Genomic DNA, 121,896 nt, shown 5'->3' with positions numbered 1-121,896 from the left:
CTTCTGCCACTGGAAACAATTTCTCTTTATTTACTCTACCAAATCCCTTCAAGATTTTGAACACCTCTATCAAATCTCTTCTCAACCTTCTCTGCTTTGAGGAGAACAACCCCAGCTTCTCCAGTCTCGCCACATAACTGAAGTCCCTCATCCCTGGTACCATTCTAGTATGCAAGAGGCAGCAGACACAGCTGTCCATTGCCTAGTGGGTAAATATTTCACCCTGGGTGTCACTAAACCATAGCAGCATTTGGGCTGCAACAATTGGCCTCTAGTAAACGCACTAGAAAGTGGACGGGGGTGGACCTTGGTTTTGAACAGGATTTGCCTCAGCTGTGATATCCTCCATAGTTAGATGCCCATGCCAACACTCGTTGTCAAGAGTCGGGTACCAAAGGGTTGAAGATGCCAATGGAACTCTGGCATCCATCATGAGTCAGCACCTTAAGGAGAGGAAGTGGTGTAAACAAAAATAAATTCTGCTGAACTGACCAGGTCTGAAGGTATTTGCCACCAATCAAATAAAGCACTTCTTTGACAGTCTTTGTAGCGGTCTCAGTCAGCAGTTCCCCAGTCTTGATTAAATGTTCAGGCCCTGCTGTCTCAGCACTTAATACTGGAGCCATTCATCACCTGGTGCACTCCAGGCAAACAGGAATCATTACTTAACTGAATGCACACGTGTACTCTCTTGTCAAATCAAGAATCTTCTTTTGTTATAAAGTCAAGATCACATGATTGAATCTGTCTCCTTTTCAAACGGTTCTTATGTTATCCTATTTTGTTATGTGTCAAGTATTCAAATCAGCTTTCACCCCATTTGGCAGTGAATTTGCTCCTTAGTGACTACAAATCTTCGAGCAATTTGCGCACGTCACTTACTTGTCCAACTGCAGCATAATTTATTTTGTTTTGAACCTTGCTGAAGTTAGCAGAAAAAGTTCCACATCAGATCCCTGAAACTACAGGCCATTGCATATTCTGCCCATGCCATTGGCAGCCAAGCCTTCAGCTGCCTAGGTCCTAAGCTCAGGAATCCCACCTCTCCACCTCTCTGCCTCTCTCTCCTCCTTTAAGATGCTCTTTAAAGCCGACCTCTTTGACTAAGCTTTTGTTCACCTGTCCTAATATCTCCTTTTGTGGTTCGGTGTCAAATTTTGTTTGATAACGCTCCTATGAAGCACCTTGGGACGTTTTACTACACCAAAGGCACTATATAAATGTAAGTTGTTGTTGTGCCAACCAACTTTAGTGAAAGAGAGAGAAAGAGCAGAAGGCCCACAAGATCGCTACGTAGATACAGAGGAGGAAAGCCATTTGGCTCATCATATCTCAACCATCCAATAAAAAACTTTAATCTCCCTCGTCATAGCATCCTACTGTTTCTTAAATAATTTCAGAGTTTTTGTCTCCACTGTCCTATCTGGAAGCCCATTCCTTGTGTTGATTACTCCTTATGCAATGAACTTCCTGACATTAGTCTTATATTTTCCCTTTGCTGGTTCGAACCCTTGCCCTGCTGTCATGGTTCCATTTGTAGTAACAGATTTTTCTTTACAACACCATTTATTAAGGTATAGATCTCTTTGGGAGCCCATCTCAATTGTGTCTTTTCAAGATGTGGAGATGCCGATGATGGACTGGGTTGACAATTGTAAACAATTCACAAGCTTTCGGAGGCTTCCTCCTTCCTTTCCACATTCACCTGAGGAAGGAGGAAGCCTCCGAAAGCTTGTGAATTTCAAATAAAATTGCTGGACTATAACTTGGTGTCTTTTCAAGGTTGACGAGCCCAAGTTTTCCACATCTTCCTCATAACTCAGTCCTCTGACACGAGGAATCAGCCTCTCCTGGCTTTTACCTCCAGGGCTGAAATGCCTCCCCTGTGTGTCTCGGTGACTAAAACGGGACACATTACTCAAAGTGCATTCTGACCAGAGCACAGTATGGTTTTAGCAGGACCTCCTCTAATTTATACTCTATTGACAATTCTATAAATATGTTAAAAGGGACACTCACCAGACAGAATTCTACGGTGTCACTTTGGACTCTCACTGTTCTGTGCTGTTTTGTGAACCAGATCCGCAGTAGAACTGACAATGGAATGTATATGTGGGACTGTGTTTAGAAACAGCAACTCACAACATTCTATGTAATAAAATAAAGATGTTTGATTCATCAGAAAGACTTGCATTTATTTAGCGCCTTGTCACATCTCTCAGAAACACTTCAGAGACGATGAATTACTTTAAAATACCGTGACTATTGGTTACGTAGACTAACGTGGCAGCCATTTTGCGCAGAGCAATGAGATGGACGTCTACTAGTCTGTTTTGGTGGTGTTGATTTCAGAGAGGAATATTGGCCGGTGCACAGGGAAAACTCATTGCTCTTCTTGAAATAGTGCCATAATGCCCATCTGAACCACCGAAACAGGCTGGCAAGATGTCCACACAAGTGCATTTTCCACCAGGGTAGTTATCAGTATCAAGAACTCTGGCTAATGTATCCCCTCCCTATCCCAGTGGTGTTGAGGCTAATTGCAGCATTCCAACTACTGCATGGACCAGGGATTAGAATATATCCAAATTAACAGGAACATTGATTTAAACTTTATTAGCTAACCTCATCAATCCCACACTCCCAGTGGAGCCAGGGGAAAACTTTGCATTTTATAATAGCACCTTTCATCCTCAGATGTCCCAAAATGCTTTACAGCCATTGAATTACAATTCATAGAATCATACAGCACCATCATGCCCGTGCTATCTCTTTGAAAGAGCTATCCAATTAATCCTACTCCCTCTCCCTTTCCCCATAGCCTTGCAAATGTTTTCTTTTTAAGTATATATCCAATTCCCTTTTGAATCTGCTTCCACCAACCTTTCAGGCAGTGCATTCCAGATTATAACAACTCGCTGTGTAAAAAAAAATTCTCTTCATCTCCCCTCTGGTTCTTTTGCCAATTATCTTCAATCTGTGTCCTCTGGCTACCGACCCTCCTGCCAGTGGAAACCTTATCTACACTATCAAAAAATATATATAATTTCGAACACCTCTATTAAATCACCCCTTAATCTTCTATCCTCTCTACATAACTGAAGTCCCTCATCCCTGGTATTATTCTGGTAATTCTCCTCTGCACCTTCTCCAAGGCTGCAATACTGTAGAACCAATGCTCTGGCCTGCATTCCTCTCTGCATGACTCCTCACAGGGAGCAGGATGGACAAATGTATCCTTTAATGTGGTCCCTTTCCAGTCTATATTGTTGAGTACCATATCGGATGGTGACCAAACTAAAGGAATCATGATGCTAGACAATGTTAAATGTTTAAAATATCAATTAGACACATTAGGCACAATTTTATAATCGCAGCTAATGTCTGTCCTAGTGCAGTGTTAATTGTGATTGCGTCTAAGTGCACAGAATTAATTTATTCACCACTGTTATATGTAGGAAATGTGGCAGCCAAGATTCACACAGCAAGGTCCCCACAAACAGCAATGAAATAAATTACCAGATCATCTGTTTTAGGTGTTGGTTGAGGGATAAATGATGGCCAGGACACCTTGAGAACTCCCCTGCTCTTCATGAAATGTAAGGAGTCTTACAACACCAGGTTCTCGTCCAACAGCTTTATTTGAAATCACAAGCTTTCGGAGCTTTCCTCCTTCGAAGAAGGAAAGCTCCGAAAGCTTGTGATTTGTCCACCCCAGTCCATCACCGGCATCTCCACATCATGCTCTTCTTCAAATAGTGCTGTGGGATCTTTTACATCCACCTGAGAGGGCAGATGAGGACCGTGTTTAACGTCTGATCAGAAAGATGGCACCTCCGACAGTAATGCATTGAAGTGCAGTACTGAGCTCGTGGGCTCAAGTCTGTGGACCAGGGGCTTGCTTGAAACCACGAACTTCTGAATGACTCAAAGTTTTACATTTACAAACTTATTTAGAAATGGTATCGACATAAAGACGTTGAGAGGATTGGGTGGCAGTGTCGCTTGCCCTTGCCATGTACAGGCATTTATATTTCGTGTCATTGTTTTTGTAAATGGTACTGAGCGATATTAACGGTACAATAATTGTTGATACTGGTAGGTGGCAGTGTTTTCTTGGGTGTGGAAGAGGGTGATGTTCATTTGGTTGTAGAAGCGTCTTGCAGCAGTAGGGGGAGCAGCCTTAGAGCTTGGAGAAAGAAGCAGAGGGAGACAGAGACAGACAGACAAACAAGAGGCATTCACAGGGTTTTTGGTTCTCACCCTGTCCACTTCACAGGAGCTACTACCATGCCATTTTTTTTATACCCCCGAAATGCACCCTCAAGCACAGAAATTTAAAGGATAAGAATTAATAAATAACATAGAGGCAAGGGGGATATTACAAAAGGAAAATATTAAGATTTTTTCTTGTATTTTATTTCATTTTTTTTTTACAAAAATGGCAGCCAACTGTACTGCCAGTGCCAGCAAGACCAAAACCAAGAAGAAACATTTTGTGGCTCAGAAAGTGAAGCTGTTCAGGGCCAGTGAGCCCCTGCTTAGTGTTCTCATGTGGGGAGTCAACCACACCGTGAGTAAGATCAGATCTGTCTTTATTTCTTGGAATTATGATGATTTATTTACGTGTATAAAATGTACTTTTACTGTGAGGTGCTGGACTTGAGAGATGGCTTAAGATGCTGAGTTTGTCTGTCTGTCTTATCATCTCTTAAGAAAACAAAAAGGCCCTGATTAAGATTGTGCATTGATTTCCTATTTTCTTTGAAAAAAAGAGAGAAGCCGGATGACTTTTATTTTTAATTTAATCTTATGGATAAATATAGTCTTTGAAGGAAGGTTTGAAGCTGAGGCCTGTTTGGTTTTAAGGGTCTTTCTTTTGGAGAGGGAGACTCACTAATAATGAATGATATACATTTTGGGACATGTTGATAAATATTTTATGATGTGAATTAATTGCATTGTTTTATTTAGAAGAAGAAATACATTTATATATTTTAATTTTAAAAGATCCAGCTCGGGCCCGATGAAGAGTTTGGTTTCAATACAAAAAAAAAGTGAAAATAAAAATATTTAATGTTTTATTTTGATGGGGTTGTCGGGGTTTTTTTTTTATTTACTGGGATATTTTTTGCGCCTTTTATTTCTTGTGAGTTCCCCCCCCCCCCCCTCAGGCCCGAAAAAGGGGGGTTTTAATTTTTTTTTATTTTAATTTTTATTTTAAATTCCCAACGGTTTTTATTTTATTTCTTACTCGATCTTTTCGTCCTTTAATCTCCCCTCTTCGTCTCTCCCTCTCGGGCCCGTTAACTCCCTCTCGGCCCGGCTTCAGCCTCACCTCACAAACTTTATATTATTCTATCTTTTTTAAAAAAAAATATTATTAATAAAACGAACCCCTTTCCCACCCCCCCCCTCCTCCCGGTCTGTCATTTTATTCCCCCCCCTCCCCTTCTTCTGATTTCGGATCCCACCAACCGCGTCTCTGATGTCGGCCTCTGTTCTCAGGCGAGTCCGCAGGCTTCTGCGGCCTAGCTCTCCCCCCTCAAGCTTGAGGTTTTATATTTAAGAGAACTGTTTAACTGTCTCAAGGCATTAAATTCCCCCCCCCCCCAAAAAAAAAACAACCCAGGAGAGTAATGAGGCAGATTCAAGTGAGTGTTTTATTTTTTTTGAGGGGTGGGGGGTGGTGGTTGTGTAGACTTTGTGTTCTTGTACAATTGTGGGTTATGGTTTGTAATTTGTGTTGTGTTTTAGGGCCAGTAATTCCAGTAATTTCATAGTTTCAACGTGGAATTGCAGCGCTTCAAGTAATTTTACGTTTCAGACATGTTTGTGACTGCGTGTGGTGGTTCATTCAAGAGTTCTTTTTTCAGTATCCTCCAACCTACTACTGGGTTGGGTATAAAGAGGTAATAAAAGTTCCTCGAGGGACGATATGCATCTCGATGCCAGCGCGGTGACCCTCCCCACCTTTGGATCATACAGATCCACCCCGCCCAGGATCCCTCAATACGGGGCAGCAGAGCAGTGCATTCATTTGGGGGGTTTGTCTGTTCGTGATGCTGGTATAGACCAGTTGGGCCGAATGGCCTGTTTCTGTGCTGTAGACTCCCCGTAACGCTGGGAGTTGTGAAGTAGAACTGGTGATCCGGAATCCTTTTGGATAGATCGGGATATCCGCATTATAAACGCTAGCCCTCGGCAACTGGGGCTCACCTCAGTGATATGCGGGGTACGCTTCGGATTTATAGAATTAATATTTCAAATTCCGAATGATGTGCAAAGATTAGGATAGTGACTTCTTGATCCAACCATTCCTCTGTGATATTCTTGATTCTGGTGTTCTCCTGATCATGCTGGCTAGGAAACGCAGATGAACATTCCAGCAAGGAGCAGGGGATAATAATCAGGAGTAGTGACCATGGCTAACTTTTCTTCCCCCCCCCCCCTCCCTAGCCCAGGGGTACTTACATCAATTGTCGTGCACCTACTGCTGAAATCAGCTCACCCAGTACAGATTGAAGCTGGGGCATTTCCAGATCTGTATGGTTCAGTTTCACATTGGGCAGTCTAGTTTCCCATTGAGCCATCGGAGGAGCCTGTTTCGTGACGAGCCTGTTTCGTGACTTTATTTTAGCACTGATTCCAAATCTGTTGTGGGTCTGCATCATTTCATTTCTCCACCCAGCCAGGAAAGGTTTAATAGTGTATACGTAGAGACAATGTTCCCACAAAACTAGGAGTCATAAATATAAAATAGTCACTAATAAATCCGATAAGGAATTCAGGAGAAGTGTCTTTACCGAGAGGGTGGTTAGAATGTGGAACTTGCTACCACATGGAGCAGTTGAGGCGAATAGCATAGATGTATTTAAGGGGAAGCTAGATAAGTACATGAGGGAGAAACGAATAGAAGGATATGCAGGTGGGGTTAGATGTAGTAGAGTGGGAGGAGGCTCGTGTGGAGCATAAACACCGGCACAGACCGGTTAGGCCGAATGTCCTGTTTCTGGGCTGTAAATTCTATGTAATTCTGTGAAAGAAGAAATATATATATACTCTAGTGCTACTTCTGTAAATTCACTTTTGCTTCTATCCTGCAGCCTTGTTTCTTTGAAGGGGGGGGGGGGGGGAGAAATGCCGCAATCCATAGTAATCTGGGTGAGGAGTCACGTTCTGCTTGAAACATAATTAGTATATTGAGCAATTCATTTTGTGACGCTTGGGGAAATTAGGTCAGGCCACAGGAGAGCGTGGACACTATGCCAGTTATGTCGTACCAGCAGAATTTCACTTTCCTTACAAAGTAATGGCACCTTTAATAACCTGTGAAATAGATAAAAGGATATTTCGCCGGCGATTGTGAGTTGCAGCAGTTCTTTTTGCGACTGTAGCTTTTTTACACAAGTGAAATGATGCCTGGTGGCCAACAGAACTATGTGGATAATGTTTTCAGGCGAGGTGGCTCTCGCTGTAGAGTTTGACATGCAACTTCAAATCGTCTCTTTTGACGACTGTTACAAGCATTTCGACACAAGAATCAAAAATGTAACCAGCTTGCTTGGAGAATAATAGGTACTCATGCCCATCCATTTTCTCCCATCGCACTGGGGTACAGTTCCATAGGCAACAGCTGCCCTCTGGTATTTCAGCCAAGTGGCCATTCTGCGTGTATGAGCTTTTTGACTGGGTGGGGGTTTACAAACAGCAGAGTCCAATACTGTCCTCACCTGATTGTGCACATATGGCTATTTCCAGCAGCACTGGATAGTAATTAGGGAAGAGAATGCTAGCCGTGTGATACTGAGGCCAGCTATAGTGCCCCATCCCTCTTGCTCAAGAGATCGGCCAACTTGGCGCATTCTGGGAATAGAACATTAGACTTCCCTCGTGTGTATGGCTCAGGCAAACGCCAGATGGTTTAGTTGCTAACTGACCCATTAGGGCGAGCGCGTTACATCTTTTAACTATCCTTTTTGTCTTTTGGAGACCAGAAAATTGTGTGAGAGCAATGAAGTTTTTCTCGGATCCCCAGTTCCCTGCTTTGACAACCTGCTTCCACATCGAGGCAACAAAAGGAGCCCCATGGAGTTAATTGTCCATGGAGCATTTCACCAGTTAATAGATTCTGGAGAGAATTGCTAGATTTTTGCACTATTATTTTTGGAACAGTTTTAAGTATTATGTAAGTCAAGTGCCAAAATGTAAGTGGATTACTCTGAGAATGATGGGTCTTAAGAGGTTTCAGTGCAGTAATCTTGATGGGTTTGGCTAACGTTATAAACCAGGAGTGTCCAAACTGCGGCCTTTGTACCCTGGCCCATTTGGCTCCCAAAGGCCAGACAACACAGCCTTATTTGCACTTTAATCATTTTTTGCACGTTTTGTCCTGTTTGAATTCCATGGGCCTGAAGGTTTGGGAAGGGCTGTTGTTAGTAATTTTGCCTTGATGGTGGATCAGAACACAAAGATCGGCAACTTGAGAAATACGCTGGATAATAGGAATATTGATGCAAACTCCATGTGGCATGAGAGGCTCTGTGGTACCTACCTAAGTGGCCCATGAAGGCAAAAAGCTCAGACATATCTTGTCATAAACCCCAAGAGTGATTTACAACTTAGCTGAATGCTGACCTGGGGTTACTACCTTGAAATCGCTCCCCTGTGGCTATTTTGTGCTTTGATAAAATATATATTAATATAAACTATTAATTGTTGGTGTTCAGAGGGATTTGGGTGTCCTTATACATGAAACACAAAAAATTAACATGCAGGTAAGCAAACAATTAGGAAAACAAATGGTATGTTGGCCTTTATTGCAAAGGGGTTGGAGTACAAGAGTAAGGAAGTCTTGCTGCAACTGTACAGGGCTTTGGTGAGACCACACTTGGAGTACTGTGCAATTTAATCTCCTTTTCTAAGGAAGGATATACTTGCCTTAGAAGCGGTGCAACGAAGGTTCACTAGATTGATTGCTGGGATGAGAGGGTTGTCCTATGAGGAAAGATTGAGTAGAATGGGCCTTTACTCTCTGGAGTTTAGAAGAATGAGAGGTGATCTCTTGCTCTCGAGGCAGTACAAAGAAGGTTCACTCGGTTAATCTCGGGGATGAGGGGGCGGACATATGAGGAGAGGTTGAGTAGATTGGGACTCGACTCATTGGAGTTCAGAAGAATGAGAGGCGATCTTATTGAAACATATAAGATTGTGAAGGGGCTTGATCGGGTGGATGCGGTAAGGATGTTCCCAAGGATAGGTGAAACTAGAACTAGGGGGCATAATCTTAGAATAAGGGGCTGCTCTTTCAAAACTGAGATGAGGAGAAACTTCTTCACTCAGGGGGTAGTAGGTCTGTGGAATTTGCTGCCCCAGGAAGCTGTGGAAGCTACATCATTAAATAAATTTAAAACAGAAATAGACAGTTTCCTAGAAGTAAAGGGAATTAGGGGTTACGGGGAGCGGGCAGGAAATTGGACATGAATTTAGATTTGAGGTTAGGATCAGATCAGCCATGACCTTATTGAATGGCGGAGCAGGCTCGAGGGGCTGATTGGCCTACTCCTGCTCCTATTTCTTATGTTCTTATGTTCTTATGATCTCATTGAAACATATGAGATTCTGTGTGAGCTTGACAGGGTAGATGCTGAGAGGGATGTTTCCCTGGCTGGAGAGTCTGGAACTAGGGGGTATAGTCTCAGGATAAGGGGTCGGACATTTAGGACTGAGATGAGGAGGAAATTCTTCACTCAGGAGGGTTGTGAATCTTTGGAATTCTCTACCCCAGAGGGCTGTGGATGCTCAGTTGTTGAGTACATTCAAGACTGAGATCAATAGATTTTTGGACTCTGAGGGAATCAAGGGATATGGGGATCGGGCAGGAAAGTGGAGTTGAGGTCGAAGATTAGCCATGATCTTAATGGATGGCGGAGCAGGCTCGAGGGACCATATGGCCTACTCCTGCTCCTATTTCTTATGTTTTCTTATATTACAAAGTTTAATGGGGAATTTGTATTATGTTTTTGCCCCCTTTTTGTGTCTGGTGTTCTGGCGACCAGGGTACTCCTTGCATGGTGCGTGATTGCAAGATCATAAGACTGTTTGGATGGAGAAGGCTTCTAGGCCCCTTTGATCTCACTGTTGCAGATTACCAACTCTACCATTTTCCCATTACAGCATCGAGTTGCTTCCTAAATGAGCCTGTTGTCCTGGCTTCATCCATTTTTGGTAACCCTGTTTGATCATCCTCTATGACACCTACACAATAGGGTTATTGATTATGACATAACAACTTGACATGACATACCATAGCCAGTTTATTGAATTACTATGCATAAAGTTATAGTATGTACTGACCACATGGCAATCAAACATGGAATTGATTACCATGTGGTCAGTACATACCATAACTTTAGAAACTATTTTTGTCATTGTTCATATCGCTAATTCTTCATAAAACTTGTCTTTCAAACTCAGTTTAGAACTTTTTTTTAAAAAACACTTTTTGGAATTTTGAATTGTGTAGCATTGGCTGCAACATGCAAGGGACAAAAACAAGCAAAAATAGCAGTAAAGAAAAATAAAATCGCAAGAGGAGATCAACATCAAATTATATACAGTGCATCAGACTGCAAGCTTGTAACAGACAAACACCTGATTAAGCAACATTAGGCACAAGGAAAGATCTGAGGCATAGTTATCAGGACTCCCAAGGATCAATCAAACAAGGAGAGAAGCATTTGGTCGGTTAAGTGGACATCACACCTATGGGGGGGGATGAAAATCAGAGGAAAGTGGGCAAAAAATAAAAATAATATGGAGAGAAGGGACATGTTCAGTTGGAACATTGCTTGGGGTGGTCCTTACTGCTGGCTACAGTAAGACAGGGCGGGGGAGAAAGAAAGAACTTGGATTTATATACTGCCTTTCACAACCTCTCAAAGCACTTCATAGCCAATGAAGTACTTTTGAAACGTAATCGCTATCGGCAAACACGGCAGCCAACTCCCTCACAAGGTTCCACAAACATCAACGTTTTAAGTGTCCAGATAATCTGTTTTACTAATGTCGGGTTGAGGGATAAATATTTGGTCAGCACATTGGAAGAACTCCCCTGCTCTCCCTCAAATCGTGCTGTGGGATCTTTTACATCCATCTAAGAGGGAAGGCGGTTTAATGTCTCATCTGAAAGACGGCACCTCCAGCAATGCAGCACTTCCTCAGTACTGCATTGAAGAGTCAGTCTGGATTATGTGCTCAAATCCTACAGCGGGGCTTGAACCTACGACCTTCTGACTCCGAGGCGAGAGTACTACTGAGACAAGGCCGACTCTTAAGATAGAAAGCCCTCCCATAGCCCTGGAGTAGAATGCAGTTTTTTAGATGTAGCACAGAAAACAGGTGTGAAATATGAATCTTGTGGATAGTGAATTTGTCAGTCACAATCTTATAGTAAAGTGCTTTCTTGATACTTAGGATATGAAGAAGTTTTCTGTGAAACTCTATTTTACAGCACAGCTATACACTTATGAATTGGGATTTCTTACTTCTAAATTTGAATTCAAGTATATATTTTTAACTCTGCAAAGCTGTTTCTCCAATTTTAAATTGGGGGAGATTTGCTCATCTAATGGTGAAGAGAAGCTCTCTTTAAAGTGGCAAAGCCTGCCCTGTGCTTCAGCAGTATAAATAGAATGATTCAGGAGTTCCAAATCAGAACTGATATAAATTAGACTCGCCTCAGGAATAAGTGCTGATTTTGTTGCCTGTATAAATTGCGAATTGACTTGATCTAACTTTCCTTCATTCGTACTACAGCGGGAAGAGGGAGACTCACTCTGCTTCACTTCAGAGTCAGGTCTGACTTTACACCACAAACTTCTTAGTGTTGGTGCCTAGCAAAACCGTTTCACAACAGCACTACAGTTGTAATGTACGTGCAACCTAAAAGTGGCCTCATGCAGAGCCACTAATAGCTTCTGAACTTCTCCTTTAAGTTTGTGAGGCATCTGGGAACAAGAACCCTGTTCATGTCTAGGGCAGCTGGCCAGATATGGGACTTTTATCTGGGTGGGATACTCCAGATTTATCGGGTCTCCAAGAGGCAACTTTTACATCTGGTATTATGGAAAATACCTTCCTCTGAGGTAGGATTTGCACCCATCTACTGAACCAACGTTGACTAATGCAAGCATCTGTTTTTTTAATCACCATGATTATATACACTTTGTGCTTGGTGTGGAGATTAGCTCTTGTGAATTCACTAGCGGTGCCATCATACTACACCAGTGTGAGACTGGTATCTATATAGAGTGACATGAGTCAACCAGACCTGAGTTGCACTGCTAATTTTTGTGTCACTTTCTGGCCATGGTAAGCAGAGATCTACAAGCCTGCATAGCATCCCACTGAACACCATCTGAATGCTGGTTAAATTTTATTGTCAGCAAAGAGTGGGCAGGACAGTTGGCTCTTTGGTTATGTTGAAAAGATTGGAAATGGGCCAACAGTGACCTTTCTAAATTCCACACTGGACTGAAATCATTTAGCATCAACACAAACTGTGCAGTCAAACTATAAGTTAACACTATGAGATAAACGACAAAGCAGTTTCTTAGGCTGCTTTTGAAGTTTCTCCTTTCACTTCCTTTATGTGTAACGTTTCTTCAGGTATTCAGTTCCGTTTTTTTTCCTGCCCATTTCTAACTTGTTGACAATACTACAAGTGTTTTTCTTTTTCACCCCAATTTTCTTCCCTCACCTCCCCCCCCCCCCCCTGCCATTCTCTTGAAGACAGTGATTCTTGCTCCTGCACCCTTCTGGTACTTCACGCAAGTTACTATTCATGTTTGTGTGTGAACATAGACAGTGAGTGCTGCTAGAGTATTCAAGGTGAGGGCATCACAGCTCAGCCTGATTCTGTCCTCACCCGACAACCCTGTGCATGCACTAATCCGCAGGAATTCCTCCCCCCACCACCCCCGGATTAATTGCTGCCTTGGTCAAGACCAGGTAACTTAGCACATAATAGGAATCCAACCTAGGACGTTTTGGTCTGTATGCCTTAATTCATTGTCTCATTTGGAAGAGAGGTTAAAAATGTCCAGGCGGATGATAAAAATAGAATCATAGAAGTTTACAACATGGAAACAGGCCCTTCGGCCCAACATGTCCATGTCACCCAGTTTATACCACTAAGCTAGTCCCAATTGCCTGCACTTGGCCCATATCCCTCTATACCCATCTTACCCATGTAACTGTCCAAATGCTTTTTAAAAGACAAAATTGTACCCGCTTCTACTACTGCCTCTGGCAGCTCGTTCCAGACACTCACCACCCTTTGAGTGAAAAAATTGCCCCTCTGGACCCTTAAATCTATGTCCCCTTGTTATAGACTCCCCTACCTTTGGGAAAAGATTTTGACTATCGACCTTATCTATGCCCCTCATTATTTTATAGACTTCCATAAGATCACCCCGAAACCTCCTACTCTCCAGGGAAAAAAGTCTCAGTCTATCCAACCTCTCCCTATAAGTCAAACCATCAAGTCCCGGTAGCATCCTAGTAAATCTTTTCTGCACTCTTTCTAGTTTAATAATATCCTTTCTATAACTGTACACAGTATTCCAAGTGTGGCCTTACTAATGTCTTGTACAACTTCAACAAGACATCCCAACTCCTGTATTCAATGTTCTGACCAATGAAACCAAGCATGCTGAATGCCTTCTTCACCACCCTATCCACCTGTGACTCCACTTTCAAGGAGCTATGAACCTGTACTCCTAGATCTCTTTGTTCTATAACTCTCCCCAACGCCCTACCATTAACGGAGTAGGTCCTGGCCCAATTCGATCTACCAAAATGCATCACCTCACATTTATCTAAATTAAACTCCATCTGCCATTCATCGGCCCACTGGCCCAATATATCAAGATCCCGTTGCAATCCTAGATAACCTTCTTCACTGTCCACAATGCCACCAATCTTGGTGTCATCTGCAAACTTACTAACCATGCCTCCTAAATTCTCATCCAAATCATTAATATAAATAACAAATAACAGCGGACCCAGCACCGATCCCTGAGGCACACCGCTGGTCACAGGCCTCCAGTTTGAGAGTTTGCCTAGTTTGCCTAGTACCCTCACCAAACACACCGAAAACGGGTCAACTGTTCGTTTACCTTATTTCTGTTTGTTGGATATTGTTGCATGCAAAATGGTTGCTGCATTTGTCTAATTAACAACAGCGGCTGCATTTCAAAGTAATTCATTGTAGATGAAGCACTTTGGGATGTTTCTGAGAGATGCAATAGAGTACCATATTAATGCAAGTTCTTTCTTTCCTCCTCCCCTGAAAGCAGTGACACTTGCTGCTGCCTGCTATCTATCTCAAGTGGCCATTCTTTATGTGTAGTCTATAGACGTTAAACCAGGACCCCCGTCTGCCCTCTTAGATGGACATAAAAGATCCCATGGCACTATTTTGAAGAGCAGGGGAGTTCTCCCTGATGTCCTGACTAACAATTATCCCTCAGCAAACACCACTAAAACAGATTATCCGGTCATTATCACATTGCTGTTTGTGGGACTTTGCTGTGCACAAATTGGCTGCTGGGTTTCCTACATTACAACAGTGACTACACTTCAAAAATACTTCATTGGCAGTAAAGCGTTTTGGGATGTCCTAAGGCTATGAAAGGTGCGATATAAATTCAAGTAATTTTAAGATGGTTAGCGTTAGCCAGATATTGGACTCAATTTTGTCCTCTGCTGTCTACAAGTGTACAATTTCCAGCAAGGTGTCACTGGGTGGAGATCAGGAGTAGGAACCTTGATTTTTTTTTTCTACTCCTTAGTTTGAGGGCTCTGAGACCAGTTGTAGTGCTCAAGATGCTGCCCAGCTGATTTAGAACTTGGGACATTTCTAAGTGGCAGACGGGTGGCCTGTTTATTAGTCTACGCTAATTTAATTTTTATTAACGGGAGTTAGTTAGGTTAATGCCCTCACCCAACACCCCCACCACTCCCCCCAAACCCCCCCCCCCACAATTTTCTTTCTTGCTGTGTAGAAACAGCTCACGTCTGCTTGTCACTGCTTCAGAAGACTCACTGGAGATTGGGAAGATTGATGCTATCTTTAATGTACTCTAATGGGTATTGAGTTGGATGTCACCTGGTCTGCTAGAATTTTTGTGATTCTGAGTGCAGGACCTCTAAATTCTTCATGCACTTCCGTTTCTGTTTATTAGCCAAATATCACACTCGTGAAGACATTAATAATTTGCTGTTTTTCAAAAAAAAAAGCTTGATAACGGTTTTGCAAAAATTTGTTCTTTTTGTTCAGATTGCAATAGGTTTATATATTCATTCAAATAGTCACAACCAAAATCGTGGTCTTCTGAAACTAAAAGGCATGTTCTATGTTGCCAGGTTAACTTGCTCCAGCGTATATGTTAAAAGTGTAGATTTCACTTTGTCATTTTTATTTCATTGATCTAGAACCGCTAAGGTTAGTGATGTATGTTACTCACTGTGCACAGGGTACCCAGCAAGCAACAAAGCAGATAGAATTCTGAACTATATAACCAAGTCAGTGGAGTACAAGGAAAAAGATGTTAACATAGACCACACTTTGAATACTGTGTCCAATTTGGCCACCGACACACAAGGGAGACATTCAAGCCTTGGAGGCGTGGCAGTGAGGAGGCTGATCCCCAGCATCACAGGACTGAGTTATGAGGAAAGACTGGACGAGCTAAGGCTTTTCAGCTTTGAAATGAGGTAACATAAGAAAGAACCTAAGTAACGTAAGTTAGTAAACGGTATAGAAAAGATAAGTCCAGAACTTTAAATGTAACAGTAAGACAAGGGAGCACAGGTTCAAAGACTAGTGTTTTCACAGAAGAGGAAGAGGTACAAGGGAACATAAAAATAAGCCAAGGAAATTAGTGGGTTTAATACAAGTTTTTTTAAAAATGGTAATGGAAAAATAATGGGACTTAAGACAGACAAATCTCCAGCACCTGATGGTTTCCACCCAGGGTATTAATGGCAATAGGCGAGGAAATTGTAGGCCCATTAGTCCAAAGCTCAGATTCAGAATTGTGCCTTTGGATTGAAAGATTGCAAATGTCACTATTATTTAAGAAAGGAGAGGAAAAGAAACCATGTAAGTATAGGCCTGTAAATTTAACAGCAATTGTGGAGAGGTTACCGGAATCTGTCATCAGAGACAGAGTGACTGAGCACTTGGACAGGTATCAGTTGATCAAAGAGAGTCAGCATAGATTTGTGAAGGGTAGGTCATGTCTGACTAATCTAGTTGAATTTTTTGAGGAAGCCACTAGCATTATGGATAGGAACGTTGTCTATATGGATTTGCAGAAGGCACTTGATAAGTTCCGCACAAGAGATTATTAGCAAAAATGAGAGCGCGTGGAATTTGAGGTAACCTTATGACATGGATTGGTAATTGGTTGGGAGGTAGGAGACAGAGAGTAGGGAATAAAGAGTTTGTTCTCTGATTGGTAGTATGTGACATGTGGTGTTCCCAAGGGATCTGTACTGGGGCTGTAGCTTCTCATTATATATATTAATGACTTGGATGAAGGAATAGAGAGTTGTATATCCAAGTTTGCAGATGACACCTAAGTTAAGAGGCACAGTAAGTTGTGTGGATGGGAAGGAGGAAGTTATCAAGAGACAAAGACAAACTAAGTGAGTGGGCAAAACTATGGCAGATGGAGTTCAAGGTGGGGAAGCGTGAGGTCACCCACTTTGGATCTGAGAAAGACAAATTGGAATATTTTCTTAATGGCGAGAGACTAGGAGCTGTGAAGGAGCAAAGGGATTTAGGAGTCCCTGTGCACAAATCACTGAAAGGTAGTGCACTCGTACAAAAAGGAACCAAAAAGGCTAATGGAATGTTGGCCTTTATCTCAAGGGGATTGGAATTCAAAAATGAGGCAGTGATGCTTCAGTTGTACAGAGCCTTGGTCAGACCCCATTTGGAGTACTGCATTCAGTTTGGACACAGGGAACATATTGGGCTTGGATGGGGTATAGTGCAGATTCACCAGAATGATACCATGGCTTAAAGGGTGTAATTAAGAGGACAGTTTGCATGTATTCCCTTGAGTTTAGAAGATTGAGGGGTGATCGAATCAAAGAATTTCAAATGATTAATGGATCTGATTAGGTAGATACCGAGAAACCATTTCCTCTGGTGGGGGAATCCAGAACTTAAAATTAGAGGTAGGCCATTCAGGAGTGAAATCAGGAAGCACCTTTTCACACACACTAGTGGAAATCTGGAACTAACACCCCCAAAAGGCTGTGGATGCTGGGTCAATTGAAATTTTTAAGGTGGAGATCGATAGATTTTTGTTAGATACGGTATCAAGGGATATGGAGCAAAGGTGAGAAAATGGAGTTGAGGTACAGATCAGCCATGACCTAATTGAATGGCACAACAGGGTTGAGGGGCTGAATGGCCTACTCCTGTTCTTATGTTCCTATGTCAAAATGTTCTTCACACACAGAATGATGAATACATGGATTGAGCTTCCAGATAGGCTAGTGGAGGCAAAAACCCTGTAGTTATTTAAGCAACTTGGATGCTGTAGGTTTGATGGGGGTGGGGGGAGTGTAGGTTTATTCTTTATGGATAATCTAAGATGGGTTGAATGGTCTTCCCATCCATGAGGAAGTGATCCTTTGAATTTGTATTTGCAAATTATATGTTACAGGAACAATCTTGTCTTTTTCTATTTTAGCGATACAGCTATGATCATTGCTACTTAGCAGGAACTGAAGAGCAAAATTCAAAGTCCCAAATATGCCATCCTACATGTTCTTCCTCCTCCCTGCATCTTCGCGGTGTTGAAATCAAGACTTAATGTTCCACTCAAAAGTTTTCCCTTCCCTTTTACTACCTACAGGTTTTTAGCTGTCACCTAATCACTACTACATGATTTATCTCATTTTCTGCCCTACTCTTTTCAAACTTGGTGGCGTTCTGCACTTTGGACCTTGGTCCTTCACCTAAACTTCCCAATAACAATTGAAGCATTACAGCTGCCTGTGTTTTATGGCTGTTGTAATAGAAATTAAAGTCTGACTCATTTGTTCTTTAGATGAAGCACCCAATTATTCAGCTTCCAAGGAGTGGACTCGGACGAGTGAGAGGAGTGTCTGAACAGGTAGAGAGCTAGAACTGAGTGTCTGCTGCGGGACCTGTTCATTGCCGAGTCTTGTTGCTTTTGCAAAGTGTTTTGCTGGATTACATGACCCTTGCAAGACTAGAAATACCTGGTGACCTGGCATTCTGGGTGTGGTACACCAATAACATGGACTCGGTTAGCATCCTGTGCAGTGAGGGAAAAAAACAAAATTCAGTCATTCATTTTAATATAATTCTTCGATTGTTGGAGTACAGGGTTAGGAGCTGAAGCACCAATTTCAGGACTTTATCCTTAGCTTTCTGTCCTCATCTCCGACAGTCGGTATTGTAGTTGTGTGTTTTTGAATACTCAACTACTAAGATATACATTGGCCAGTGTAAATCTTTTGTTTTGCCACCCCTCTCTCTATTGTTGCTTTTTTTGCTGCAGCCTGGGTCTTGGGAGAGTGGCCTAATGGCATTGTTCTCCTGTATTTGTATGCAGGCGTCAACCTTGGCACAGTAGTAGCTCTCTCGTCTTTCAGTCAGAAGGTCATGGGTTCAATCCCCACTCCAGGGATTTGAGCACACAAACCAGACTGACACTTCAGTGCAATACTGAGGGAGTGCTGCACTGTCAGAGGTGCCCTCTTTCGGATGAGACGTTAAACCTGCCCTTTCAGGTGGGCGTAAAGGATCTATTCGAAGAACAGCAGGGGAGTTCTCCTGATGTCCTGGCTAATATTTATCACTAAAAAAAAATGATTACTTGATCATGTATCTCGTTGCTGTATGTGAGACCTTGCTGTGCACAAATTGGCTGCTGCGTTTCCTACCTTACAACAGTGACTACACTTCAAAGGTACTTAGTTGGCTGTAAAGTGCTTTGGGACTACCTGAGGTCATGATGGGCATGATATAAATGCAAGTCCTTTCCTTTAATTTACCAGCACATAGTGCAGCCAGTCTTTCTGTGAACCCAATGCACTGTGGAGCTTGATATTTTGCACAAGCACAGACTAGCCACGGCTCAGTGCATGTGTGCAAAGTGCTGACATCACTACAGACACAATAGCCGCTCCTACACACATTGACATTTTGTTATGATTTTGCTACCAGCAATTATGCCGCCACTGCTGGACTAGCACATTACCTGCAAACTGGTGCCAGTTGGGTCGACATTGTAAAGAATGCTCCTTCCAGCCCCAGGTCTTAAAACAATACAGAACGTTTTTAAGAGAAAATTTCGGAGGAATGGAGTACTTTGTATGCAGAGAATGCCACCCATTTTCAGCATCAAGCATTCTCAGATCAGCACAGCCAGATGCAGAGTAAAGGTCACTCTACACTGCCCCAGCAACGTGCCTCAGCCCCAATCTCAAAGTGGGTAAATGGAGTTGAGGTACAGATTTAGCCATGATCTAATAGAATTGAATGACCTACTCCTGTTCCTATGAGCTGTACTTCACTGGCCACCCTGTGGCCTCTGAACGAGCTTGCCATTTTGTGCTGCTGACAGTTTTTGTGCTGTAACTCCCTGCCCACAGGGAGCTGATTGAGACAGCCCAACCCATTTCACATAGGACTTTTACAGGCAGCAGACAGAAGACACTTTCATCCAATTAGGCTGGGTTGTATTTGAACGCAGAGGTGAAAAGCCAGCATCTAGCCCACAGCGCCACCCTGTTCTGCGGAGAGCATTTTCTATAGATTTTCCTTTAATTGGTATCCAAGAACTAGTATGAAAACCCAAATTAAAAGGAGTGAACAAGCTCACAAAGATATTATAGTGAAAGTCTGATCATCTGTACTCTGGATTATCTACCAGAATCTTCATGGGAGTTTGGGGTTAGTTTTGCATATACCATTTAAAATCAAATTGAGTGTTTTTAATTGATTTTTTTTTTCCCCACCGACTTGGGTTCTCAATCTAGCAGTTGTCTGGATGTCCAGCACCCAGTGGGATGTACTATCCGTGCAGCTCCGATGTTTAGTTTCAGGTCTGGAGTCCAGTGGGATTCAGGGCTGCTGGCATTTTAAAATGGAAAAGGCATAGGTCTTATCTGCACATGCTTAAATCTTGATTAGGTAATCAAAATAGACCAATCAGTTTCAGGTTGCAACTCACAAGCATCCAGCACTTTAAGACTGTTTTATCATCCCCGTGTTCAAATCCCTCTGTGGCCTTGCTGCTCCCTATCTCTGTAACGTCCTCCAGCCCTACAACCCTCCTGGAACTCTGCATTCCTCCAGCTCTCTTGTGCATCTCCCACTTCCATTGCCGCACCAATGGCGGCCGTGCCTTTAGCCGTCTATGCTCTAAGCTCTGGAATTCCCTCCCTAAACTTCTCCACTCCTCTCTCCTCCTTTAAGTCATTCCTTAAAAGCTACCTCTTTGACCAATCGTCTATCCTAATGTCATTTTCTTTGGCTCAATGTCAATTTTTTGTCTGGTTATACGCTCCTGTGAAGAGCTGTGGGATGTTTTACTACGTTGAAGGCTCTATATAAATACAGGTTATTATTGTTTTGCATCACTAAGAAAGTGTGACATTTGTGTGCATAGCTTTAATATAGACGTATGAAGCTATGTGTGTTACGTTTTTTTTTGAAAGCTTACAAAGGATGATAAGATCTGATTAACTGAAACCTGTCAAAATGTTTAGGTTTGTGAAACAGTTATCCTGTATAATTACTATTTTTATATACGCTAAAAAGATTACTTCATAGTGGCTATAAAAACTATTTCACTAAATGTCTGTAATTTGTGCAGTAATGCTTGCTACTGTGTTGGTGATCTGTTGGTTTCCACAGTCTATGCATTGCCACTATACAATATAGTGCAGTGGTTGGGTGAGATTTTGGTAGCATTTGGCACTCGGAGCCACTGCTTCTGCTATCAGACTTCATCAATAATTACTGGCAACTTCCACGCTTCCTTGGGCACTAATTCTGAAAATCAGCCTTTGAATTATTGTTTTAGTAATTCAGATTGCTACCTGAATTGCTAATTGTAGAATTTGTTGAAGTAACAGATAAACTTTGGAATTGTTGAGTTTATGAGGCATTATGAGGCGCTGGTGTATGTGATAGAGCAGTTGCCACATGCTGCATGTTTATGAGCTTTGACTAAAAAGATGGTTTGATAAAAGCATGTGTGTATAGTGGGGTAGAATAGTGAAATGATCCAGTGTTGTCACTAGGTGTATTTAGTGTTTTGCTAATAATACATTAAAGAAGAATGAACTGTGCGATACTCTGCTCATATGATGCTCTTAACTCATCTCCTCAAATTGCCACCAATATCAGTGATAAACCTGTGACCAAAAGTTGTCTTTCGGATGAGATCTTAAACCGAGGCCCCATCTGCCCTCTCGGGAGGGACGTGTAAGATCCCATGGCACTATTTGAAAAAGAGCAGGGGAGTTTCCCCCCCCCCCCCCCACCCCCCGGTCTCCTGGCCAAATTCATCCCTCAACGAACACCACTAAAACAGATGATCTGGTCATTATCACATTTCTGTTTGTGGGACCTTGCTATGCGCAAATGGTGTAGTTAATCCTTTAGTATAAACACCATTGTACATCAGTGGCACAGAGTGCATTTGCATTTGATGTATGTGCTTGCAGCCATTGCTGCCTAAATACACAAACAAATTGCATAACACTGCTGCATAACATTTATAAGATACAGGTGGACCTACTGTGGAATTGCTCATAGTAAGTTAGATGAAATAATGTCTCATAAGGGCCAGGAGAGTTATGCCACTGTCTTAATCTATTGCTAAGATATGCTGTGTCTCTTTAAGGGCCATGATGTCTAATACTGGTTAAGGAATCACTGAGCGAGTTCAGAGTTTAATTGTTATGCAGGCTAGAACGCTAGTTTCTTCTTTTTGAGTGTCATTCGAATACATTTATAATCTGGGCTGTTGTGGTTTTTTTTTAATTCGTTCATGGGATGTGGGCATCGCTGGCGAAGACGGCATTTATTGCCCATCCATAGTTGCCCTTGAGAAGGTGGTGGTGAGCCGCCTTCTTGAACCGCTGCAGTCCACGTGGTGAAGGTTCTTTCAGGAAAGAAGTTCTGATTATAATGGTTTGATGTTAGAAATACTGCTCGAGGCTCTTGATTTCTTTTCTGAATTGTGATACAGAGTTAAGTGACAAAGGAAAGTAAATTTATACGGAATGATAATTAAAATGTACACCTTTCCATCCAGATATCTATCCTGGGAAATGAAGCAGGCATCTCATATTTCTTTGTTTAGTAATAAATCTTGTTATCCTTTTTGCATTAGCAACGAGTCCACGACAAACCTATCATGGCAGATTTACCGGGGCTAAAGGGGTTAAATTATGAGGACAGATTGCATAGACTAGGCTTGTGTTCCCTTGCGTATAGAAGGGGTGATCTAATTGAGGTGTTTAAGATGATTAAAGGAGTTGATAGGGTAGATAGAGGGAAACTATTTCCTCTGTTGGAAGAGTTCAGAACAAGGGGGCATACCCTTAAAATTAGAGCCAGGCCGTTCAGGGGTGATGTCAGGAAGCACTTCTTCACACAAAGGGGAGTGGAAATCTGGAACTCTCTTCCCCAAAATGCTGTTGAGGCTGGGGGTCAATTGAAAATTTCAAAACTGAGATAGATAGATTTTTGTTGGGTAAGGGTATTGAGGGCTACGGAACCAAGACGGGTAGATGGAGTTACAGTACAGATCAGCCATGATCGAACTGAACAATGGCACTGAATGAATGGCCTACTCCTGTGTCTCCAGCAAGGCCCTGAAAAATTAACTTTTTAAAACAGAAAGTAATGTTTATAGGAAATACATGTTTTTGTGTACATGATTTTCCATTAACAGGTACAGTGCCATTTGGTGCACCAGGTATGCTTGGTACTCCAGGGCAGTTTGCTTTCTGTCCCAAGATCATCATAGATTGCATGATGGCTGGGGGAGGGGGCAGGTGTGGGAGAGGAAGGGTTGTGGAGGGAGCAGGCTGAACTGCCACTTAATTCCTGGCATCAGCTGTGTGGAGGGTACCAAGCAAAGGCCAGATGTGGTGCCATGAAGGAGGGAAGCAAAGGGACCAGGAGGGTCATCCCACCATCTTGTAACATCTGCTTGGGTGGCTAACCCAATGTAACATTTCCATCCTGATAAATTATGAACAAGTCTGTCAGAATTTCAACAATCTTGTACTGTATTGCTCCCTCATCATTTTCGCTGCTTTAGCAGTAAGGGTGTTGTCAATTTTAGTTCTATTCACGAATAGATACTGTGTATGATAGGTTTAGAAACAGGGGTTTGTTATCATTGGCATGATGAAGAAAGTCATTGCGTGCAACTTGATTGCCAGCAGTCTCCGTTGTAGGGCATTAGTGGTACAAGGAGACAAAGAAACTGGGAAGAAAAGAATACATTTTTTTAATTATTGTGCCCGCATGGTTTGTGCCATTATGCATGACACAGAAAATGTCATGCAACGGGGTGTGCAGTTATACGACACTTGGATTCAGCATCCACATGATATTGGACCAGAGCTACGAAACTGTGCTTGTTTTGTTTGTCCCAGTAATGTACAGTTCAGGAACCCTCCCAAGGTACATTTTAATCCTGGACTTTGTTCTAGAATCATACAATTTTACAGCAAAGTCTCTTCCCCCAAAGAGCTGTTGAGGCTGGGGGTCAATTGAAAATTTCAAAACTGAGATTGATACATTTTTGTTAGGCAAGGTTATTAAGGGATATGGATCCAAGGCAGGTAAATGGAATTTAGACACAGATCAGCCATGATCTAATTGAATGGTGGAACAGGCTCGAGAGGCTGAATGGCCTACTCCTGTTCCAGTGTTCCAAAGAAAGAGACCATTCAGCACATTGCGCCTGTGCCTGCTCTCTAAAAGTGCTAACAGCAGAAGACTTCGGTACAGGCTTATTGAGCTGTGCAGGTAAACTGAGCAGAGGGTAGTTGGTGAGGTGATGTCAGGCCCGATTTTAGCACCCGCTATTGGGTGCGTTCTCGGCGGGGGGGCCTCGAAAATCGTGAAATGCAGGAGCCTTTCCGGATCCCGCCTCGATCCCGCCCACTTCCGGGTTCCCCGCTGACGCGCCGGTGTGCGCGCGCAGCCCCCGCTGGTGGGAATCCCGCAGGCAATTAAAGCCAGCGGGATGCCACTTGAGAGTATTTATTTAGCTATTTCAGGTCATTAACTGACCTGATTAAGGGACTGTGTGTGATTTTGGATCAACATGGGACTGTTTCCCACACTGAGGGAAACACTACCAGATCGAATGGACGTGTTGCAGCTGTCAGCCTGTGGCAGCTGCAAAGGTCCATTTGACAGGTGTGGGGGGGGTGGGGGGGAGACCCTCACCCATTGCAGGAGGCCACTTTGTCACTTGGGACAAAGTTTGGCCTCCACCACCCTCCTCCTGACGGTCAAAGTTACCAACCTGCACACTTACCCCGGGGTCCGGAGACATGTACCTACCTTGCGGACCCCCTCAGATGTACATCTTGCGGATGGGGGCCGCCGTAGCTGCAGTCATGACCTCCTCGGAGGGCGAACAGCATCACCAGCCTCGCCATCCACGCCGTCCACCTCTGACACGTGGAGCTCCACAACAGAGTGCTGTGACACATCCACCTGCACAGCAGGAGGGAGAGCTACCGCAGAGAGAGATGCGTCGCAGAGGGCACTACCCTCGCCACAGGGTCCACAGACCGAGGCTCAGCTTCCTGGACCTCCCTGAGCAGCAGTGCACACGGAGGCTCAGAGTCACTCGACATGTAGCCGTGGACATCTGCAGCCTCTTTCATGCCGAGCTGCTCCTGGCTGGCCCGTGCACCATCTTCCTACCCGTCGCTGTCAAAGTCACCACTGCCCTCCCGATCTTCTCCTCCGCAGCCTTCCGGGTGCAACCGGGGACATTGCCGATGTCTCTCAGTCGTCTGCGCAGAAGAGCCCTACAAATACACCTACACCCACTCTGCAGTGACACAATGGGTGGCATCAGTGGTGGGTCCTCATAGTGATACCCAGGAGCGGGCATTATTGCACAAACCGGACAGGATTCGCGAAGACATGGCAGTAGTGGTGCCAATATAATGTGTGATGTGAGTTGTTCTGAAATTCAATATAAGTAACAACCATGACAAACCCTCAAACACCCTTGTGCATCCCCTTCATGCTCACGACACGTTTGCCTTACGCTGCCTACTGCACATATGTGATGCATGCCCTGTGGCTGCAGCACAGATGGTGGCAGGTTGAGTGAGGCTGGCCGTGAGAGAGATGCACGAGAGGGTGAGTATGGGATAGAGCCATGAGATTGTATGAGGATTGGGTTGCGTGGTAGTGGCAGGGTGAGTACTGGCGAGGTGAGTAAGTGCAGGTAAGATGAGGATGGGGTTTGAGTGGGTATGAGGGGTGATGTGACAGAGTAGTGTTGGCCGTGCCGAAGGAGATGTGGGGTGGGGGCAGTGATGTGGCAGACGGAGTGTAGGGGAAAGACTACGTGTACTCACTGTGGCTGACCTACTGAGGTCATTGCACCGCCTCCTGCACTGTGTGCAGGTGGGCGATATGTTGGTGGCGCAGGTGACCCCCTCTGCCACCTCGAGCCAGGCCTTCCTGGTGGCGGAGGCGGGCCGCTTCCTCCAGCCCGCCGGGAGGAAGATCTCTGTCCTCCCCCTCCTCCTCACCCCATGTATTGATACCTGGGGTGAGGCATCATTAAACAGGGAGCAGCCTTCCCCCTGGGCTGCTCCATGCTGTGATTTTTTCTATTTGTTGCAGCATCTGTCAGTGGAGGACTGCCCCTTTAAATAGAGCGCCTCCAGCTGACAGATCTTACTGCGCATGCGCAGCCCGCCCGACGCGCAGATCAGCAGCGGGGAACCCGGAGGAGCAGGTAAGTGAATCCAATTAGTGGGTTGCCTGCTACGATCGCGCAGGAAACCCACTAATTTCACCGGGCGCGTTACCAACGCGCCCGCTTGCCCATCCGCCGAGAACCCGCATCCCTGCTAAAATCGGGCCCATTGTGTCTGTCATTGACTTATGTGAGCTGCAGGAAATCAAAATGATGTTTGGTCCTTGCTTGTTCAATTCTTACGCTAGATTTTCCTTGCTGACATTTAAATGCACTTACAGGGTTTTTAAGTTCCTGCTTTTGGAAATGCTTTCAAAAAGTTGAATTTATAAGCTTATTTAGATAACTCTGAGCAAAACTGAGATATTCAAGTTCTCTTGTGTCTGTGCAATGCTTTTACTTCCAATTCATAGAGCTGAGGGCTAGCATTACCAGATTGTAAACAATTTTACAACACCAAGTTATAGTCCAGCAATTTTATTTTAAATTCACAAGCTTTCGGAGATTTTCTCCTTCCTCAGGCAAATCAGGCATCTCCACATCATGATTACCAGATTGGTGTTACTCAAACTTGTAAACTAACTTTTGTTAGAGGTAACTTCCAATTCATAGAGCTGAGGGCTAGCATTACCAGATTGTAAACAATTTTACAACACCAAGTTATAGTCCAGCAATTTTATTTTAAATTCACAAGCTTTCGGAGATTTTCTCCTTCCTCAGGCAAATCAGGCATCTCCACATCATGATTACCAGATTGGTGTTACTCAAACTTGTAAACTAACTTTTGTTAGAGGTAACTTCTTTTTCTGCCTTTGATTCTTTATCAAATAAAACTGTACAAACACACTGTGTATAAACCTATTTTTAACGAGCAGAACAGTCTTGAAATCTTGGAAAAGGGTAAACTGGTTGTAGCTTTTCCTTCCTTCTCCTTCGCTTCCAGTTTTCGTTCCTGTGCTCCTGAAGCTGCAGAGTTATGCGGAAGGAACGGTTCCATGTGCACCTCTGCCAGATTTGGCCAATCTTCATGTTTGAGAACGTGTGTTGAGTGCTGTGTGTATGGAGGAGGATCACAGCAGACCTCAGCCAAAGTGCACGCGCACACACACACCAGCCGGGCGGGCGGGCGGGCATCGAACCTGGGACCTTCATAATCTGTATGGGTCAGTTTCACACAGACTGCATATTTATTAACTGAACCATCAAAGGACATTTGACACTCAAAGTATTTTGGAGTCTGGTTCCATGAAGTGTTACAACTGGTAAATATTTGGATGTAGCGGCAATAAATTGTTGGTGAAATTGACAACTAGTTTTTACTAACTTCCTTTATTTCGTTTCACATCAGTTTCACTTGAATTGTCTTTATCCTTCTCTAATTTTACAGTACCTTACCTGACAACCCACGTTGCCAATTTTAAACACTGGAACTAATGCAACCTGCCGCGAAAATGAATTTACAGTATTAACGGTTTCTTTTTCAGATCAACGAGCTGAGCCATGTTCAGATTCCTGTTATGTTGATGCCAGATGACTTCAAAGCGTACAGCAAGATAAAAGTGGACAATCACCTTTTTAACAAGTAGGTGGACGTTGCTTTTCGTAGTTTTATTATGTAGATAAAAAGGTGGAGATACTCTCAGGTTTAATGATTTGAACTGGCTGTATTGAACAGTTAAACATTCATATATAAAGTATCCTCAGAACGTTCCCTTTGAACTTTATTTTATTGCACACTGAAGCATATGCAGAGCTTTTAAGGGTTTGCCAATCTATCAGATTAATTGAAATAGTGTGAGCCATTTTTAGTTCATGATGTGTTGGCAATTGGATTCAGTTTAAATTGTGTAAATTTGAATTATTTTGCAATGTCCTTAAGAGTACTAGTAATCAGGTTCATGTGTGCATTTTTTCCCACGTTCCTGATCCCTTATCTTACTCCCAAGAAGGGGAGCGGGGGCTGGGGGAAAAGGATGGAGGCGAAGAAGCACTTTCTTAAAGAGCGGTAGGAAGAATCAGTGAGCCAGACTTGCTGTCTTGCGCATCCACGCAGTGGGCTGCAGCAGCAGCACTGACCGAGCACTGCAAACAACTCGTCCTGTGCATTCTCTTGAGTGAGCAATGGTTTATGACATGAGGGCGGTTACAAAGAGAAGGAGAGAAACATTTTGATAAAGGACAGAGAGGGAGGGTTGGGGCACGCATTGCTCTTGTGGAGTGTTGGATGGTGACCAAATAAATGTCAATCCTATCGGAAATGTCATTGGAATTTAGCAATGTCCAGTGATTGAGTTTTATTAGCTCAAGAGCTGAGTCTCTTCTCTAGTAGAGAGAAGGCTGAGGGGTGGCCTAATAGAGGTCTTTTAAAATTATGATGGGGTTTGATAGGGTAGATGTAGAGAAGATGTTTCCACTTATGGGGGAGTCCAAAACTAGGGGTAACTAATATAAGATAGTCACTAATAAATCCAATAAGGAATTCAGGAGAAACTTCTTTACCCAGAGTGATTAGAATGTGGAATTTGCTATCACAAGGAGTAGTTGAGGCGAAAAGCATAGATATATTTAAGGGGAAGCTAGATAAGTACGTGAGGGAGAAAGGAAAAGAAAGATATGCTGATAGGGTGAGATGAAGTAGGGTGGGTGGAGTGTAAACCAGTTGAGCCAAATGGCCTGTATCTGTGCTGTAAATTCTATGTAATTCTGTTAATTCTGTGCTGTAAATTCTATGTAATTCTATTAATTCTCTGTCTGGGTCACCACTGCGCATGGTTGTCGCAGCATCAACGGCTACTGTGGATAAATCCAAGATATGGACAGACCTTGTGCTCCTCACTGTAAGGAGGATAGGATGCAGTTATTCAGGGAAATAGTTATTCAATGAAAAATCAAATTCTTTTTGTTATTTCCTCTGTGCTCCCCTCAATCTCCTTTTTCTTGAAAATTATAATGAATTTGTAGTTCCTGGCTAGGGATAGGGAGAATTTCTTCACTCAGAGGGTGGTGAAGCTGTGGAATTCTCCACCACAGAAGGCAGTGGAGGCCAAGTCATTAGATGTATTCAAGAAGGAGATAGATATATTTCTTAATGCTAAAGGGATCAAGGGATATGGGGAAAAAGCGGGAACAGGGTACTGAGTTAGACGATCAGTCATGATCATTTTGAATGGCGGAGCAGGCCCGAAGGGCCGAGTGGCCTACACTTGCTCCTATTTTCTATGTTTCTATTAGGGAGATACAGCAATAAAATTAGATTTAGTTAAGTCTTTTTCCGATTTGCTATTTTATACATGACTGGACTCCTATACGAACAGGGCGCGAGGAAGAGACGCAACAGATGCATTAACTCACGATGATTCACAGGCATTTGGTGTTTTATCAAAAAAAAACTGGTTTGAATTCCAATTTGAAGAAAGTGTTCGTTACTTCTTTTGTAGAGAGAACCTCCCAAGCCGTTTCAAATTTAAGGAATATTGCCCGATGGTTTTTAGAAATCTGCGAGAGAGATTTTCCATTGATGATCAGGATTACCAGGTTGGTTTCTTTTCCTGCTGATCAGATATAATGGTACAGTAATGAGGTAATGCATCCTGTTAATTTTAAACAATGCAGTCTGGGGTTGTCCGTGAACTGAATTTTGTTAAGTAGAGACCGAAAATAACCCATTTCTGTAAAGCCTTCACTGTATGGGGGATGTTCGTGCTTTGCACTGCAGTGGGCTGGACATTTTGTTGGAGCCAATTTTAATTTATATACTAAATTTTACTGTGGTCCCAAAGCATTGCATGCTGTGGTTTTGATCGACCCTGTTTGTATGCAGTACTTGGTCAGTCTTACTGTGACTCATCGTTGCTTTGATGTTCAGTGTTTGGCCTGGCTGAATAGTAAAATATAATTTGTAGTTGTGAACATGCAGCTCAGGGCTCATATTTTTGTGGAATCATGCTTGACTAGCTATGTATTTGTGTGCAGCTCCCTGTGGAAGGCAAAACCCCAAATAGAGAACAGCATTTTGTGGTGTCAGTGAACTCTGTGACCAAATTACTCATAAGGAACTGGTGTTTTTTCTGACTAATAGAGATGCCAAAATGTGCAGGAACTAAATGATGTTCCTCATACATTGTATTTCATGTCAGCCCAGTTGAAGTTTACTCACTTTGTTTCACAGAAGTTAAACTCTGGATATATATTCTTTTTTGGAAAGAATTTTTAGAGCTGTGTAAAATTTGGGTGTCAGAGATCTTAAACTGTTGAATAGAGTGGAGCAGCAAGAGCATTGCAAAGCTTAGTAGGCTAAGTGTTCTGCCCAGGGTGGAACGGAGTCATACAGACCAGGAAGGGCCTGGATTCTATCACTCATCCGTTACTGGGTTACTGACCTAAGCTGGAGTAGTAGCAGGGAACCCACAATTGGCTTCAGCTTTATTGGGCGAGAGAGGGGCAAATCAGCCCAGAATTGATATCCAACGTCTCCTCTGCTGGAACAAATGTGAGCACTGGGTGGTGGGTATGGTTAGGCTCACACATATGGCTGAGGTGTAGGAGAGCAGCTGATTCTAGTGGCATCATACACCAGCCAGAGTCATCACCTTCAGAATAGTGGAGGGGAAAATTGGACAAGCAGAGGACCTGTGCATTACTGAGGGCTGTGACAAAAAAAAGTAATCTATATTGTAATATCGTCACAGTGAAGAGTACTGTTTTGTTACACCAGTCAATATGGTTATACTGGATTTTGCTAATGTAATGGTGATGTTGGTGTAACATCCCGACTTGGAAATATATCGCCGTTCCTTCATCATCGCTGGGTCAAAATCCTGGAACTCCCTTCCTAACAGCACTGTGGGAGAACCTTCACCACACGGACTGCAGCGGTTTAAGAAGGCGGCTCACCACCACCTTCTCAAGGGCAATTAGGGATGGGCAATAAATGCCGGCCTCGCCAGCGACGCCCACATCCCATGAACGAATAAAAAACAACATGCTCCACTGAACAACTCTATTATGCATACTACAAATGAACCCAATTTAATTACATTGAATTTTCAACAGAGTTACATTCAAGAAAATTAATTTGACTCTGGACCCATGCTCAGTGGTGGCATTGGTGTCATGTAATGCGTTGGCGGTGGGCAGTATGATGCAAAAGGAGGATATATGTCCTACCCGGTCTTGTGATAGTTAATTGAGGATAGCACTTTCGGGTGGCAAAAGAAGTGGCTCGAGGAAACACAATGCACTTTTGCATGATATGTGAAACCAGTAATAGTCGTATCACCTCTTTAGTTTTGATGGGTGATTCAATTGGAGAATTATTTATTTTTCCCTTCTACACCTTTTCGATAGCACTTAGCTCTTCAGAGTCATGCATAACATGGGCCAGGTGGAATGTAATGCTCCTCCAAAATAATTGCAGCAAGATTCCTGAACACCATCTTCCAAAGGACACTCACTAATTGCTCCAGTATGGCTCTTCCATTCTCATCATCACTATTCTGATTAACAAATAAAATTCAGTTGCGCTGACTTCAAGGCTGCACAAATTTTCCCCAGATGGTCACAAAAGAGGGAACAAACTAACCAACTTCTGTTTGGGCTAGATTAATCGTGTTACAGCAGTTCAATCCGTGGATTTGGATTGCTATAAATGGCCTTTTGATGCAGAAGCCCTATTGGTGTTGATGCAAAGGTATCCACGGTTTTTGTCTCCATGGTGCATTCCATAGAATGTTTAAATTCATGCTCCCTTTAATTTTCATTTTTAAAATTCATTCTCAGGATGAGGGCATCGTTTGGCAAGGCCTGAATTTATTGCGCATTCCTAGTTGCCCTGAGAAGGTGGTGGTGGGCTGCCATCTTGAACATCTGCAGTCTGTGTGGTATTCTTTGCAGCAATCTGATACAATTGAGGTGACTTGCTAGGTCAGTACAGACGGCAGTTAAGAGTTGGTGTGGGCCAGCCCGGGTAAGAACAGTAGGTTTTCTTTCCTAAAGGACATTAGTGAACCAGTTGGGTTCCAATAACAATCCGATAGCTTCATGGTAATTTTTTTTTTACTGATACCAGCTTTATTTTTTATTTCCAGATTTTTATATCACAACATCTTGGCGTTCTGATTTAGGATTTATCCATCAATGAGCAACAATGCTAAGAGCAGCCCTTTCCAAACCTGCAGGCCCACAAAATTCAAATAGGACAAATCAGCAGATTAAAAAATAAATAAAAGTGTAAATAGGATTGCGAAGTGGGCTGATGCCCAGGGCTGCAAAAAAAAGGTTATGTGTAGCATCTCTTCTTCGGTGATGCTGTGCATTGGGAGTGCTGTTCACAGCCCTATTCACATCACCACTGAAGCAAAATTTCACATTGACATGTGGACATTGAGTGTCAGGGCTCACACCTAAAGAACCCACTTGGATGAGACACAGGAAAACTGTCAGCATCTGTGAAACAATACTCCAGATACTTTTGAAGGGAAGGGGAATGAAGTAGTGGAGTACTGACTGAGATCGGACTCAGTATTGCAATTCTTCCCTTCCAGATGTTTGGAGTACTGTTTCATGCATCTCGCAGCTGGCTGTACTTAAAAGTTTTTTTCTCCCATTCTGTTCTCTGTGGGTCATACTACCTGTCGTGGAGCAAGCTACCACCAAACCTTTGGCCTGAGCCAGTTGCAAAGGAAGTATGTTAGAGGAACTACATGTTGACGGTCTTTACCTTTACCCCCTTCCTTGTGGGGAAGTTGCTGCCTCACTCAGTGTCACTCCATACCTGTGGTCAAGGTCAGCAGAATGTGGAATCTAACCTACTTCCAACTTGCCAGCTCCATTGTAGCCCTGTACGATTCTAAAGCTGTCCGTGGTATTTGGCTCATTGGAAAGTAAGGAAATGATTCCCTGGAAAGCTTTGTTTTACACCTACAACTGCGAGCTGGCTACATGATGTCATGCCTACCAGAAGCCAGGTGTGCCAGGGTCATCCCCGTGTGGTACTTTCACATAGCGTTACAAACTGAATTTCTCCATAATGCAGCAATGCATCACTCAGTTTATAAGCTATTAAAATTCACTGTATTTTGTAAAAACAGTGAATTTTATTTTCTGCGAAATTGATCTCTGGAGATTGTTAAGTAAAAGTGGTAGATTATTTTCACGCAATTTTGCACAGGTGCTAATGTGCAGCTGCCCTTACAGCATCACAAGGACATTGTTCATGATTGATACCCTCATCATCCTTGAAGTCATAGGACTGTAAAATCGGGGAAAAGATTATAGTCGGGGTGATTTACAGTGTATTGGGGGGAGGGGCGGAGGGAGTCGTTGATTTTGGCCTTGTATATTCAAATCCTGTCAGGATGCTGCCTGACCTGCTGAGTATTTTCAGCATTTTCTGTTTTTATTTAAATCCAACTTGGATTGCATGCATATTTTTGTAATTCAGCCTGTATGGAACTGAGTGAGAAATGCCAGTTTAACTTGTCTGAGGGCACTTTTCCTCTGTGGGCTGTCAGAATTAATTTGCTTGTTTTCTTGCACTTTCCTACTTTAAGCATAAAAACACAACAGGGGCGATTATAGATTCAATCACGTTAAACTTCAACTCTTCTGGTTTTCAACTGGCTTAAAATATGGCTTTTGGAGCTGGTTTTAAGCCAGTCATAACTTTTTTTAACAAAAGCAGAAAGTGCTGGGAACACTCAGCGTGTCAGACAGCATTTGTGCAGAGAACAGACACAGTTGGCATTTTGGGTGCGGAATCTTTTCTTAAAAGTTGTTCCTACCTCCAAATTAGATGATTGGAGTCAAGAGGAAAAAGAAGAATTGTAAATAAAAAGTTTAAAGGTTAGTTTATTTAAGATAAATCAAGTATAGAAAGGTTATATTAGGTGGGGAAAAAGTAGTTAAAGTTTAAATAAGGAAAAAGCAAGAATGGGGGATCAAAAGGCAGACAGGATGAGCCGAATTGGTGTTTTTTGCTTAAAATTATTTCTGGCACCTGTTCAACTGTACCCTAGCGTAAGTCAGCACCTTCAGGCGAGGAGGGGGGATAATTGAATGATGGGGGGGCGGTGGGATGGTGCATGGGGGAGCAAAACTCCATGTTATAATTGAGCACCACACCACTAACTGTGGCATAGCAGCTCTTTCATCACAAGAATAGCCATTATAAGCCACTCGTGATTGTGATGCTTGTGAAATCCTGTATTGCAGCATGTGATAGCCTAGATCTATGAGATAATTGTTTCATGAGCCTCTTGTTTGAACAGTTCTCCGGAATTGGAGTTTGTGTTTGTGCAAGGGTGGAGATACAAACCCAGTTGTTTATTTAGAGATGTTTGACCAGTATTGTGTTAAATCACCTTTATTGACATTCCGAAGTCCATTTTTTATATATATATTTTTGTGTGTATCTATATACAGACGAACTTTACTATAACGAACCCCCTTTGAGACCGACAGGGGTTGTTCACTATGGTAGGGTTTGGCGATTTGTTGCATCAGAAAAATAAAGAAATGACCAATTTGAATTGAACATCATTTTATTATGTTTTTAAAAAAAATATACAGTACACACTGCTTCACATTATTTGTGCCTTTCTCAATGTGTGCTGTTTCTATCTTTTTAACCAGTCCAAAAAAGAAGGACTTGCATTTATATGGCGCCTTTCACGATCGCAGGACGTCACAAAGCGCTTTACAGCCAGTGAAGTACTTTTTTGTAGCGTATTCACTGTTGTAATGTAGGAAACGCGGCAGCCAATTTGCGCACAGCGAGGTCCCACAAACAGCAATGAGATAATGACCAGATCATCTGTTTTTTTTAAATGATGTTGGGTGAGGGGTAAATATTGGCCAGGTCACCAGAGAGAACTCCCCTGATCATCTTCGAATAGAAATAAAAATAATAATGAACAAAGGGATCCTCGGTTCCAGGTAATGACTGTGTGACGTTTCACACAGTTGCGATTGCCTTTCTGAACTCATCCACTGAAGGGATAACTGGTTGTGAGCTTTCCATGTCCTCCTCACCAGAAGTTTCCTCATCCTCTCCCTGACTCAATGTCACTGATTCAGTAATGTCCTCATCGCTCATAGTTGCTCGTGTAGGGACTTGTTTTTCTTCAGATTCAATTTCCTGTAATTTTGTTTCTGAAATTCCCAGTGTATCACATTCCTCTCTAACAGACGCATCTCCTCCTTTTGATCACCATTTTCTGCAGACCATCCAGCATGTTTAAAGCAGTTTACAAAACATGTTTCTGACACCCACTCCCATACTTTGCGTGTGAAGTGCAAGGCTTGCAGAATGTCCACCTTGATTTTTTATACTGCTGTCCATGGACTCTATCATCTCCCTCAGTAGGAACTTTCTGTCTCAACCACAACAACTTGTATTTATATAGCACCTTTAACGCAGTAAAATGTCCCAAGGTGCTTCACAGAAGTGTTATCAAACAAAATTTGACACATAAGAACATAAGAAATAGGAGCAGGAGTAGGCCATACTGCCCCTCGAGCCTGCTCCGCCATTCAATAAGATCATGGCTGATCTTCTACTTCAACTCCACTTTCCTGCCCTATCCCCATATCCATTGATTCCCTTAGAGTCCAAAAATCTATCGATCTCAGCCTTGAATATATTCAACAACTGAGCATCCACAGCCCTCTGGGGTAGAGAATTCCGAAGGTTCACAACCCTCCTGAGAGAAGAAGTTTTTCCTCATCTCGGTCCTAAATGGCCGACCCCTTATCTTGAGACTGTGACCCCTAGTTCTACACTCTCCAGCCAGGGGAAACAGCCTCAGCATCTACCCTGTCAAGCCTTCTAAGAATTTTATACATTTCAATGAGATCACCTCTCATTCTTTTAAACTTCAGAGAATATAGGCCCATTCTACTCAATCTCTCCTCATAGGACAACCCTCTCATCCCAGGAATCAATCTAGTGAACCTTTGTTGCACCGCCGCTAAGGCAAGTATATCCTTCCTTAGGTAAGGAGACCAAAACTGTATACAATACTCCAGGCATGGTCTCACCAGAGCCCTAAATAATTGCAGCAAGATCTTCTTACTCTTATACTCCAATCCCCTTGCAATAAAGGCTAACATACCATTTGCCTTCCTAATTGCTTGCTGTACCTGCATGTTAACTTTCTGTGATTCATGCACAAGGGCACCCAAATCCCTTTGACTACCAACATTTCTTAGTCTCTCACCTTTAAAAAAAATTCCACTTTTCTATTCTTCCTACCAAAGTGGATTGTTTCACAGTTCCCCACATTATACTCCATCTGCCCCCTTCTCGCCCACTCACTTAAGCTGTCTATATCCCATTGCAGCCTCTTTGTGTCCTCCTCACAGCTTACTTTCCCACCTGGCTTTGTATCGTCAGCAAACTTGGATACATTACACTCGGTCCCCTCATCTGTGTCATTGATATATATTGTAAACAGCTGAAGCCCAAGCACCGATCCTTGTGGCACCCCATTAGTTACAACCCGTCAACCCGAAAATGACCCGTTTATTCCTACTCTCTGTTTTCTGTCTGTTAACCAATCCCCAATCCCATGACACCAAGCCACATAAGGAGATATTAGGACAGGTGACCAAAAGCTTGGTCAGAGAGGTAGGTTTTAAGCAGCGTCTTAAAGGGGGAGAGGGAGGTAGAGAGGCGGAGGGGTTTAGGGAGGGAATTCCAGAGCTTAGGGCCTAGGCAGCTGAAGGCACAACCGCCAATGGTGGAGCGATTAAAATCGGGATGTGCAAGAGGCCAGAATTGGAGGAGCGCAGAAATCTCGGAGGATTGTAGGGCTGGAGGAGGTTACAGAGATAGGGAGGGGTTTGTAAACGAGGATGAGAATTTTAAAATCGAGACATTGCCAGACCGGGAGCCAATGTAGGTCAGCGAGCACAGGGGTGATGGGTGAACGGGACTAGGTGCGAGTTAGGATATGGGCTGCAGAGTTTATGGAGGGCGGAAGATGGGAGGCCGGCCAGGAGAGCATTGGAATAGTCAAGTCTAGAGGTTACAAAGACATGGATGGAGGGTTTCAGCAGCAGATGAGCTGAGGCAGGGGAGGAAATGGACAATGTTACGGTGGTGGAAGTAGGCGGCGTTGGCGATGGAGCGGATATGGGGTCGGAAGCTCGTCTCTGGGTCAAATCGTACACCAAAGTTGCGAACAGTCTGGTTCAGCCTCACAGTGGCCAGAGTGTGTGCTGATCAGGATTTGAAGCACTGAATAACACCCCGGTCCATGGGCTGTACAACATTTGGTGCATTAGTGGGGGAAAAGTGCACAGTGACTGCTTTCACATCTTTGACCTTCGGATGTGCAGGTGCATTGTCGACAAACAGCATCACTTTACGGCGATGAGACTACATTTTTCTGTTCAGCAATCTGATCCATTCAGTCCCGATATCTCAGGTCACCCAGGCTTTTTTTGTTGTTCCTGTGCATTAACGGCAGTGTCTTCACATCTTTAAAACACCTGGGATTCGCTGCGTTACCAATTTTTTTTAAAAAAGGGGGGCAGAAGATCAGTTCCATCCATGTTTCCTCTTTGCTTTGGTTGGTGCCAGCACAGGCATTACCAGCATTGGCCAGAATTTTATTGGGAAATAGCTGATTAAAAGAAGAAGTCCAATTTTGCTGATGTTCTAAATGTCTCTTGGACTGTAGTTCTGTATAAGAGATGGAAAAGCATCAGTCAGCCATGCATTAGTCACCTCCGTGCTAACCCCATCCCTTTTGCCAACGACTGCCTTAAATTTTAAATCATGCGGCTTCTTGAAGTGATTCAGCCATCCATTTGAACAGGCACGATTTTTGCCCTTTGTGTGTAACACATTGCCTGACACTGGAACGTTACTCTCTCTGGCTGTTTCCAACCAGCGATAGACTCCTTCATCAAGTCTTCATGAGTCACGATTCGGATTTCTTTTCTCTGGATCGGTGTTTCATCTTCGATGAGAGCAGATTGACTCTAAAGGCCCACACGGTTGCAACAATGCTGTTTGCTAAGCCAATTTGATGTTTTGTTTTCAGAGACAAAACGGATCGCTTACTCGCCATCTTCACGTACGTTGCCTGTTTCCTCCCCACGCCCGTTGCCTTGTTTCAGTTTGCGTGCGGGCTGCCTTATCAGGCAGCGAACGCATACGTCTTGCGGGATTCGCGCTACAATAGGTTATCTTTTATCTTTCGATTAGCCTCAGCTTGAATTCCATCATTGCGTCCGGGTGGTTCCTGCTTAAGTGTTTGTTGTAGTAGGGCTGATTTCCATTGAAAAAATCGGGCTGTGCCATTGGGATCGTTAAATCTGGACGTTCGTTATAATCATGGTTCGTTATAGTGAAGTGAGCCTGCATTTATTTCTATTAGCGTCACTGATACAAACTAACACTAGTCTTTGTGTGATATACAACTTTAAATCTCCATGTTGATATGGATCATGCTGATGGTGATCATTCCTGGTGGTGATCATTGGTTTATCAGGGCTTACATACAATGTTATCAGACCCTGCCTAATGGTGACTGATAATTCAAAGGTTCATTAAACCCTCCAAGGTTGAATTGAAATGAACGTTCAGTGCACCACTGTGCTCAATATGCATGGCAACAAATTACTTTCTGATCCAAATTAAAGGGCAGGATTTTGTCTGAGATTCTAATTGCACTCATCCATGGTTTTATTCATTTAAAATCAGATCAGGTGTAAATGGGGAAATGTGGAATTTAATTATTTTTCCTGTTTTGCTGCACATTTGTGGAAAAGCCATGTTTACTGTCACCCTCATTATACACTGGTACAGGCGTGATGGGGCGAATGATGACTTCCTGTAATTTTTATGATTCGAAGTGCGACCCTTAAGAACCAAATATTTAGCATAACTACAGTGAATGATTTATTTAATCTCCTGTGTCCTCTGTGGTGGGAGATCAGTTAAGAATTAAACATGAAAGTCAGGAGCCAAGGTCCAACAGCAAATTACATAGAATTATACAGCACAGAAACAGGCCATTCGGCCCAACAGGTCAAATACCTCCTTATCGTAGAAAGGTTACAGCACGGAAGGAGGCCATTCGACCCATCGAGTCTTTGCCGGCTCAATGCAAGAGCAATCCAGCTAGTCCCACTCCCCCGCTCTATCCCCGTAGCCCTGCAAATTTTTTCCTTTCAAGTATTTGTCCAGTTCCCCTTTGAAAGCCACGATTGAATCTGCCTCCACCACCCCCTCGGGCAGTGCATTCCAGATCCTAACTGCTCGCTGTTTAAAAAAGTTTTTCCTCATGTCACCTTTGGTTCTTTTGCCAATCACCTTAAATCTGTGTCCTCTGGTTCTTGACCCTTCTGCCAATGGGAACAGTTTCTCTCTAACTATTCTGTCTAGACCCTTCATGATTTTAAATACCTCTATTAAATCTCCTCCTTCTCTGTTCCAAGGAGAACAACCCCAGCATCTCCAGTCTATCCACATAACTAAAGTCCCTCATCCCTGGAATCATTCTAGTAAATCTTTTCTGCACCCTCTCTAAGGCCTTCACATGTTTCCTAAAGTGCGGTGCCCAGAACTGGACACAATACTCCAGTTGTGGCCGAACCAGTGTTTTATAAAGGTTCATCATGACTTCCTTGCTTTTGTACTCTATGCCTCTATTTATAAAGCCCAGGATCCCGTATGCTTTTTGAACCACTTTCTCAACCTGCCCTGAAACTTTTAACGATTTGTGCACATATACCCCCAGATCTCTCTGTTCCTGTACCTCTTTTAGAATTATGCCCTCTAATTTATATTGCCTGTCCTCGTTCTTCCTACCGAAATGTATCACTTCGCATTTTTCTGCGTTAAATTTCATCTGCCACCTGTCCACCCATGCCACCAGCCTGTCTATATCCTCTTGAAGTCTATCACTATTCTCCTCACTGTTCACTACGTTGCCAAGTTTTGTGTCATCTGCAAATTTGGAAATTGTGCCCTGTGCACCCAAGTCCAAGTCATTAATATATATCAAGAAAAGCAGTGGTTCTAGTACCGACCCCTGGGGAACACCACTGTACACCTCCCTCCAGTCCGAAAAGCAACCATTCACTACTACTGTCTGCTCCCTGTTACTTAGCCTGTTTTGTACCCATGCTGCTACTGCCCCCTTTATTCCATGGGCTTCAATCTTGATGAGCAGCCTATTATGCGGCACTTTATCAAACGCCTTTTGAAAGTCCGTATGCATCACATCAGCCGCATTGCCCTCATCGACCCTCTCTGTCACCTCATCAAAAAACTCTTATCAAGTTAGTTAAACTTATGTGTCAAATTTTGTTTGATAACGCTCCTGTGAAGCACTTTGGGATGTTTTACTAAGTTAAAGGCGCTATATAAATGCAAGTTGTTGTTCATTGCCCTATTTTCAGGAGTCGAATTTAGGGTGGCAAGTGCAGTACCAGTTTTCTGCCACTAGATATCTCTGCATTTTGTAAAATGCTGTTAGCATTTGTAGTAAGAATATATATACCACAAATAGCTTCTTTCAGCAAAAGTATTGATTCTCCGCAAAAATGTTTTTCTAACATTACGTACGGTTAGATTCAGTTAGGCAGGATTCTGTTACAAGCAAACTCCTTACAAGCATGCTTTTATCAATGGAAACGGGCAACTGCGAGGTGATTGTACAGAGGTAGATAACACAAAAAAACTGGAAAAGGTGAATCTGTAATATTACTTCAAATTAAATTGGACAAGGGGGCACACGTTCAAACTAATAACGGGCACATTTGGGGCTGATGTTGAGAGATTCTTTTTCACGCAAAGTGTGATCAGCGTATGGAATAGACTTCCAGAAAGAGTAATCGAGGCGAAGACCCTGGAATCTTTTCAGAAACAATTGGTTGCTGAACAGGGGGACTTTTGGATCTCTCCAGATTGATGAATTAAGATGGGCCAAATGACCTTCATCCATAATTATCTTGTGAACGTACGTTTTCTCTGCTAATGTCACCATCACTTTTAGAGAGGAGTGTGCTTTATCTGTTCTAATGGAGGGCCTTGTGCCCATCTTCAATTATCAGATTAGTCTAGAGTGTCCACATTTGGGTTTTACGCAGGTAGTGTAGCAAAACCCCTGGCACAGGAATCGGAAGACAAGTACAGTACAAATTGCAAGGGAAGCATTCTGCAATTTTGTTCACCAAGGAAAGGAGCTAAGATACAAATAACAAAAGAAACTGGGCAGTGAGACTGTGACCTGCAAAAATTGGGATGGTGGATCATAGGAGATGCCATCTTTAAGCAGTTAATGGAGGTTCCTCTGTAATATACAAGCATTGGTTACAGGCACCGATCAGAGAGATAAATTGTGAATACTGGAAATGTGAATTAAATGCAGACATCAGCTAGTGCCTGAAAAGAGAAAGGATAGGTTAACGTTGGGTATCGAGCCTTCCTCAATTCGGAGTAAGGATCCCACCCAAACCTTAACCTGTATTTCTGTTCCAGATGCTTGATTGACTGGAGGGGTGGGGGGGGGGGCAGATTTCCAATGTAGCAAAATTGTAAATATTTGAATACAGAAAGCATTTAGCATTGCACTACAAATTACAAATGTGGGACATCTCCAACCCCTCCCACACTGCATCCCACTGTGTTTTTCGGGTAATTTATTTTGCAGTTTTTTGTATTCAACTTGATTCAAATGTACCATCCGATGTGGATAAAGCAATAGTTTATGGTTTTATTTTTGATGGCATCTAAAAGTAATGTCAGTTGCTGACTCAGAAGCATGATTAACTGCAGTAGATATAACTCTTCTGATATTCTTGAGGTGAGCAGTGAGGCCGTTGAAAGGGGTGTCACTTTTGTCAGATCAAATTGATTGCAATGTGGTTTTGATTTCTCCCTTTTTAAAGTGTTGTGTCTGATGCCTCACAAGTGGGGACTTTGATATTGATCACAGTTGATGCTCCCAGGATATAGGTGTTTGTTTATTGTTTTTCAATTCTATTGTTTATAGCGCTCTTTGTCAAAGCTTCCATCGCAGGAGCTGGATAAAGTAACAATGAACATGGGCTTAGTTCGCCAGGTCAGTTACAAAATGGCACCTTGCATCTGAGCTTTACCACAATATCCTGTCTGCTGCATTGCATGTACTTCTGTAGGTAATGTGAGGTTTGCTATTAAAATGTTGCAAAAAGACAGAACCTTCAAGATCCCGAATGCTTAATCTCTTGATGACTCTTTTACATTTATGATGCTAGAATGGTGTTATCCAATATGTTAGCCACTAGCCACATGTGGCTAATTGGGAATCGAGATGTGGCTAACTGCATTTCTCATTAAATAAAAAATGAGTAATAGACACCATCTTTAAGCATGTGATCTCAATACTCCTATTTGCACGTGCATGCATGTGTACTTTAATCTTTTTGTCCGTTTGTTTGGTAAAATGGTAAGACGAAAAGCAGAATGTGTGAGTGTTTTTTTGATCGTTGTGTGTGTTTTACTTCCTTGGTTTCTGTTTATTGGTTACCTGCTAAAATGGTGTGTAACGGGCGAAAACACTGGACTTCAGCACCATGGAAACACCAGCAACATTGGACGGAGAGGGGGAGCTGTCATCGTGGGTAGCTTGACCAATCGGAATAACCACTCCAGGCCAGCAGAAGAAAGCAAACCCAACCAATAACTGGCAGCTCAAACAGGGCACATCATGGCAGTGGGCAAGGAGCATCCAACCGTGCTGTGGATGGAGAGCAGGGGGGCCGGGCCTGGATGGAGAGTGGGGGCGGGAATGGATGGAGAGCAGGGGTTCGGGGCGGGTCTGGTCTGGTGAATTTCGTTGTGAGAGTCAACAGTCTCAGCAATCACTCTGATGAAGTCGAAGTGCCACTCGCAACTGCGGGACAAAAAACTAGAAGCTGCACTAAGATGTGCCGTGTTTGATAAATTCATGCCAGAATTCCAAACTTTGATGAAAGAGAAAGAGTGCAAAGTTTCTCACTGAATGTGGTAAATGTTTGTTAAGTAAATGTACACGTCAAGTACATTTATCTGTATTGTGTGTAAGGAATTTTCTGCTAATATAAATGCATGTGGCTAAAACAGTGTCGCCGTAGCCATACCTGTGGCTAGCCAGAGATTTTTATTGGACAGTGCTGTGCTAGAAAGCACATTTAGAGGACTTAGTGTTAGTCCAAATATTCCTTTACATTAGGACTGCAACATTGCAGATTAAGTGGTTAATTTTGTGCTAATCAAGGTGAGGGATGCTGGGGCTGAGAAATGGAATGTTCGTTTATTAAGTTTCTACATCAATCAGGTGCAAGACTCTTCAAATGGATTGCGGAAGTGTCCTGTCAGTGTTTCTTAATTCCGAGTCTCAGGACTTCCTTCTAATGAACCACTTAGAAAACAAGTGAGAGCACAGAAAAAAATAGCGGGCCATGGAAATTTAAAAGTAACACCAGGAGGGGTTCTTGGAAAATCAGCAGTTGAGGCAAGTGGGCCTTGCAAAAACAGTGGGACCAATAGGACTGAGAAAACAATATCAAAGGGACTTAGTAAAAAGTGCCAGAGTGGGACTTGAAGAAAAGCACAGTGGGAACAGATTTAGGAAAAACAGCTGGGCCAGCAGGGTTTAAAAGCAAAAGGAGCAGGACTTTACGAAGATCCCCCACACTGACAGCAGGAAACGCTGTTCCCAACTCCTAGACGGGAATATGGTCAGAAGCCAGCTGAGGCCAAAGAGAGGGTTTCAAAAGCTTAAAAACTGTGGGGAACCAGACTTCCCAAAAAGAAAGCAGGGAATATATGACTTCTAAAGAAAAACGCCAGCATCCGAAGCGAGACTACTGGGGCATATTGGAGCAGCAAACTGGGAAGCAATGACTCTGGGATGGGGACCATACCTATTGAGAGCTGCTGGCGGACTGGGGCCCTCTGACCTGCAGCGGAGCTAGAAGTTGTGGTTGGGAGGACCAAGGCTAGTCAGATGATGTAGGAAGTAATGAGGGGTTAATATAATCAGTAGAACAGCATCCATAGCTAGCTTGGAGATGAGGATGAGGATTGAATCACAGCTCAGTATAATAAATAGGAAAATTGAAGGGTGGCAGAAAAGCATCATAGGAAAAGTATTACACATGTGCATACTTCCTGTAAGTGTAACACTTACTTCCTATCAGACTTTTAATATATTACCATTGGTCTTGGTGTTGCACGCAGTAAGTCAGAGCATATGGTGTGTTCCTTAATTGCCCTGTTGTCTTCATGTTTCTGCTTTTCTCTCCTCTCTCCTCTCCCCTCCTCCTCCTCTCCTCTCCCTAGCCCTTATTTGTTTCTCTAAACTCTTCTGCTTCTCTCTTTCTTCCTTTCTGGTAGGAGATGGGAGGCATGGTGTGGTTTGGCCAAGCACTGCAAGTAGTATTTTCCACCCTCTAGCCCTCTCCATTGCTCTTCTCCCCTCTCCTCAACCTTACCTGCTGCACTGCCCCTTTGCTTCGCCTCCCCTGCCTACCCAAGTATCTCCTTTCACCATTCCATCCCCTATCGACCTCAATCCCCTAACCTTGCCTCTCCATCCAATACCCATGTGCAGCCCTATTCCCCTTGGGAACATAGGAACAGGTGTAGGCCATTCAGTTCACCAAGCTTATTCTGCCATTCAGTCAGATTATGGCTGATCTATACCTCAACTCCATTTACCCGCCTTTGTTCCATGTCTCTTGATACCCTTACCTAACAAAAAAAACTATTGATCTCGGTCTTGAAAATTTCAATTGACCCAGCATCATAGCTTTTTGGGAGAGAGAGTGAGAGATTTCTACTACCCTTTGTCTGATTTCACTCCTAAATGGCCTAGCTCTAATTTTAAGATTGTGCCCCCTTGTTCTGGATTCCCCCACCAGAGGAAATAATTTCACTGTATCTACCCCATCGAATCCCTTTATCATTTTAAACACCTCAACCTTCTATACTCAAGGGAATACAATCCAAATTTATGCAACGGGTCCTGATAATTTAACCCTTTTAGCCCTGGCATAATTCTGGTGAATCTGCGCTGTACCCCCTCCATGGCCATTATAATCCTTCCTGAGTTGCAGTGCCCAAAACTGAACACAGTTAACCCAAGCTAGGCAGGTTGACCAGGACTTGGACCGTAAGATAATGAGGGCAGGAGACATAAGCCCAAGCTGAGGCCTCCAGAGTCAGAGAGGGAATGAGGTTAAATGGCATGGGCCTGGAGGGGGAGGAAGAGTGTGGTCCAATGGCAGGTGAGCATCCTCGAATAAATGTAATAAAATATGCAGATTGTGGCCCTTCCTGGTCCATGTGGCTCAGCACCATGTCTTAAGGTGCGTGTGATATTATTTTAATTTCTCGACTGTGTAGTTTGATTTCAGGTCTTTAACAATAAAGTTGTTTTTCTGTTGAATTCCACTGTTAGCAGCTGAACCTCAGGCCATTTACACCATTGAAGCTGCAGTGCCCCAGAGTTCCTGCATTATTAATTTTTGTCACATATTGGGTGATGTTAAAGACCTTGGAGGTGAAAGTGTGCAAATGCTGCAAAATAAAAATAAAAAGAGAAAGTACTGGTAATACATAGTAGGTCCATCAGCATTTGAAAAAATAAGTCAGATTAGCATTTCAGGTCTGATGAAGGGTCTCTAACTGAGCTTTAACCTATGTTGTGTGTTTCTTGCATTTTCTGTATGTCCTCCTGAAGTGAGGGACAGAAACCAGAGAGTAGTGGTGAACTGTTGTTTTTCAGACTGGATGGAAGTATAGAGTGGTGTCCCCCAGAGGTCAGTGTTGGGACCACTGCTCTTTTTGGTATATATTAATGACCTGGACTTGGGTATGGAGGGCATAACTTCAGGAGGACATACAGAAAATGCAAGAAACACACAACATAGCTACAATCCTCCTCACTGTTTACTACATTTCTGAGTTTTGTGTCATCTGCAAACTTTGAAATTATGCCCTCCATACCCAAGTCCAGGCCATTAATATATACCAAAAAGAGCAGTGGTCCCAACACTGACCTCTGGGGGACACCACTCTATACTTCCATCCAGTCTGAAAAACAACAGTTCACCACCACTCTCTGGTTTCTGTCCCTTAGCCAATTTTGTATCCATGCTGCCACTGCCACTTTAATCCCATGGACTTCAATTTTGCTAACTAGCCTATTATGTGATACTTTATCAAACGCCTTTTAAAAGTCTGTATACACAATATCAGTCGCACTGCTTCCTCAACCCTCTCCGTTACTTCATCAAAGAACTCAATCAAGTTTGTCAGACACGATTTATGTTTAACAAATCAGTGCTGGCTATCGTTTATTAACCTGTAAATGGAACATGTTCCATTTCAGCCGCCAAGTCGCAACAAGAAGTGTGGAAGACTGCAGGAGGACATAGGCTAGCATGGTAGATGGGCAGATGCAGTTCAAAGTGGAGAAATGTGAAGTAAAAACATTTTCATCTGCCTGCTTGCCGTTTCGTAAAGCGACGTTATCGCCAGCACAGGTTGCTCATGCTTCTGCCACCTGTTCCCCATCTGCCCTTCCCTTTCCGACAAATCTCACCAAAACTCTCTACTGGAGACATAATGCAGTGTGGTTGGAAATAAAGACAAGTCTGGTTCATTGAGCATATCTGTGCAGAAGGCAGAACCAAAAGCTGCAAACAACTGCTTTGATCTCCCAGCTGTACAACGATTTCCAAGATATTCATCTGCTACAATAACAACCTTACACCGTAATTCAAACTAGTTTCAGTTTCTGCTGTATTTATAATGAATTCAAAGTTTTCCAGTGTATCATTATTATAGACTGAAACTTTAATTAATTGCAGCTTATTTTTTTGTATTAATTGCTCTAGTGGCAAAATGTTACCAAACCTTCAGGATATCTGTGTTTTTAGCACCCATTCAATGGCATATGGCCTCAGCCTTGCTGAAGTAACTTTGATGTTGAGGAGTTATTCTTGTTTCTCCTTCCTACGCTGCATTCTGGGTAAGATGGCACTACAGTGACCAGCTTGCCCATTGTATTTCAGGTGTATAACTTTCCACAAGAGTTTGATTTTAAAATTCTGGGGGAATAAAGTATGTGCAATTGTGTTTATAAGGACACATAAAGAAAATGCAAAACTAATGGAGGTTTTGGGGCTTCCCTGATAGTTCCCTAGTTAAAACAATGAGTAGCTGTACAATTCAGACTAGGAAAGTTTTAGGTTCAATCCCCATTCTGTGCTGTGCTGTGTTAGTTGAAGCAGTGGTGGGGCAGTATAATTTGCCTCAGCTATTAGAGAGGGGAAAATCAGCTCTTGGTTGCAAACCAGTCATCCTTGTTGGTAATGAGTGTGGACATTGGGTGAGGACAGGGTTGGGCTCTGCTGTGTTGTCCCCCACAATTGAACATCCTGCTGACACTCTGGCCAGAAATTCATTGACCAACGTAAAATGGGCACCTAAGCATCCAATATGGCGGGCGGTGTGTGCGCACGCATTCTGCGCCAGAAGTGCGCCGCCTGCCATATTGGTAAAGGATCCAGTATAGTGATCCAGAGGCCATGCCTGAAACAGGCCTTTGCATAAGCATATATAACGCCCGTTTGAGGCCCCTTCCTGAACTTGTGGTTTGCGACTGGTTCTGAAAATTTTTGTTGGTTTTTGTTTGAGGGTTAAAATCACCACCGAACCATGATAATTAATTGCAGTTTATTTTCTTGTATTAATTGCCCTCATGGCTGTATGTTGCCAAACCTTCAGGATAGCCGGGGTTTTTGTTTTACCAAACTTCTTGTGGTTCCCTGATGGCTGAGTTGGAAAGTTGCACTTTCCAGTGTCAAACTGAGTCATACAGAACAGAAGGGCCTTAGGGTGGATCCGCAGTCTGTGCTGGCTAAGCTAGTGTGGTAGTTGGGATGCTATTTGGCCTCAGCACCCAGGGCTAGGGAAGGGCAAAAAAAAAAATCAGCCATGGTTTCCACTCCTGATCACCACCCAGTAACCCCTCTCGGAAAGTTTGTGTGTGAGTCAGTGAGTGTGCATGAGCGTACACGAGTGTGTGTGCAGGTGTGAGTGTGACATCAAATGAGGGCAATGCTGGAGTTGAATACCCCATAGGTTTACAAGAGACTATTGGCCAGCTGAACATGGTACTGGAGGGCCATGAGGGGAGCGCTTATCAGAAGACAGTAATTTGAAAGTGGGGGGGGGGTGTTAATTTAACTTGGCAAAGAAAGTTCTGGTTTTTTGCAGTGCTTTCTGCATGTGGTGGAGTACAATCCAGTTGTATAAATATTGCATCACACCAGAAGTTATAAATACCTTTCATATTAGAAACCAGTATACCCTTTCTTTTTTTGCTGAAGAAATTACTGGGCCCCTGACATCAAGTCATTTTTAGAGACCTCTGCTGTCTTTTCAACTAATAACCCTTATCATTTTACGTCCTTTTTTAAAAAAAAACTCATTTGATTGATGACAGTTGACGTCGGGCAGCTAACTAGGAAACAGTGGCCTTTTCTTCATCTTTCCTTCTCCCATACGGTAGATCACTGTTGCCCAGCATGTTTGTCATGTTTCTCCCTGAAGAATAAAGGGGGTGGCTCGCTTTCAACTTGCTGCCAATAATAAGGTCTCCAGCGCAATTTGTGTGAAATCTGCAAGATGTAGAATTTGAAGATACGAGCTGCCCGCTGACAGTTCTATCATTTCACATCTTTCTTTCATGATGAATTTAGTTTGTTACAACCCATGGTTTCAGCCAGATTTACTGATGCATTTGTTTCACATCCAGAGGTTGAAAGCTGCTGTGTACTTACTGTTTATATAGACTAGTTTTTCTTCTTGAGGTGTTGCTACAAAATTAAAAAATAAATCTTTCTTCCTGTAACTGTCTCTGCTTATCTCTAAATCTTTCTACCTTCCTCTCCCATACCTCCCCTTCCCCTCCCTCTCTCTTTGCACAGTCTCACATTTATTCTCACTTTCTCTATTCGTATAAGGCTCTCCTCTTTGTTCTCTCTCTCTCTCTCTCTCTCTCTGTCTGTCTCTCATACACCTTCCTTATCTCTTTCTTTCTCTCTGTATGTGTCTCTTTCTCTTTTTTTTTGCCCCCTCAGGGAGCCCCGGGACTAAAACCAGAGCTCGGACTCTGATAGTCGCAGAAATTATCTAATTTGCCCCTTGGTGCAAATTGGGGGTGGTGGGGGGGGGAAGGGACAGAAACTGGATCTGGGAGGAAGTGGGAGCCTCACGGCTGTTCTCCCAACCCAGTAGACCAGACTGACTGACATGAGCAGTGCAGTACTGAAAGAGTGCTACACTGCTGGAGGTGTTATCTTTTGGAGAGGTATTACTTCGCGGCTTCTTCATCTTGATTAGCTGGGCATAAACAGCCCCGTGGCACTATTCGAAGAAAAAGGAGAGTTCTCCAGGTGTCCTGACCAACATTCTTCCCTGAACCAAAATGACCAAAAACAAATTAGCCGGTCATTCGTTCATTTATTGTTTGAGACCTTTTGTGTGCAAATTGGCTGCTATACAACAACAGTGACTACAGATTGGCTGTGAAGCACTTTGAGATGCCCAGAGGTTATGAAAGATGCTTATATAAATGCAAGTTTTATTTACATTAGACACTATCCCTGCCCAAATAACGCTTTCTGATGCACTTTTTAATATAAGATGCATTTAAGTTGCCGCACAAGTGCAAAGTGATTTTGGCTGAAATGTGGCATCGTGTATCTGGAGTCATATCCTGATCTGACTCTGGAATGCATTAAAAACCAAGGAATGTAAAAATTAGCCCCTCACCCGAGGAGGCCACGTTATTCCACTTGAGTTTGACTAGTGGACTATAATTCCAGCGCAGTATGAAGCCGTGCTTAAAAAGTGCTCGGGCGATCCTTTGGGCCTCATGAGCACTTCAGAAACTTACTGCAAGAGACTCTCTTAATGCTTTGATACTTCCATCAGCAACGTCAAAACATTCAGAATTTATGGCCGGTCAGGCTGGACTAAAAAAAACAAAAATGTTTATGGCTCCATCACAAACCCCTTTGAGACCTGTGGACCAGAATAAAAATATAATATGATAGTTTTAATATAGTTCAAAACCAGGATGAATTGACACATATTCTTTGATTCTTGGATTTTTGAAATCCTTTGTACCACTCATCTTCAGAAGTGTTCAGAGAACACTTTTTTTTGCAGTTCTTGTATTGGAAGAAGGGGCTGTATTATTAAAGGCTGAAAGAGTCTTTTGGTACTCAAGGGTCCAATGGAGAATCATTATAAAAAAAAAACCTTTTATAATGTGCTTTCTTAAAGGCTTATGAAGGCCATCTTCCAAAGTGGGTCTATGTATTTAATGCTTTCATCCCCCTTGCCACGGACATGAAAGGAGGAATGTATTAGATTGTAACGTTTGTGACGATTGCTGTACAAAATGCAGCTTGCTGAGAAAAGGACTGCAATGCTATGGATACTTGTTAGCAGAGTCTGAAAGAAAGGTTTATGCCCATTATTTACTTGGGTTCACGAATGCATGACATTTGTGTGTTGATTTGAAAATGAAGCTGGTTAAATGGGATGATTGATCTAATTATTTTGCAGCTTTTTATTAAGAGGATTTTTTTTAAACCACTTAAGTGTCAGCTTGGCTCAGTTAGTAGCTGTGCCACCTCTGAGTCAGCAAACAGTGGGTTCAAGTCCAGCTAGAACTCGAGCTCCTAATCTCGGCTGGCATCCCTGCGCAGTACCCAAGGAGCGCATTGCATTGTCGGCGGAAGGGACACTGAACCACCTGCCTGCTCGTGCGTGGATCCCATGGCACTATCCAAAGAAGAGCAGGGAGTTCTCCTGGCCGACGTTCCTTTCTCAACCAAAAACCACCAAAATGAAATTGATTAACTGGTTATTCATCTTATTAAGGTTGTTTATGGGATCTTGCTGTGCGTATAATGGCTGCTGCGTTTGTCTGCATAACGATAAGTCACTGGACCTTAAAAGGAATTCCTTGATTGTGAAGCACTTTGGGGCATTTCTGAGAGACGTGATGAAATGATACATAAATACGAGTCTGCCTTTCTGCTAGTATTCAGCATGTGCCATATCCAGGATTCTCAAAAATGCTGAGTAACTTAATTTAGTTTCTAAAATTGTGAAAGTGAAATGGCCTTGGGTGAAGCTGCTATTTTGAGAGCAGCTTTTGTAAAAGTTCTGGCATTTAATCGTTAATTAATGCCAAAGTGCCTGTGTACTGTAAAACCTGGTAATTGGGATATGTTACGCATGTCAGATCTGTGGATTGAATAAGAGCTCCATTGTTTCCTAGCACAAAGGATTGCAGTAAATATATGTATGTTGGCAGTGTATATAAGAATTTTTTTCTCTTTCTGTTTGGTCTACTGTTGTATGGTACCAGACTGGAATTTAAGAGAATGAATTTGAAGCCATTGTATCGAAGCATGGAGTGAAAAGAAGCCAAGATTTTCAACATGTAGGCTCCGGCCATTAATTTGAAGGGAAATAGTAGCTAATGAGGAAGAGGAGATCAGGCGGAGAGAAACTGAGTCAACCCCAACATTAAGATTGTGGTTGGCCAAGTTGCCGTTTTACCTCTAAACATATGGAGCTAGGCGCCACTGCATGTACCTGCATGCCGGTGTTATTCCATCATGTGCTTACAGACATGTACCAATTCTTGCATGTAATTGCATCGACCTGTCTCATTGAAATGCTGCAGATCAGGCACTTACCTTCCTGGGTTCAGAGTCAGGTAGTAGAATGGAATTCCTGCTGTTCAAGATTTTAATGCACCATCTGCATTTTGCCAAGCTGCTATCTTAGTCAAATTATAGTTCAGGCATTCAAATACTGCATTGTTGTCACTAATATGTTCGTACTAACTAGCCTGTTGCAGATATTAAGGAAAATCGCAACTTATGTCGATAGGTTGCGATGTTGTTCAATATTCTTAATTCAGTATTAGTCAGTTTTTAACCTCAGTGTTATACAGCTCAAAATATTCTCTACACGCAGCCCAAGTTTAAAAGGAGAGAACCTGTAATTGTACTGCTGCATGTCTTTCACAGTTCAATGGATGTAGCGCAAGACTTTCTTACACCCATCATTACACTTTACACCGATTGACAGCATGAGATGGTGTGGCGATGAGTCTTGATTTGGACACAGTGGTGATACAGGGAGCAGGAAGATTGTGCGGGATGGCACATTTGGCACTTACAAGGGGCAATGAATGACCTTAGTAATATCGCTTAAAATAGAGAAAGGTTGCAAAGGAGTGAGGGAAGTTGGAAGATAGAGGGGAAGAGAAGGATCGTCTCTTGGACAACAAGCTTTTTTTTGTATGGAAGCTGGTCTGTGTAAGTCCTCAACAAACGCCTGAATGATGGGACAAAGTGGATGGGTCCACTGTCCTTTTAATGTTCTCCTTTAAAACCAAAGGCGACATGAGGAAAAAAACTTTACGCAGCGAGTGGTTATGAACTGGAATGCACTGTCTGAAAGGGTGGTGGAGGCGGAGTCAATCGTGGCTTTCAAAAGGGAATTGGATAAGTACTTGAAGGAACAAAATTTGCAGGGCTATGGAGAAAGGGCGGGGGAGCGGGACTAGCTGCATTGCTCTTACAGAGAGCCGGCATGGGCTAGATGGACCAAATGGACTCCTTCTGTGCTGTAATGATTCTATAAGGCAAAATACATATTTTGAAGTTTTGCTGTAACCTATCACTGCGCAAAGTACAGATTCCATATTAAACTATGGAGAAGAACGATAAAGGTTTCTGATTGAGAGCCATTGTCTTTTTTTTTCTATCTAAATTTATCCATTCCTCTCCGTAAGGCGTTGACACTCTTTGAAGCAGGGTTCCCACTCCTGATTACTGTACAAGAGCAAGTGTCTTCAGGAAAGGGAGAGGAAGTTTGGAGGAAAAACCCACACCAACCAGATTCTATGGACTTTTAAAAAAATGTTTAATTAGCAAAATCTGTTAATCTAGCCCTGATACTTTGTCAAAAATAAAACATTACTATAATTTTTTTTAAGGGATTGGGAACCATTTATTATGGATTACCTTCTTAAAACTTAACTGTGTTTTAGTAGGAAAGGTAAATCCTTATGCCATTGTTCGAAAAGCTATTCCTACGATGTGTACTCAAAATCTGTTCTTTCTTTCAGAACTCGGTAACACGGAGCGCACCCTTAAACAGCGACGCGCAGAATCGAATGGGAGCCCGGTTCCTCACCACGTACGACAAGAGATTCGTCATTAAAACGATAACTAGTGAAGACGTAGCAGAGATGCACAATATTTTAAAAAAATACCATCAGGTACAGTTGGATGCAGGCAACATTGGGTTTGCTTTAGGGCTGTGACAAAGATCTGGATCTGGAGCTTTCGAAGCATTGGGCGTGCAGTACACTCAAACCGGACAGGAGGCTTTGGTGATGGCAAGAGAGAAGAGGGGATAGTAGCTTGAGCTCTGATGTTTTATTTGTCGATGAAAATTCATCCAAAACTTTAATAACTAAAGCTTTTGCATCATAAGATGCAGCAATAAGTTGTGCCTGGTTTACATTTGGTCAGCCACTTAAAACTGGTTCGAAGGGCTGCAGTTCTGAAGTGACACCACATTGGAGATGATTGGGTCATTCTCCCATCAATCATGCCTGGAGACCGCACTGCTCTAAGCGACTGAGATTGATTTTACACGCTTATTTACATAATTTGTATGTAACTATCCTCCATTTTGCTGGAGAAATCACTGCTTTTATCGGGAGAAGTAGCTGTAGTTTCGGTCATGCGTGAGTTCTGTTTGTAGCAGTTCGTAGAGACTCTTTTTAAATAGACTTTATAAATAAACTTTGTTTGGTTTGCTGTAAAATACACTTGTTTGCCGTAAGTCAGAGCCCGCCTCCAACTCATTGGCTGACATAGTGGTATCAATAGACACTCGGAGAAAAGACTGGCTGTGTGCTGGTCAGCTTCCCGACGGGTGGGTTAGGTTAAAATTGCCCCCAGTAAGTCTTAAGAAGTAACTTTTTGTTACAGCCTTAGCTTAATATCAGAATGTTAAAAGTAGCAGCAGATGAGGGCTCCACCAGTGGTCTAGTATGTAGAAATACCGGGTGTTGTATTGGACCATACAGTCCAAAAGGTCCAAGGTTCGATTCCCAGTCTATGCTGAGTTAATTGGGGGCAGCAGATGGACTCATTGCCTCTGGATTAAGGAGGAGGAAAATTTATATAATCATAATAGGTACAGCACAGGAGGAGGCCATTCAGCCCATCGTATCTGTGCTGGCTCTTTGGAAGAGCTGTCCAATTAGTCCCATTCCTCTGCTCTTTCCCCGTAGCCCTGTAAATGTTTTCCCTTCAAGTAATTCCCTTTTGAAGGCTACTATTGAATCTGCTTCCATCACCTTTTCAGGCAGTGCATTCCAAATCATTACAACTCGCTGCGTAAAAAAATGTTTCCTCATATCACTTCTAGCTCTTTTGCCAATCACCATAAACCTGTGTCCTCTGGTTACCGACCCTTCTGCTATTGGAAACATTCTCCTTATTTACTCTATCAAAACCATTCATGATTTTGAACAACTCTATCCAATCTCCCCTTAATCTTCTCTGTTCTATTTGACCAGGCTTTTCTTGCTGCTGATTCTGTGATGTCTGCTGGAAAGTGTCCTTATTTGATATCAAGTGAGAATAGGGTGGGGCTCATCTGCGATGCTCCCTTTGGTCGAACAACTTGTTCACTATCTATCATGAAAAATGGCCAGCACATGTGGAGCCATCCGCTACTGTGCCTTCTGGAGAGCAGTGGAGAGAATATCAACTGGTTATTAATATAACAAAATCAGTATGTTTCTATTTGGCTTTGCTCTGTTTCTTAATGTACTTTTTATTTCTTTTTCTAGTATATTGTCGAATGCCACGGCAACACGCTTCTTCCCCAGTTCCTGGGCATGTACCGGTTAACAGTGGATGGTGTAGAGACTTACATGACAGTAACGAGAAATGTATTTAGTCACAGACTTACTGTCCACAGGAAATATGACCTGAAGGTAATATCCCAGACAGAAATATCTCGCCTGCACCAGAATTCCTCTGCATGTGACTCTTTCAAAGCCAAACAACAAAATAAGTTAGACCAGTGGAGATACTCAGAAAATATTTTGTATCATTTCTCTGTTGGAGAGGGGACCATAATCAGCAAAAAAATGTTTTATATAGCTCTCCACGCATAAAAGTATCTTAGAATGGAAAAGCTATGCAACAGATAGGGAAAAACCCAGGAAAGAATTCTATGAGGAGAGTGATTTTTGGGAAGCTTCTGAAGGCAGTGAGAGGGGAAACAATGTACAGTGGAGAACGTTCTGGGGAAGGGACTCACTGACAGAAAGAACAGCCTGTGATGGTGGGAGAGGAGAAGATGGGAAACGAGCAATAATCCAGTGTCATAAGGGTGCAATCAGGAGCATAAGGCCAGGAAAGATCACTCATGTAGGGCATAAGAAGGCCATAGTGGTATTTAAAATTGAGGCCGGGGATCTTGAAATCGATGTGCTGGGACACAAGAAGCCAGTGAAGTTTGGTAATCAATGTGCTGGGTGGTGATGAGCATGTGATTTTTGTTGCATCTGTGCAGTGTTCCTAGTACAGGGGCAGATGCACTTTTCAGTATAAAATCCTTTTAAGTTTAAACCACCACCCACAAATATAGCAGTCTCCCCTTTGATGCATTCTCCTTCCTTTTATAGAGCAAGTGATGGGTCCCTTACAACCCTCAGTGCCTGCTACAGTCTGCTTACCCAGCAAAATGCATGCTTGCGCTGCGGCAAAATTACTTCCTTTAGTTTTGTCCTTTTTTCAAAAAAAAAGCTGTTAATGATTAAAACATTAGAATTTGGTTGAGTTCCCCAACGGCTGAGCGTATCATGAGCCATACAGAGAGAGAAGGCCCCAATTCCAATTGTGCGTTGTTGAAATGGCTGATGTCAGCTGAGGTGCCGGAAGGGGTGTTACCTTTGGCTTTGTGCCCCTGAGCTATGGAGGGGGGAAGAAAATCAGACAGGGTTCCTGCTCCTGATCTCTCTGTGGTGACCTATGCATGAAGTTCACATGTATGAAGTGAGGACAGCAATGGGTTTGCCTGTGATGGAATAGCTTACTGATATTCACTGACGAGGCCCACCCATGAACAATGACCATTAGGACAAGGTGCCTTACCCCAATACAGAGTCAACTACTTGAGGTGAGGAGAAAATTAATTGGGGTTTTTTATGTAAGCGAAGAATTACATTAGCTGCTAAACGTTCAAACTCAAAACATGGACCCAATTCACAGGTCAGTTTGCTAACAGGAAATGTTCAGAATTGTAACTGTGAATAGAAACCTATTTTGGTGAGTCAGACATATTCTCCTTCCCTGCTCCCCACGTAGAAATCACTTGGTGGGTGATGCAATTGTTTAAATGCTTACTCTGTTAAATGAACAGCCTTTGCATAGTCTTGATATCTGCCTACTAATCCTCTCTGTGATTAAAACTCTTCAGAGCCAGCTTCCCCCAGTGGCTCAACAAGTATATCAACTGAATAGCTGAGCCATAACCAGCAAGGTCCAGATTTAATCTTTTTTTTTGCTGGCCTCAACCACAGAGGCAGGTGGGCACTACATTCAGCCTCAGTGTCCCTGGGCTAGGGAGGGGGAGATTTCAGCCAGGGCTGATACTCTTGATTGTGCACGGTTGTTGGATGAAGTCAGGATCAGGATCGAGATCAGTTGTGATGCCTTACGTGGCCCAATAGCCAGCCAACCCTCAAGGTCTGGGCTTAACCGTGAAGAATGGGCACTTGAGTGGACGATGGCTAGCGCCAATGGAACTCTACCCCAGCGAGAGTCAGCAACTTAAGGAAAGAAGGGAAAAGGGGAGAAAGCTGATAACATTTTGTTTATAACCATCATGAAAGGCGAGCAGTGTTTCTCCATCATGCACTGATTTACAAATGTCGATCAGAAGTGTCCAGTTTAGTGCACTGACAACCATGTTATTTTTCAAATCCTTGCTCTTGTCCCTGAGCAAATGAGACCACAAAGGCGGTGCATAGTGAATAAGTTACACATACAGATTCCCTTATCTGTCAGTTTGATAACAGGTAGTGAGTGTTCAAAGTGGCAGCTGTGAATAAAGTCTGTTTCAGTGAATCAGATGAACTCATCCTACCACCTACCCGTCCTCCCGAAATGGCGAGGACAACAGGGGAAACGATTGTTCAAACAGGCACTCTGTGAAACGAACAGCCCTACTTCATTCTCAATGTCTGCCTGCCAACCCCCCACTCTGATTCAAACTCATCACAACTGTGGGTGGCGCATTTGAATGTTGGCCAGTGCTGTGACTCAGACCCCTGACTGCAGGATTGTGAAAGTGCTTCATGAACCATAAAACATAGTTCCTGTAATTTTCAACTATATAATTAATTCCTTTTAAACTGTGCTATAAACAGGCTTGGAAAAGGATTAAATGCGGCAAAACTGGATACTTTACTCCTTTTTAAAGTTTATTTCGTCAAAGGAAATTTCAAAGTAAACTTTGATGCTGAGATGGTATTTATCAGCATGGCGAAAGCCAAGTGATTATTAATAATCTTAAAGGCACAGTGCCCATTAATATTTTAAAGGTGCAATGTCTCGCAGTTATGATTTTGTTATGTCCAACTTATAAAATGTTTAAAATTTATAAAGTTTGAGATGTATAAAATTTTGAATGGGTGAATGGGGAAAGACTGTTTCCTCTGGTTGAGTGACTAGGGGCCATCAATATAAGATTGTTGCAATAAGAATGAGGAGAGAGGTTAGGAGAAATTTCTTTATACAGAGGATTTTTGGAACATGGAATGCAATGTCACATGGAGTGGTTAAGGCAGAGGCAATTGCATAAATATTTGAAATGGTGGAAGATACAGGGCTATGGTGAGAAAGCAGGTCAGTGGGATTAGCTTTCAATTGCTCTGGCAAAAAGCCAGCACAGTTACAAGGGGCCGAATGGTCTCCTTCTGTCTTCAAACTTCTATGGCTCCATCAGTGCAAACGTGAGGCTGGACCACACAGACCCACAGATTTGTGAGTGTGCAATGCAGTTGGTTCTTTGAATATCCTGCCATTTACACTATGGAGCGCAGACAATGGAGGACTACTGCATGGCTGCCACTGGCTGCATTATAGTAATGTAAAAATGCCCTTAAACTCTCCCAGTTGCAAAAGGTAATCCAGTCCCTGAAACCAAAGTTAATTTCAGGAACACGTAGTTTTATGCGGTCAGGCTTAAGATCTTTGCTCTTCGGCCCTGAGTTCTGGCTCTCGTTTCCAGGAGGCTGTGCATGAAGGAAGACGCTGAAGGGAGCACTGTGTTAATGCACTGTCCTCATCTCTGGAACACGGCTTTGAATCCAGCCAGACTGATGGGGTGTAGGTCATGTCGCGCTTTCTCCTAATTGTAATGATTCTACATGAAATGAGTGGGAGGTTGTCTCACTCCAGTGCCTAATGCACACTGGTCCGTAGCACAAAGCTTTATGTAATTCAGTAAAAATTGCATTAAATGTGCAATCTCACTTGGTTAGGCCACGGCCTGAAGTGGGATATGAAGCTATCACACTGGTACAAAGAAAGAAAGAAAGAAAGACTTACATTTATGTAGTGCCTTTCACAACCTCAGGACATCCCAAAGCGCTTTACAGCCAACGAAGTGTATTCACTGTTGTAACGTAGGAAACGTGGCAGCCAATTTGCCACAAACAACAATGGTGGAAATGACCAGATAATCAGTTTTAGTGATGTTGGTTGAGGGATAAATATTGACCAGGACACCAGGGAGAACTCCCCTGCGAATATGTTTTTGAAAGTGGGTTTCAGGCACGTTATTGGGGCAAAGTAGAGGGAGCTTTACTCTGATCTGACCTATGCTATGCCTACTTATGTTGATGAGCAAAAGAACAAAATTGAGTGTCATTTTAACACATTAAGTAGACAAACTCTGTGCTGCTGAAATTAAATTTTATGTGTGATAGCTTGAACATCTTTGAATATTATAACAAATAGCCACAGAGAAAATGTTTGCTAACTTCTTCTTTGGGCTTCCTTGCCTCCTTAATATAATAAAAATATATTTTACCAGCCAATTGCTGAATTATAAAGTGTTCAGTATAGATATGTTTTAAATTCAGTTATTAAATTAATTAAATGCTGGCAGCAAGTCAACTAATTATGGAATGAGTAATTTCATTATTAAATCTAGTGAATAATTAATTATGAATTGCAGAGAGTAAGTTAATTTAATTTGTGGAAATTTACGTACATTCCATTGAAAGTGAATGCTTCTATTATATAAATAAAAATTGAAAATCGACTGACTTGCCCCAAAGCCTCAGTGAGTGAACACACTGCACAATGTGGTACTGAGCCATGCAAACCAATTGGGTCCACATTTGAATCTTGAACTGTGCTGAATTATATGATGTAAGCTGGGACACTATTACTGGCCTCGGCATCCCTAATTAGGGAGGGAAAAAACAGCCAAGGGGGTTCCTGCTCCTGATTGCTGCCCAGTGATCCCTGCTGCAAAGTGCAGATGTGAATGATGGGCGAGGACAAGATCAGACTAGGCTTTGATGCCCAAAATCAGTTATCAATGCCCACAAATAAAATAAAAATCGTACTTGAGGAAATGCAGGACTTTGGCTGCTTTACTCCTAATAAATGAAGACTTTATAATGCAGATTGTACACTAATAATGCTGGGTCAATTGAAATTTTTGAGACTGAGATCAGTTGATTTTTGTTAAGTAAGGATATTGAGGGATTTGGAACAAAAGCGGATAAATGGAGTTAAGGTACAGATTAGCCACGATCTAGTTGACTGGTGGAACAGGCTCGAGGGGCTGAATGGCCGACTCCTGTTCCGATGTACAACCTGTACTGTATACACCAACATGCTCCATCATTTCAGTTATTTCAACAAGTTGCTGAATTACAGCAAGTTGCATGTATTAAAGCAAGTTGCATGTATTAAAGCAAGTTGCATGTATTAACAGTGTGAAGCTCTTCACATTGCAGACTCATGTTGGAGCTGAAAACATTAGAAATTGCACAATAGAGAACTTTGAATCTCCGAGTAGCAGATAAAATTTGTGGAGGCGGGGGTTGGGAGAGGGACAGACTACTTATTAGCTGAACTGCCATTGACTGCAGCCCTAATTTAATGCCTGCTAAAAATTTTCCATAGACATCCTGTACTGCTACGCTACAGAATGCTTTCTGTCTATAGCACAGCTGTATTTCTAACTGTTTCCTACCTTGTCCAATAAAGGACACTGTGCCACAGTATGGCAGGATGTGGGGTTGCGTCTATAATTGTCCACATACGCAAGTTCTGATCTCCCACGTGCTTTCAAAGAGAAGCAGAGAGCAGATGACTGATATTTCTCACCACAGGCAAGGAAGGAAAGTAGGAGTCTGAATCCTTCCATTTCACATTCGTGCACCTCATTTCCCCCCGCCCCCCCCCCCCCCGGAAATTGGACGGACAGTGGGATTTGCAGGGGTTTGGCAATCGGTTTATCTCCATCCTCCTTGCTTGGGCAGTGGTGTGTGGTAGAAGGAGTGTGTGCTGAGGAGAGTAAAATTTAAAAATGTATTTTTTAAAAAGACAATGATAATATTTTCTTCTTGTTTACTTCCTTAGGGCTCTACAGTATCGAGGGAAGCCAGTGGAAAAGAAAAGGTATGGTGATCTACGTATACGAAATGCATAATCATTCCTTCAGCTTCCCTTGCGTGACACTACGGTACCCTTGCTTTATATACATCGTAACAGCATTGGTTTTATCGTAGAAGTACGACAGACCCATATTCACAAGCAGAATCAATTACATAGACTTTTTTCATCCACAAGAGCTAAGAACACACAGCTAACCATGCAGTGTTTTATTTGTCATAAATATATTACTGTAAATATTAGAAAAGAAAACTTATTTTTTGTTAAAAAAAAGCATAAAGGTTTATTTAACTATTTTGTATTTATGGAATTGATGGGAGCAATGGGTCTCTGTGATGAGGTTTGATGATTTTTTTCTGCCATTGGCCTATGTATGTTTGTTGTGATATAGGCATAGCATGTGGTAGAACAGAGGGCTACTTCAATCCCTGTGTGACAGTGTTATTTTCACTGTTGCTAGATATTATAATGCCAACTATAAAAATAACAGAATTAGATGCACGGCTGTCACAACGCAGCAAAGCTCCAAAGCACTGAGCCTCAGAGCAGTGGGATGGATTAGAGCTGTACCAGTTGGTTCTCTAATGAATTGCCAGTATCACCCGTGCTGTCCTGGGAAGTTGCCCACAGGGAAGAGCATCACGCGTGCTGATTCTGTGCACCTCCTGGAGACTTGGCGTAGAAACCTGGCAGTAGTATCTTGCCTAGCAATACTGTGTGGCCAGGGTAAACCAGATAGAAGGGAGAGTGGTGAAAGAAAAATATTCTTCAAAATTAATAAAAGGGAATAGATGCACAATAAAACCTCGTCAGATAATTGATGCGGTAACTCAAGTTATAAACCTAACCGAAATGTACCCATCACAATACCTGTCCCTAGAGTGAATTGGGCAACACATTCAAAGATTGAGTTCATGGTTTTCCATAAGGTTTAATCTCTGACGGTGATGTTAGCAGCTGTATGTGTAATTATATCATTTATCTATGCTGTTCCTTCAAAGACATCATTACATTAGAGCACTTGTTGTTCTAACAGAACACCATCAATTGCTGATAATGTACAAAAGCGCTTAAGAAAAAAAAAGCTTTGATCCATTAAGCCCCCTCGTTCCAAGTTGTCATGGACAACGTCCAGCCCATTTAATCTCATGGGAGAATCTTCTGGAACAAATCTTTTTGCACCTCTAACAGGAAAATTGAGCAAAATTCTGAAATATCTTTCTAATCTTGCATCCTGCATTATCCACCCTCGATCAGTTACTTCCCATACACAGCATTCCCGTGGTCCCAGCAGCTCGGGATCCATCATGTCCCAAAGAGTATTTGATCATTTCAATCTGACCGTGTGACTTTTGATCCTATTCCTAAACAGCTTTTATTTTTGCTTCAAAGGCACTAGTTGACACAGCGTTAACTCTTTTGGCAGATTCTGTAATGTACCTTTTTTTTGTTGTATCCTTGTAATCTATGTCATGTCTAAAATAATACTTTATATCAAATTATCTAAAGCATAGAATTGCTTTCTATTTGAAATGTGGTGACCATTGTTGTAAAGCCATTCTACATCAGTGACGTCTCACAAACAGTCATGAGATGAATGGCCAGTCAGTCTGATTTTAGCTGGTTTAAGTTATACGTGTTCCATATGTCAATCATCTGCTCTACACCGCAGGCAAGTTTCTTGCAGTAATGGGGCAGACCGAGAACACACACACACACTGTAACAGTGACTGGAGTAATACACTACTGTATGTGTTATACATTGTTATAGGTATTAGAGAACATGTCATTCGATCTTTCAGAAGATATTAACAGGCAATTCGTACAGTTCATGTTCCACCCCCTTCCCCCACATGCGCCCTTCAGAGCCTTTTTATGGGTGGTGGATTCATTCTTACAGTTAATGATGGCTTCGAAGCCTCTATGCTGGAAGAGAGTGACTAGAATGTGGAACTTGCTACCACATGGAGCAGTTGAGGCGAACAGCATTGATGCATTTAAGGGGAAGCTAGATAAGTACATCAGGGAGAAAGGAATAGATGATGCATTTATGCATCGATGCATTTAAGGGGAGGCTTGGTATATATATGAGGGAGAAGGGAATAGAAGGATACAGAGGGGGCAGGGTGGGAAAAGGTAATTAGAGTGGGATGAGGAGCATAAACACCGGCATAGACCGGTTGGGCCGAATGGCCTGTTTTTGTGCTGTAAATTCCATGTAGTTGATGTCTTGCAAATAACTCTCATTCCATTATGTGGCATCTGAATGTAACTCAAAAAGTGAAAGACAAAATTACAATGAAGGTGTAAAATTGGGCATTGCCTAGTGTAGCACTAAGCCATATAGATCATAAGCTCCCAGGTTCGATGCCTAGTCTACACTGAGTTTATTAATATCAGTCAGGACATCAGTAGAGTTGCTACAATTAGCCTCCTTACTGGTCCTGGGGTGGGAGAGGGAAGAAAATCAGCCAGATTTCCCACTTGTGATTGCTATCCGATGATCCCTGCTGGGAGGCTGCATGTATGGATGTTGGTCGGTTGGGTCAACTCAGCTGCACTGTCGTCTTCCCACCCCCCACTAATGCATTGTTGTCCAATATGTTAGTCACTAGCCACATGTGCCTAATTGGGAGTCCAGATGCGGCTAATTACATTTCTGATTAGTAAATAAAAAGTGAGTAACAGACACCGTTGTTGGGCCTGTGATCCCAATACTCATATTCGCATGGTGCATGCATGTGAACTTTAAACTTTTTGTGCGTTTATTGGTAAAATTGTAAGACAAAAAGCAGAGCGCGAATGTTTTTTGATCGTTGTGAGTGCTTTACTTTCTTGGTTACTGATTGTTGGTAGATGTTTGCTCAGTAAATATACATGTCAAGTACATTTATCAGTCTTGTGTATATGCCGTTTTCTACTAAAAGTAGTGCATGCGGCTAAAACGGTTTCACCGTAGTCACGCGTTCGGCTAATCAGCAATTTCTAGTGGACAACACTGCGCTAATGGATGTATATACTCTGCTGACACTTGCTGTAAAGGTTTACACATGAAAAGTTGTCACTTGTGTGGGGTACTAGAGGGCTGCCAGTGCCTGTGACACTGTGTACAATTAAAAGTCAGCAGCTTCAAGAGAAAAAAAAAATGTGTAAACTGACAAGACGAGGATACAGTCAATGAAACACTGTTCCCTCTATGCTGTAAGTACAGAAGATTGCAAATAATTGAATAAGCTTCCTGTTGAAAACATGGTACTCGTAATATTACATTTCCTGGATCAGGAAGAGGGGAGGAATCCCTGTGTGCAAAGGGTATGTGCTTTAACTGCCTGATTCCAAACGCAGAACTCTCCTAAACTGTCTGCTTTACTCTTAGTTATTTGAGTACCTTCCTCACATTCCATATTTGCAACATGGTGTTGAACTCACAAACAGAAGTTACTGTTACAAATGTCTATTTTTTGTTTCCTCTTTGAGGAATCTATTAGTATGTGACATTTTTTGAAGGCCATTTATTTGCAGCTGCTATTTTTTAAAAATAGTTTTATCACATATTGCTAACTCCAATACAGATTTACTTTTAATCACACGAACAAAAGACTGAGCTTGAGGAAAGTCTGTTTAAAAACCTGGGCTTTTCAGCCTTGAAAGGAGGCGACTAAGAAAGGACTTCAAAAGGAATAATTCTTCAATCCCACCCTCGCAGCAGCAAGCTGCGATCACAGAGAGTGGGCCAGAGTATTGGGGCTGTGCTGTCTCTGACCTGAGCTCCCTGTGAGCATGGCTTCCCTGCTGGGATAATGGAATCAACACTACTGAGTATATAAAGTGGTTAAATGGTATAGAAATGGTAAATATGGAGTACTACTCAATGACATTAGAAAGGGGGAACAGGTTTAAACTGGTAAAAGTCACATTTACAACTGATGTAAGGAGTTCTTCAAGGGAAGAATTATCATTATGTGATATGGACTTCCAGTTAGGATAATGAAGGAACAGCTTAATGCTGTGATGGGGGACTTGTAGATCCTTTGTGGGTGGATGGATGAGCTAGGATGGAGCGAATGGGCCTCGTCACCCATGCCCATCTTATGAATTAGAGTAAAGATTTGTAGGTTCCAGGAAAGGCAGGGCAGGGGAGGGGGGGGGGGGGGGGGGGTGGGGGTGGGGAGTTGCGTTCTGCAGATTTGGCCTACACATGGGTAGGGTGGTAGCTTTCCTTTACCGAAGGGCATTAGAGAACCAGTTGTGTTTGGGTTGGTCTAAACACAACCAGGTAGTTGACTCTTAATGCCCTCTGAAGTGATCGAGCAAGCCATTCACTTGTAAAAACAATCACTACAGAAAGTGTGACGTCACTCAGAACAACTAGGAAGGGGAAGTAAAGACGGCCGTACCGCATTGCTCACAGCCCAGGAACAAGTTTTTTTAAATTGGATTGATCCCAAGGTACAATCCATCTTGTAGCATGCTTTATATTTGAGTGTGATCTATTTTTTTTTGTTACAGGCCAAGGAATTACCAACACTTAAGGACAATGACTTCCTAAATGAAGGACAGATAATTCAAATTGGAGATGAAAATAAAAAGATGTTTCTGGACAAACTGAAGCGTGATGTTGAGGTCAGTAATCATCACTACAAATTCAATCATAGAAACTGAAACCATTGAGAAAATGTGGTGCATGAAAACAAACTTTGTATAGGAAGTACGTTTGAACAGTCAGATGGTGACCTGACACTGGACAATGTGGTTACCTGCTGCGCCAAAGGTGCATGTTGAGTACTTGACTCCTGGTTGGGGTTTTTGAGTTTGATTCTCAAAAGTTGTGTCACTTAGTCTTTGCTACTTTGAACAATTTCTCCATCCCCCCCGGTTTGTCTGTTCCTTTAGCTTCCCTCCATCCCCCAAAGATAGACTGTGCCTTCAGTCTCCCTCCAATCCCCAAAGGTTTGTCTGTGCCTTCAGTCTCCCTCCATCCCCCAAAAGTTGACCATGCCTTCAGTCTCTCTCCATCCCCCAGTAGTTGACTATACTTTCAGTCTCCTTCCATTTTCCTTTTTATTTTGGCTTGATGTCGGCCTTTCTCACCACCTTAAATGCAATGGGATTTTGCCTTATGTGACCGCTGTACAGATAGTAACATCCTGGGTTTGAGAAGACCATTGGCCCATCTAACCTAAACTCTTTCAAAACTCCCATCAGGCACCTTACTATAATTTTTTTTTTAGTAAGACAGGATTGTGGAACAGATTACCAGTAAGGGTGGTGGAACAACCTAAACTTGAAATAAGTCCTTATGCTCATTCATATTTAAATTACTTTGTATCTGGATCCCTCATTTATAATTCTGGGCTTTTAGATTTCTTTCTCTCTTGGAATGACTCATGAGATTGTTAAGTTTAGGTTGTGGGTGGAGTAGTCTACTCTCTCCATGCCCCCCCCCCCCCCCAATAATGTTCTCTTCTTTTGAAATCTACTCAAGCTGGGATATCGTCCCATGGGCATAGGCAGCCCTCCTCTCACCATCCCCCATGTTGCTAATACTCATGAACAACAGTGAGTGCTAGCTGGTATGGGGGCGGGGGGGATCACAACCAAGCCTAATTAGGTCCTCGATCAACATCCAGTTGCAAGAAGTTGAAACTAACAAGTTAATTGCCTATGCTTATCATGTTAGGAATGGCTGGACTGAATTAATAAGTGTGCAAATGATTAAAGTTATGAATGAATTGACAACGATGAATTGTCACAATCCTGGAACTCCCTGCCTAACATCATTGTGGGAGTACCTTCACCGCACAGACTGCGGCGGCTAAAGAAGAAGGCCCACCACCACCTTCTCGAGGGCAAATAAGGATGGGCAATAAATGCCGGCCTTGCCAGTGATGCCCACTTCAGAAAACATCTCCCATGAGTTGAATGAACGAGAAGCTGCAGCTCCATAGAACCATAGAATTACAGCGGAGAATGAGGCCATTCGGCCCTTTGTATCTGTGTTGGCTGTTTGCAGGCTAGAACTAATTCCACTAATCAAGAGTGTGGATAACGGGAGTGCAGATAATTGAAGTCCCACTCTACAGGTGCTGCATTTACTGGGAAATGCGAGACCTGTACTGGTGCAGGTATTCCATGCTTTGGCAGTCACATTGGTCCACTACTAGTGCATATTTTGGGATGTAACAGCTTTACAATCTACACACGAGCCACAGACTGTTTCACTGCAAAACAATGGCAGCCTTGAGGTTCTAAGTTCCCCACAGTGTTGCCTGGCTCTGCAATCAACATTATCGGGGCTGGTGCTGAACGTGCACCAATAGTTGCTTTTATGTTGCGCTAGCTGGTGATGCCAGCACCCGACACATGCGTCTCACACAGCTGGCTGCAACCCGAAAGTAAACTTGCCAGGATTCACCAAGGTCAGCAGCCTCTTTAGGACTTCTAGACTCTGAGAGTCCCAGAAAGTTTACTTTCAAGTTGAACCCAGCTGCACTGACCTCCTGTCAGGACTTGGCACCACTGGTACTGTCGCATTTAAATAAAGGCAGCTAATAAGTGTTCTGTGAAATGCCTGGTGCACTAAAGTGAGTCTCTTTCACTTCTCCAAATAGCTAGAATGAGTTGTGGTGGGGTGTTGAGGTGACTTTTATGTCATTTGATGAAAGTTAAACTCCTAGAGTTAATTAAAACTCTCCAACAGTCACATTCCATTACCCCAATGATGACTTTGAGTTGATACCACAACCTCCTAACTTTGCCTCATTTATTTTTGTTTTACAGTTTTTAGCACAGCTGAAGATCATGGATTACAGTCTGTTAGTTGGCATCCATGACGTGGATCGTGCCGAGCAGGAGGAGATGGAAGTGGAGGAGAAAGGGGATGAAGAGGATTGCGAAAATGATGGAATGGGCCATCCGGTTGGCTCTTATGGAACTCCACCAGACAGTCCTGGAAACATGTTGAATTTCCCACGAATCTTTGGACCTGGAGAGTTTGATCCAACAGTTGATGTATATGCTATAAAGAGCCATGACAGTAAGCATATTGTTCTAACGTTACTCGTTTTTTTTCCTTGATGCTTTTAGTTTAAAGTATTTGTTAAAAGGTATTTCTAACTATCCCTACCTAGCACCATTGTGGGAGCACCATCACCACAAGGACTGCAGTGGTTCAAGGGAAAGGTCCACTCCCACCATCTCAAGGCAACAAACGAGGCCTTGCCAGTGTTGCCCACATCCCAAGAACAAACACTCATTTATGAAAGAGAAAGAAATACTCGCTTTCACACAGTGCCTTATCACTTCATTACAGAGCCTCAAAAAGCTTCACATGGTGAATTACTTTTGAGACGCAGTGACTGTTGTTATGTAGCCTTTCTGCACCAGCGACATCCCACCAACAGCAATGAGACAAATAACCAGTTAATCCGTTTTTTTTTGGTGATAATTAGTTGAGGGAAGAAATGCTAAGGAATTCCATGAATGATGCAATATTTTACTACGTTAAAGGCGCTATATAAATTCAAGTTGTTGTTAATTTATAAGAGATGAGATCTGATTAAGAACGAGGTGTCTCTGAATAGAGCATCTCACCCCAGCTTTGGTTATTTAGCATTTTACACTTTTGTGTTATCGCAACTTATCAGTGTGTGGTGTAAGTGTTAATTGAGGGTTATTGCTTCCAGCTGTACATTTATTTTCATTGACTTTTGCATGAGTTTGTTAGATTTGGCAAACAAGATGAGGCACACTGTCAGAACTAATGGAAAATATTGTTTGTCTTGGTCTTTTTTCCTACTATGTAACATCAGCAGTCGCTGTGGGATGTCAGGTCAAAGACAGTGGCAAGAAGATCTGTTTGATGCTCGGTGCTGGAAGCCTGAGAATTGCTGCTGTCTAATATATCTCCTGTTTCAGAGTTCATCGCTGTCTCTGATGGGAGACCGGGGTGGGGGGAGGGAGCTGAGCAGAGTGCCACTTGGTCTTTCAAGTCAATGGGTGCTCCTTGTAGCTTATGTGCAGAAAGGGATAGATTCTGTACATTTATGCTGGCTGTTATTCTAAAATAACGTTAGAAAATTATGTATCTTAATTCAAATCATTGACCTGCTTGTGCATTTCCATTCTGACAATCAGCATCTGAGAAACAAAGATAGGATAACATATCAGGTGTGAGACATGGGTTAACGTTTTAGGTAAGACCCTTTGGCGGAGTGGTTCTGATAAAGGCTCCCACCTGAAACACTGACCTATGTTTTCCTTTCAGATACCCATTTTCAACACTTTCTTTTTTTCATTTCCGATTTCAGCATTGGCATTTTTCCTTATATCTGTTTTTAAAAGTTATAATCATCAATCAGTTTTTTTTTTAAAGTTTTATTTTAAATGCTTCCATCCGATCACTGTCACAGTGCAGTGTTGAGGGAGTCCTGCATTGTGTTGTCTCCCATCTGTCTATTTTGGTGGACGTGAAAGGTCCCACACGGCACTATTCAAAGAAGAGCAGGCAGTTCTCCCAGTGCCCCAGCCAACATTCCTCCCTCAGACAACACTGTCAAAAAAACAGATCAATTGATCATTCATCTCAGTGCTGTTTGTGGGATCTTATTCTGCAGAAAATTTGTAAGAATTACTCCAGTTTTGTACAGACAAACAGCAAACCTGAGGTTAAATGATAGTTGTTGGTGACATGATAACCATGACTCGTGTTGCAAAACACTGTCCCCTCTCAACAAGATCAATAGGGATCAGCAGCACTCTGCTCAAAGAAAGACATGGAGATCAGTGATTGTGGTTTGTCACTTGAGTAAGAACACATGGGCAGGAGTAGGCCATACGGCCCCTCGAGCCTGCTCCGCCATTCAGTAAGATCATGGCTGATTTTCGACCTCAACTCCACTTTCCCGCCCGATCCCCATATCCCTTGATTCCCTTAAAGTGGAAAAATCTATCAATCTCAGTCTTGAATATACTCAGTGACTGAGCATCCACAGCCCTCTGGGGTAGAGAATTCCAAAGACTCACAACCCTCTGAGTGAAGAAATTCCTCCTCATCTCAGTCCTAAATGGCTGACCCCTTATCCTGAGACTATGCCCCCTAATTCTAGATTCTCCAGCCAGGGGAAACAGCCTCTCAGCATCTATCCTGTCAAGCCCTCTCCGCATCTTATATGTTTCAATGAGATCACCTCTCATTCTTCTAAACACCACTGTAATGCACTGCTGGGCCCTGCCATTAGCATAAAAGCATCTTTATGGTCGTGAATGTGTTAAAAGGTAATTAGGCAGAACAATGGCAAATTAAATTTTATGCAGATAGGTATTGAATATGGGAAGGAAAAACAAGTAACATGCTAACTCCACGAATGGTTTTGAAATAGTTGAAGGTGAAGCTGAAAAAGACCTAGGAGTTTTAATAGCCGCCGTGCTAAACATATCCCAACCAATACAGAACAGCATCAACAAAGCCAATTGAAAGTTGGGACTACATAGTCAAAACAGTAGAAGATAAGTCAGAGGAGATAGTAATCAAACTTTATAGTGCTCCGTAAAACCACACCTTGAAAACTCTGTCCAGTTCCAGTCGCCAAGAAACAAGGGAGACGTTCAGGTACTGGAGGTAGGACAGAGGAGAGCCTCGTGGCTGATCCCTAATATTGGGTCTGAGTCATGAGGAAAGCATGGAGAACCTTAGACTTTTCAGCCTTAAAAGGAGGTGTCTGAAAGGTGATCTTAAAGAGATACATAAGATTGTTAAGAGAGTGGAAAAAGTAAAGCCTGAATATCACTTTAAATTAGGGGAGTAGAACAAGGGAACACAGGTTCAGACTAGTAAAAGGTCATTTTAGGACTGATGTCTTCTTCATCATTTAGAGGGATCAATTTGCGGAATAAACTTTCAGAGAGAGTAGTGGAGGCAAAAGCCCTGGAATTATTGAACAATCGATTGAATGCTGCAATGAGTGGGACTTCAGGATGCTTCTGGAAGAATTAAGATGGCCTTCCTCATCTGTAATTATCTTGCGATCGATCAGGGATGTTTCATTAAGACGTGAAAGGGGGATTGGCAGTGGAGTGGTTAAGATATTGGACTAGCAACCCAGAGGTTGTGAAATAAAATGCATTTGGTAAAATGCCGGTGAAAGCTGCCGGATTGCTGACCGTGTCACTAATGTCCTTCCAGGAAGGGAAGCTGCCACCCCCTACCCAGTCTGTCCTAAGTGTGAGTCCAGCCCCACATTACACACTTGATTCTTAAGGCCCTGTGAAGTAGCCTAACAAACCAATTCATTTTAAAATCAATTGCTTGAAGAAGGAAGCCCAAATCTCGAGAACAAAAATTTTTAAGAACAGTAGAAACGACGTCGTGGAGGAGAAGGTAAACTCCTGTTCCACAAAATCTGAGCTCATTTGTGGCACAGTAGTTAGAAAATCATTAAGAGTAGCAGGTGGAGCTGACTGTTCTGCAGTCACTAATGGGAGATGTTGAGTCTGTTGGAAATGAGCTCGCTGGGAGTCATTAACAACTAAACAAATAATATGATTAGTTAAAATTAAGTAAAATGGGTAATTTTTTTGCTTTGAACATCTGCAAGCCAGATGCTATTTTTTTTTGTTCTTGTTTCAAAAGATTGGGTATAAATTGAATAAAGCGAGTTAGAAAATGATAAGTTCAGAGAAGCACACGGTGAAACCTGCCTACAAGGAGGGTGGCCTTTGGGAGTTATTGTTGATTTGTAGATGGGTGGTCTCTAATACAGGTTTTCAGTCTGAAATATTCATCTCATGTTTGGTCATTACTGCATCCTGGTGGTCTTAAGTTTTATTGTATTTTAAAGTTGTATCGGAATCTTTTTCCTCGGATATATATAAAATGTGTGATTTAAAAAAAAATCTATGTTCAAAACCAAAGCCTTCCTGCTTAAGTGTTAAAGCCTGTTTGTTTTTCTTATGTGAAATAAGTAAATGATTTAATAAGTAAAGCATTGTTTGATCGTCCTTACTTTGACTCGGTTGGCAGCACACTTGCCTCTGGGCCAGAAGGGTTTTGTGTTCAAACCCCACACCAGGACTTGCGCACATGATCCAGGCTGACACCACAGTGCAGTACTGTGGAAGTGCTGCATTGTCAACAATACCTTCCTTCAGATGGATGTTAAATATTCCATAACGCCATATGAAGAAGGGCAGGGACTCCTGGCCAACATTCCTCCCTCAACCAACATCACCCAAAAAAACATGTTAGCGGGTCATTCATGTCATTGCTGTTGATGGGACACTGCTGGTGCAGAACAGCTGTTGCATTTGACTATATAACCAACAAATGTAATTTATTGTGTGTGAAATGCTTGGAGACATTTCAAGAATGTGATGAATGGCGCTATGTAAATACAAGACTTCCTTTATCATTTCTTTCCCAACCCCCAAGTTTTCAGGTTAGATCGAGTCTGCAGAGGGTTGTAGTTCATGTCGATGTTGAGTTGATGAATCTAACACAGAGGAAACAATGGGCTGGATCTTGCTGGAGTGAGGCATCTCGCAACGTGCCCTGTTAGTTAGACGTTTGTCTCCACCCTTCAGCTCAAAGATTTTTTTTTTGCGCCGTAACTTGCTGGAAGTGTGAGCTGATAACTCAGTGCAGCGAGGGCAGTGGGGCATCTGGGACCTCAGTGAACGATGGGACTAACAGAGTATCTCCTTTACCAATGAGATTTAAGGATTGAGAAAGAAACAGAGGAACGACTGAGAAGGAGGGTGAACCAGGGTCAAATCAGGTACAGAAAGAGAAATAAAGAAAGACTGGATTAAGAGAGAAAGAAAAAAGGGACAGAAAGAAAAAGTAAGGAAAAAATTTAAAATTGATATTTTTAAAATCTCTAAGAACAATTTACCATCTGAAGGAATGAGATTCCACATTTCAAATTGTTCAATTTCTGGGCCAGAGAGGTTGATTGGAATTGCATTAACAATTATCTCATCGTTAAAAAGGTACTTGTGCTGTTAATTACCAGACTTACTGCAGCGAGTTTAACGTGCAAATCCACCAAGTTCTTAAAAATAGCAGGGAGGCTAAGGGCAAGATGCTGTTTGTGCGAAGCAAACAGTGGAGCGGAGTAAATAAACCAGCAAGTTCTGGAGATTGGCAACTCACGGCGTATCTCTTCATCCCCTGAACTTGCTGATCGATTTGCACATTAATAACGGCCTGTGTCGTTAACACGCCATTATTTTTCGAGCAAGATCCGGTCCAATATTACAGTCTGAATAGTTTATCATGTGGACCAACTCTTTATTTAGTTTGGTGGAACCCATTACCCACTCGCCCATCACCTGCACTCTTGATTGTCCGCAAGAAATTTCACTGGAGTTGGGCCATAGGTTTGCATAAATCAGCTAAAATACAATTGAGATTTTAATAGTTTCTTTTCCCACACTCCGGATTCTTGGTTGCAGCAGAATAAGTAGTTGTTATCTAGATGTCCAGCACCTGGTAGAATTTACTACCCATGTAGCTCTAATATTCAGGTCAGGCGACCATCTGGAGTTCGGCAGCCTGCAATTTGTTTTGCCATTACAAAGAGCTATATAATGAGGATGGGGTTTTTACAACTGCAGTTCTTGAAGTGAGGTATAGTATAAGTTTTTTTTTACTTTAAATTTCATAAGCCAGGGGCTTGTTGACTTGGCTATCTCATCGCCATTGATTTCAGAGCTTGCCAATGTAATTACTAATTGGGTAGCCACGATTGCCATGGTGATGACCGGAAACTCTACTGTGATTGACCGTCGTCACGGAAATTGTGGTTAGCCAATTAGACGGTGTGCTTGAAACACTGTGCAACATACTGGCTGCTCTGTTCCTTCTCCCACTGCCACCCACCAGGGCCTTAGAGAATTGCATCAACGTTCAAAGAGTCTGCAAATAATATAAGTGAGCAAAGTTAATGAGCACAAAACTGCTAGAAGAAACATGTACTCTTGTGCTGGTATCATAACTGCATTGTAATAGTCTTGTTCTCTAATGTCAGTAATACTGGCTAATTTTCCAGATGCTCCAAGGAAAGAAGTTTACTTTATGGCAATAATCGACATTTTAACTCACTATGATGCAAAGAAGAAAGCTGCCCACGCTGCCAAAACAGTCAAACACGGGGTAAGTACACCGCCTGCGACAATTCAAACTAAAAACTTTGGGGAAGAGGGTAAGTTTAGAAGGGGTAGGAGCACTTTAAAACACTGGGGTATGTTTTCTTCCATTCACTGATGTTAGCAATGTGAGTATAAAATGAGGGAATCCACTGGTCATTGTCAGTGAGTGTCAGCTTGGCTCAGTGGTAGCACTTTCACCTCTGAGTCAGCAGGTTGTGGGTTCAAGCACCTCTCCAGGGCCTTGAGTGCATTATCTAGGCTGACTCTTTAGTGCAGTACTGAGGGAGGGCTGCACTGTTGGAGGTGCCGTCTTTCAGCTGAGACGTTAACCCGAGGCCCAGTGCCTGATCAGACAGATGCAAAAAGAAAGAACTTGCATTTATATAGCGCCTTTCACGACCTCAGGATGTCCCAAAATACTTTACAGCCAATCTAGTACTTTTCAAGTGTAGTCACTGTTGTAATGTAGGAAACGTGGCAGCCAATTTGTGCACAGCAAGATCCCACAAACAGCAATGTGATGATAACCAGATCATCTGTTTTTAGGTGTTGGTTGAGGGATAAATATTGGCCAGGACACCGGGGAGAACTCCCCATCTCTTTACATAGCCACCTGAGAGGTATAAAATGATCGCATGGTACTTTTTAGAAAGTTGCAAGGAGATCTCCTGGCCAACATTCATCCCTCAGCCAACATCACCAAAACAGATTAGCTAGTCATCCATTCTATTTGCTGTTTCTGGGACCTTGCTGCGCTCAAATTGGCTGTTGCATTTGCCTCCAAATATAATGACTATACTTTAAAAATAGCTCACTGGCTGTCAAGTGCTTTGTGATGTCTTAAGGACCTGAAATGCACTATATAAAAGCAAGTCCTTTATTTCATTCCAGGGACTTGGAGAGGGGAATGCAGTACCTCCTCTTAGTCCAAGGCTGAGGCATATGGGTCGGTGCAGTGTGTGGAGAGCTCTGTACTGACTCTCAATCGTACACAGAATGGGCGTGTTTGATGCTGCAAGTGGGTCTCAAATGTGATCTTTCTTATCCCTTGGCTTCATACATATATACATAACAAGAAGAAACACAACAAATACTCCTGCTAACGATGAGCCATTCATTGTTCACCATTGCTTTCTCTCACTGTCTCAATCCCTCCATCACTCGCACCCTTCGATCACTCTTTCACTCGCTCATCTCGCTGTTTTGCTCACTCTTTCACTCACACTCCTCTTTCGCCGTCTCGATCACTCTTTCGACGACTCGATCGCTCTTTCACTGACACTCCTCTCACTGTTTCGATCACTCTTTCACTCACACTCCTCCTTCTCTCACTGTTTCGCTCGCTCTTTCACTCGCTCGCTCTTTCACTCACTCCTCTCGCTGTTTCGATCGCTCTTTCACTCACACTCCTCCTTCTCTCACTGTTTCGATCACTCTTTCACTCACACTCCTCCTTCTCTCACTGTTTCGATCACTCTTTCACTCACACTCCTCCTTCTCTCACTGTTTCAATCACTCTTTCACTCACACTCCTCCTCTCGCTGTTTCGATCACTCTTTCACTCACGCTCCTCTTTCACTCACGCTCCTCCTTCTCTCACTCTTTCGCTAGCTCTTTCACTCACACTCCTCCTTCTCTCGCTGTTTCGATCACTCTTTCACTCACACTCCTCCTTCTCTCACTCTTTCGCTCGCTCTTTCACTCACACTCCTCCTTCTCTCGCTGTTTCGATCACTCTTTCACTCACTCCTCCTTCTCTCACTGTTTCGATCACTCTTTCACTCACACTCCTCCTTCTCTCACTGTTTCAATCACTCTTTCACTCACACTCCTCCTCCTCTCGCTGTTTCAATCACTCTTTCACTCACACTCCTCCTCTCACTGTTTCGATCACTCTTTCACTCACACTCCTCCTTCTCTCACTCTTTCGCTCGCTCTTTGACTCACTCCTCTCGCTGTTTCAATCACTCTTTCACTCACACTCCTCCTCCTCTCGCTGTTTCGATCACTCTTTCACTCACACCCCTCCTTCTCTCACTGTTTCGATCACTCTTTCACTCACACTCCTCTTTCTCTCACTGCACAGGCTCTCTTGTCTTTCCCTCTCTCTTTCTCTCATTGTAGGTCATATGGGAACTGAGCTTGGCCAACTTTGCTTAGGATCCCAGTGGACCCTGACACACAGGATAAATGTGCCTGGTAGCAATTTGGCAGTCGCAGTCAGGGAGAAACCATTGGCTTGTGGTGGCGGGGGAGTGAGTGAACACGTCAAGTAGAGCCAGTGCCTCCTCTTAGCCTGGAGTTGAGACACATGGATAGGAGAGTGTTGACGTTCACCTATACAGGATCTGGGTGTGTTTGATTCTGACAATGGGCCCAAACTGGAAGATTATGTCCTTTCTCATTACTTGCCTTCACACAGACCAGACAACAAAAAAACAAGAAATAAAAAGAAAAAAAAACTGCAAATGGTGTAAATCTGAAGTAAAACAGAAAATGCTGGAAGTACACGGCAGGTCAACCAGCCTCTGAAAGGAGAAAAGACCAATTAACGGTCCAGTGTGGACCCTTCAGAGCCCGTCTACCTCCGAAACATGAACCTGTCTTTTCTCTGACAGGTCTGCTGCATGTTTCCAGCATTTTTTGTTTTTATTTTTTTTTAAATTGGCTCAGATACTCAGTCCAGTGATGTTCTATGGTCAGCGAAACCCTGCAAAATCAGGAGCTACCTGCCATGTACAGAGTGTTCGAGGTGGGGGGAGTGTTAAAAAATCGTTTCCACTCCGTTAAATACTGATGATTTTCTACATGTCTGTATTTAATTACAACCGGTGCAATTAGTGTCTCTTCAGCGAGTGGAACCTGCTTACACCCACCTGGTCTGACCTACATGTAGCTCCAGTCCCACATTTTGAGGTGTCATTACAAAAGAAGGCCCACTAGGTATGGACAATAATTGAATAAACGTGGCCCTACAAGCATCATCCGCTTCCTGAAAACAAATTATTAAAAAAGTTTAATGCCCCTTGATTATGAAGGAAAAGAATTAGTCAGTGTTCCCATTCCTGGTTGCTGTGTTTGTGTGGGTGAGGACAGGTCAGGTCACATAGAATTTACAGACTGTCCTTTGTTTATGCTCCACACGAGCCTCCTCCCACCCACCCCTCTCCATCTCACCCTATCAGCAGATCCTTCTATTCCTTTCTCCCTCATGTGTTTATCTAGCTTCCCCTTAAATGCATCGATGCTATTCGCCTCAACCACTCCATGTCGTAGCGAGTTCCACATTCTAACCACTCTCTGGATAAAGAAGTTTCTCCTGAATTCTTTATTGGATTTAGTAATGACAGTGGGTTCTGATGCTCACTGTGATCAAATAACCTGCTTACGCTCACTGTCCTTTTCTTTATTCATTCTGGGGATACGGACGTCGCCAGCAAGGCGGCATTCATTGCCCATCCCTAGTTGCCCTTGAGAAGGTGGTGGTGGGCTGCCTTCTTGAATCACTGCAGTCGGTGTGGTGAAAGTGCTCCCACAGTGCAGTTAGATCGAAAGTTTCAGGATTTTGAAGCATCGACAATGAAGGAACGTCGATATATGTCCAAGTCGGGATGATGTGTGACTTGGAGGTGATGGTGTTCCCATGCACCTGCTGCCCTTGTCCTTTTAGGAGATAGAGGTCACAGGTTTGGGAGGTGCAGTCGAAGAAGCCTTGGCGACTTGCTGCAGTGCATCCTGTAGATGGTACACGCTGCAGTGCATCCTGTAGATGGTACACGCTGCAGTGCATCCTGTAGATGGTACACGCTGCAGTGCATCCTGTAGATGGTACACGCTGCAGTGCATCCTGTAGATGGTACACGCTGCAGTGCATCCTGTAGATGGTACACGCTGCAGTGCATCCTGTAGATGGTACACGCTGCAGTGCATCCTGTAGATGGTACACGCTGCAGTGCATCCTGTAGATGGTACACGCTGCAGTGCATCCTGTAGATGGTACACGCTGCAGTGCATCCTGTAGATGGTACACGCTGCAGCCACGTTGGGCGGCGGTGGAGGGAGTGAATGTTTAATGTGATCCAGGCTTGTGCAACAAGAATGGCCAAAATGTGGATCATGTCTGGGAAACTGAGAGTCGGTGTTGTCAGAGAGGAGGGGAGACAATAAGAAGTCAAATGATTTATTTTAATATGTGCAGTGCTGTTACTGCCTGTTAGACTTACACTGTCTTTGATTGTTCCAGCATGAGTTTCTAATACATTGGCAGCAGTCTTCAATTGATACTTTTCTTCTAACATATTTTTAGATCCACATAATATCGAGCATTTCAGATTGGGATGGGAAGTTGCAGACACATTACTGTGTGATTTGATTAGACAAAAGGATTGATAGTTGTACTTTTATTCTACAAAAGGAGCAGAAATACACAATTGCAAATTTCAACGGCCAATGTCAGGTCAGATAACCATTTGTATTTAATTTAGGGCATTACAGTATGAAGAAAAAATTGTGGGGAGCCTAATCTAATTATACACATTAAAGATTAGCAATATCTGGGTTTGGCAGATAAAATGAACTGAAACTAATGGCCACTAGGTTTGTGCTTTTTTTCTGTTCTTAGGTGAGTAACTTATAGAAAGTTTTTGCAGCCTTATCAGTACTTTGAGAAGTCAGTGGGCAAAAGTGCTTGTGTGCGGTTGTCAGGTGAGAATCGGATTGGGCTGGACTGTGTTTCGGTACGCGGTTGATTAGCCTGCTGATGCTCACTGTGTAGGCTTGCACATGAAGAATGGCCACTTAGATGAGATACTGGAGGAGGTTGCTGGTCCTTGGGGAACTGTACCCCACCATGAATCAGTGCCTTTAGAGGGGGGAGGGGGAGAAATGTCTCTGTGGGGGCAGGATGAATAAATGATCAAATCTGATTGATTTCTTTGTTTCCACGAGTTACGGTTTCATGAAAAAAAAATGGCAACCACTTTACTGTTCAGTTTCCATTCTTTGCTGGTGAAGGGCTTATGGTCCCTAAGGACAATTATCTTTTAGAATAACACCTTGTTGTTTGTGCTTTGCAGGCTGGTGCGGAGATCTCCACAGTTAACCCCGAACAGTACTCGAAGCGTTTCTTAGAATTTATGTCTAACATCATAACATAGTGCCGATGCAGACACACACGACACGCACAACGAGAGACTACCGATGAGTAGCGAACGCAGGAAGTCGGAACTAAAACTGAGGACACTGTAGTGGTGTGTGCAGTATTTAATGTGCAGAGACTAATCTCAAAATTGCATCCTTTGGAAACAAACCAACAACAAAAAAAAAACACAACACAAAAAAAAGAGACACACACTTACCGGCAAACCCGCTTTGCCTCAATTTTTGCATTACTCTTGAAGTTTTCCCGGCCATGCATTTCTGAGTGTGTCTTTACTGGCATTAGCTTCAGTGGCACTCCGTTAGCCATGGTGAGACGTACTGCATGATCTTAAAACCGGACGGTGGGCACTCGCACGCAGTGAAGGAAGACGGGCACTTTGATGATGGCAAGAATCACTTTTATTTTAAGGTTCAAATATTGTCCTAACGGAGCAAAGGCACGGTATTGTTTGCGTGTACCTTTGTGACGCTGCACTCATCCCAACCCTGGTTCTGTCTTTGCCATGCTGTTTCTCAAATGTTTTTTTAAGTTGCCATATTGTCTAATCGCAAACAAACAAAAAAAAAGACTTTTAGCAACTTTTATCAATAAACCAACGCAACTATATATAAGCTATTGTTTGTGAGGGGGGAAATGTTTACTTTAAAGCAAAGTAATATTTACAATAGGATGCCACATATCCAGATTACCCGGGCCTGCATCTGGTCATGCAGTCTGTGGAATGGCGCAGTCTGTGGAGTGGCCCAGTCCATCAGATGTGGATAGGTCCGGGTAAGTAGATTTGTGGCCTTCCTAATGTACTCTAAAAGTTTACTTTTTTTTTGTTACTTGGCGGGAGGGGGTCGCGTTTACTTTGATGTAGGCTGCTCGGCTTTTCCAGAGAACACAGTCTGTAATTGTGCTTTTAAGCTAATTTTTTTTGGGGGCAATGTGTCATTCTGTCTACTAGGTCAATAGACATGAGTAAAAAGGTGATTTTTTTTTAAAAGAGCTAACTCCTTTGTAAGGGACTGTTTTAAAAAGACTCTAATTCTTTTGACAAAGTATTGCTGTTTGCTGTTGAAACTGATGTTACAAAGATGTAGCCGTGACAATAATGTTGCTTGGTAGTGTTTTTATAAAACTACCTGATTGATCGATTTTGAACCCTTAACAAGTCTGAAATATTACAAAAAATACTGCGGCAATATTGTGCTGTTTTAGTAAAAAGAAAGTCCTGGATATATGAAAACAAAAAAAGCATGACAGCAAGCATCAAATTTGAACCATTTACTTGTAGCTTGCAGAAAGCATAGAAGGAATCGATTGGCACTTTAACCCTTTAAATAACAGAATTTCATGTATGCTGTTAATTATGTGTAGCATAACAGATATTAAGGGAGGAATGTTAAAGGTGTGCTTAACCCGCACTTGGTTTTGACCAAGTGATCACTTATAGATATGTATATGTCTGAAGCCAATGAAGAGACTATCTACACCTTAATGTTTCAACCCTCGCTAACCTATTATTTTCTATAGACTGTTTTTAATATGTAAACCTTCTTTACTAAAAGGACGGCAACCATTTTACTAAGTGATCAGGCAAGTTTATAATTGAGAACAGTAGACATAGGATGTTAGAGGTGCAAAAATTACAGGAGAGAAATAGAAGAGCACCTTCAGACACCCTATCGGTACTGCTGGGAAAAATGTTCAATTCATTGCACTGTGTATGTTATAATAGAGATTCTGGTGCAGTTGTAGCTGGCTCGAAATTGTAAAGGATGAAAAAAAGGAACATTAAAATTACTATCTAAATTCAGTTGCATAAGGATAAGTGCACATCTGATCCAAGCTTTGAATTTCAGTGTACCAAATGATTTCTTGTTTCACTTCTATAATATAGAGTTCCTGATGCAGGCATAACTCCTCAGTGTATAATCTTGACCCATGCATAAAATGGTTTAGTTGCACAGCAGCTCAATTATTGCTCAGTCCAGCCCACGCTGGCTTTTTGTCACACCTTTAACTTCTCCTAAGAAGTTGTATTTTACACAATTTGGAGGGAGGCTGTTTTCATGGTATTTTCTAATGGGTGCTCATACAATGCATCGCTGCTGATGTGGGGACATTGCTGTTAACTGCCGAAAATTGATAAGAGCAGAATTAAAACACCCAAAATGTCATCAACTATTTTTAAAATTTAAATTTTTGTTTTATTTCTTCTCTCACTCCTGTCAGTGCTAATGCTTGCTGGACAACATTCCCGCAGATACTAGCTGGTCCTCCCACACCTCACCCAACAGGCCATTCGTCCCGTGCAAGCCCGGACAGCGACTGTCGGGCAGGCTATATTATACCATGGGAACCATCAGCTCCTTTCCTTTCTGGGAGTGGCCACGTTTCAGCAATTTTTATCTCTCCTTAGTCCACAGGCACTGAGCCCAATTTTAGTATCCTTCCCACTGCTACCAGTGTTGAGGTCAACTAACTCAACACAGGTAAGGGATTGAACCTTCCTGCCTTGTGTGGATGGCTCCTTACCACATTGGGCACAATATCCACAAACAATCAGTGCAGACATTTTGGTCTTTCTTTTACAGGGCAAGTCAGGACTTCCAGCATGTTAATTCCCCACCTTTTCATTTTTGTTTTCTGGAATAGACCTGATCCAATCTCACTCTGCTTGATGTCTCGTTTTGTCCTTGCCCCATGGTAGTAGTCCTTATTTCAGAAACCTGCATGCCGTCAGCAAAGAAATCAAGATATTATAAGATCTTATGATTGGGACCTGAAAGTAATAGGGGTAGATACTGACCAATTTCTGCTGCTGGCAAGTCTTAAAGAATGCCATCAAATTAGCCCCAACCCACATCGAATTTTACTTTGGGTTCAGATGCAACATCGGTCCTTTTCATAATGGAAATTTTCAGCAAGGTTTTCGGCTAAACCAGTTATGCATTGATCAGGGTTCGACTGTGATAATTTGTAATGCTGTGTTTGGGAGTCATGGTGAAGCAGTGTTTAAACTCGCTGCAGTAATACCGAAGCTTACAAATAAAAGTTTTTTTTTTGTAAAAACGCGCTGGTCCACTTGGATGATGGTTAACTCTCCCGACATCAGTCATCGCTCAGCCAGGACTAGTATGAGATTATGAAGTGTGTTACTCGGTTTTTCGGCGGGTCACATTACCCGAGAAAGTCCCCTAGATTCCACCCCCCCCCCCCCCCCGATGTTTCCCTCCTCTTTCCAGCCTCCATTTTCAGCGGTTGTTGACGATTATGGTGAACCCCATTTAAGTCGGGAAGAAGTGATCCTCACCTCATCCTACTTCCTGGCCACACTCCAGACTGAGCCATGAGGGGGCGTGCATAAAGGTTACCCCGGGGGATGAAAGAGAAAGGGGAGTCATAGCATCGTTTCTCTCCCCCCACCCCCCCCCCCCGCCAACCGTCCCTGACCCCCATTGTTGGGATAGATCGCCAAACAGCCCAGAAAAAAACCTGTAAGTCTCCTTACATGTAGTCAGCAGGTTGGAGTGTCTCACGTGGATCTGGCCCGACATCCAGCAAATTCCTTACTGTTCCAGAAATGTAAATTGAAACGCGTTCTGGAATTCCTGTGTGGAAATGCTGGTTTAGTTTTGGACTGAGGGATCCGCAGGTGACAGTAGCCCCATAGCCATTCAGACCGAGAAGGTTCGAATCAGCTTGGAGCGAGACAGGTGGCCTCAGCACCGCCAAACCAGGAAAGGGGGAAAACCAGGTGGGCTTCCTGCTCCTGATTGCCGTCCATTTGCTACTAGGTGATGCACACGTGTGAAATTCGGGTAAGGACGGGCATGGCTGTGATGAAGCCTCACAGCCCTGAGCGGGATTTTCTTTCATCGTCAAGGCAGTAACTGGCCACTCCTTCCCTACCTGCTGCACGCAAATGGTGGCAGAGGACAGAGCTTAGGTTTCCGGTGGATTTCCCTCCTGTCCATTCCACTTACCGTCACTTCCTGGGTCCTCTAGGTGGAGGGTGGCAGTAAACCCCAAGAAGTGGTGGTAACAGCCCCGGGGTTCCCCCAATCGAGAGAAAGGGCCTTTTGGAGGCCATTCTGCATTCAATTTGGGCCTAGCGGATACCTGCTGACGGACTTGATCTCGGCTAAGGCCTTCAGTGGAAGCCTTGATGCCGTCTTTGAAGCACTTATGCCCCTTTTAAGGTGTCGGCCATGGTTCAGTGGTAGCACTCTCCCCTCCCTGAAGCAGAAACCTGTAGGTTCGAATCCCACTTTAGAAATGTGAGCACAAAATCTAAGCTGACATCCAGTGCATTACTGAGGGAGATCTGCACTGTAGGAGGGATAGGATTGAGGGAGTGCTGCACTGTTGGAGGTTGCCATTCTTCGGTAACAGACGTTAAACCAAGGCCCTGTCTGCCCTCTCAGTTGGACATAAATGATTCCACGGCACTATTTTGAAGAAGAGCAGGGGAGTTCTCCCCGGTGTCCTGGCCAATATTTATCCCTCGACCAATATCACTGAAACATTATCTGGTCATTATCACATTGCTGTTCGTGGGACCTTGCTGTGCGCAATTTGGCTGCCACATTTCCTACATTACAACAGTGACCACACTTCAAGGTACTTAATTGGCTGCAAAATGCTTTCAGGTATACTGTATATGTGCAAATCTTTTTTTCTTTTAAGGCCCCTCACCACCTCTTCTGGTGCTGCAGCAATGTCCCCAGGAGCTCACCATGCTTCGGAAATAACCCCCAACACCGGGAATTGGGTTGGGGTCAGGACGCATTGGAGGTCCCACACGCTCAGATTCCACCCCAAAGAGGAGAACCCTGACCTTATCGTTCAGGCACAATGATGACTATTTGGGCAGGGCACCAGAGCACATCCAACATCTGTGGAACCGTAACCAGTACGAGGAGTGGAGAGAGGAAAGAAAGGACATGTGTGGCATAAATCTGGCTTAAAGTGGCACAACAGTGTCCACACATCAGTTTCCACACAATTGGTGGTGCATTTGGAGCAACAACTTGCATTTATATAGCGCCGATAACATTGTGAAACCTCCCAAGGCGCTTCGCAGGAGTGTTATCAGACAAACATTGACACTGAGCCAAAGAAGGAGACATAAGGAGAGGTGACCAAGCGACCAAACGCTTGGTCAAAGAGGTCGGTTTAATGCAGCATCTTAGAGAGGCAAAGTGGCTTGGGGAGGGAATGCCAGTGCTTGGGGCCTAGACAGCTGAAGGCACAGGCTGGCATTACCCAGGCATACAATTCAGAGAGGCTCTCAAGATAAACTGCAAGTCTCTAAACTATTTTACTACTGGAGGGGTCCTGCCAAGAGAGTGATTTGCTAGCTCATTCCACCAAAATGTGCAACTTTTAATCAGTGTATGTTCACCATGGTAGCCACATTTAAAATAAAGACAAAATAGCCTTTTAAACATCTTTTTCATTCTCGAGATATGGGCGTCACTGGGAAGGCCCACATATTATTGCTTATCCCTAGTTTTCCTTGAGAAGGTGGTGGTACATCCTCTTGAACTGCTGTAGTCCGTGTGGTGAAGGAGCTCCCATAGTGCTGATAGGTAGGGAGTTCCTGGATTTTGACCCAGCAACAATGAAGGAACGGCGATGTATGTCCAGGTCAGGATGCCGCGTGACTTGGAGGGGAACTTGGAGATGATGGTGTTCCCATGCACCTGCTGTCCGTATCGTTCTAGGTGGTGGAGGTCGCGGGTTTGGGAGGCGCTGCTGAAGAAATCCATGATCATTTCAAATCCTCACAATTAACAACTTTTGCACAATTGTAGTGGTAACCTGAGGAACTGGTAACCACAAATAAATAGAACAGTGAACCCTGCATGTATTATTGAACTGTTCCTTATTTGTGCTTGTTTCATCCCAGTGGGTGAGCTTCTCTTGGAACGTGTTGGTCTTTTAAAGCTGCAGTATCTTATTTTCATTGGTCTGTCTAAACCAACTTTTGGAGGACTAGTGACAATTGCAGTAAGATTAAAGATCAGAAATTTCCATTTCTTCCCCCTTGTGTATTGTAGCTAGAAAACAGAATTTCATAGAATTTACAGCATAGAAACAGGCCATTTGGCCCAACTGGTCTATACCAGTGTTTATGCTCCACACGAATCTCTTCCCACCCTACTTCATCTAACTCTATCAGCATATCCTATTCTCTTCTCCCTCATGTACTTAACTAGCTTCGCCTTAAAGGCATCTATGCTATTTGCCTCAACTACTCCATGTGGTAGCAAGTTCCACAGTCTTACACTCTCTGGGTAAAGAAGTTTCTCCCGAATTCCCTATTGGATTTATTAGCAACTATCATATGCAGTCAGTACTAGGAGCTACATGTAGCCCAACCAGAATCCACCAGACTCATCCTTCTCCAACTTGAAAAATTGGGATAAATTGAGTCAGAGGTTACACTGTCGATTGGGGTTTGATCATCTGCAGCAGGAGAGGTTAGCATTCCCCCTCCCCCCACCACTTCGCTCCCCCCCCCACCCTGCCAATCTTCTCCCTTAGCCCTGAAGATAGGATGATGGTTTGACGGCTGAGTGAAAACTGATCTAAATCTTGCAAACAAGGTGATTGACCAGCCAGCTTTTGGACATGACTCGACGATCTTCTGCCTGCTTATCATGTTAATCCACCCACCTGAAACTTAGGATACTTCCATTGAATCATTTCTGACACTGGTAGTCATGCACTTTTTGGAAGATTCCTTTTGCAAGCACTTCCAGTGGTAAATGAAAGCTTGATTTTTTTTCTTTCTTTCTCCATCGTATTAATGCAGCATATTTTCTACAATGACTATTTGCATTTATATAGCACCCTTAACATAGTAAAAAATCCCAAGGCACTTCACAGGAGTGTAATTTGACACTGAGCCACACAAGATATTGGGACAGGTGACCAAAAGTTTGGTCAAAGGCAGGTTTTAAGGAGTTTCTTAAAGGAGGGAAGAGAGGTAGAGAGGTTTAGGGAGGGAATTCCCGAGCTTAGGGCCTAGGCAGCTGAAGGCACGGCCACCAATGGTGGAGCGATGAAAATTGGGGATGGGCAAGAGTCCAGAATTGGAGGAGCGCAGCGATTGCGGAGGGTTGTAGGGCTGAAGGAGGTTAGAGAGATAGGGAGGGGGCAAGCCCATGGAGGGATTTCAAATCAAGGATGAGAATTTTAAAATTGAGGTGTTGCCAGACCAGGAGCCAATGTAGGTTAGTGAGGACAGGGGTGATAGGTGAACGGGACTTGGTGCAAGTTAGGACCATGAGGAAGTTCAAAAGTTCTTGGAAGTGTGTTTTTTTTAAAGTTCTATCGCTGCTCATTCCCACCCTCCCTTCTTCCAAGTTCCAGGGTTCCTGCTCCTGATTGCTGTGCACTGACTCCTAATGGAAGTCCATCAGTGTGAACACCGGGTGAGAGCAGGATAAAAGGCTTGGCTGTGATGCTCTCCATGACAAAATAGCCAACTGAAACTCATTGCCTAGGTTCACAGGTGAATAACAGCCAGTTAGGCAAGGTACTGGTGGGTGATCAATACTCCTGGAACTGTTCATACCCAGTGTCCTTTGTATTTTTGTACAAAAAGATCTGTGTACAATGTTATAAGTAGTTTTACTTTTCCTTTGAAGGGGTTGGGGTTGGGGTTGGTGGGGGGGGGGGGGGGGGGGGTGGGGGTGGAATGGGGGTTGGTGGAGAGGTCATCTGGATTCGAACAAAAAATATGGGCAATTGTGACCAATTACTCATTTAAATAAATTGACTGATGAACCCCACAACTTTCTAACGTTCTTCCTGTACTTGAAAACGATTAGTTTCAGGGAGGCTCGTCTGCATCCCTTTTCAAAGGATAATGATTAGAACGGAATTCTATCGACCTTGGGAAGCCCTCATCAGAGGTGGGTGCATTACACGAGACCCCCAATCTGGGAGGGGAAGGAAAACACTAGGAGAAACAAGGCTAAAACATGATGTTCAAGTAAGTGGAGAGAGAGCATGGCCTAGAGTATCTTGCAGTGCTTTAAAAGTTGTACCTTTTTTCTCCAGTGATCATGAGTCAATGGTGTCATTTTTTAAAATTAAAGTAAAATCTAAGATCTGGTGCAGGATGCTGAGTTATATTGCCAAATTAGTTGGGGTCAGTCTGCCAGAGGTCAGGCTGAAGCTGGACAGTATTCTAGCCTGGAGTACTGTGGCTAACACAACAGAAAGATAGCAGGTCAACAGGGCACCAGGTCAGCGTCGTGAATGGCAAGTTTAGAATAGTTACCAGGAAACAGTTGGAGCAGATTTCCTGGGAGGGTGGCTGAGGCCAGGATATTGGACTCATTTAAGAAATGGCTGGTTGCTGTAATGGGAAGACAGCTCATGTTAGTATTCAGAAAGGGTACAACCTAGTAAGACAAAGGGCTTGCTTCACCTGAACCTATCTTGTGGTCAATGGTGTGAAAGAAGCTCTTTAGCCCTTTATGGAACACAAAGACTGAATCATTTATTGTTGTCACTGACCTGCAGGTCTGGTGCAAGTTTACTTTTTAATTCATTTGGGCATCACCAAGGCCAGCATTTATTGCCCATCCCTATAGGCCACGTCAGAGGGCAGTTAAAAGTCAACCACATTGGTGTAGGACAGGAGTCACATGTAGGCCAGACCATGTAAGGACGGCAGATTTCCTTCCCTAAAGGATATTAAGGAACCTGGTGGATTCACCAATAATGTCAACTGGATTATCTATCCATACTATTTTTAAAAGGGTAGTCTATACAAATTTATGAATAACTTGTGTTTTTTGAACGCATCGAGCCTGGGAAAGGGAGCTGGTGGCTGTAGATATTTGCATCAAATGAACCATGTTTGCAATGGTCAAGTTATAAAGTTGTTACCGAGGGTACAATAATGTACGTAACTTCACATTTTTGTTACTCTTAATAATATTAACAGCACTATAATATAAATGAACAATTATATATGTATTTAATATTTGGAATCACTGTTTCCTAAATGATAGTGCTCATGTATTTTTTTTTAAATCATGCTAAGGATTTTAACAATGAAACCGCATCTTTTACCCATTTTTTAAAAATGAAGATAACTTCATAGGCTTTATATTGATGTTGCCCTGTAATTGTATTTTACATGTTTTTGATGTCTTCTAATTGAACTAACACACTTGTTAGCAACATGTGCACTGCCAACACTCTGTGCAATGCACTATCTTGTTTCATGGAGAGATGATATTGCTACAGGTGCCCCTTGTGCTAAAAGAATTATACACTCCAGCCCAGAACTTTGTTTTATTGAAATAAAAACAAACTCTACAATCATCTGAATATTCGTTAATGGGAGAGTACAGATGCAACAAAGAGGCACACCTGTGTTTTTGGGGAGGTTTCCTCAAGTTCAAAGAACCAGGTGGCACCTCTTGCATGGAAGTGTTTGGCCACTGGTACTATGTCAATAGCATAGGCTACAAGATCCTGAAGCCGAGGTTCTACTGTGCTATCAGTCTGAGCCGAAGCACGGTCATTAAAAAAAATTGACACAGCCTGGATGTCAAAATGAGAGCTCGACATTGAAAAATATTAAATATTTTGAGAGTCTTAGAAGTGTCCTTTTTCCCCAAAATGTTAAAGACTCTGCAGTAACAGACTGCCAATGCACTGCAAGACGGTGTCCTTGAGGAGGATGGGAAGGGATTGCACTCCAGAGCCTGCTCTGGACCCAACCCCAGCGTATCGCTGCCATTTTCCTGACATGCAGAAAACGCTGCTTTACACCGACCCGGTAACTGTCAGTAGAATGGAGCCCTCAGATTGATGCAGCCGTGATAGGATATTATGGATCCACATGTGAATCCTGCAACTCTGACTGGGTGTCAGCAGAGCTGTGGGGGTCTGCTTTGAACTTAAATTCTTCTTCCCTTCCACCCCACCCACTTCAAAAAAAATCATATTTGCCTTTTAAAATAAATCAACCTGCATTCTTACGACAGACCATACTCACACAGTAGGTAAGATGAATAGCGAAGTATTCTGTGCTTAAGATGTTCCTCGTTATATAGCTAGTTTATTGTTTTTTAAAATTACACGTCTTATACCGGGACTTGATGGTTTGACTTATAGGGAGAGGTTAGATAGACTGGGACTTTTTTCCCTGGAGAGTAGGAGGTTAAGGGGTGATCTTATAGAAGTCTATAAAATAATGAGGGGCATAGATAACGTAGATAGTCAAAATCTTTTCCCAAAGGTAGGGGAGTCTATAACGAGGGGACATAGATTTAAGGTGAGAGGGGAGAGATACAAAAGAGTCCAGAGGGGCAATTTTTTCACTCAAAGGGTGGTGAGTGTCTGGAACGAGCTGCTAGAGGCAGTAGTAGAGGCGGGTACAATTTTGTCTTTTAAAAAGCATTTGGACAGTTACATGGGTAAGATGGGTATAGAGGGATATGGGCCAAGTGCAGGCAATTGGGACTAGCTTAGTGGTATAAACTGGGCGACATGGACATGTTGGGCCGAAGGGCCTGTTTCCATGTTGTAACTTCTATGATTCTATTATAAACAGAATGTGCGGTGACCACCAAATAGAATACTAAAGTTATTCCATTCAAGTTATCTGGTTTCGACTGACACCTCACCTAGACTTTAGGCATGCCAGAACAGAAAAAAAAACTACACTTAAAAAAAAAAGTTGTATTGCAAAGTTTGCTGAAGAGGTTTTGTTTTTAATCCATGCGAGCCTTTAATGTTCTGGTGGTAATCTTGTCCTTTTCACTGCAAAAGAAGAAAACAAATATTAGGAAATGGGATTAACACTCCATGCTGCAGTTGCCTCCACTTGCATTATAACTTCAAACCATTTCCCACTTGCTCGTTCCTCTTAAGTAAATGCTTTGCCAATAATACAGTCCTGTCTGCAGCAGTTGTAGAACTTGTTGCTTAAGCAGTCTGCCAGATTGCAGCAAGTTCAACTCCCGAAACGGCTGGCAGGTCAAAGGAAACAACCATCTCCCTGGGCTGAACAGCTCTGAGCTCATGGACTATGAACTGAACATGGACCGCATGTGATAACACCTCCCTGAATTTTGTTTTTTGTGTTTGACAAGAGATAGTGTCATAATCAAGAGATGGTATTGTGAAGGACCAGTTTTACCCAGTCTGCAATCTACTTCCTATTTCAAATTAAAATTATGGATCTCATCGGCAATAATAGTGCAAAGCAAGATACAAATCTATCCCATTTTGAAATTGGCAAAGTCATGAGCGTGTTATCAACCCTGTCCACTCACAGGATATAAAACATACCCTGTATCATCTGTCGAGTCAAATGTGTTTATTTTGAAGGTTTTAGAGAAAAACACAACTTCTAGCAACCCAGGGGCTGCCTCTGGTAGCACATGGCTTATCATACTCTGAAAGTTCCTTTCTCTGCTACTTTAACGGTCATTAACCTGCTTATTTTATGACAGGATTAAAATAGCACACACGGAGTGCGCGACCAGAAAGAGTGAAACTCAGCCTAGTGTAAAAAATGCTCCAAACTTACACGATGTGAACAATGACGCCCATACCAGATACAGCATCTCTATCCACTGCATTCAGCATGGCCTGAGAAATGGTTTCAAACAGATCACCTGGTTCCTGAAATTAAAACATTCATTTAGTATTTTAGCATAGGATGTGAAAGGTGCTATATAAATGCAAATCTTCCTTTCCTCAATGGTGCAGTTATACGCCCACTTTTGGCTGACTGCAAAGTTGGTGCAAAGGAACAGTATAATTACCAAGTCAGCTCCCAGTCTGACCCTAGAATGCAGTGGTGTGCGATCCCCCAGGAAGGCCATCTCACACCACTCGGGGCTTGACACTGCCTGGAATAGAACTCCAATGTAGCAGCAAATAGTGTATTGAAAAAGTACTTGGGATCTGTTGGACCTCATGATAAAGTTAAGCAGATGGTCCCAGCCATACCCTGAAAACACCCAAAGTTTTCCAGCTGGGGAGTGGAGAGGATTTTCATAGTATAACTTGCAGTCTTGTATAACAAAACACTGAATTAGCAGCTCTCGTTATTTAGATACATATAAAAAGCCCAAATCTGTCTGCTGGTTCAGTTGGTTAAAGACCCTATCTAGTGTGACACTAAGCCATACAGATCAGGAAAGTCCCAGGCTTGATCCCTGGTCTGTACTGAATTAACTGATCTGCAACCATTACAGGTGCCAGTATTGCCTCCATGCTCCTGGGGGTGTGTGTGGGGGCAGGTGGAGCAATCTCATCACCCACTGTCTAGGCTCACACAGGAATGGCCACTTGGGTGAGGTACTGGAGAACTACCAGTGCCAGTGTCAGTGTAAATCATGTCCTTCAACACAGCAGAAAACATTTGGGGAGGGATGGGGGACAGCAAATGCAAAAAAGAGATTCTAGTACACACACTCAACAGTTGCTACAAGGGAAGTCTAGCGCCAGCTCAGCCCTCTATCTGTAATTTTTGTGCTAAATTCAAGACACCTGTTATTACAGGATGCCCCATTTAATCTTGAAGGCTTGTTTTCAATTAATCCTTCCCAGAAAGGCAGAATAAAGACAACAGCACACAGGAAACAATACCACTGCAATTGAAGATAATTCAACACTGCTGTTATTTTTAGAATTGGATCCTTCTTGGTCACTCGAAAAGATATGCCAGCAGGTGCAGGTCATAGAGACCAAAAAAATAGAAAATTTGCTTTTTAGGAGTGAATGAAACCAGCATAATTTGTATTTACCCAAAGTAATCAACAGATAAATGTGCCAAAAGCCATAGGGCAGGGCTGGAAGGAAACGCTCACCATGTCTGGCTCCCACAGGGACTCACACATGCCATACATTTGTTCTGAGCACGTTCCGCTGACCACAAAATCTTCAGTCTCCATTGGGCAGCCAATTAAGTCAAGCGAACAAATAAATGGTTGAAATGTTTTTGGATCAAGTCCTGCAATCACTGGTTCAACGTAGTATGGGCCAAATCTGCAAATGGTGAAAGTAATTACAAGAACATAAACCTACAGCACAAAAGTCACTTGTATTACAAAAGTAATTCGTTGTGCGAGACGCTGAGAACCTGGAGAGGTGCTATAGCCTAGAAATGACCCTGGTGATAGGAGTGTTCATGTGATCTTCCTCTATTTTAGTCATGGCGCTAAAATAAATAGGTTAATGCCTGCATTAAAATAGCAGACATAGGAATGTCATACAAACACAAACGTTTGTCCAGTAACAATTGTAAATTCAAGGTTTATCCAAAAACAATATTTCTTTCACTAGTATATAGTCAGTTGACTCTCCAGACGTCAACTCTCCCATTAAAGCATTCAGCTTCATTAATACTTTTGTCTTTAATATTCTGCCTGGCAGATCCCTGCAAACATTTGTCACAATGAGAAAATATGTTCTTCCTAATGTTTCTATTTTAAATTTACATTTTACCAATTTAAAATTGATATCTTTGGGTCTCACTTCCCTGAACTAATTTGAAGTAAATATTCTGGGTTTGCCTTCTCTATTTATATCATTTAATATTTTATATACCTCAATGAGAATCTCGCCTCTGCTCCTAGTCTCAATTTCTTAAAATTTAAAAAAAAAATTTAAAATTCTCTCTCTCTCTCTGCCATTTTGAGTTTCTTTCTGCCTGCCTGTGTAATAGACACAATGTATATCTAGTGTACTGGGACGTGCTGTTCTCCGTGACTGGCCTGTTTGAATAACGACACCTTTTGATTGGTGTGATGCTGTCCCAACATAGTATAAGATATGCGATTTGAGAACCTTTTCATTCATTCATCTGACGAAGGAGATAATCTCCGAAAGCTTGTGATTTTAAAATAAATTTGTTGGACTATAACCTGGTGTTGTAAGATTCCTTCAATTTCTAGACTGGAGCTTCTCTAATCTTTCCTCGCAGCTCCTCCCGTTTACACATGGGATCAGTCTCATTTCTCTTTCCTGCACTTTCTCCAGAGTGTGTCATTGTGAGCAGAATTAAACACAGTAATGCAAATGTGGCATGACCATAAGCAAGTGATGTCAGATGATGTAACTAGTTTAACAGATTCAATCACTGCATCCCTAAACCCAAGAGACTTTGATGTCTTGCTAGGCATGGGTGTACCAAGTGCTACAGGGTAGTGAGATATGGTTTAGCACCTGCTGTTTCCTTCCAAACTGGGCAAAGTCCCAATTTCAGCTGTGCTGTTAGGGAAAGGTAGCCTGCAGTTATTCTCTACATGAAAAGTTACTTCCCACAAGCAGAGATCCCCAAAAGTGTGAAAGGATTAGTCAACTGTGACTCCCTTGAACACCTCCTACTAGTTAGTTCAAGTACAGCATCAGAGATTTAAGAAGAAAAAAAATCATAGGAACAAACAGCAAATGCTGACTTTAAAACAAAATTACTGGTACACAGTTATTGTTTGGCTCCATGTGGAGCAGGATGCATTATTATATAACCGTGATGCTGGAAATCATCAGATGGGAAGATTTTCTGGTGATTTCTCAGTGGATTCTTGCCTGCAGCCAAACTGGTTGACTGACACTGCAAAACTCAATACCTTTCTTTGGTGTCTTATAAGTTCAAAGACCATGATGTTCTGGCGTAAACTAACTAAAGGGAATTCTAGCCATTGGCCTATAGGAACTCCATTTAGTTTTGTTACTTACAGAATAGTATCTGAATTGTTTTACAGCCTACTCCTGTCTTGCCCGCTAAATATACGCTTACACTTACCTATAAATACATACAATTGCACACTCTCTCACTGAACTAACAAATTCCAGTTTTATTCCTCCATGACCCAGAGCAGCTGACCCATTAGGACTAGTAAAGTCCCTGGTCTGTGCTGGTAGCTGATCTCATTCAGAGCAGCAGTTGGGCAGAATTAATCTCTGTATCCCTGAGATATGGAGGGGAAAATCAGCTGACGACCCCACCCCCATTTTTAGCAAGGCACTAAGTCATTTGTCACTTCTTTGTCTATCTGAGTGTAATCTGTTTTGATTAGTTTAAATATTTTTCATGTAACAAATAGAATTGAAAATTTACTGCAGTGGTTTTCAAACTTTTCTTGAGACCTTCTGGAAATATTGATACACTCTCAGGGGAACCGCTAACCTAACTTACCAAAGATAGAGTCAGCTATTCAAAGGAATTTTTTTTCACATCGTTCACCTGACGAAGGAGGAAGCCTCCGAAAGCTTGTGAATTTAAAACAAAATTGCTGGACTATAACTTGGTGTTGTAAAATTGTTTACAAATATTCAAAGGAAAGCAGTGCTATCATTGCAGAAAAAGCAACTGCTTGCAATTACACAGCACCTTTAATAAAAGAAACATCCCAGACACTTCAAAGGAGACACAACTGCCAAGCAGTTGTAACTGTGCAGAGTGCGCACGGCCCGCCCAGTTAAGTCCTAAATTGGCAATTGGGGTCCTGTGTATGTCGTAGGACCCTGATTTGCCTATTGAAAGGGGCTACCGCCCGACTCTGGCGAGCGCTTGTGGGCACCCAGTGGTAGACACTTTGGCAATATAGCCCAGCCACACCCTCAGCGGGAATCAGGTGGTGAATCGCACCCCACCATTTTCAGGGTGCGATCGCTCCTTTTCTGTCAAAATCTCACTCCCGCTAAGTTTCTGAGGAGCCTGTACATTTTATGCCAGGAGCGGAATGTTTTGGCACCAGCAGCCCATTAAAGGAATGATAAATTCAAACTGTAAAATGTGTTTGCGTGTGTAATTTAGCGATCGCAATTTCACATTTGAGAATCAGACAATACCACGCTGCATAACTCCAAACATTCCACTGCAGATTGGAGTATTTAACCTACCGTCGCTCGTAGAGGAGATTTGAAACCATGCTCATAAAGGTTTTTGGTTTGATCTGTCTGCCTTCTTTTAATTCATACAGGTTCAACCTGAATTTGAGACGCTGTGAACTAGAAGATAAAATGGGAGAAGCATTAAAAGTGGTGAACTACTTAAACTCACAAAGGACGACAGTACTTTATTCACATTACTGGGCAGTAAGAAAAGCGTTCATTAGCCAGTGTGGCATCTGGTGGGTTAATCTGAAATGCAAAAGACTATAATGAGGGGAAATGGAGCTAACCAGGCCTTGTGCAGACTCAATTCTACACAGCATGCCTGTTGGGAGACTCGATCAACCTCCAACCATGGTCCAAAATTGCAGCTCCCACTGAAATAATTGGTGCACTACAACTGGTCCCGTCACCCACAGAGATTCTCTGGATGAAAGGAGACCCAAAATATCGCAACCCAGTTTCGATATTTCCATAAAAGTACAGCGTTGTAACCAGAAGGATGCTGCCTCTGCTAATATCTCCTCCTTTAGCTCGATGTCCATTTTTGTCTAATTACGCTTCTGTGAAGCGCCTTGGGACATTTCCCTACATTAAAGGGGCAATATAAATGCAAGTTGTTGTAGTTAAAAAAAACATATACAGGACTGATGCAGTAGACAATCCTGTGATCTTTTAAGAACAAAATACCTTGAAGAGAATTTTGGGAAAGAAACACTTCATTAAGTGATGATTTAGTTCAGATGCAAAAAATTTAGTATAGTAACTGAAATTAAGTATAAAATGCACCCAAATAAAAAACATTTTTTGATGTCTAAAATCCTGTAAATAATAGATGCCAAATTCTAAATGCCCCTGGTAAATGTAGTTCATTTCACTTCAATATCATGTCCCTGCACCAGTTAGCTGATGATACAGTTATACTGCACCTGTTTTACCCTGGTAAAACAGTACCATGCTGACAGTACCATGCTACACTGCCCATTCACTATTGCTCTCAAATTGGAAAAAAGCAGAGCTCTCAATGCCAGCGAAATTCTTAACCTTAAACACCCGACTGTCCTGTTGCCTCTGCACTAATAACAACAGTTTAAGCGTAGCGAAACAGACCACCCAGGTGCTCCTTAAACTTTAAGATGTCCTTGCACCGATTCCAGTTACAGTGCACCTCCTGTGAAGCTGAAGTGGTTTGAGGCGATTTCTTTGAAGTAGTGTCACACCCAATGCAAAATCCTAATTTAAATGCTGATTTGGCTGCTCACTTTTGTTACTGTGACTCCAAAGATATTTTGCAGTGATACATCTCCACAGTATGTTAGATCGGCTTTTATGCAACCATTTTAAAAAAATGTTCTCCCCTCGCCTCCCCTCCTCCAGGTGCTGACCCCTTTTTAAAAAAAAAAATTTGTTCTTGGGATGTGGGCGTTGTTGGCAAGGCCGGTATTTATTGCACTTCCCTGGTTGTCCTGAGAAGGTGGTGGTAGGCGTCTTCTTGAACCGCTGAGCAGTTTGATACAACTGAGTAACTTTCTAGACCACTTCAGAGGACAGTTAAGAGTCAACCAGGTAGGTGTGGAACTGGAGTCACATACAGACGAGACCAGGTAAGGACAGCAGGTTTCCTTTCCTAAACGGCATTAGTGAACCAGCTGGGTTTTTACGACAATCTGACAACTTCATGGTCACTTTTACTAGTACAAGCTTTTTATTTCCTGTTTTGGTTTAAACCGAACCCAAATTCTCAAACTGCCATGGTGGGATTTCAACTCACGTTCTCTGGATTACTAGTCCAGTGGCATGATCTACTCTACCATACCATGCTGGGGCATGGTTCCACAGGTGCCAGTCACCCTCTGGTGCCTCACCCAAGAGTGCATTCTTCACATGCAAGCTTTGAAAGTGAGTGCCTGCTTGCTACTGCATCGCTGGCTAGGGAAGAGAGGGTACCCACAGTCGAACCTGATCCTGTCCTCATCTAAAGTCCACACGTGTGCACTTCCAAGATGTGATGCTAGTCTGCTATTAGGAGCAGGAACCTTGGTCGATTTTCCTCTCCTTAATGTATGGCCGCTGAGACCCAACTGTCACCCTGTCTGCTAACTCAGCACAAACAGAATTGAACCTGCGATCTTCTGGCTAGTCACCGGAGAAACCAACTGAGACATCAGAAGGGCTGCGCTTATTTTTTTATTTTTTTTAAAGTTTACTGCTGCACTGTATGTTCAGGTACCCAAAAGTGCAACTGCTGTGGCAAAGAGCCTTTTCCTTCTGAAGTACATGGCTGTGTGGATAGAGAACTGTTCAGTACAGCACATGAGTAAGTGCCAACAGACTGTGAGCTGGTTTAATCCTTACATCACTCAGGAAATCCTGTCTCCTAAATTAGAGAGATCTTAAAGTTCTCTCCACCCGCCCCGCCCTCAATTTTCTCCTCCGCTCAAAAGGTACTAACTTTTGCTGGGAGCTTCCTGGGCATCAGCAGCCCTTCAGCACCTTGCCCAAGAAGCCATTCTTTGTAGGTGAGACTAGATAGCGAGTGCAACCAGGTTCTTTTTACATATAGAGCATCACTTCACCGGACTTCCACACGGACACATACATTCCAGGACGATTCACCGGATAGCAATTGAGAGACGGTCCCTTGTTGCTCAGGGCCATTCAAGCCAACTGTCATGGCCCTGTTGTTGCCTCAGCTAAAATCAGCACTGGGAACAAAACCTGGGACTTTCCAATCTATATGGCTCATTTGCATGCTGTCGTTATCAAAATGAACAATCCAGGGCAGGCCTGAACTGGACACTTTAAATCCTACATTACTATCTAGCTGAGGAAATCTTATCCCTTAACAGAGATCAAACTAACCCAACCTCGATCATTATACTTACACGGTCTGTACATCAGTGCCGAGACCAGCCAGTCCAATGTATAACCTCTCGCCCATTGGAAAGATTTTCTGGAAATCAGTCGTCACCATCTGTGCCTGGATCCCAAACCTCCTGTCAGCCGCTATTGCCACACAATCCTTACCCCTCATGGCCATGACAGCCCCGCCATTATATGACATGTGTGACTGGGGGGGTGGGGGAGGAGGAAGAAAAGCACAAGTTAGAAATTTCTGCAGCATTTTATGACTAAATACATCTCAATATAATTCTGGATAATGATTGAGGGGGAAAAAAAAAGCAACTCCATTTTTATTTTAAGCGTTTCCCTGAACATTATTACGTTTTTGAGTCATTACGGCTGAAATTCTGTAAAATCCACCAGAGGCATTTTTATGCACTACACTCCCTGACAAAATACTTCTAAAATTTTACCAAGCAAGATGAAACCTGCCTCAGATCACCAGTGTGGCATGAGAATTTTTTTAACCATTCTGTTATTATGACCAGGGCTGCTACTAGATTGTCAATAAGATGCCATGATGGGTGTGTGAAATTTTCATACTATGTCCACCTGAACTGTGAAAATCACCCAGCAGAACAATTACAGATTTTGCCTGTATCCTCAGAGAGAGTTTTAAGCTGTTTGACACTAGAATTAGTACCAGTGGTTATAGGTCAGTCACCGGCAGTGGTTGTAACAATTTAAACTTATGCATTTGAAGTCTCAACCAAGAACCTTATAGGCACAACATTAAAGCACATTGCAATTTTCCCTATGTTCTGTTTGAGATATTCCTTTCATGAAGCAGCAGCTTGTTACACCAACTCCATTAAAAAGGCTATGGACAATACTCTCAATTCTGCTTCTTTCACAATGCAGTTGAATTGCAGAAACAATGAATTACAATTATCCATGAATAAGCCAATTTAAACATTGTAAAACTGGTTCGTGAGTTCTTTACAGAGTTGCCAAATTTCAGAAATTAAACTTCAGTGAGATTGATACAAGGGAAGCTCAAACCCCATAGAAAAGTCAAATATTAAGAGCCAAATCAAAAGCAAAATACTGCGGATGCTGGGAATCTGAAATAAAAACAGAAAATGCTGGAGAAGCTCAGCTTCCGCGGCATTTTCTGTTTTAATTAAGAGCCAAATGATTTATTGCACAGGACATTTCCACAGTAAAATTGTGATTGCTGAGTTGAAGACCATGCCAATAGCAGATTACAAAGAATTCAAGGGACTGACGTTTCATAACCCATAAGAATTAAGCTCAATGGATTAATTACTGCAGTGAAACACATTGAAACTGGAGTTATTCTTCAATAATATAAATGCAGCTTATGTTTTTATGGGTAATTTAATATCAAACTGTGATCACAGCATCTAATTTCACCAGCAATGATGGTGGGTTTCCTTTATTTCACTGCATTACAGAAATATTTATGAAGTAAAACAACAACCTGCATTTATATAGCACCTTTGATAAAGTAAAACTTCCCAAGATGCTTCACAGGGGCATTAGCAAACAAAATTTGACACTGAGCCACATAAGGAGATATTAGGACAGGTGAGCAAAAGCTTGGTCAAAGAGGTAGGTTTTAAGGAGTGTCTTAAAAGGAGAGGGAATTTCAGAGCTTAGGGCCCAGGCAGCTGATGGCACGGCCGCCAATGGTGGAGCGATTAAAATCAGGGTTGCGCAAGAGGCCAGAATTGGAGGAGCGTAGAGATCTCGGAGGGTTGTAGGGCTGGAGGAGGTCACAGAGATAGGGAGGGACGAGGCCATGGAGGGATTTGAAAACAAGGATGAGAATTTTAAAATCGAGGCATTCCCAGACCAGCAGCCAATGTAGGACAGCGAGCACAGGGATGATGGGTGAACGGAACTTGGTGCAAGTTAGGATGCAGGCAGCAGAGTTTTGGATGAGCTCAAGTTTATGGAGGGTGGAAGATGGGATGCTGGCCAGGAGAGTATTGGAATAGTCAAGTCTAAAGGTAACAAAGGCATGGATGAGGGTTTCAGCAAAAGACGAGATGAGGCAGAGGCGGAGACGGGTGATGCTATGGAGGTGGAAGTAGGCGGTCTTGGTGATGGAGCGGATCGGAAGTGGTCGGAAGCTCATCTCAGGGTCAGAGAGGACGCCAAGGTTGTGAACGGTCTGGTTCAGCCTCAGACAGAGACCAGGGAGAGGGATGGAGTTGTTGGCTAGGGAATGGAGTTTGTGGTGGGGACTGAGAACAATGGCTTCGGACTTCCCAATATTTAGTAGGAGGAAATTTCTGCTCATCCAGTACTGGATGTCAGACAAACAGTATGACAAATCAGAGACAGTGGAAGGACAGAGAGAGATGGTGGTGAGGTAGATTTGAGTGGCATCAGCATACATGTGAAATCAGACATTGTGTTTTCAGATGAAGTCACTGAGAGGGGCAGCATGTAGATGAGAAATAGGAGGGGGCCAAAGTTAGATACTTGGGGGACACCAGGAGCTGGAAGAGAAGCCATTGCAGGTGATTCTCTGGCTGTGACTGGATAGATGAGAAGGGAACAAGGCAAGGGCAGTCCCACCCAGCTGGACGTCAGAGGAGAGGCACTGGAGGAGGACGGTGTGGTCAACCCTGTCAAAGGCTGCAGACAAGTCGAGAAGGATGAGGAGGGTTAGTTCACCATCATCACAATCACATAGAATGTCATTTGTGACTTTAATAAAGGCCATTTCAGCACTGTGGCAGGACCGGAACCCGGTTGGAGAGATTCAAACATGGGGTTGCAGGAAAGATGAGCAGAGATTTAAGAAGCGACAACAAGGACTTCGGAGAGGAAAAGGAGGTTGGAGATGGGGCTCATTAAAGTACATCTCTATGAAGTACAAATTTGCACAAATCTGGGAAAATAAAAAAACATCATTAAGATGGTGAGAAAGACAAAATAATAGGAGATTTATCACTGAGATTTAGTCTGTAAAATTCAGTCAGAATTTAAATCAACTAACTGCATACGTTGGGGTAAATAACTGAACAGCGACATCACGGCCTTAAAATCCTGAAGCAGTGCATCTTAAACTAAAACCAATCATGACTGCGAAGCTAAAACAAACTTAATGATTGTGCAGAAGGGAAAAAAAAACGAGATCAAGTATTAAATGTTACTGAAAAAGACCCTAAAACCGTAACCATCTCTGAGGGGTTTAATTCCTGGAAAAAAGGAGCCAGTGACACAACCTTGGGTAAAGAAAGACAAATAATAGTTGTAATAAAATGAACTGAAACCTCTTAAGGTTTAAAATGAAACTTGAAATGAGCCTTTGGAAAGTAGAGGCCACATTAACCAGGCCTAGCTGACTCCAATGTGCAGCAAATTGAACAACCCAGCAGTGGATCAGTGAAAAATGTTATTTCATTTGAGTATTTATTTCCTTCTGTTACTCACCATTCTGTGCCGTTATCAATCGGACCCCCAAACACGGTGAATTTTAATCTTTTTATAACTTCCTCACAAAAAATAAAAACCACCTCCTCCAGCCGCTGCCGCCCGCCCGCTCGCTCGCTCACACTAACTTGACGCGCCACGCGGTCCCGCCCACCGGCCTCTGCCATTGGCTCGTCGCCCGGCGGCCGCCGCCAATCCAGCTTTCTGATTGGTCTTCCGCCACGTCCGTTAATGCAGCCAAAGGTTAGGTTGAACGCGCACAAGGTGGTTGGGGGGGAGGGGAAAAAAAAGTGAAGAGTCACTGCGTGCGGGCGGCGGCGAGGCATGCCGGGATAGTGGAGGACTTCAGCTGGAAGAGGAAGGAGGACAAAGAGAGGAGTCTGTTTGAAGCATTATTGATGCTGTGACTTGGGAGAGAGAGAAAACAAAACAATTAGACAGAGTGTTCCACTTAAAGTTTTTTTTTTAAAAATTAAAATAAAATTTCCACAAAATCACATGGGCAGAAATAATTTAAGGATTTTTGGGGCCACATTTTTCTGTCAAGCACATTAATTCTAACAGAAAAAAAATGTGGCTAGCACAGAGAGACTTAGCTGCACCAATTCCACATCCAAAAATTATATTATGGGAAGGATTTCCTACGTCTGATGTAGACAACAGAGGAAACCTAGATACATTCCTACCCAACCAACCTCCCACACCCCCGTTAATTTAGAGGAATAAAGCAATGTATGTAGAAATAATGACACTGCAGAAACCGTCTAGATCCAAGCTTCTACGAGAAATTTATTTTTGCAGATCAGGTGAATCGAATCATTTTTTAAAATATATTTCATATTTATGATAGATAAGCAATGATTCAAAAGGACCGTACTCATTGGTTCTTTTGTTGTAATATACCAAACGCGGTGTGTTTATGGTACACAGATATATACACTAATCATATTGTAAATAATGGGACATCGGCTATATTTACAGTTGAACCCGTCTTTGTGATTGCTGCAGAGCATTTTAAACAACAAAGAAAAGCTCACTACCTTTCGGAGAGGCATCCCTCCCGCCGACTGTAACGATCTTAGTAATATTTAAAGAATGCATGCGTTTCTTTAAGACTGGGAGAAACACATCTTGTAAAAAAAATCAATTGTTTGTGGTAGGTCGATAAATCACACATCTAACTCTTAATTTCGGTGGGAGAACGATACCCCAGAAAAGGACAATTGCAAGCTCCCAATATATATGCTGATTAGCTCTCCAACAACAAAGTTTGTGGTGAATAATGAGATTTAAATATACTGGAAGAATGTGGCCAAACGTAGCAAATTTGAAATCATTTGTTCCAGCAATGCAGGGGAAAAATTATAACCTCGGACTACGTTAAGCGTAATCCTTGATTCTTGCGCTATTGATGTTCAATATAATTTTATAGTCATCTTATACCGGTTCAAAAATCAAATTGTCTTATTCGCAATATACAATAATGTTATAGTTAATAACGTAATCACCATAAATCACGCCTAATACGATTTAATCAGTCATTGTAATAAAATCTAGTTGACTCTTGGTAACTACATTATCAGTTTGATTGGAAATTCATACTTCTAAATGTTGTAGGCAAGTGGAATTGCACGCTGGAATCTGCCCTTGGACCTGATACGTGCTTATCTAGACTCTACCCCAATGTAAATGATATATGTGTGTATATGCAGAATGAATAGATATAATTCAAAACCCATATGGGCGAAAATAGACTCTAAAGAAAGCTTTTCCCTTTAATTTGATAAGCTAATGCTGACATAAAACAACCCATTGTTAACTTAGAAACAGACTTATCTAAAAGTCTATGATTCTATGAGTATCAAGTGATGCTTTAACTTTGGCAAAGAATGGCATTCATTCGAGAAGATGGAGGAAATGGAAGAGATTTGGACGTATTTTACCTGGCAGGACACATAATGATCCTAAATTCCTGCAAACAATCTCCAAAGGTGTATGTCCATGAGGTCTAATACTAAGGGGCAAAAACAAGCAACACAATATATGGAACAAAATGTTTCTAGTGAGTAGAGTGAGGGATGGGAACGATGCCCCCAGAGAAATAGAAGTGGGATCAGGAGATCAAAATGATTTCAAGCCCAGGCGATAGCCCTGGGCCTACACACTGGAACATCTTTTGGAAGGAAGTGGGCATTGGCATGGCCGCAGTTTTAGCGTCAGTCCTCGTTATTAAGGTTAGCAGGGAATGTAATTTGCCTCCAGCCAAACCTGAAGTCTAATTTTCGGGGTTAAGATTCGTGAAAGCTGTAGTTTGCTTTGGGAGCAGAATTTGTAGAAACTGGAACCTTACTGAGTAACACATTCTGCCATAGTGTCGAAATGCCACTTTTGCCTATACTCTCAATTGTTCCATACTGTACTGAAAGTTATTATACAATGGAATCCAGACGAAACTACGATATTATTCAATGCAGTTTGTGTGGTCCATGATAATTTTGGTAACATTTTATAATTTGTGGCTTTACCAACCTATTGTTGAACTGATTAAAATGATAGCTGGGGTTCTCCCATCCAATCTTGATAAAAGGACGTTCAGACACTGATTGTGACTCAAGTGTTTGTTGTGTTCCTCTAATAAACTGTAAATATCATTATGTCAGGGGCAGAATTCCCGCTCATCAAAAATCTGATGTAAGCAGATTTTCTAACAAACTGAGTTTTCTAGTTTACCATTAAACACCTAAACGCTAAACAAAAGATAGTTGTTGTTTTAAAAAGTGTATCATGCAGTTGTTATAAAAATAAAAGTCAATTTTTAGAATGGATCTTTAACTTCCTTTATGTTTTTGAACGTAACGTTAAGGCTAATCTGTACCGCACACACAATGTGTTGTGTACTTAGATATCTGATGGAGCGGACATTTATTATCGCCTTGAAATGTTACATTTAGTTTTTATTGCCGCTATTCCAATAAGAGTTCATTTTGATCGTGTTTCTTTACAAATGCTATCGCAAGATGTTGGACATTAGATGTCACGTTGAACGCTGCGTTAAAATATCAACAAGATATGCGCCGGCTACATTTCAAAAGGACAGCCGTGCGCGCAGATAATTAAGATATTTTCTACTTCTATGGAAAATTTGCACAACGTTTTAACCTGATTTTACCGTGGGTCGATAAACCACAGAAGATTGAAAATTCCTGATCCCTATGACAGTCAGACTACCAGAGGCATGCAATATTTTTTGGTCCAATACGGGGCTTGTTATATCCTTACTATTAATTTGTTTTAAGGGATCGATGGATCGATTTACAAGGCCGGTGAATTCCACATTAGTTTCAAGAACTCCACAGAAAAGTACTTTTTGCTGAAAACTGCGAACCCACAGACAATCTGTCCATAAAATATCCAAAATAACGGGAATTTCTTGACCGGGTATTTTGATTCCAAATGTTGCTTTTGAGTGCACTTCCTGTACAGATATTTCTTTACTCCTGCGCTATCTACCAAGCGACATAAATCAAATTTGGAAATCCCCAGTGTGTATGATTTACACATGCTGCAAAGTTGTGTGTGTAGGACAATACAGTAGAGGGGAATTACATTCACTGTTTATGTGCCAGTGTCCTCAAATCCCACAAATCAAAATGGGAGCTGAGGATCATAGTATTTGTCAAATGATTTTGTATATCAGCGGAGGCGGAAAGGTCAGAAACTGCTGCGGGCATTTAGAGGCTGCAGGCTCGGAGCGTATTTTCATACATCAATAAAAAAGACAGGGTCTATTGACAATGGCAGCCGTGTGTTTCCAGATAAGGCTATTGTTTCGGTCAACTATAACCCCAAGACAAAGATTCAGTTTCTGCTAATCCTAACCCCAAAACAGGACCCTTTCGTGCTAACACCAGCCGCAACAGAAAATTGTCCTTTGTGCTAAACCGGCCTCACCGTAAGACTGCCCTGTCTGTTAATTCCGGTCCTTAACGCAAGGCTGTTCCTTCTGCTAACTCCGACCCTAACACAAGACTGCCCTTGCTGCTAAAACCAACCTTAAATTAATGGTAAAGTTGCCATTGAAATGGCAGCCTTGCCAATTGCCCAGTGGGGAAGAGATTAAAAAAAGAAACAGGCGAGTGAAGGAAATGGTACACCCTGGAATTCTCAACCAGATCATTCCGTCTCAGAATTGAACGCCTGGAAGGATATAACATGCAGTATTTATAATAAGAAAAATGAAACCGCCCCAAATATTAGGTTAACAGCTCCACAGTAAACAATTGGAATAATGCCAACTGATTCATAATTATGTAAAGTAGCTCCAACCCACTCATGACGTTGGTTGGCACATTATTTAAACGCCTTGTGAAAAAGTGTGGGGTCACCCTGGTCTCTTAATTTAATGATCAGGACCAGGCGTCGTTTAGACCAGTCATTGCTTTTCACAGGATTGGTAGGAAACAGCAATGGGTTTACTGAACATACAGAATAAAAAGAGATCAACATTTTACTGCATGACGTTACAGCACATCTCGCAAATAGAACACGGTGATAAGAGTCTATTTGTATGAAACATTAGTGTTTTAGACCAGATTATTAAAGGCTTATTTGCTGCCCATGGCGACTTCTAATCTATCAGTAATTTGAATTCCCTGACCAATTTAGGAAACCTTGCAGATTTTATTTAAAAAAAAATCTTTATATGATTTACAAACCTTCGTTATTAGTTTAACTAGCATAACACAGTGACGTGATTACTCCAATATAACATAAAATGCTAACGCGTAGGTGCGATTCTGTATAATTATTAAATATTTTATTATTCTAATCAGCCTATCTCAGATAACAATATACATGTATTTATTTATTATTTGTCAATGCATAATCCAAACGCAAAATCTCACAAGAATAACTAGCTTTCCTAAAGATGCACAGGCTATGTACAAAATATATGTGTATGTACTGTATGTGGAACATTTTACTGTATGCACCAAGTTGTATATTTTATAGCTTGAATTGCATATTAAAGCACTGACATATATCCAGGGTCTTTGGTTGGAGTTTAAGCCGCAAATTTGTGCAGTGCTGTTCATTACGACCTCTGTGTCCCCAGGCTCTTTGGGAGGCTGGAATTTTCTGGTTTTCATTAAAGTTGATCTGAAAAGTGTCCGCGTGAACCATACATAAAGGAAAGTGTTTGTGTGCTACCGCCACACCAAAGAAAATCCATTTGCAGGCCCTGAGAGTACGATGCAAAGCATGACGTACCAGTACCAGTCATGGTTGTTTAAATGCTGTAGCCAGGCAGACTAGACGCATTTTCCTAAGCGGCTCTCTGCCACGTACTCTCTTACCACAAGCACTGAGGAAACAATTCTCAAACACAGGTGTGATAGCAGAGGGAGAAGAACAGACGCCCTGTAATTTACTTGCTCATTCATTGTGCTGTCACGGTCACTATAGTTTTCCACTGACATCATAAAACAACTCATTGTTTCAACAATCTTTAAATTTCGCTACCTTCCTATTTGGAATTATGTGACGTGGTCGGACCCGTGACGACCAAACCTCCACAGCACATTAGTGGCTTCTCGGCTGATACGACACGACGTGTTTCTGCCCGTGGTATAAACTCCAATGCCCACTCCTGCCCGTAGAGCATCTTCCATTCAGATGTTCCGACTGAAATATGGCTACAGATCTATTTTCTTTAATCCTCAAAAGCACCAACACGACGATTTACGTAAACATAAAAGCGCGTCTGAAATCGTGATATTCCCACAAAGGGCTGCCCAGTCTCTGTAGCTCCCTGTGTCACCCGAGGCCCAACAGCGTGGTTTATATCGATATCAATAGAACTAGTCATTAATGCTCATATACAAGGGAGATATGAGGTTTTACAGTCTCATTTACACCATAATCTGTCAAAACTTACAGACTTTTGCAGTCTCCGTGCGTTCACGACAAAGACCGGGATATGTATGGTGTTTTACTGTAACATGCGGCATATTTAAATAACTCATTCTGGATAACCTTTTAATGCAAACATTCACCAAGGCTACCCTTCATGTTCTTTTACGTGATCTATTTTGAGTTGCCATGGTATTTAAACTACTTCAGGTTAATTTTGTGAAATAAAATAATTTTAATGCACACTTCGCCTTTCTTTGATGTTGAAAGTGTAAGGAACGTTTACTGTAAAAACAATGAATTATTTTTGACAGTTTTAAGCTAAGTCCAATGTCGAGTAAAAACTGACACGTAGAAGGCAAAACGATACTGACTATTTTCTAGCACAGCATTGATTGAGCTCAGCGAACACCAACAAATATGTTCTTTCGTTCCTTTCACTCTCAAGCTCTTCCTTTTTCCAATTTGTTCCCTACTTCCTTCTTCGCATCTTTTATGTTAGTTTACAAATTCTTCATCTCCGTTCGATTGCTGAAAAACCCGTGAATCTCAAACCTCATAAACTGTGTGTTTATCAAATCTAACTAAGGCCAAACGCAGTAATCTGCAGCTAACTGATCCGTTCCAATCTTTCAACAGAAAAGATGGGAGAAACACAGTTTAGGCGACATAATAATCAACAGCGTAATCACTTTAGGGAGCAAAGTCAGTCAAATCCTCTACTTCTTAAGTAATTTATGTGCAGAACATTGCCCTGTAGTCCACACTATAACAACGATGCATGTGCACGAATATATGGACCTAAGGTGAATGTTTTAATAGCAAATTAAATAGACAACTGAGTCGGACACTGAAGAAGAAACGTCAGGGGAGATGTGAACTGTTGGCATTTCTCGTTAAAATACGGTAAGATTCACTCTGCCGGTGAAGGATTTGGAACCAATCAGGATCAACAGGGGAAGCATTATGGGACATCGCACGAAGCCAACAGAAAATAGAAAACGGAAGCTGAGAGGGTGGGTCTAATAAAAGGGTGGGAAAATAAAAGAGACTTTAATGAAGTGACATTCACCTCGTGCATTCAGGATGAATGCAATGAGGAAAAAAAACACACTACATAAATCTTAGCACAAAAAAAAGAAAGTCGAGCCAATCCTCTCAAACGATTCAAGGAGAACGATATCCTAATATAAAACGCAGCCTTCAACAGTTTACCAACACATGGAACTACGCAGGGCTGTGCTGTCCGGGAATCCAACCTGTAACATTCGCCTTTTGTCACACCACCTGCGAATCGCCGCTGCTTGTCCTCTCTGCACTGCAGTTAGGGTAGGATGACATCATTGTGTGCATTGATTTTATTCTGGTGGGTGGGGGAGAGGGGCAGTGAGGCTGCTGAATCTTAAGCATGAGACTTGAAGCAAAAATTTATCATTAAAAAAATATACAGCGAAATACTGAAACAAAATAATTTCTGTAATATTGTCACAAACTTGAATATCCACGTATAAAACCAAGTTCTCTGACCCATGAATTTCCTTCCATTTAGGATCGCTTGTTTTATTTGCTGTTAGACTTCTGTGTTCTTTTAATAGTGTAAAAGCAGTCGGTGATGAGCTGGTCCCCATCAGCACCTCACTCCCGGATTTGACTCGCTGGTACACTGGATGTTCACTGGTCTGATGTGAGGTTAAAACGTGGGCCGCTTTGATTCTATTGATTCTTTTCCCAACCAGCAGAGAGCACTCCAGCTTTGGAGAAGACTGGGCGACCGTCTGTTGCCAGGTAACCGCGTCTTTCCTGCCTGGAATAGTGTTCTTTTGTTCGCAGGCTGCCAGCGTTTCCCACGGTGACATATGTTCCCTTCTGCCGCCTATTTAATAGCAGAGGATATATCGATCGGCGCTGTCCTTATTGTTCAGCCGTGCAGGGAATGGACATAATATGGATTCAGACAGAGTCAAAATAACCAGCACGTGTCATTAGAGATCCAGTTCATTTCATCATAAGCCGGGAGGTGACCCATTCCTTCTGTGAACAAGAGACTAGACTTTCGCTTATTATGCTGATACGTTATCACACAATCTCTTACAATCTGCATGAATTAAATTGACAATTATAATTTATGATTGGCAATAACCTTAAAAATTACTGAAATGAATATGCTTGTAGCAAAGTAATATTGGCATCATGTTATAATCGAATAATTTAAGTAATTTATGCACTAATGTGTATTTTACTTAAAGGCGTTATATTTCCATTTATTTCCCCCCCACTTAAACCTGCGATGAGAAAGCTAGTCATTACTAATCAATAGATCGATTCCCCAGAACGTATGCTGTCAATTCCGGGGAAGGAATTTCAATCTTATTGTCAATTTGTCCTTGAGGTTTCCTCGCGCGCTGGTAAATGCGACCCCCCCCCCTTCCCTCCTCCCCTCCCACCCGTTTCACCAGGCACCTCACCAAAGGGGTGAGGGGGACCGAGATTGATGGAGAGAGTGGAAAACATGCGAGACAGAGATAGATGGCGTGGAGATAATGGCTGAATGAAACAAAGAAACGGGAGAGGGAGGAAGGACAAGAGGCGGTGTCACATTAGTGAAAGCGATGTATCACCCCCACAACCAGGGCGCGCACACACATTCACAAACATTTATATATTCAAAGATACAAATATAAACCTTTGTGTTTAATAAGCATGTGGCTATTGTTATTGTATGTGAACTTGATCATAAAATCTAAAAAGAAACCGCATATAGTTACGGATATATGCTTGATATTTATATACTGGAATTTGAATGCATATCCCTTGTTCATTTTTTGTGACTATGTCTATGGTGATATTGCTGCACGAACCCCTGTTATCTGTGTGCATTAACTACATTAGTACCTTTAACGCGTTGATCAGAAGACACAGAGAAAAAGGACAGAAAGAATATGGCAAGCAGAAGGAAGACAGAAGATGTCAAATGGGGTTAAATCTCATTATCCTTAACCAGAGAAACAGATCGATGGACATCATAGCCCAGGATGAAACGAAATCACAGAATCCTCTGTAAACATTAAATTGTGGTATTATCCAAAGTAAACAGCAGTTGTGTGCAGAAAACCAATAGCCCATCTCTGCCTCTGTCTTTCCCTCTCCCTGTCTCTCACCATATCTGTATCCGTCTCTCACTTTCTCTCTGTTTCTCTATCTGTCTATCTGTCCCTGACTCTATCTGCTTGCCCCCTCTCTCTCTGTCTCACTCTATATGTCTCTGCCTCTGTCTTTGTTTCTCTGAAATTGGCTATCTTGCTCTCTACCTCCCTGTCTATCAGTCTCTCTATGTCTGTCCGTCTGTTTCTCTTTCTCTATCTTTGTCTCTCTATTTATCTCTGTCTGTCTCTATCTGTGTTTGTTACCCTTTCTCTGTATATCTGTCGTTTTCTGACTATCTTTCTTGATTGATCTATCCATCTACCTATCTAACTATCTCACACATAGGCGCGTGCTCGCGCACAAACTACCAATTCCCATCCACAAATAAGGCAGTAAACTTTTGATCAATGTTTTTGCACTGGCTCAGTTAACTGATAATTGATCATTCCAACTGTTCCTTTATGAACTGAGGATGGCGTTAACTCTGTTCGCAATATATCATTATTTTGGTGAAAATAGCCTTATTTCAGTGTAAATATGATATCCTATTACAAGTTGAAATGTTTGACGTGTACATCGGAACTATACAAACTATTTTTTAAAATCCCCAGTATTCAACCATTGCAGACTGCTTACATAAATATAAACTGCTGTAGTTTCAGCACCTCGGGATAAAACGTTCAACACTACCTTTAAAACAAGGGTGGGGGGGTAATGTACCGTTGGATAAATTAAGGATTTCACAGTTCACCATACAGTATTCCAAATTCAAATGATTGTTAAGGAGAAATAATAATAGAATAAAAACAAACTATATTGTGCAGCCCTTACTGACTGACTTAAATTACATTATTTGTATAATTGGGTTGGTACCACGCCAAATGTTCCAGAAAATTGTACAGCTATTTATTGTTCTTTTGTCCATTGCAATGAATCAACCAAAATTACAAACCAAGTTAATCTCAACTGCGGTAAACCACTCTAAGAATCTAAGTTATCAACACAATTCAATTGCTTTCAAAGGGAAAGAAGATTTTTTTCTCCATCCCCAGTGACTTTATTATAAATGATTCGTATCTAAACTGATAAAGAATGTGATTTAATATGACAATGTATTTTCTCTTTATCTTCCTTTCTCTTTTTCTACCTGACCGTCTCCCCTTTCTTTCCTTTATGTCATTCTCCCCCCCCTTTCCTTTCCATATTATTGTATCAAGCATATGAATTAGCCAATGATCTGGTGTAATAGTGAAAGCGAGAAGTTTTCGTATTGTTAAACTTCCCTGAACTGTAAAGAATCTTACAACACCAGGTTATAGTCCAACAATTTTATTTGAAAAAATTGTTGGACTATAACCTGGTGTTGTAAGATTCTTTACATTTGTCAACCCCAGTCCATCACCGGCATCTCCACATCATGGCTTCCCTGAACTGGACTGAGATCTCTAATTGTATTGCTACACAGACATTATAATGTTGGTGGAAACTGAAACAAGTTTATCAAACTTGGACAATAAGGGAGATTCATCTGGGAAAAACTACAGTCACTGAGAACACTCAAATCTTTCTTTTAATTTGTTGTAACTCATATAAAATACTTGCACTGACGCAGCGTTTTATCGCGTCTGACAAACACCTCAAAGCGTTTCACACAATGAATTACTTTGAAGTGCAACAACAGTTTTGTAGAGAAATATATCCCGTTTCAACCTCCTGATATAGTTTTCCTCGCAGTGTGCAAAAGAATCATGCTTTATTTGCAATATAAAATTTATTGGATTGATTGTTATTTGAAGTGAGTACGTATATTTTTGCACAGACCCAAAGTATTTAGGAGACCTAACATATTCATAATATTTTAGTGTATTAGAAAAATTGTATAGCAACCACGAAAGACCCGATCTGGGGCGGAAAACGCCTTAATTCCAAGTATGGTCACTTGACGTATTTTCTAAATGCTCCAGAAAATTGTACAGCTATTTATTGTTCTTTTGTCCATTGGATGAACTAACAAAACGTCCCGATGAACATTTTTAAAAATCTTTGCCTTTCATTATGAAGAAATATTTAACTATTCAAAGCATTCACTTGGCCGGCAGTCAATGTACGAAGTAAAGGAATTAAACTCTGACAAAGATGCAGGCTGACAGAGTCAGGGCGAAGAAAAAAAGTTGACCTTAAGAGGGAAATGAATTTATCAGTAATGAAAGTAGAGTTACAGCAATGCAAAATATGACTCAACATGCTGCAAATTTATAATTACAATATAGTCATTACAACTACGGTGATAGACTGTATTACAATATACTTAATACATAATAATCTACTGCATTGAAATGCGTTGATCGATTGAGACACAATGATAGATATTTCTCAGTAGTTTAATATATATATATAACAAATTCTTAAGTTGCTATTGGCAATATTACATAACAAAATGTTACTGGTACTTGTTAAACCAAATACATGACAAAGCGTTTTTATAGGTTATGACAGTAAGAGATACACCATTAATACCATGGCAAACAGTAGTTACAACTTCTGTTATAGGGTTGACATTAAAATCAGTGATGGATTTTACATTTGAACAGATTCGTGCTTCAAACACTGACACAATGCTACATCAGATAGCGCTTAATTCTGACACCTACTAAACTGCAATTGCTGTACAAGAATAATGACGCACACTGACTAAAGTGTAGCAATATGTGCCACATTCAAGCATAATAACAGACAAATATGTTTGTGGTGCTTGGAACTAGCATTGCATTGAAAAGGTAACACTGCATTGAAACATAGTACTAAGCAACACTATCTGACACAGTATTGGACAGTGCGGTAACATGCAGTATTAGAAAATATATTGATGTACAATATTAAATGGCGTGTGTAAATAAATCGAGTTATCCGATTGGTTGAAACAGCGAGCATTAATGAGTGATATAAAGTCTCAATTCCTGGAAACCACAGATATCTATCTACTCCTCTTATAAGGGACGTTTCAGTGAATCTTGTGCGGAAATAGGGCACATTGAGCAGATTCAAACAAGAACCATATTTGTTAATAACCATTTTTTAAATATGCACCCAGACCACAGAAACAGATAGTTTATTAAAATACTGAAATATATACTCCGTCGAACAGTGTAATAGACTCTCTAGTTGCAGAAATGCTGCATTAAAGCAGAGAAATACTTATTGCATTGAAGTAGGGTAATAAATGTACTGATCGGAGCAATAAGCATTGGATTCAAATAACTACATTAAGATCGAGCCACATACGCCTGACTAAAATGCAATTAACAGGCAAACCATCAAATTTGAGCAAAAGGCACTGCATTGCAATGCAGTAATAGATACTGCAGTAAATAGGGCAATAGGTAATCGGTTTGGATACCGTAATAGATAATATGGTAATGACGAGAAATAGATATTTAATTAATAATATACATTGCTACATTTGGATATTCAAACAGAGGTGTAATCCAATCAAAATGAAGTTAGATTATTTCTAAAACCCCAACGTGTGCACCGCTGCCCGTGAAACAAAGAGGATCCAGATCTGTGGCACAACATTTGGTGCCAGGCAGCCTTTGTGAGGTTGTTTTCACAAGGCAATTTCAAAATGGCTGTGTTTATATGTAGTGCTACAATTTATCAACGTTTAAATAAATATAAACGTTTTTATGCAAAGTCTCGACTGCAGCATTGATATGCATCCTCAGATTGAATTGGAAACAAAGTTAAGAAAAAATGTGCCAAGCATGTTATATCTTTTAAAAATTAAACTCTGGCATCTTAAAATGCTCTACATTTTATGATTTTTGCAATTGTGAAACTAGGATTTTTTGGGAAAAAAACATTTTTTTCACAGCCCCTGGGCTGATGGCTGCCGTGATGTGCAGTGTCGCTAAAGGCCAAAGTCCTCAGATTGAACAAGTCCAACAGCAGATTGCAATATACGTTGAGACTATATTAATGCACTTGAAGAGAACGAGAGAGAAAGGAACCAGATTTTAAAAAACACTGCCGCTTAGGAATGAATATTATTCATGAGACAATAAAAATAATTTTTAAGAGAGTGTTTTAGTATGCTCTACATAATTAATGCACACTGTAAGGATATTTCCTATAGTAAAAATATTAAGGATATTACCTAAAATACTTATATATAAATGCACCCTGGAAAAGCTTTGTGGAGTTATCTACAATCTCCCAACGAGAATCAGCAACAAAGGCAATAAAATTGACTGCAAGGAAGGTAATGGAGTCTTCGCCTCGATTACTGTAACCTACATTTCTTAAAGAATTATTTAAAGTGAAATAAATTGTAAAATGAAAGAAGCTGCTGATTTAAATCGGAGATAACCTAAAAAGGTGAAAGGGTGGAGAACAAAAAAATTTTTCATCGTCCCTGGGTGGGCTCGAACCACCAACCTTTCGGTTACACAGCCGAACGCGCTAACCGATTGCGCCACAGAGACTGGCTGGCTGTTGTGAGTGATTTGTGTTGCCTCAATAGAGTGGTTCTTCCTGTTGTTCCATGGTGTATGGATTCAATTTGAAAATGAATGGCTGGATAGAAAGATAACTCTCTAATAATCAAAAAAAGGAGACTCCATTCAGCGGGCTTCAGATTTAAATGCTCCATGTGCACATTAACCCCTTTGGGACTGGAGTGAGGTTTTTTTGTGCCTGATCCCAGATTTTCTGCAGCGTGGTGTAGATAGGATTCACATATATTCTAGTTATTTTGCTTTGCAAAATTCTGCATATTTATAGAGCTGGGGATTGTATGGTCTGAAGGAATAAACCAATAAAAAAAGTCTTTATAAGGGTTACATGCAACATGCAAAAAAGAGTAATCATATCGTTAAATTGTTTTTGCAGTGCTTGACTAACTCTCATTCATTGTGTGCTTTATTCAGGGACATTAATGTTGCATAAAGTCTATGTGAAGGAGGTAACATAGCAGATAACACCCACGTGGACAGCATTATCCTCCGTTAATATGATTTTAAATCGTGAACCCGATAACCATTAAAAATTCTAACAGCAACGGTACACACTGAATTAAGCAACAGAGAAAAATATCTGTCCATAACGTATTTGCAATTCTTTCGTATGTATTGCATTTTTAAAAAAATCGTGAAGCCAAACAATAGTTGCACTGTGGTTTATTCAAAATTAAATGAATGGAGCACATTGTACGATTGTGTCCTGGAACGTGTGTTTTTGTTGCTAAATTTATATTTTGGAAATGCAACATCAAAACGCACAAATGTTTGGAAGAACACAATGTGTTTGCAATTCTAAGAGTGGGGGAGGGGGAAGTTGTAGTGAGATTGTTTTTGTATTATTTTCCCGCGGCATCAAACGGTTAACAGGAAACCAGCGAGCCCGGTTGCAGCTGTCAATCAGCCGGCGGCTGCAGACGGATCAGGTTGCTCAGCTGATGTAAATGAATCTGCCTGTTGGGGGAGGGGAGATAATTGGCTGAATGGCAAAGGTAATAGATTCCACGGGCTGCAGCCTGAAAAAAGCATCTGCAATCAGTTTTTCATTGTAATTACTCATTCCAGTCCTTAACAGAGATCGTGACTGAAAGCACTGCATATTCTGATTTCTTTTTAATAACCTTGCAAGTTGATCACTGACAATGGGTGGAAAGTAAAGCTATAAAATAATATCCTGAATAATTATTTTAATAACATTCCTGATTCGTGCACTCCAACAGAAGTGAAAAATTCAAACACTTGGAATAATTTCTAGGGTTTCCCCCTCCCCCACCAGAATTGTACGCTTTAATACTCGCCATTCCTATTCCCATAGATTGGTCCCTCTAGTCAGTTTAATTGGAATCTCAATTGGAATATCGGAGTGCACCGTTCTTATTTGTAGCCAAATTTCTGATTTACCTTCCACGTTGGTGCAAAATAGTCTTAAATCTTTTGTGCATATTTTGTATTTTCGACTTTACGGATGTTCTGATATGACCCATGTAAAATTTGTTCCAGAGCTCCCGAGATGTACATAATCTAGCCTAAAATATTTTCAGTTGAAATATATTGCATTAACAGGGCTATGTACAATATACGCCGTTTGACTGTTCCCCACCCTTTAATGTCTGTTCACGCATCAGGCATTTTGCCACTTACGTCCTGCATCATGAATCGTCATCATGGCTGCTCGGGTGAGTAGCCTCAGAATATCTGTGGTTTGTAAAAATGCATAGATCTTCTCATTACAAGTCACACATACCATTCACTTTGACTGCTGAACACAAACGGCTGTCCACATGATTGCTTGCTACCTGCGATTAAAACACGCCAAACGTACTGCAGCAGCCAACTGCCAAACTAAAAAGTTTCGTGCACAAAAAAAAATCGGGTACATCAGTATAAAATGCATCAATTGTTAAAGAAAAATATTAATAGGATCTAATCAGATAAGAATTCAGCAAGTACAAATCTTCATAGTCTGCGATTCCCCATTGAAAAGATTAATTTTATTATTCATTAGAAAATAAAAACTTTTTTTGAAGAAGGGAGTTTACACCATCCTGTGTGATTTCGCCGAAGTTTATTCGTGAAGGTTGTCTATTGTATAGTCCGGGAAATGCTCCAAGAGACCGCCTTTTCTACATATCAAATACTGCACTGAAAATGTATCTAATGTAGAATGGAAAAGGCGAAACTTTTAACCTTCATGTTTTATATCACCCTCTCCATACCCAATATATTAATATTTGCAATCCCACTAAAATGAATCCGCGCCGCCAATTCCGATTTCTCTAGCTGAAAAAGTGCTGTTCCATTTTAAATAACCAAACCTACAACACGCAAAAGAAACATATTTTTAGCTACACAGAAACGCGTTTGTATTTCAGTTTTCGTTGGGCACAGAAGAGGAATAAAACTGGTACTGAAGGCCCCAAGGGTTGGGTCACATGCTGGAACCCACGCGGTGGGCCCCATCAAGTGTTCTGCGTACGTGATCTGGGTTTATGTGCGCACAGGGGTTTCAGATCCCAATTACGGTGGGCTGGTAATCGTGTCAGTTTATGTGAATTTGCAGCGCATTGTTGGCCGGCTGTATAGGTTAATATCTGACCATGTTATTGTAATTTAACGACAGTGAGTTAAGGAAAATGATAGTCACACTCTATTTGTCTGCAATTCTTTATTACAAACTTACACAAGGGAAAGTTCTCTGGGTGTTTAATCTATAAAGAGGGAAAATCAAAACTTGCTGATATTGACAAGTACTTTAAAGTGGATCTTTACGCCTGCTTTTTTTTAACCTCCCGTGACTTCTGTGATCATTGAATCATACAGCACAGAAGGAGGCCATTCGGCCCATCATGCCTGTGCCGGCTCTTTGAAAGATTTTTTAATCCCATTCCCCTGCTCTTTCCCCATAGCCCTGCAAATTTTTCCTTCTTAAATATACAAGTCCCTTTAGAAAGTTACTATTGAATCTGCTTCCACCGCCCTTTCAGGCAGCGCATTCCAGATCATAACACTGGCTGAGTAAAAGGAATTCTCCTCCCCCCCCCCAGCTTTTTTGCCAATTATCTTAAATCCTCTGGTTACCGACCCTCCTGCTAGTGGAAACAGATTCTGTAATATAGAGTAAAAATGTCACAGTTAAAGGAAAATCGACATCTCGGGGTTAATACCATTTTAAGGAGTTTGCCAAATGCGATCCTTCTCTTCATCCCTGTTTAAAATGTGGATTAAACTGAAAACCATTGTAACTAATCGCTTTTCGAGTTCAAGGAAAGATTATCCCTCTCATGCATTTAAGCAGGAAATCGCCTTAAAACATTGGAATCTTTTTTTTCGGAATGTTTAAATTGATTTTTTTTGTAAGGATCCGAAAATAAAATCTTCAGCAAATATTCGCTATGCTCATTTATTGTGTTGTGAATACGTTTTAAAAACAATTTCATTTGTTGGTGCCCCATTTCTGCGTTAATAGAGGAATGTTTTGATACTGCTTTTTCAAGACTAAACTAAAGCCAAGCGTGAGTTGTCATGGATGGTGCGTGAACGGGGCCATTACCGCCACGAATCCCGCAATGTGGAAGGTTTTGGTTAGAACTAAAGACAGACTTGCATTTATATAGCGCCTTTCACGTCCTCAGGACGTCCCAAAGCGCTTTACAGCCAATGAATTACTTTTAAAGCGCAGTCACTGCTGTATTGTATATAGGAAACGGGGCAGCCAATTTGCGCACAGCAAGGTCCCACAAACAGCAATGTGATAAATGACCAGATAATTTGTTATAGAAACGGTGCCGTTGTTTGGTTTGGGAATTCACCGTGAAGATAAATCTGGTTATCTGCATTGGTGGAGGTAGCAGCAAGGATAGTTTGGTTGCTGGGCGTGGGGACAGCCGGCCATCATAAACTGGTTAGACTGGAGTTAATTGCGAGGAAATCCTGGTTGGGTTGGAATGAGGATTTGTCCGCGCTACAGCCCATTTGAGTTGGGATGGGTGGTTTAGCTGCCAGGAGAGTCTGGTTGGGTTAGGGTTGTAGCAGGGAGAATAGCCTTATCGGGTTTGTGTTGTCGCAGGCATCATAGCGTGGTTGGGTCCGGTCTGGGGAGGGGCGATTGGTCGTGATCAAAGCTGGATTGGTTGAGATTTTATATGAGCTCGTAGCATGGTTGGGTTGGATTCTGTCATTCACCAGAAACGACAGTGTGACAATACTAGTTATTATTACAGTACTTTGCAAAGTATTTACAGCACAAAAAACAGGCCATTCGGCCCACCAGGTCCATGCTGGCGCTTATGCTCCTCAGGAGCCTCCTCCCATCCTACTACATCTCACCCTATCAACATATCCTTCTATTCCTTTCTCCCTCATTTACTTATCTAGCTTCCCCTTAAATTCATCTATGCTCTTCACCTCAACTATTCCATGTGGTAGCATGTTTTACATTCTAACCACTCTCTGAGTACAGAAGATTTTCCTGAATTCCTTATTAGATTGTTTTTAAAAAAAAACCTTCATGTATACAATAACAACAATTAACTGGATAAATATTCTTTATAATTATTCTCCTGTATTGGCTGAAGAACAAACCAGCTCAATATATTCAACTTTCGAAGTTCAGATGCTGTTTGCAATAAACTTATAATTAGCGCTATTTCTAAATTAAACATCTCAGTAGTGTGAGATAAAATAAGCTAAGCGTTTGCCTGGTAGACTTCCGCGGGGACAAATTGAGAACTGAGAAAGCAGTGTTGCTAATGCTCACGGGTCCAATTATCTACCTTCACTTCTCACCTTACTCCGCAATGAAGCCCCGAAGCGAGAGCTCAGGACTTTTTCGACTTGGTATTCCATACGTTTTCTTTCTAACGGAATCCTTTGATCTGTCCTGCTTTGGAGATAAACTGTCTGCACCATCCAAGCCGGGTTGTATTCAATTTTAAAAGAATAGGCGCAAGCCTGGAGAAAATAGGGAGAGACGTCTCTCAACAAAGTGGGAGACAGATCTGAAGAAATATTAGTCTCGCGACTTCCAATAAGGACACGTCTTTTGTTGACCATTATTTAAATAATTGTTCTAGATTTTTGCATTTCATTAAGATGAACTCTCCTCTAATATGAACAGCAACACGGAGCCTCACAAAATATGCGATACCTGAGAGCCAGAACCCTTAGATATTTGACTCCCCGCGTATAAACGCAGAAGTTAGGACACTTTGAGAAGCTGTATGTGGACAATTTGTCAATCACTCCATGATGGTGGATTTGGCCACGCAAACTATCTAATCTATTGCTGAGCATTGAGGAGTCGTGCTTCCAAAACTAGCAACCCACCCTTGGTGGAATGGGCTCAGTTTGTTTATTGGAATATTTGGAGATTAGTGTTGCACTCTTTGGATGGACATGTCATTCAGTCCAGAGTTGTTCCTACTGCACGCTCTGGTAACTTCTGCAGAACACAGTTCTACTGACATCCCATTACGCTAACACGAACTACCATTCGTTACCTTTTCCGAAGTTGGTGGCATGTCATAATCTGAATGTAGCGAGAATAAAGAAATACGATGCGGAGAGATTTTCGCCATCAACATTCATTAACACCTCGTTTCCCCCCATAAATGCAACACCAACCAACACCCCCCCCCCCTTCTTTCTAGTTGACAGAAGTTACCTGATTTATTTGAGGAACTGAGATGAAAGACCAAGCCCTATACTGGAGGGCACATCCAAGGCGAGAAAACGACGTAAATCAAGATGCAGCTGGATCTTTAGCACTGAAATGTGTGCAATTCGAACCAGTGATTATCTACTACAATGCAAAACAAGTCAGTGCCCATATGCCCCACTTCAACGGTTTACCCATCGCTAGGTTTTAGACCAACAGCTGAAATCAGTTTGAAATTGAGAACTCCAGAACTGTAAGTCCTGCCATGTGGCAAGACTGGGCGTCATTGGAAGCAAAACATCCCAATTGTCCCATATCACAGCGTGACTTTCGGGGCTACTAAGGTGCCCCTCGGTATCTATCATATATCTACTGCAAAATAAGATTAATGTTTTCTCGTCCGAATCGAATTTCTATGAATATTCTTTTAAAAATGATTTAAATGTAGAATAGGGGGACCGAGGTCCATGATACATTTTAAACTTTAGAAACGCAACGATAGATCAGTATCTGGTTATATGCTGAATATTGATATTTGACATGTTATTATATCAGGAGTTTACTATATCTGTAACCGCTTCAGGCCTTTACAAAGCATTGGGACATTGATACTTTTCATTATAAAAAGAGCTTCATTATAAACAGCTTTCACCGTACTCAATTTGGAAAGGAAGAGGTAATTTTATATGGAGATTTATTAATCTGTTGATAATTTGTGTACTATTCCGCTGGCTGCTTGCCGTTGCAGGAAACTGTTGTAAAGCTCAAAGAACAATTTGGCCTTACATTTTGGAGATTCTTTGATAGCAATTGGATGAGTTTATTGCGTGGGTGGAGATCAGTTGTCAAATTGGCACCTAAGTTTAGTCTGGTCTTTATAATTGCAGATTTGATATAATTACACAGGTCTTTTTTGTTAAAGTTGACTTGTAAGTTCTTGTGAATAATTATTTACAACATGCATTGTGTATGAAGAGGGCTGCATCTGCACATCAGAGAAGAATAACGAGCTGGAAGCTAATCCCTAGGCTACCATTTTGTCTTGTAGCTTGTGATCTATTTTCTGTAGCATGTGAAGCGTATCAGCTCCTGCTCGTTACATGCACCGCAACTCTATTTATGATTCAGCTCAGTATTTAAGTTGCTCAGTTCCCGCGAGAGGAGAGATTTCCCTCACGTGATCTGCAGTTGAGTTTGTACCTGGACAGATTTGGCACGTTTAAACGTATGCGAACGAATCAATATATTAGAAATGTGAAACCGAAGTGAAAGTGGCAAGTGCACATAATACATAGTGTTCTCACTGAAATATTT

The 121,896-nt window shown here is 42.2% G+C and overlaps 2 protein-coding genes across 8 annotated transcripts; one reads left to right on the top strand and one right to left on the bottom strand.

Annotated features, from left to right (window-relative positions):
• The first annotated feature begins 4,213 nt into the window (after nucleotides 1-4,213).
• On the top strand, nucleotides 4,214-82,224 carry LOC137299850 (phosphatidylinositol 5-phosphate 4-kinase type-2 beta). 7 transcript variants are annotated; one of them, XM_067968782.1, is made up of 11 exons: nucleotides 4,214-4,573; nucleotides 27,524-27,621; nucleotides 29,477-29,573; nucleotides 42,050-42,118; nucleotides 53,255-53,407; nucleotides 54,998-55,144; nucleotides 60,822-60,860; nucleotides 65,364-65,477; nucleotides 67,635-67,890; nucleotides 73,904-74,007; nucleotides 79,079-82,224. In XM_067968782.1, exons 1-11 carry the CDS (start codon nucleotides 4,442-4,444, stop codon nucleotides 79,157-79,159), a joined length of 1,290 nt encoding a protein of 429 aa, XP_067824883.1. In that variant the 5' UTR covers nucleotides 4,214-4,441; the 3' UTR covers nucleotides 79,160-82,224. The 7 variants fall into 7 exon arrangements, with proteins under 7 accessions (XP_067824883.1, XP_067824882.1, XP_067824885.1 ...); XM_067968781.1 differs by having other exon boundaries at nucleotides 73,883-74,007; XM_067968786.1 differs by having other exon boundaries at nucleotides 4,507-4,577; nucleotides 73,883-74,007.
• Nucleotides 82,225-88,462: 6,238 nt separating this feature from the next.
• psmb3 (proteasome 20S subunit beta 3) lies at nucleotides 88,463-101,481 on the bottom strand. The gene is made up of 6 exons (XM_067968780.1): nucleotides 101,356-101,481; nucleotides 97,926-98,110; nucleotides 95,050-95,157; nucleotides 92,013-92,190; nucleotides 90,725-90,819; nucleotides 88,463-89,952 (listed from the first exon to the last, which is right to left on the bottom strand). The coding sequence occupies exons 1-6, from the start codon at nucleotides 101,356-101,358 to the stop codon at nucleotides 89,904-89,906; spliced, it is 618 nt and encodes a 205-aa protein (XP_067824881.1). The 5' UTR covers nucleotides 101,359-101,481; the 3' UTR covers nucleotides 88,463-89,903.
• Nucleotides 101,482-121,896: the final 20,415 nt, after the last annotated feature.

The sequence above is a fragment of the Heptranchias perlo genome, chromosome 30 (assembly GCF_035084215.1).
Source record: "Heptranchias perlo isolate sHepPer1 chromosome 30, sHepPer1.hap1, whole genome shotgun sequence".
NCBI classification, from domain to species: Eukaryota; Metazoa; Chordata; class Chondrichthyes; order Hexanchiformes; family Hexanchidae; genus Heptranchias; species Heptranchias perlo.
Note: the sequence above shows the minus strand (reverse complement) of the source record. Positions and strands in the feature narration are given on the sequence as shown.

Excerpts from the sequence above, each read along its gene's own strand:
- LOC137299850 (XM_067968781.1), top strand. The coding sequence starts at position 4,442 with ATGGCAGCCAACTGTACTGCCAGTGCCAGCAAGACCAAAACCAAGAAG. Across the intron at positions 60,861-65,363 it reads AAGCCAGTGGAAAAGAAAAG|GCCAAGGAATTACCAACACT; the intron begins GTATGGTGATCT and ends TTTTTGTTACAG. Across the intron at positions 67,891-73,882 it reads TGCTATAAAGAGCCATGACA|TAATACTGGCTAATTTTCCA; the intron begins GTAAGCATATTG and ends CTCTAATGTCAG.
- psmb3 (XM_067968780.1), bottom strand. Across the intron at positions 92,191-95,049 it reads AATCTCCTCTACGAGCGACG|ATTTGGCCCATACTACGTTG; the intron begins GTAGGTTAAATA and ends CACCATTTGCAG. Across the intron at positions 89,953-90,724 it reads GGCGTCATTGTTCACATCGT|TGAAAAGGACAAGATTACCA; the intron begins GTAAGTTTGGAG and ends CTTCTTTTGCAG.